This window comes from Diceros bicornis, chromosome 4 (assembly GCF_020826845.1).
Source record: "Diceros bicornis minor isolate mBicDic1 chromosome 4, mDicBic1.mat.cur, whole genome shotgun sequence".
Lineage (NCBI taxonomy): Eukaryota > Metazoa > Chordata > Mammalia > Perissodactyla > Rhinocerotidae > Diceros > Diceros bicornis.
In genome coordinates, this window is record NC_080743.1 from 56,069,887 (window position 1) to 56,214,065 (window position 144,179).

The 144,179-nt window shown below is 41.5% G+C and overlaps 3 protein-coding genes and 1 long non-coding RNA gene across 4 annotated transcripts; 1 reads left to right on the top strand and 3 right to left on the bottom strand.

Annotated features, from left to right (window-relative positions):
• Positions 1 to 298: 298 nt before the first annotated feature.
• On the bottom strand, positions 299 to 31,390 carry THEM4 (thioesterase superfamily member 4). The gene is made up of 6 exons (XM_058539179.1): positions 31,193 to 31,390; positions 25,498 to 25,684; positions 12,788 to 12,947; positions 12,070 to 12,177; positions 3,811 to 3,935; positions 299 to 558 (listed from the first exon to the last, which is right to left on the bottom strand). Exons 1-6 carry the CDS (start codon positions 31,289 to 31,291, stop codon positions 518 to 520), a joined length of 720 nt encoding a protein of 239 aa, XP_058395162.1. The 5' UTR covers positions 31,292 to 31,390; the 3' UTR covers positions 299 to 517.
• On the top strand, positions 31,312 to 56,289 carry LOC131404479 (uncharacterized). Its single transcript, XR_009219804.1, has 4 exons — positions 31,312 to 31,397; positions 53,587 to 53,730; positions 54,700 to 54,886; positions 55,424 to 56,289. It is a non-coding gene; the product is annotated as an uncharacterized LOC131404479 (long non-coding RNA).
• Positions 56,290 to 99,769: 43,480 nt separating this feature from the next.
• S100A10 (S100 calcium binding protein A10) lies at positions 99,770 to 109,866 on the bottom strand. The gene is made up of 3 exons (XM_058539182.1): positions 109,768 to 109,866; positions 103,164 to 103,316; positions 99,770 to 100,181 (listed from the first exon to the last, which is right to left on the bottom strand). The coding sequence occupies exons 2-3, from the start codon at positions 103,293 to 103,295 to the stop codon at positions 100,020 to 100,022; spliced, it is 294 nt and encodes a 97-aa protein (XP_058395165.1). The 5' UTR covers positions 103,296 to 103,316; positions 109,768 to 109,866; the 3' UTR covers positions 99,770 to 100,019.
• Positions 109,867 to 134,256: 24,390 nt separating this feature from the next.
• Positions 134,257 to 139,448, bottom strand: S100A11 (S100 calcium binding protein A11). Its single transcript, XM_058539183.1, has 3 exons — positions 139,359 to 139,448; positions 135,441 to 135,593; positions 134,257 to 134,581 (listed from the first exon to the last, which is right to left on the bottom strand). The coding sequence occupies exons 2-3, from the start codon at positions 135,585 to 135,587 to the stop codon at positions 134,426 to 134,428; spliced, it is 303 nt and encodes a 100-aa protein (XP_058395166.1). The 5' UTR covers positions 135,588 to 135,593; positions 139,359 to 139,448; the 3' UTR covers positions 134,257 to 134,425.
• Between the last annotated feature and the right edge of the window lie 4,731 nt (positions 139,449 to 144,179).

The window sequence follows — 144,179 nt, forward strand, 5'->3', positions numbered from 1 at the left end:
AACCCAAGACTACAGATCTGAGGTATCCATTCCTACAGGAACTAGTTGTGTCTCCTACTAGCCAAAAATAAAAGCTAGCTTTCTAATTTATAATGCATATGCACATGTACACACATACACACGCACGTTTATTCCTTCCTTTGGTTTTCTGGCATTTCCAAGTTTGTGGTAAAAGTTACAATATGAATTTTTTCTCCAATCTACAATAGGGCAGACATCACACTTGTGCAACCTTACCACCCGTTCAAATTTTAGCAGAACCAGACACTTATCATAAGGAGACACAAAGAATTGCTGATACTCTCACAGACAGTGTTTCTGTATTAAAAAGTTTAGTAGGTGGAAACAGAGCTCCTGGAATTGTATTCAGAATAATTGTTCAGGAAGGTCAGTGTTAACAGGCTTCACTCTATGAGGGACTCAACAGTGGGTAAGTAGAGCAGGACCGGGGAAAACAGATTCCTCAAGAGGAGGGGGAGCCTTATGCAGGCTGGTGTGGAATTCACCAGAAGCTCTTTTATGTTGAACTTTTTTCAGGATCCAGCTTTACAAATAAGCCTGAACAAACAAAATAACAGAAGATGATTATAAGTCAACGGACTTCAATCTGACAGAACTTCTCTAGTAGAAATATACATACAAAGAAAGGCATTTAGATTCATATTTATACCTTCAGTCTATCTGCCCACTCTCATTTTTCAGCCAAATTAAGAATCAACTTTTGACTATAACAATACTGTATTACCTCCCCCAGGTAACCAGATCCTCTACCACTTGGTCATTTCATGGTTCATTATCACTCCCATTACAGATAGTCAGGGAAGTGAAAGGAAGTAAAATTACAACTGAGCCATCTGGTACCTCTATGATACTGAAAGGTTTAGTGAGATGGGAAGTATAAACCACAGCCTGGAATGCAGTTTTAAACTGACTGTGAATTCAAATTGTTCATGATCTTCCTCCTGTTCCTTTTAGCTATCATTCCTGCAAATAGCTGAGACTTAGCCAAAAAATGAATTTAAGAAATAAAAAGTAGTAACCATAAAGGAAAAAATTTAATAAATGTGACCACATTAACATGAGCAACTTCTGTTAATAAAAAAGTTGCCTTAAAGCAAATAATTATATATTCAACAAACAGCTTAGTTTAAAATAAAATATATAAATAACACCTATAAATCAGTAAAAAAAATTAAAAAAAGTAATAAAAGAGGCAAACAAACTGGAATTTCTCAGAATGGGAAACAAATATGGTCAATAAATATATGAAGAGATGTTCCACTCCATAGGTGATCAGGGAAATGCAAATCAAGATCACACAGAGATACCATATAACAATTTGGTTGGCAAAAATCAAGAAGTCCGACTTTACCAATTGCTAGAGAAGAAAAGGATCAACAGAATTTAATATATTGCTGGTGGGAGCTTTAGGAAATGATCCGGAATTCCCCTGTAAAGCTGACCACTCTCATACTCTACAACCCAGAAATTCTACTTGTAAGTGTATGCAAGCTCTTGCCCATGCACACCACCAGGAGGCATGAACAAGAATGTTCATAGCAGCCCCATTCAAAATAGTCAGAGGCCCATCATCAGAAGAAGAGATAAATCCATTGTGGTATAGTCACACAATGAAAATATTATATAGCAGTAAAAATGAGCAAACTACATAGCCAACAACATGGGTGATCCTCAGTAACACGGAGCTGAGTGAAAAAAAATCAAGTCTCAGAAAAGCACATGCAGCACGACCTCTTTTCTACAAAGTTCTAAAACAAACAACTAAACAATATATTCCTTAGGTACACATATATCTTTGATAAAACTTAAAAAAATAAAAAATAATAAGGTACAAAGGAATGAAAACAGAATTCTAGATTGGAGTTACCTCTGGGGGAAAAGCAGGAGGATGAGATGGGGAAAAGTAATCAGGTAGGGATATATTATTATTAAGATTCTGGTTCTTGTTTGATGGTAGGTTTCAGGGTATTTATTATTAAATTAAAAAAATAAATACACTTAATGAATGAATAAATAAAATATGACCATACATGTACCAATGATGACTGTGTGTCCTAAATCAAGGATTCTGATGAACCCAAACCTGTGCATCTGAGGTCCATTAAAATAAAAAAGAATAAAAACAAAAAAAGCACCAAATATCTAAATTAACTTGTCTAAATCTGAAGCTACTGAATGTGAGGCTTCAAGGGCCCCTCACTTGCAAAGGCCCGGTGAGAGCTGGGAGTTGTGCAGTGCTCAAGGATGTAATCAGGAAGCATTTCTATGTGAGCATTTCTGGTAAACCGCCTACAGAGATCTCAGAAGGAAAGGACCTGCATCTCTAAGACAGCAGTAATATACTGTGATTTCTTTTCTCATTTAAAAGAAAAACTCACTTTTGTACCCAATTTTGCACTTTTTTCCTTAAATTTCTGAAATTGTATAAGCTTTAGGCCCCAAAAAACCTAGCTTCTTCTTCTGGTAATCCATTCACATAACCACTTTCACAAGGTACACAAGGGCATACAGAGGAATCTCCCTCCCAACCTACCAGGTCCCCTTCCCAGGGGCAACCAATGTTAATGGGTGTGACTTTCCTGAAATAGTCTATGTGATACAAACATATACAGATATTTCCCCCTCCCTCTCATTTATTACCTTTTATTTTGAAATAATTTCAAGCTTACATAAAAATTGTGAGACTAGCACAAAGAACTATTTTCTCCTGAACCACCGGAGAATAACTTGCCAAAATGTGTGCAAAATGACAATATACCAAGTTATTCATTACAATATTATCTGTAAGAGCAAAAGACTGGGAAAACATTCATATCCAATAATATCTCCAATTCCAATCCAACATCACAGGGTTCATTCTAGTTTTCTCTCTTTCCATATCTGGAACTCCCTTCTCTGACAGTGAGAAATCTAGCTCCCATCAGGAGCCAGCCCGTACAGATGCCACCCTCACCCTGTGGGCTGACACCCATGCTGCTCCCCATGTGGACCCATTCCTTACCCTACTTGGGCTCTGACACTCTGCACTGGGCCACTCCCTAGTGCATTTCCTCACTTCACTCAGGCTCCCACGTGGTGCTGGGCCATTGCAGCCACCCCTCCCTGTGGCCTCCCCCTCAATCTCAAGTCTATCATGCCCGACTCTACCTAATAGCTTTTGGAATAAATTATTCAGGAAGGAAGGAAGGGGTGAAAGGGAAGGGGGCAGTAAAGGGAAGAATGGGAAGAACTTCTCCACTTTCCTACACTACTGATAACATACTACGTTCACTGTCCTGCATCTTGTGTTTTTCATTCAATATATATTAATGATGAGCTCCATATCACACATAAAGAGTTTCCTTATTTTTATTTACGGCACCATAACATTTTCTATGGCATACACAGTATAGTTTACAGACAAACTGGAGTCTCTTTAACGAGTCTCCTATCGATGGATATCTATGTTTGTTAATCTTTTGCTATTCCAAATAACGTTGCATGAGTAACACAATTACTGGGACCCTACAGCAACCTTATACATTGTAATTATGCACACATGTTAGTACACCTGTCGGATAAAGTCTTGGATATGGGTCAAAAGGTACATGACTTTGCAATTTTGATAGACATTGGCAAATAGCTCTCTACCAGAAATGTATAAAAATACCTTTAAATTGTTCTTTGCATGACAGGGAATTAAGAATTTCTGGGCATTTGTGAGTTATAAAACCAAAAGGAAAAAAAAACAACAAAAAACCCCAAACCAAACTAAACCAAACCAAAAAAAAGATAGTGGCAGCTTCTCACTTGTTGCCTCTGCGTATAGGGTCTTCCCATCAACACTTCGAACATCACAGGAAACAAACAATTTCCTTCCTTCAGCTTTATAAAGTTGGCTATTTATCACAACCACAGAATAAAGGGGGACAGGTCTGCAGAAAAAAGAGAAAAAAAAAAGAAAAAAATTAGTTTTTATCAGATTTATGTAACACTGAAAGATGATCAGGTGCATGACAAGGAGTGGAAATTTATGATACCTGGTTATCAGTGGGTGCTATCTTAGATAAAACATTGCTTAAAGGGGTTTAAAAACATTCCTTAAAGGAATTCCTCCCAAGAACTACTGCTCTCCTGGGCATCAGTCCCAGACTGCCCTTCTGGGTTAGGTTCAAAGAGATCACCAGAGATTCCAGCTCCGTGATGGCAGAGCTGTCCCATCTGAAGATTCAGAGCAAAGTCTGAAGGGAGCTGAAATCCTTTAAAGAAATGAAATCAGGACCATGGAATGGTCCCAGTCAGCTTCTCTCATTTTCTCCATCATAAGTGAAATTTCTCACCCAATCCCCTTTTAACTGTCACTAAAAAGACAGCTAATAACAATAAATTGCTGCTAACAGCTCTATGTGCTAAGCCAGTGCTGTCCAACAGAACTTTCTATAATGACAGAAATGTTCCATCTCTGAGCTGTCCAGTATGGTAGTCACAGGCGGCTACTGAGCACTCAGAATGTGGCTATTGTGAATGAGAAACTGAATCTTTAAATTTATTTAATTTTAATTAATTTATATCTAAATTTAAAAAGCTACATATGACTAGTGGCTACAGTCACCTTTGGGAATCCTGGAGATACAATACCATAATGAAAAAGATACCTCTTTAGAGGTGAAATTTTAGTTGGCAGAAACTAAACTGTAGAGCAGGGAGATGTGTTTGGTGCTCCTTTAGTACCACCATGTGGACGAAGGAACTACTCCAGGTGGAAAGGAAGTTATCATTGTGATTAGCCCGCTGCCCAGTTTTCGCTTCCATTAGCTTTTCCTGAACCTCTTGATGGAATAACCAAACTTTGCTTTTATTTAAGCATCTCCTTATATCACCTTCTATATTGTGTACCTCATCATCATGATATCTTAAGTCCTTGAGGGTCTAAATCTGTTATTTATTGTTCCTATTGATTCTCACTTATGGTGGTTTATTTCCTTGTGTATTTGTCTCTGGATCTAGTCATTCTGAAGCAAAAACATCCTTCAGAATTTCTTGTCTACCATTTTGCGTGAAAAAATCTAATCCAGAGCTTCCCAACCAATATGCCAGGAATGGATTATAGAAATGTTCAGATATTGATCCTTTCAGCTGGTGAGCGACCACTAATCATTAGCTGCTTTGTCTATTTATCTTAATGTGCTAAGCACAAGGAAATAAATCAAGTGTCACATTTGGATCAGGGGTTGGAAAGATTTGAGATGATTAAGGAGTAGTCTTGCTTCTTAGAAGCAGGAAGGTGGATTAAGACACCTGATGATTAATTGACACTGTAAATTATCTTCAATTAAATTTTAATCCCAGGTTGTTACCTCTTAATATCTTGGAGGGCCATCAACTGATTAAATTTATTGTTATTACTATTATTATTATGAATCTAACAGCTCTATACAAAATATAGGGCCTTATAAATATTAAATTCTAAACTACTTATATCATCCAATGCTTTATTCTGGTCTTTAATCATCAATTAACAGAAGAGAATGGAGGCTGGGTATTATAGTGAAGAGCACCAGATTTAGAGTCAGAAGACTTGAGTTCTAATTCTGATTAGAATTCCCTCTACCCATGTGATTTCATGTAAAACTTGTCAGTAAGTTTTCTAATCGTGGGTAACAAATGAACAGCAATGAAACTGATTTATCTGGATGGGACAAGGACTAAGCATAGTACCTGGCAGGTAACATGTGCTAAAGACACAAACACTTGTTGAGCTAAATCGTCATCCAAGTTTGCTGAGCTTGTTTTCAAATGAACCATTTTTACTTTTTTTGAGAGAGGAGTTTATGCTGCATTCTTCAACTTTATTTGAACATAGAAAAATATTTTAAAAAACATGGAACATGGAAAAATACTAAAAACTTAATTTTTAATATATTCTTCATCATGTTAAGAAAGCCATTTCCAGGATCTAATTTTATAGTCATAAATAATATGAAATACTGACTCTATGTAAAGATAATTTTCCTCAAATTAATCTTTAAAGTCAATATAACTGCTATCAAAATCACATTTTGTTTTTGGGCAGATTTTGACAAATTTATTCTAACTTCCATTTGGTTCATATAAGTGATACAGAGAAGCGGTTGGTGAGACATAGGATTCTATAAGAGAAGGCGGCACAATGACAATCTGGGTGAGGGGTTAAAAATCTAAGGCACAACTAGGAATAAAAGGAAACTCCCTCAGCATAATAAAGGCCATATATGAAAAGCCCACAGTTAACATCATACTTAATGGTGAAAGCTTTTCCTCTATGATCAGGAACAAGACAAGGAGGCCCACTTTTGCCACTTCTATTCAACATAGTACTGGAAGTCCTAGCCAGAGCAGTTAGGCAAGAAAAAGAAATGCAAGGTATCCAAATTGGAAAGGAAGAAGTAAATTATCTGTTCACAGATAACATGATCTTATATGTAGAAAACCCCAAAAGATTCCACAATAACCTGTTAGAACTAATAAGCAAATTCAGCAAAGTTGCAGGATATAAAGTCAACACACAAAAATCAGTTGCATTTCTAAACACTAACAGTGAACAATCTGAAAAGGAAATTACGAGAACAATTTCATCTAAAGTAGCATCAAAAAAAATAAAATACTTAGGAATAAACTCAATTAAGGAGGCAAAGACTTGAACATTGCTAAAAGAAATTAAAGGAGACATCTGGAAAGACATCTCGTGTTCATGGATTGGAAGACTTAATATTGTTAAGATGTCAATACTACCCAAACTGATCTACAGATTCAATGTAATCCCTATCAAAATCCCAGTGGCATTTTTTGCAGAAATAGAAAAATCCATTCTAAAATTCATATGAGTCTCAAGGGATCCTGAATAGCCAAAACAATCTTGGAAAAAGAAGAAAAAAGTTCAAGTCTCTCACTTCCTAATTTCAAAACATTTTACAAAGCTACAATAATCACAACAGTGTGGTACTGGCATAAAGACAGACATACGGACCCATGGAAAAGAACAGAGAACCCAGAAATAGACCCTCTTGTATATGATTAAATGATTTTCTACAAGGGTGCCAAGACCACTCAATGGGGAAAGGACAGGCTCTTCAACAAATAATGCTGGGAAAACGGGATATCCACATACAAAAGAATAAAGTTGTATACACCATATTCAAAAATTAACTCGAAATGGATTAAAGACCTATGTAAGACCTAAAACGGTAAAACTCCTAGAAGAAAACACTGCGGAAAAGCTTTATGATGTGGTTTGCCAATGATTTCTTGGATATGACACCAAAAGCACAGGCGACAAAAGAAAATATAGACAAATGAGACTACATCAATTTAAACACTTCTGTGCATCAAAGAACACAATCAACAGAGTAAAAAAGCAACTTATAAAATGGGACAAAGTATTTGCAAATCATATATCTGATAAATGGTTAATATCCAGAATACATAAAGAACAGCTACAACTCAACAACAAAAAAACAAAATTAAAATATGGACAAAGGACTTGAATAGACATTTCTCCAAAGATGCTATACAAAATCCAATAAGCATATGAAAAGATCCTCAACATCATTAATCATTAGAAAAATGCAAATCAAAGCACAAGATATCAACTCACACCCATTAGGATGGCTATTATAAAAAAACAAAAACAAAAACCCCAAATCAAAGTGTTGGCAAAAATGTGGAGAAATTGGAATCCTTATGCATTGTTGGTGAGAATGCAAAATGGTGCAGCTGCTATGGAAAACAGTATAGTGGCTCCTCAAAAAATTAAAAACAGAATTACCATATAATCCAGCAATTCCACTTCTGGGTACATATCCAAAAGAACTGAAAGCAAGATCTCACAAGATATTTGCACACTCACGTTCATTATAGCATTATTCACAATAGCCAAGAGGTGGAAGCAACCCAAATATCCACCAACAGATGAATGGATAAACAAAATGTGGTATACATACAATGGAACATTATTATACATACAATGGAATATTACATGGAATGTAATACATACAGTGGAATATTATTCAGCCATAAAAAAGAAGGAAATCCTGTCACATGCTACAACATGGATGAACCTCGAGGACATTATGCTAAGTGAAAATAGACCAGTCATAAAAAGACAAGCACTGTATGATTCCACTTATATGAGTTAACTAAAGTAGTCAAATTCATAGAAACAGAAAGTAGAATGGTGGTTGCCAGAGGCTGGGGGTAAGGGAAAATGGGGAGTTATTGTTTAATGGGTACAGAGTTTCAGTTTTGCAAGATGAAAAAGTTCTGGAGATCTGTTTCACTACAATGTGAATACACTTAACACTACTCAGCTGTATATTTAAAACGGTTAAGATGGCAAATTTTATCTCTTTTTTTTTTTTTACCACAACTAAAAATTTCAAAAAAAATTTAAAAATATAAGGCACAAAAAATGTTAAATCTAAAATATCAGTGTGAAGTCACGACCTTATTAAACATTAATAACTTTCCAGCTGTGACACTGACATGGCCCAGCAGCAAGGTCATCCCGCCTACCATGAGAACACGTGGAACAATCTAATATTTTTCTGGTCTTTAGCACTATTCTCCATTAAAAAGAGTCAGGGATCTTTGTAGAGTAGCTATTCCATGTCTTGGCACAGCTACACCTTGTTGTTGCTAGAAGTAAAAGTAACAACAATAATGTTAATGATAATAATAATAAGCAGCCAACACTTACTGAGTACTTGTTAAATCCTAGGTGCTTCACATGGACTAAGTCACTTACTGCTCACAATGACCCTATGAGGTGGGTATTATTATCCTCTCTTTAAAGATGAGGAAATTAAAGCACAGAGAGGTTAAGTAACTTGTCCAAGGTCACACAAGTGGCAAAATGGGCCTTTGAACCTGCTCCAAAGTCTGTCCTCTTAACCAGTGCACTATGTTGTTGCTCAGGAGACAAAAGTACTTAAAAGACATTTGGATAGAACTGAAAGGACAAGGAACCAGTCTAAAGAGATACCTACAGAACAAATGTAATTTAAGCACAGAAAAGAGGGTGATAATTATAGCCATCTACGTTATGGAAAGCCATGAGTTCCTAACGATTCTTCAAAAAAAAAGCAAAAGTTAGTGCAAAAAGTACAAAACTAGAGCTACAATTCAAAAATAAGGACGACTATGTTAGGATAAGTTTAATTTTTTAAGCAGTTTACACACAGAGAACAGCGCTGACAAGTAAGTGTTTCTTCTACAAAGTAGATGTCTATCTTATATGTATTTTACTCTATGGAAGTAGGAGATGGTAGACACAGACTAAGGAGTGTCTACAGGTCAGGTTTGGGGAGGTTGCATTCAAAGACTTATGCTTACACACATCATGGCATAAGAAACCAATAGTTTTCTTAGCTGTAAGGTACAGGTAGAGGTATTTAGAGGATACCTATGTTCAGCAAAGACTCTCCCATATGTTAGTCAAAAGGGCTTGAGAGCCTGCATGAACTGAGAGTAGGCAAAGACTTGGACAGCCCTCAGCATCCCTATCAGGGTTGTTACCTCTTATGTACCCCCAAAGTGTGTGAGGTGCAGGTGAGCTGACAGGTGAAAAGAACATCTATGTACATTCAGTGGATCTACACCCTTGGACAAATGCCATTTGGGAGTTTGTAGTCCTGCATAACCTCCATAAGAACCTCAACTAACTTCCTCCCCTGTACCAATAGGCAGAGAACTATGAAGAAGCCAAACAACTCCAGAAAATGCAGGAATTGTACCCTTAACAGAAAGGACTGATTACAGAAAATAACCAGCTAGAAATAAGGTGAATGTCTTGCCCAGCAGAATATCCCTGAAAGAAAACTACCGACTCATGTCCTGTCTCCTGGCAGATGGAACCTCTGCCAATGAAATGTGATATATTTAATTACAGGCAAATAGCAAACCAAAGGAGAAAATACATGACTAAGACACAATAGACTTGGATACTAAAAAAGGGGCAGTACTAGGTTGTAAGAAAAAGTGTAGGCTTGGAAAGTCCCTGTGACACAGTAACGAAACCTTGACTCCAAGAGGGGCTTAGCCTCATGAACTCAGGCTTGTGTTCCAATCACCTTCAAAGGCAAAATTCTGTCCCATCAAGAATCTCTAGGTTGACAGCCCAGAACCCACAAATTCAGCTAATCTGAGATGGTTTCTTTAGGGTCGACACAATTACTGGAAACCTAGAGAAGTTATAAGAACGAGTATTCTAACCTCAGGAAAATATACATATTGACATCCTAAAGAAATTAACCAAACCCAGAATGAAAAAATTAATAGGTTAAGTATAGGTGAAATAGTAAGTTTTGTAATCATTGAGATAATTTTGTGTTTGAGGCATTTAGAAGAAACTACCATATCAGGCTTGTTATTTTATTCACTGAAGTATTTAGTAAAATTTGATTGTTTTAAATTAATGCTTCAACATTTAAAATAATCTATACTGTATAATTTATAAATTTGGATTTATTAATATGTCTGTGGTTGTGTTAGTTGCTGACCCTGAATTTATTTGAGGTTATAATGACAGCAGTTAAGGGACCACTTTCCCAATATCCCTCATTACTAATAAGATTAATGGATGTGTTCTGCATTACTTCCAGAAAGTCTCCTTAAAGGAGAGGAGACAGCTCTTCTTCAACCCTTCCTCAATCCTGTTGTCCAGGACATGTGATGGCTCTTGCTGCCACTCTGGACTATGAAAAGGTGAGCTGGAAGGAGCCTGCATCTCCAGGAGCAAGGGAGCTGCCATACCAGCTCAGGATGCCTTCCTCTAGACTTCTTCTACATGATAAATTTCTATCTTGTTTAAGTCATTTTTATTTTGAAGTTACTGTTATTGGCACTGGAGAGGAAGAAGTTAAAGCAGCTGGCCTCCAATTCATTCTGCGTGTGTGTGTGTGCGTGTGTGTGTGTGTGTGTGTGTGGGCGTGTGTAGGTGTGTAGCAGAAATAAACACTGCCAGGGAAAAGAAAAGGAGGCAGGTGATATATTCCTGGCCATGCACCTGTTTTGTAAATACAGTTTTATTGGAACACAGCTATATCCATTTATGTTTATGTATTGTCTATGGCGGCTTTTGTGCTGCAGTGGCAGAGTTGAGTAGGTGCGCCAGAGATTGTATGGCCCAGAAACCATGAAAAATTTACAGAAAACGTTTTGCTGATCTTGAAATAAACTAATGATATTTGCTAGGGGGAAGAGTCCTTTTCTATAGAACCCCCTAAGTAGGATACGCCTGGGTGAGGATTACTTCTAGTAAATAAGCCCATAAGCTATGAAGCATGGTTCCCTGATGGCTGCCACATAGCCATACAACTCTCTGGGGTATAATATAGAGATGTTTTGTAACTTAAATGCTCCTTACTGCGTGAAGTAATAACCTGCAAAACCTCACTTGGAGACCTCATCTAGTGAACTCTGTTCTTAAACTCTTTACTGCTCTATTGCTCTCTTTCTCTATTCCTATGCCAGCATCCATACTATTTTGTTGACTATAGGGGTATAGCTGTATGATTGAAGAATTAAAAAAGATCATGCTGAGCTTTGTTTTTGATGGACACCAAACTCATCTTGCTGCCCTTTTATTTCTCTGTGTGAAGTTATGTAAAACTTACATGTTTTGTTATATAGTGAATGTTGGTGCTCCACTCAGATCCCCTTCAATTCTTTCTTCACTTTTGTTTTTGTTTTTTGGTTATTTTCCCTAAAGCCTGCTTTGCTCAAACACAGAAAGCCAGAAGTGCCTGGAAATTTACAGTCTCCAGGATAGGATTATTCTATGACTGATGTGTGAGCACAGGTTTCACTCCTGAGTTCCTTGTATGATTAGGCTGAAGCTTTCGTTTGCAGGACTTTGAGAGCCTATCCTTGGTTGGCTTTCCCCTTCCCTGTCTTGCTTCTCCCACTCCCTTGCTACTTTCCTCTGGGAGCACTTCCTTAAATATCACTTGCACACAAATCTTTGTCTCGGGGTCTGCTGCTGGGGAACCCAATCTATCACACCTAAGAGGCAGAGAATATTCAAGAATTTACCTTTTAAAATCAATGTTGAGATTGGCAGTCACAATTCTCTCACCTATACTTGCAGCCATACCAGAAGTAATATCAATCATGGTTGCCATGGCACCTCCGTGAAGCCATCTAGTTATAATAGGAGGGAAAGAGAAACGTTTTCAGAAGTTCTGAAAACCCAGAGCCTCTCAAGAGAGAGAAAAATTATCCAAGCATCTCCATATAATTTATTTATAAAAGGTTCACTTAGTCCATGTTCAGTGTACTGAATGTCAAATAATAGCCATGTCTCCAACTTTATTTTGTTCATAGCATAGTAGTGTAGTATTTGCAATAAACCAGAACTTAATGGTAATCAGATCACAAGCAAGCAAAAAGCTAAAATATAATTTAGAAAATTTATATTATATTTTTATTAAATTAACTATACACACCATTGTTTCAAAATTTAGGAAATGCAGATAAACAGAAGAAAAATAAATAAAAAACTGTAAGGCTTATAATCCTACCATCTAGTGACAAACCACTGCTAACACGTTAACAATACTCTCTTAAATTATACTCTATTCCCCATGTCCTATGCTTTTCTCATTTAATAATTTATTATAAACATCTTCCCATGTCAATAAATATATATCTACGTTACCACCTTAATGCCTTCATTGTAGTCCATGGATACATGGGGATGCCTTAAGATAACATTTTTTTTTGATCCACATTTCTAGGCTATCATTCTTACCCAGATAGTCCTTGTAGGTAAGGACCTCCCTGAAACAAGCAAACTGTCTTTTTCTCAACATCATTATGGAACATCACAAATTCAAAGCCCAGCCCATCCTCATAGCTTCTGATGAAGACCCGGGCCTGTGGCATTTGTTCTTCTTTTATAAGCTTGGAGTCTGGATGGGCACATGAGAAACAGGTATGAGAAAAATGCCATGACAAATCTAAGCATCTGTACCCTGCTAGAATCACACGTCAGTGGATGATTGATTAAAATGTCAATCAGGTGCAAAATTGAAGGGACTGAGAGGGTCCCAAAGAAAAAGAATATAGGATCTTCGCCTTTGTGAAATTAACAGTTTAACTGGAGACATAGTAAACATAAATGAAATCAAAACAAAGTACTTACTCACAATATATAAATGCTGGAGGGTATACTGAATGAAATAGTAAGGTGCAGACAAAAACCCTTCTTGGAATAAGTGTGGTTTAAATGGGATTTAACAAAATGAATAATGTAACAGTAGGGAGAAGGTTTTTCTTGCAGACAGGAGTACAGCCTGAGCAAAAGATGATTATCATACTAAATCAGAAACAGGGCCAGTTCAACCCAAAATTCTGTGTGGTTCTGAGTCCCCAAACTTAGGATTAGAACCATTAGAGTTCATGAAATCTAACTAGTAGGTTGTAATCAGACCTTAAAAAGAAACAGAGTGCTTCACCTATATCCTGGGTAAGTACTAGTGTACTCGTTTAGCTATGTTTTTTCAATTATATGACTGTGCCCAAGTTGTGCATACTGCTTGTGAGACAAAGTGTAGGTCACTTCAAAATAAAGGCTGAAAGCTACTACTCTAAAGAAGAGTGTATTTGTCCTTTCATGTCTATTTTAAGATTTAATTCTCAAAACTCTTAGCTTTCTTTCACAGCTAGTGATGATTTGCCATGAATAATATTGTCTACATTTCTTTTATTGCTGCCAAATTCATATTTACAAACTTGGAAAAAGATATGAGATGAGAAGATCTGAGGGAAGTGGGGAGAGGACAGGGGAAGATGCCTTTTATTTAGGCCATGAGCATCCTGGGGGCAGCCCCGTCTTTTAGACTTGGTATGCTCAACAACTGGCACGGATATGCACACACTATCTGCACTCTAGCAGTTGTGGAGAAAATTAATGATTTAGAGGGCCAGACAAAGGAACTTAAAATTGAGGATCAGTATCATGGTATAGTGGAAAGAACCTTGTCCTGGGAGTTGGGAAAATTAAGTTCTTGGCTTAGCTCTGGCCTAGAACTTGCTCCTTTCTCCATACTTTATCCATACAGTGAGGAGATAAACCTAAATAGTCTCTAAGATCTCTTCCAACTCTGACATTCTGGAACTTCAGGATAAGATAAGCATCAATTTCTCATTTTTTACTTAGGAGTTCAAAATTTCTGGTCTAGATTGCCAAACCATGAGGTTATCTCATAAAAATGAGAAAAATAAAGATCGTGGAATAAGTTTATAAGAAATGCAGAATCTTAGGTTCTACTTCCAACCTACTGAAGCAGAACCTGCATTTTAACAAGATTCCCAGGTGCTTCATATTCACGTTAAAATCTGAGAGGCACTTGTCTTTTAAGACATGGGATAACACTGAAGGTAGCAGAGGAGTAACACGATCAGATTTGCATTCTGAATCACTCTGCCGGCTGGATGAAAGGAGGGATTTGAGGGAGGATAAGAAAGATGAGTTAGAAGACCACTGAAACACTATAAAATCACAATCACCAAACTTAACTGTTAGACAGGGTGATTTTCTCCAACAATGCTCAGCTATGTGAGGACCTATGCAAACATGAGATGGTAGATGGTTAGATTCATCCAGAGCTGGGATTTTCCTAGATAGGTAGGCTAGGATGTTCAGATAGAAGAGTGCTCTGGGGACAATGAGAAAGTAGAGGACTCAATGAACTGAAGGTCTTAATGAGGTCAAAGAATCGTTTCTGTGGGGCCCCTGAACAAGTAAGCTGGAAGGAAAAAGGTTGTGGTCAGAAAACAGAACATCTACACATGTGGATTTGGAGGTTGTGCACTTTCTGAAGACAATAAGACTCAAGATGTCCACAGGAGGGCCCGGCCCTGTGGCTTAGCGGTTAAGTGCGCACGCTCCGGTACTGGCAGCCCGGCGGCCCGGGGCGTGCACCGATGCACCGCTTCTCCGGCCATGCTGTGGCGGTGTCCCACATACAGCAACTAGAAAGATGTGGAACTATGACATACAACTATCTACTGGGGCTTTGGGGAAAAAAAAAAGGAGGAGGATTGGCAACAGATGTCAGCTCAGAGCCGGTCTTCCTCAGCAAAAAGAGGAGGATTAGCACGGATGTTAGCTCAGGGCTGATCTTCCTCACAAAAAAAAAAAAAAGATGTCCATAGGAGTGTGTGGCTGGGGCTGGGTGAAAGAAAGCTCATAGGTGATGGGGTAGCAAATGAACTGAGGAGCCATGGTGTGAATGCTGGAGTTACTGAGAATGGTAAACGGAGTTGCGTAGAGAGGAAGATCGTTAACCAGGTGCTGAAATACTCAACATATGAGGGAGACGTGGATAGATGACAGCAACAAGGAGAGGAAGAAGAGAAGGGTGATAACGTCAGCTGGTATAAACCTCAAAGGAACAGGGGTTTTCTAAGAGGAAGGGGAAGTAATGGTTTGAAAGCAAGTGTGGATAGCAAAGAGGACCTCAAACTCCTCCCTATTCTGAGAGGGTCAAGTTTCAGGCAAGAGAGGGTAGGAGGTTGGACGAAGGTATGAGCAGAACCATGAGGGAACAAAACCCTGGAAAATACTGACATTTAAGGAGCAAGTAGAAGGAGAGAAGGAAGATTGGTCAGAGAGGTTTATGAAAGCCAAGAGAGAAAAAGTTTCAAGGAAAATGAGATCAACAGTGAGGTCCAGTACAGCAAGGGCTAAAAAATGCCCACCAAATTTGGCACTTAGGTTACTAGTGGCTTAAGTGAAGACATTTCAGTAGCGCCGTTGGGTAGAAGCCAGACTGCACTGGGTTAAGGACATTCAATTAATTGTGCGATATGATAAACAGTTAGAATGGAATGAGTAATAAAAATTACTGACTTTTCCCCTTCTTTTGTAAAATAGACTAATTCTTATTTCTCTCTCTATTGAAGTTTCTATAAAGAAACTTATGAACTCTGCCATTTTTCTTTATTAAGGTAGTTTTATTTTTCTTTCATTCATTACTTCAGTGAGTATTGAAGTATCTACCGTAAGAAAAGTGAGGCAAGGAAAGGTAAGGTAACTTGCCCAAGGTCATGCAGCTTTAAATTGTGGATCCAGAATTTGAACACACGCACTAAATTTCAACCATTAAATTAGGAAGTTGTCAGCTTTTAGATGGTCTCTAAAGCCATGAGACTGAGTGAGATTACCAACAGAGTAGAGCACAGAAAGGAGAATTAAGGACTGAGACGTGGGCACCCTAACATTAAGAGTTTGAGGCTAAGAAGGAACCGGCAAAAGGAACTAAAAACGAGGGACCAGTTAAGCAGGAGAATGTGGTGTCCTGGAAGCCAAGTTCAAGGAGAAAAGAGTTATCAACTGTGCCAAAAGCTTAGAGAGATCACTGGTTAGCAACATGAAGGTCACTGGTGTCCTTGACAAGGGTAGTTTTGATGGAGTGGTGGGACAGAGAGTCTGACTGGAATGGGTTCAAGACAGAATGAGAAGAGAGAAACGCAGTTGTGGCTTGTCTGTATGCTGATGAGAAAGATGGAGCAGAGAGGGATGTCCTTAAATAGGCCAAAGGGGATGGAATGCAGTGCACAAATGGAAGGCTTGGCCTCTCCTAAGACTATGGACAGTTCATTCATAACAGGAAAAAGCAGAACATCAGGCACAGATGCAGGGAAGAGGTAAATGAGGCAGTGGGAGCTTGGACGTTCTCTTCTGATTGCTTTTATTTTCTCTTAGTGAAACAGGAGGCAAGATCAGCTGAGAGTGATGCTTGAGAAGAAGGTAGGAAATAGTCATGTAGGAAAACAGAAGAGTGAATAGATGAGAGAAAAATGAAATATGATTATAAGGCAACATTAAGGGCGTACTTGAGGTGATTTTTAAAAAAACCATCACAATCCCCAAACTACTACCTAAAGATGTGTTTAGATGATTAAAAGATAATGAGTAAATTAGGAAACACCTGTATAAGCGCCATGAGGTCAGGGATCCTATCTGTGTACTCAGGCCTATTTCAGGAATACAAAGCTTGGCACAGCACAGATGCTCAACAGATAGTTGTTGAAAGAATAAATACTGGATGTTGCAAATAAGAAACTACAAAGGTCTTTACAGGCTGACTCTAAAAATGAAGAATGTATTAGGTATATATAAAAAGTTCTGCAGTTAGGTTCAATAAGTCAGCCACAGAGGTGCAGAAGAATTGAGACAAATAGTTCAAATGAAAGACAGAGGGGGGCTGGCCCCCCCTACAACTAGAAGGATGTGCAACTATGACATACAACTATCTACTGGGCCCTTGGGGAGAAAAAGGGAAAAAAAGGAGGAGGATTGGCAATAGATGTTAGCTCAGAGCCAGTCTTCCTCACAAAAAAAAAAAAAAGACACAGGGAGTCAACTGACTGTCAGTCAACAGTGTGACATGGTTACCTACCTAGTGCTAATGTCTTATTCTGCATGCAAAGACCATAATTTGAGTTTCAAGCTTAGTTCTGAGAAGCATATACTAAGGATTCTGAGCAACTGGAATACGTCCTGGTAAAAGCAACCAGAAATGTTCCCTCCGGGGACAGTTATTGCTTTCCTGTTGGTCTTGTTTTGTGTTCTGAGAACCTGGTTTGGATTTCTCCCTGCCGGGGCACGTAGGTTGTTGGTTCTTGCATGTGCAGGTGGCCCAACTATCAGGTCATGGGCCCCCAAAATATGACCAGACAGGAATGTGGGTTGTGCCCCATTTGTGGCTAGCGTTCTACCAACTGTTGCCAGCTCTCAGAGGTTGCCTAAGTCTTTCTTTCTTTTGGCAACCTTTGAGAGTGGTTGTGGATCTTAGAAGGGCTGCATCTTTTGCAGTCTCTTTGAGGACACCTGTTGTGTCCATGGTTAAGCCATAAAAGGCTTATTGGTTTTGGTTTTTAGTCATTTGATAGGTATACCTTTGGTTTAAAACAAGAAGAAAAAAAATTTTTTTACAGGAGTTCAATACTGCCATGAAAATTTACTGTTTGTACCAAAACCTGATAAGATATTTGAAAGGATTTTTAAAAAATGAGCTCAATGGTCAGAAGTTAGGGGCCGGCCCCGTGGCTTAGCAGTTAAGTACGCGCTCTCCCTCTTCAACCCCCTGCCTCCTCCAACCCTTCTCACTTCAGCCCCTCAGCTTCCTATAGTCACTTGAACATTAGGCGTGCTATCCTCCATCGGGGGCTCTCCAGGGACCCAGAATCCCCCAAAAGCAACTATCTGAGGCTGAAAAGAAAAAAGGAGCTATTTGGAAACTGGGCAAACGAAAAACTCTAGAAAGTCTTCTCCACAAATATTAGTAAAAAGCTTTAGCCATCTGAGTAGGTAACCTTAATATATTCCATCTGCCTGAAATACAATTTGGATTCAACTGTTCTTTTATCAACTAGTGAGTTTTGTATTATTGTACATGACACATGGCTAAAATTTAAAAATAAAAGCTGTAAGATCTCTGTTTGCATCTGTCTGTAGTCTACATATGTATGTTCTAGATGTGTAATATTTTTCTACCTCTGAATGGTATTGCCAAAATTAATTTGTAAAAAGAGTTCTATCTAACTGGCTTACAAAAAAAGAAAAAAAAAAACCCAAGCACTTATATAAATTAAGTATTCTTAAAAGTCTCAGAGGGGCCGGCCTGGTGGCGCAAGAGGTTAAGTGCGCGCGCTCTGCTGCGGCGGCCCAGGGTTCACCGGTTCGCATCCCGGGCGCACACTGACACACGGCTTGTCAAGCCATGTTGTGGCGGCGTCCCATATAAAGTGGAGGAAGATGAGCATGGATGTTAGCCCAGGGCCCGTCTTCCTTAGCAAAAGGAGGAGGATTGGCAGATGTTAGTTCAGGGCCGATCTTTATCACCAAAAAAAAAAAAAGTCTCAGAAATATAAAAACGAACTCAAATGCTTTTCAAATTCACATGACTAGGGGTAGTCTTTGGTAAATAAGAATATTGCTGGTTTAGTAAAAAAACACCCCAAACACCCCCCACCTCCGAAAAACTGATATGCCTTCAGAGTTGTCAGCATTAAATATAATGCAGACATACAACTTTTTCTACCTGGGTTTACTAGTCAAATAAGTTCACGTTATCTCTGTTACAAAATTTGTCAGCAAGAAAAATAACTTAAGATTATGGCTAGCTATTTAGTGTCTCAAAATTTTCATGAGTAATGTAAACATAATTGTTAATAACAAGTAAATTAAATAGATGTAAATAAAAGTTTATAAATGAACTTTTCAACAATAATTAGGTTTTATAATATAACTACTTAAAAATAGTTTCCCAAATCTCTTTGGTAACTTACACTCTTAGGGTTTTGCTAACTTAAGTGATGGATGTTCATTGAATATCTAGATGATTTAAAAAATAAGATAATTGAAACATTAACTGCTAAACATAAGTCTAAGTTTACCTACTTTTAGCCTCTTATCACAGAGGAACTAAAGATATTTGGGTCTGTTAGTAAACACGTCTAGTGCCACACTGAAAAGTTGTACTATGAGGAAGTGCATGCTTCTAGAAATTATAAAATATATTCATAAAATTGTCAATCTACAGAATACCGGAGTGAAAGACAGTTAACAATTGCTTACTTCTTAGTTTTCATTAGAAATTAAGGTTTCTAAGGGTTAAGAATTCTACTTAATATACATAATTAAAACTACTAGAAATAAGGGAGGCAATTGTATGCAAGGAAAGTAGGATGTATTTTTGATAAGAAAAGATATGAAGTATTGAAACTGAGGATGAAGGAGGTAAAATTTCCCTGGATTAGGGTGAAACCCTACCTTGTACACACAAGGTTCAAGTGGGAAACAAAATAACCAGTTTCTGAGCTTGCCTTGCAGAACAGCAGGAGGGTCTCTGACAACAGAGTAGCTTGCTGACAGCTCCAACCTGACTAAGCATCTCACAGGAGCATTGAGAAGCTACAACCAGCACTGAGAAGCTAAAACGACCCACTTTAAACTTTAGCCACATGCTCTCCTTCGTCTACCTCAAACCCCAAGTAAAAACCCTTGCTTGTAGCTTTTTGAGGAGTCTGGGATTACAGCGTTAGCTGCTCTTTCTCCTTGCTCAGAATTCCTACTTTCTTCCACTACACCCGGTGTCAGAGATTGGCTTGCTGCAAGACAGGAGAGGGAACTCACTTCAGGTTCAATAACAGTATGGAGATGTGTTTTTGTTAGGTGAAAAAAAGTAATTTTGTAGAATGGTTGTTTCAGAATGAGAAAGAGGAGAATAAAGGACAAACTAAGTGGATAAAGCTGGGGGGGAGGAAGAGAGGGAGAGAGAATCTTATCTCTTGTGATCAAGCTGGTTAAAATTGAATGAATTTATTATAAGGGTTTTAAAAATAAGCTTTAATATCAATAGAATGCCAGTACAAAATTAAAATTTAATATTCTTTTATCTGTTAAAAGGACAGTTTTCTTGATAAGATTATGAAAGGTTTTTCTTTGATTTTTTCTTTACCTTTTAAGTAATCTGCCTAGAAAGCAAGGATTTTGTGTCTTAGCAGAATAATTTCCTGTACTTCATGTTGCCTTTATCAGGTCTTTGATTACTTAAGAAAACTAAGTCTTCTCTATTAAAAGAGCTAAGGTTTTTTTTTGTTGCTGTTGTTTTTTATAACTATGTAACTTTCTGTATTTGCCTTTGAAATCTTTTAACCCTCACTTTGGTTAAATGGATAACTATTGTTTCACAGTGACCAGTGATCCTATTTAATCAAGTGTTTTAAACCTTTTGATATTTTTGACAAACCACCCAAAATCAAAGTCTAAATGAAGTCTTTTTTTTTTTTTTTGAGGAAGATCAGCCCTGAGCTAACATCCATGCTAATCCTCCTCTTTTTGCTGAGGAAGACTGGCTCTGAGCTAACAGCCATTGCCAATCCTCCTCCTTTTTTTTTTCCCCCCCCAAAGCCCCAGTAGATAGTTGTATGTCATAGTTGCACATCCTTCTAGTTGCTGTATGTGGGACGCAGCCTCAGCATGGCTGGAGAAGTGGTGCATTGGTGCGCGCCCGGATCCAAACCCGGGCTGCCAGTAGCGGAGTGTGTTCCCCTAACCGCTAAGCCACGGGGCCGGCCCTAAATGAAGTCTTTTTGACCTCAAACTAACTTTGGGATTTTCCAGAGTGCCCCGGAACATTTCAAAAGCTTTGTTTTCTCTCTTTATAAAAGAAAGATATTGAACTATTTAGGCTTATTTGATATGTTAAATTATAGGGAAAGCATTGTCAAATAAGAAGTGATGTTTAACCTTCTTAGGTTATATTTGTATGAGTATATGTTATTAATGTAAGTGTTCCAGAAATTGCATGAAATTCCTAGAAATCTGATATGTCCTGGTATAATTTTATGAGTCATAATTCTAGTTATTATCTTAAAATATGTCACAGAAATAGCCAAATTTCCTTGTCAATTACATTAAAATGAACTCTCATCAGATCTTTAACCATGGCCATTTTTAAATCTTTTTGTCATTTACAGACAGTTATTATTTTACTCTGATGCTTTTGCAAAAGTGCTTTGTCTTCAAAGAGATTCATGGAAAGAGCTCTGACAAGTACAGATTTCTGATAACTTTAAGATCATACCACTGAACTGGGTAAGAATTTTCAGAACTTTAATGGAAAACTGGATTCATAAAACTGCTAAACCAAGGAGATAAAGCAGAACAAGAATTAATTACATGGGAGTGAGTGAACTAATGATGATGATTAGAATTTTTAATGACTTTTTGTTTGAAATATTGCTGGTTGTTTACTGTTCTGTTTTTCCAGATTTAAGGTAATCTTTTTATTTTCTCTCTTAAGCTATCTGTATCTTACACCAATTTAGTAAAGTGTACCTTTTTAAATGGAATTGAAACATTTATCTTTCTCCCTACCTGATTCCTCCAGAATTTGGAAACTCTTAAGTATTCTTAATTTCATGGTAATTTAGTTATTTGCAGAATCTGTTCTCCTTATAACAGGACATAATTGGAAACATTGGTTATATTACCCGAGCTTTGACTGGAATGTCATATTTGAGAAAAATGTGCACAGAATCAGATATGACCAGTAGCTTTAAGGAACTAAGGTTGACTTTATGGAGCCAATATAGCACACCTTTAAAAAACTGCCTGATATCTTGCTTACTCCGTTCCCAGCTTTACAGCTAAGGAAAGTGACTTCCTGGCAGGCCCAGGAACCTCAGGATATTTGGGGGACTCTGAGATGAGAGGAATTCACCCAAATCCATATATCTGCAAAAGAAAATGGTGAATCCTTGGCTTGGCTTCCTAGCCTTGTAAGGCTTTTAAAAGTCCAATCTGATATTCCTTACAAAAAATTCAAACAAAGTAAACTCAAAAAACCTATGTGGCCAATCACTAATCTTGCTGCATTTATGTAAATAATCAGGCCACCTTTAAGAAGACTAGACTTATTTTGCAAAAAAATTAGTCTTACTGTGATTATCTTTGATAGAAATTGGGTGACTGTAGAGAGAAAGACTACGTTTCAGTAGCACACCTTTGTGGATATCAGATTCCAGTGCTGTACACTGTCTTTGAGGTTTTGTGATCTACCTGCAAACTGGCCTGGATTCTAAATTCTTCAGGTTTCCTCAAATATCTGGTTATGACTCTCCAAACTAATGTTTCCAATTTTCTCCTACCCTTCAACTTGAAATCACTAAGAACAAAAACTGCCCTTTTCCAGAAGCCCTGCAAACTGAAGCTGGATAATTTGATACAAACTTCAGAGAAATCACACAACAGCTCACATATGGACCACCTTTGTGCCTGTTGCTGTGTGGGCTACTCGGAAAGTACACTGGAACCCCTGGTGACATCACCACAGACATTCAAACCGCAAATCAGGGAAATGTGTCAGAGTGCCATGCATGCCCTTACTCCATCTGAAGGGTCCAACTTCCAGAAATCTTCTTGACCCACTGTTCTCTAGACTCAAAAACTGAGTTTATAGTTTGTTCTAACTATTAGCCTTTGTTTTCTCTTTTGTTTCCACAGAAATGCCTCTTATTAAATACTTGATTGATAGCACCATTTACAGCCCACCTGCAACACTGCTTCCTGAAATGAGACACAACTGTTTAACTGAACTCACCTATTCTCAGGACTAAGAGACTGGTTCTCAGCGACTAAGACCAACTCAGCTTCCAGACTGTGAAACTTCTTAGGGAAGCTTCAAAGGCAGGGAATGAAGGGTAGCAGAATATGCCACTCCAAAATGTGCCTCTTGGCATAAGGATTATTTTTGAGAAATGGCAGACACAGGAGAAGCTCTGAAAACAGAGTAGAAGTTAACCTTTTGTAAGGGAAATATTTATTTATAAAGGAAATCTCCATTTGTAAGGGAGTACCAGGAAGAGGATGACTCGAAATCACAAGAGAATCTTATCAACAGAGAAAGCAGCAACTTAAATCTGCCTAACAAACCTTACCCTTGTTTACAGAGCTTTCCCTGGTACCTCCCCACAACGGCCCCCCTCCTCTACACCTTTCTTTTGTCTTTAGCTGAAGATGGTATTTAAACTGATGGCTTGGGCCACTTCAGGGAGTTACTCACTTTTCCCTGGGTATTTACCATGTATACATGAGGTGTGCATGTTAGTAAACTTCTTAGTTTTTTTTTAAAAAAAAGAAAGCAATGGGCAGGAAAGAAGGTGGTTCACTATTCCTCCCAATTCCTATACCAGAGATCTGCAGATTTTTTTTTTATTAAGGTGCATTTATTTTTTCCATAGCACATATCACCATCTGATCTACTTTGTGTTTTCTTTATTTAACGGTTTGTCTCTCACCACTAGAGTGTCTGCTCCAGGAGGGCAGACATTTTAGGTAAAGAAAAACAAGTAGAGCATCTTAAGCAGGTCCCCTGGGATGTTTCCTTCCTTCCTTCTTACCACAAATATGTATAATGCATTTACTATTGTTAAAAAATAGACAACAGGCCAAAAATGGAGTCACTTGTGCTAAGCACACAACACCAAACTAAGACTTAACACCTAACTTAATTACAGTCTCAACTTCTCCCAGGAGTGGAATCTTAAACCAGTCAATTTGGAGTTACCTGGTCAGCACTAGTGATGTAATCTGCCTGATAGACCCCTGCCATCAAATCCCTCAAAGGAAGGTGACCTTGCCTGAAACAATCCACTCTTTACTAGTAACTTCCTTGTCCCACTCCCTTCTGACTATAAGTCTTTCATTTTGTACAGTTCTTTGGAGCTCCCTTCTGTTTGCTAGATGGGATGCTGCCTGATTCATGAATTGTTGAATAAAGCCAACTAGATCTTTAAAATTTACTCATTTGAATTTTGTTTTTTAACACCACGTATCAGGTACTGTTCTAAGAACTGGAGATACAGTAGGGAATAAAACATACAAAAATCTCTGCCCTCATGGAGCAGACTCTCTAGTGATGAGAGACAATTAAATAAAGAAAACACAAAGTATGTCAGATGGTGATAAGTGCTGTGGGAAAAAATAAATGCACCTTAATAAATGCATATGATTGAAAGAAAGAAAACAAGTGAAAGAAAACAATCTGAAAAGCCTACATACTGTATGTACTCTCAAAAAGGCAATGCTATGAAGACAATAAAAAGATCAGTTGCTGTCAATGGTTCGGGGGAAGGAGGCAGGGATGAACAGGTGGAGCACAGTGGGATTTTCAGGACAGTGAAACTATTCAGTATGATATTGTAATGATAGGCACATGTCATTATACATTTGTCAAAACTCATAGAAAGTACAACGCAAAGAGTTAACCCTAATGTAAACCATGGACTTTAATAATAATGTATCGATACTGGCTCATCAATTATAACAAATGTACTACACTAATGCAATTTGTCAATAATAAGGGAAGCTGGAGGGCGTGGTTAAGGGATATAAGGGAACTCTGTACTTTCCACTCATTTTTCTGTAAACCTAAAACTGCTAAGAAAACAACAAGTCTATTAATTAAAACACACACACGCACAGGATGGGAAGTGCAATGTGTGAGCGTATGTTGGGAGGTGAGGTGGGGTGCCTTGGGAGTTTAGAGTCCGGGAGATCAGGGGGTGACCTGAGCGTCCTCAGCTTCTTAGGGTGACAGAGCCATATACTGGCATAAATGATAAAACATGATTAGTGATCACAGCCTCAAGACAGAGAGGTGAAGAGGTTGTGGGAGGGTGGAGGCTTTCTGGGGTCCTTTCTTCACTTCTGCTAATGGTGATGAGGAGGCCAGTGTGGGGGGGCAGTCTTATTCCTGGCAATAGGCTTTACACTCTCCCACAATCTGCAAAATTTATTGAGATTTCTGGCCTATAAAACTGGCGAATATAGCAAACCCTTGCACTATACTCCTTCCTTTTCCAAGTGGTAATTAGCGCTTCAATCTGTTCTTAGTTTTACATTTGATATTTAAATATTCTTTATGGGAGAGTGGCTGCTCCTACCATGAAAAAAGTTTTTGAAGTCTTCAGTCTCTTGAACAGCTACATCTCTATATGAAGGCAAACGTTTCCAGGAGCCATCTTCACATTTCTTCATGTACTGGTCATAGAGGAGTCTCAGGTCCTTGCTCCAGCTGGGATTGGGGACAGAATAGTCCTTAAGAATGACTTCCTCAGAAGAAAGCAACCTCTAAAAGACAGAGGAGAAGAAGAGTAATGGGAGGTACATCCTATTTCATAACATATTCTCCTATTTTATAAGACTATCTTACTGCTTTTCCTCTTCCCAGAAGCTTGTCATTTCAGTGAAAGCAAATTTCAAGGATCACTTGGTCCAACCTTCCTGGGAGAAATGGGAGACTGAGAGAGGATAAATGATTTGTTCAGTGTCACTCAACTAGCTCTTGGCAGAGCCAGCATTACACCCAGGTTGGTAGACCCAGATTGGTAGACCCAGGGTCTTCTGGGTTTGATTAAGGTTTAACCAAACCTTAATCAAGCACAGGTGAGCCAGGCACTGGAGCTGAAGAGAGATGAGGGACTTTTCCAAGGACTTCATCGCGATTTTCCTCCATGTAAAAAGTGCTACCAGTAGCGCAGGCACAGGAAGCTAGAGCACAGGAGAGAGGTATTCATCTCAGATTGGGGATTCAGGGAGGGGTTCTTTGACTTGAATCTTGATTAGACAAGCAGAAATTAGCCAGCTAGAAAGAGTATTGTAGGCAAAAGAACACCGTGTGCAAAAGCAAGGAGGCACGAAACAGTCTTGAGGGGCCTTACTACAACCATAGTAAGTAGGTACTCATTATTATCTCCATTTACAGGTGATGAAACTAAGGCCTAAAAGAAGCTTGGTGTTGTTTCAGTGCAAGGGGAGGAGCAGAAGGCTGCAGAGATGTAGGCAAGGGCCTGACTGTGAGAAGCTTCCACACTAAGCTAACTGGTTTGAATTGCATCTGCAATGCTCTCAGACAGATTTTAAACAGGGGAGTGACATGTTCAGGTCTGGCCATAACATGAAAGACAGTGGGAGTCACTAAGATTGGAATCAGAGGGCCCTGTCTGGAGGCAATTGGGGTAACCCTGGTGAAAAATTATGAACACGTGCAGAACTCACTGACTTTGGATAAGGAGAGTGAGGGAAGAGGAAAAATATAAGTGCCAATCCCAGGTTTCTGACTTGTGCAACAGAGAGGGTGACAGAGCCAACTGCCAAGAAAGAGAACATCAAGAAAGAAGAGGAGGTTGCGGGGATGAGTGTTTAGTGTCAGAGTAACCACGCCTTCCATTCATGCTACTTCTCTGCAGCACTGAGCACTGCTACCACTCCAGTGCCCAGGCAGCAAGTGGAAAGGTAAAGGGGCTTTGGAGGACTTGGGGGAAAGAGTGTGACCTACTAAGGAGCAGGACAAAGCAAAAGCCCACAGGTACCAGAAAGAAACATTGCTTCTTTTGACTTCTTGGAACATTAAGATCACAGAAGCTATCTGTGGCATTCTACTTCCAGGTACCCTTATCAATTCATTCAGATTCAATGTGAATCTGAAACCAAAGCAGGGAGGCTGCACTTACTGTGACAGAAGAATCAGCCAAGCAACCTTCTGCTGACACCTGGGCTGGCTCTGGTCCTGGCCCAATGGTAAGAATAAAAGGAGCCTGTCTCAAGAACTCTACGGAACTAAAATCTTCCTGGCTGAACAAAAGGAAGTCTTGACTTCACGAGGGGAAAAAAGAGTAGGGTCGAGACTACTCCACTCCCTAGCCCAGTATTTGTACCTTTGTTTTTTGCCTATGGTTTTGCAGTGGCTCATCCCCTGAGAACCTAGCTCAGAAAATTTGGGAAAGAAAGAAAAGAAAAACAAAACAAAACCCACTCAATCTCTCTCCATCTTAACACAACCAATGGTAAAATTTTGATGTATTTCCTCCAAGTGTTTTTAAATGTAATTTTTCTTAATATATTTGTAATCTCAGTAAGAAAAATAATTTTTCTTTCTGCTTCACCACTTAAAATTATTTAGTGTTCACTTTCTCATGTCCTTAATCTCAATTATCACCATTTTCAACAGCAGAAAAATAGTCCTTTAAACTAATGTATTATAATTTACTTAACCATTTAAGTTGGCCATTTAAATTGTTTCCAATATTTTGCTGTTTTAAATGAAAATGAGGGGCCGGCCCCATGGCCTAGTGGTTAAGTGCGTGTGCTCTGCTACTGGTGGTCTGGGTTCGGATCCCGGGCCCGCACTGACGCACCGCTTCTCTGGCCATGCTGAGGCAGCGTCCCACATACAGCAACTAGAAGGATGTGCAACTATGACGTACAACTATCTACTGGGGCTTTGGGGAGAAAAAGGGAAAAAAAGGAGGACGATTGGCAATAGATTAGTTAGCTCAGGGCCAGTCCTCCTCAGCAAAAAGAGGATTGGCATGGATGTTAGCTCAGGGCTGATCTTCCTCACAAAAAAAAAAAAAGAAAAGAAAATGATCATTGGAACATTATGAATATAGCTTTTTCTCTATTTTGGATTATGTCTTTATAATCCAGTCCCAATCATGTAGTTTAAAGTACATGAATTCTGGAAGTAACCTAACAGATACAATTAGTCACAAATTAATACGTACTGACCAATACATGTCAACTGAGAGGTAGAATAGTATGTGTAGGCTTTGGAGTTGTGAATTTGGGCTCACCTCATTCATCGGTCTCATCTTAAACCGGCAACTTTAGGATTGATCAGTTCCAGCATCCTTTCATGGACCAGTGCAATAGAGATAATAGAAGATTTTTAGGAATTAAAATGTCTTCTTTGACTGTGGGCTCTCCTACCTGATTTTAACTTTGAATGTCTGGGATTCAGCTACATGCAACAAACTTTGTGAGCCCTGCTACATGCCCTGGTTCTGTGTCAGGAGCAAGTAAGACAAAGATAGAAGACTTAGGCCCTGCCCTCAAGCGCTTGAAGCTTTGAGTGTGAAAAATGCTACAACAGAAGTAGATACAGACACAGAAGGAGTGATTTTCAGGGAAAACTTCAAAAAGATGAGGACTGGGGCTGGCCTGGCATAGTGGTTAGGTTCACGTGTTCCACTTGGGTGGCCAGGGGTTTGGATCCTAGTCACGAACCTACACACCGCCCATCAAGCCACGCTGTGGCGGCATCCCACATACCAAATAGAGGAAGATGGGCACAGATGTTAGCTCTGCGACAATCTTCCTCAACCAAAAAGAGGAGGATGGGCAACAGATGTTAGCTCAGGGCCAATCTTCCTCACCAAAAAAAAAAAAAAAAAAGATGAGGACTGATGGAGTGATTTCTAAAGCTCACTAAGGAGAGAACTGGAGGGCTGCTCCAAGCAAAGGCATAGAGAGATGAAACAACTGTATGACACGTTGGGGAACTGCTAGGATTTCAGTCTTCATGGATGTAAGGTGCAAAGAAAATAGCAGCAAGACGTGAATGGCAAAGTAGAAGAGGGATCACATTACAGAGGCTCTTTGGCTTTAATGCAGGCTTAGATTTTATCATCTAGGTCCATGTTTCCAAAGGCCAACAGGAAAGATTACTTTAGATGGCACAAGGACAATGATATGTGTATTTTTAAATGCATATTATAAAAAGGACATAAATAGCACATCATACTGTGATTTCACAAATGTTATTACTTAGGATGAAGCTAATTAAAGAAAGAGAGTCTTTAAAGAGTCATGAAGGAGGTACTTGAAAGATAAAATACTTTTTTCCATTATGGCATTAAGGAGTTTTAAGCAAAGCAGTAACGTGAACTTAGGTTTTAGAAAGCTCCCCTTGATGTAAAGGATGAATTGCAAGGTGAGCAGCAATGGTAGAGAAAACAGTTAAAAGACTGTTGTAAAGGTCCAGGTTATGGTTAGAAGCTGATCTAGGTAAAAAGGAATGAAAACAAAAGATTTAAGAGATATTTAGGATATTGAGACCAAGGGATGTGGAGAGTGATGGTGGGGGAAGAGGAAGTAGAAGAGTCTTGGATGATTCCAGAGTTGTGGCTTTGCAGATTGGGGTGGAAAGAAAAAAAGAAAGGAGGTTGTTCTAGTGTTAGTGTATGTGTTAGGAGGGGGAGAGTAGGAGTGGATCTGTTAATTTTAGTTTGAGGCATGGTAAGTTTAGGACCCAGATGAACACTACCATGTAGTGAGAAATAAAAATAATGCAAGTTTCAGTTCAAGGAGGTGAGAGCTAAGAGATACTTGAAGTAAGGTACTTGTAAATTCACAGCATAGACTGTGTATATGAGGGATAAATGGTAGGGATAATCATTACCTTTTGTTGCCCTGAGTAGAGGAAACGTCTTGCTTGATTTTCTGTTATATATATTTCAAATGGGACTTATTAAGTAAAGTTATGACTTTTTTTATGTCTCCTTTTAAGATTAAGTTACTGAACAAAAAGAAGCATGACTTATAAAGCCTGTAAATACTACTACCAAATATTCTCAACACAGATTACAAGGCACCAACATATTATTAGAGAATGGAATTTATCTTTGTTGTTGTGAGGTTGGCACAGAACATTTTCTTTTCTAAAGGGCAAGAAGGTACAGGATTAATAATCAATCTGCACTCATTATTCTTTAAAAGAAAGCTACAGTAGTTTCCAGTTCTTGCTCAATACAGAGCTGTTCCCTCTTGTATGCTCCCTTAGTAGTTCTTTATAGCATATAGTACTTATATTTTTTAATTTTACAATTTCACCCCTTTCTCCCAAACTAGATTGTGAGCCCCTTAAGAGAAAGGGTTTGTTTCTTACTCATCTTTATATCATCAAACACCAATGTCTGGAGTATTGTTGGGGCTGACTGAATATTAATTGAATACATCAATGAAGCAAAACACAGGGATAGAATAGACAATATTTATTTAATACTAACGCTAGGCACTGCGTTAAACACTTTACTTGCATTATCTCATTTAAACCTTGTAACAACCTTTAAAAGTGAGGAAACTTGCAGGGCCAGTCGCCTGGTGTAGTGGTTAAGTTCGCCTGCTCTGCTTCGGTGGCCCCGGGGTTCCCAGGTCCCAACCCTGGGGCAGACCTATGCACCCCTTATCAAGCCATGCTGAGGCAGAGTCCCACATACAAAGTGGAGGAAGATGGGCACGGATGTTAGCCTAGGGCCAATCTTCCTCAGCAAAAAGAGGAGGACTGGCAACAGATATTAGCTCAGGGCTAATCTTCCTCGCCAAAAAACAAAACAAAACAAAGTGAGGAAACTGCCTTAGAGAGGGTAAGATTATCTGACAGAGACAATTAGGATTAAACCCTTGGAAGAGATAGCGGTCTTCTCCTGAGGTTATAACGTCACGGTTGGGAGCCAGACTGCCTAGGTTCAGATTCCAACTCTACCACGTGTTTTCTGTGTGATCTCGCTTAAATCACGATCTTTCTTTATTAATATTAGCAGTAGTATTCCTTGACCTGCTGAGCAGAGTCAAGCATCCTGCACGCTGCTTCAAAACGGAGTCACTTTTCTGTCCAGTCTTCTATGCTTTGAATTTCAAGACTGATAGATCCTGTGAGCCCGTTAACACTGATGCCTTTGGGGATTGGTTGGTTGAGGTCACGGATAAACAATTAAATGTATCCTTTATAACAGGCTTGTTCTTGACGGAAAGTCTCGCTTTCCAGCCCACTCCCCCCGCCGCGCGCCCGGGACTCACCAGCGCGGGTCCTGTGTCTGTCGCCGGCGGGCGCGCGCCCCCCCGGGGGCCGCGCAGCGCCCCGAGTGTGCGCAGGCGCGCGAGGCAGCTCCTCAGCATGGCTCCGAGGGCGCGCGCGGTGAGGGCCGGGAGCGCGGCGGGGGGATAGAGCCGCTGAAGAGGCAGACTCACCTATCTACCCGCCCGCTCGTCCGTATTAACCGAGGTGAGCGGAGAGCGGAGCCTGACGGGAAGGCCACGTGCCCTCTAGGGGTGGCGGCCGGGAGGGCCGTGAATTCTGGCGGAGCCTCGGCGTTTTCCCCCGGAAGACGTTTCGCCCTCGCAGGAGCCGCTTACGGGACAACTATTACCTCCTTCTCGGGAGGGCGGCTGGAGCGGGGCGCGCGCGCCGCCAGTAGTGCCGGCTGCGGGAGGCTAGCGGCCGGGGAGGGCCCGGCACCGCCCGGGCTTACCGCCGCGGCCTGGCGGCCAGTGCGCTGCAGAGTGGGGATTTCGCTGTACTCCGTCCCGTCTCGTGCCGGCCAAAGTTAGTACCCTCTTGTTCCCAAGTAGTTCTCCCGCTCGCAGAAGACTTAGGCCCTCGGGCGGGAAGGAGCGCGGACAATGAATAGTCAGAATAAAGTGTTTCCTTGTAGGCCATGGACATGTCCCTGGGATCGGGCTGGTATGGATTTATAGACAGCTTTCTGAGAGCAAAGCGCATTCATATGCCTAAAATGCTCCTTGCTCTGCTTTCCCCTGCGCGCGCGCGCACACACACGCAGACACACCCCTTTAGGCCCTGGGCAGAGCTAAAAGTCCTTAAGTCAGGCTATTTCAAATAGAGATAGAAATCATAGGAACATTTGAAGGATATGTTCATCTCTAGCTTTGGAGACAGACCTGAGTTCAAACTCTGCCTCCACCACTTAATGTCTTGTATAGACTCTTCTATTGCTCCTGGCCTCTGTTTCTTCATCTGTTTATTGTGGGGACTAAAAGGAATGTGTAACCACAGGCCGGCCCCCTAGGACCAGTTCAACTGACCCCATCTTATCAACAGAGTAATTGAGAATGTTTTTTAGAAACTGAGACCCCTTGTCCTGTTCAGGCTGGTTGAGACCACCAACCCATCAACTGGGCCTGCACAAATGCCGGATAAGTGACCATTTTGACATCAGAGGGCTAAAACCTCCACCCTCAGACCATGCTAACGCCACCATTTTGTGAACATGTGTCCTATGGAGAGCCATGAAGCTTGACTGTGCTTGCGCAACTCAATTATCTCACTTCTCCTTACCTCCAAGCATCTATCTCTGCACTTCGGACTGCCCTGCCTTTCATACCACCCTGCCCTTCATACCATAAGTTTTCCCTCCAGTCCTGGGTGGAGGAGACAGATCTGAGAGAATATGCCCCTGTCTCCTTGCAGATCTAGCAATAAAGCTGTTTTCTTTTCCTGAAACCTGATGCTGTAATATTTGGCTTTTTTAATGTGCATTGGGCAAGAGAATCCCAAGTTTGTGCAGTAACGAAAGTTTGTTTATCGAGTTTTACTATTGCCAGGACCTTCTCTTTCAGTAGGCGTCATGAAGTTAGAAGTTACCAGAAGTTACCTTGTCCTCCCCTTGCAAAGAAAGTGCTCCCAGGCCAGTGGTTTGCTAGAGCTGGCTTGTAAAGTCTCATGGGAACAGATTGTTAAAACTTTAAGAATTTGGCTAGCCAATTATTAAACATTGCCATTATTAGAATTTAAATTATGTAAACTTACAATTAAATTATATTAAAAATGAAGGTTTTAGATACTAAAAATATGTAACTTCCTGATTATTTTACTGCATGTTACTATTATCTGTGCTCTTGAGGTTATTTACCTCTATTGTATTTATATGGTGGGAATACTAGGCACATACCTTCCCAACATCCACATTCAGTCACAATACAATGGTAGCTTGAAATCGACTGGATGGGAGTATTCACTCAGATACTGCAAATGAGGGCCTTTCTGTCTCCCCCTTTATTAAACATTTACCGATATACACAGCCCTAGTCCATCCTGAGTTGAAGTCTTAAGACTCTAAGGGTTACTAGAATTTCTTACCTCCAGCACATCATTACACAATATTTTCCCACCAACACAGCTCTCTAACCATTCACATAGTAAAGATGGGACTGGAGGGACCATTATATCAGGAGAGATTTATCAGAGATAAATAAACTTGGCTTTGGGCTTGACTCTAGGTTCAGAGAGCCCTCCTTTCTACTTTTTTTGTGAGGAGTTAGTAACTATGAAACTCCAAGAACCTGGATGTATTAGCTATTTTCCTTGATTATATGAACCTCTTCATCAGTTTGTCAGTAGGAAAGAATGTCCAGATATATTTTGGGTCTACAATATTAACTGAGGGAAAGGTATGACATTCTGAGACAAAAGGAGTTTGAGAGATAGGCATGTAAAAGGGACTCTTTGAATCCTAGAGTGACTGAACTGAAGATGATCAGGCATAAAGGGTGGCTGTTGATATTCCATAATTTTAACAGACTATTGCCTCATGTCCTTCCCCTCCCCCTACACACATACCCTTTATCTCAGTTGTTTTCAACTGTATTCCAATTTCCTGAGGGCAGCGGCAGTGCCAAATTGTCTTGTTAATTGTAGTATTTCTTGTAATAACTTGCACATAGTGCTTCAATACTTCTTTAGCAGCAAGAGTCCAAAGTATCTTGGGTGTCTATTATCTTACTATGTGGTGCATGCAAATAGAGGCACAAGTATAATATGAACCCAAAAAATCAAGATGACTTCTGTTAGTGAATAAGAAAATAGTTTGTATTATAATTTAAAATTGTATATATTTACAATTCATAATGTACTCAGAGTCAATCAAAATCCATAAATAGACTCCAGGCTTGCTAAGATTATGTTGTAAACGTACCAACAGCTTGTCTGTCAGTCTCTCAAAGGACCTTGGACTTAGGACAATTATAGTTCAATTACACTCACTATAACTTTCAAATTTTTCAAGTAGTGGCAATGCATTTGGCTCAGTCATCCACACTTTGATGTGGCTTCCTCCAAGGCATTCTTCTGAGGTATTCATATTGACAGCACATATGAGATCTAGCCAAGTTTGGAGGAGAAAGGGGCAAGTGACTAATCTAGGAATAGGATTAGTAGTCTGTGGAAGTGGAAGAGTTTTTCTTTGAAGTTGTGTGGTTTAGGCAAGGAATAAATTTTCATCCTTGCTATTGATAGAACTATGCTTTAACTAAATAAGCCAACCATGTGAAACTTAATAGTGTTCTCCCCATACACCTGTAATATTGTAAACAGCTTTATTGAGGTATAATTGACATATAATAAACTGCATGTATTTAAAGTGTACAATTTGATAAATTTTGATACATGTATACACCTATGAAACCATCACTACAATCAAGACAATAAGCATATCTGTCACCCACAAGTTTCCTTTTGCCCTTTTATAACCTCCTACCTTACAGGCAACCACTGATCTGCTTTCTGTCTCAATAGATTAGTTTGCATTTTCTTGAGTTTTATATAAATGAAATTGTTACTGAGCGAAGGCTCGCTACTCAATGCACATAGAAGCTAATACTACAGCACCAGCTTTTGACAGAAGAAAGAGCTTTATTGTGTGGCCTACCAGCAAGGAGGCAGGAGGCACAGCTCTCTGAGCTGAAGCAGGGACAGACTTTTAAGAAGTTGGGAGTGGAAGTGGTTATACAAAATGCTAACTTGGAGGAATTTGATTGTAGAGTGGGAGTGTAGCAGTCTTATAAGTCCAATATGCTACAAATGGAGGGACCCCTTGCTTCTCGTTAGGTTCCCTGTTCTGCTTTCTCTTCACATTGAGTTCCATAGTTAGGGAACTTTTGGTTTCTAGGCAGCTTTAGGTCATCTGAGGACAAAGTTTCCATCTTCTGAGCATGCTCCAGTTACATGACTTGCAGTTTGTGCTCATTGCCCCTGCAAAACAATTTTTGATACAACATTGTTATTGATACAATAGAGCCAGTATGAATTGGCGAATGTTATTGATACAATAGGGCCAGTACGAATTGGCGTATGACGGTTACAAAATCATATAGTATATACTCTTTTTTTGTCTGGGCTTCTTTCATTCAGTATAATTATTTTGAGATTCATCCATGTTGTTGCTTGTGTCAATAATTCATTCCTTTTTGTTGCTGAGTAGTATTCCATTGTTTGGATATAGCACAATTTTACCATTCGCCTGTTGATCACCATTTGGGTTGTTTCCAGTTTTTGTCTGTTACAAATAAAGCTGCTCTGAGTACAAGTCTTTGTGAGGATGTATGCTTTCTTTACCTTGGGGTAAATATCTAAGAGTGGAATGGATGGATCATATGGTAGGTGTATGTTTAACTTTTTAAGAAACTGCTGAACTGTTTTCCAAAGTGGTCGTACCATTACACTCCCACCAACAATATATGAGGGTTTCAGTTCTTCTCTGTCTTCACTAACATTTGATATGGTCAGTCTTTTTAATTTAGCTATTCTAACTAGATGTATGATGGTATTTCATTGTGGTTTTAATTGGCATTTTCCTAATGATGAATGATGTCGAACATCTTTTTATGTGTTTTTTTTTTGCCATCTGTATATCTTCTTCAGTGAAATGTCTGCTCAAATAGTTTGCCCATTTGAAAACATGAATTGTTTGTATTCCTATTATTGCATTTTATGTTTTGGATACCAGCCCTTTATCAGATATGTACTTTGCAAAAATGTTCTCCTAGTCAGTGGCTTGAATTTTCATTCTCTTAAGTGTCTTTTAAAGGGCAAAAGTTTTAATTTTTCTTTTTTTTTTGTGAGGAAGATCAGCCCTGAGCTAACATCCATGCCAATCCTTCTCTTTTTGCTGAGGAAGACCAGCCCTGAGCTAACATCTATTGCCAATCCCCCTCCTTTTTTTCCCTTTTCTCCCCTAAGCCCCAGTAGATAGTTATATGTCATAGTTGCACATCCTTCTAGTTGCTGTATGTGGGACGCCGCCTCAGCATGGCCAGACAAGTGGTGTGTCCGTACGCGCCCGGGATCCGAACCCGGGCCACCATTAGTGGAGCGCATGCACTTAACTGCTAAGTCACGGGGCTGGCCCCAAAAGTTTTAAATTTTGATATAGTCCACTCTATGATTTTTTTCTTTTATGGATCATGCTTCTGGTTTCATATCTAAGAAATCTTTGCTCAACCCAAGGTCACAAAGGCTTTCTTCTAGAAGTTTTATAGACTTAGGTTTTACATTTAGGTCTAAGATCCATTTTAAGCTAATTTTTGTATATTGTCTGAGGTATGGAGGGAGGAGGTTTCGTTTTGTTTTGTTTGTTGTTGTTTTTTTACATATGGATATCCAATTATTCTAGTACCATTTGTTGAAAGACTCTCCTTTCTCAATTCAGTTGTCTTTGCACCTGGATCAAAAGTCGGTTATCCACATATATGGGTCTATTTCTGTACTCTCTATTCTGTACAATTGATGTAGTTATCTTTCTTAATGCTACTACCATACTGTCTTGCTTCCTGTAGGTTTATAATTAGTGTTGAAATCATGTTAAACTTTGTTCTTTTTTAAGTTGTTTTGGCTATTCTTGATATTTTGCATTTCCATATAAATTTTAGAATCAGCTTGTCAGGGTCTACAAAAAAAACCTGCTGGAATTTCGAATTGACGTTTTAGCAAATTGAGTCTTCTCACAAACAAGTTATATCTCACAAATGAGTCTTCTCATGAACTGGTTATCTCTGTCTGGAGAGAGGGAGAATCTCCCTCTGCCCTTTCCCTTAAGGTTCCTATGGCTGGCCAAATAATTAACAAGACAGGTTAGCAGGAGAAAATAATACCAAGTTTAATAGCATGTATACATGGGAGAAAGCAGGGACACTGCGTTTCTCTACACAATAGCAGAAATTTTCATCTTAAATACCATGTTCAGCCAATGACAAAGGAGGATTTTGGGGGTGGGGGGAGTCAGTTACAGGAGATTACCACTAAAGCACAGTAAACAAGAGTAAGGTTATTATGCAGATTTAAGGCCTCACCTTCCACATTGATAAGTCTCTAGAAATGAGGCCATCCCCCCTCTTCCCAAAACAGAGAGGGAGATACCTTTACAAATGGAGATTTCCCTTATAAATGTAAATGTTTGTCTGGCAACTCTTTGCAGGACCATCCAGAGAATGTGGCCAAAGAGACAGAACTTCCGATAAGATGGGCTTGTTGGTGCCTTTCCTATTGTAACATTTATCCTACATTATCTTTACAGCCATCATGATAGATCTGTTCCAGGAAGGAGTTACTATGTCAAATTCTTTAGGCAGTTAGTGGGAGAGGTCAAATGTCCTCAGAGAAAACAACCAAGGTAAAGAGATAGATTTCAGGGTGGCCAAATTTTGATCTCCCACATCTACATTTATTTGAATCTTCTGTAATTTCTCTCAACAACATTTCATAGTCTAGGTCTTGTACATCTTTTGCCATATTTATCTTTAAGTATTTCATATGTATTGATGATATTGTAAATAATATTTTTTTATTTTATTCCCTGATTGTTCATTGCTAGTATATAGAAATACAGTTACTTTTTATATATTGATTTATATCTGTAAACTTGCTATACTCACTTATGAGTTCTAGTAACTTTTTAATAGATTCCTTAGATTTTCTACATAGATGATCATGTTATCTGTGAATAGTTTTACTTTTTCCTTTACTATCTGGACAATTTTTATTTCTTTTTTTGCCTTATTGCACTGGCCAGAACCTCCAATACAGTGTTCAATAGTAGTGATGAAAGTGGACATCCTTGTCTTGTTGCTGATCTTTGGGGAAAAGTATTCAGTCTTTCACCATTAAGGATGATGTTAGGGGCTGGCCTGGTGGCACAGCGGTTAAGTTTCTGCCCTCCGCTTTGGTGGCCCGGGGTTTGCCAGATTGGATCCTGGGCGTGGACGTACTCTCTGCTCATCAAGCCAGGCTGAGGCACTGTCCCATATAGAAGACCTATATAACTCTACAACTATGTATTAGGGCTTTGGGGAGAAAAAAGAAAAAAAAATTAAAAAAAGGATGATGTGAGTTGTAGGGTTTTTGTATATGTTCTTTAACAGGTGGAAAAGTGCCTCCTATTAGTTTGCTGAGAGTTTTTATTAGGAATGGATGTTGGATTTAGTCAAATGTTTTTTCTACATCTATTGAGATGATCATGTGATTTTCTTTTCAAATTTGTTTAATATTGTGAATTACACTGATTGATTTTTGAATGTGAAACTAACTTTGCTTTCCTGGGATAAACCACATGAGGAATATTAGTCTCTTCTTTTCTTGTAATATCTTTTTCTGGTGATATTAGGGTAATGCTGTCTTCACAGAATGAGTTGGGAAGTATTCACTTCTCTTCAATTTTCTGTAAGAGTTTGTGTAGAATTCGTTTTTTTCTTTTCTTAAATGTTTGATAAAATTCAGCGGTGAAGCCATCTGGGCATGGAGTTTACTTTGTGGGAAGGCTTTTCACCACACATTCAATTTCTTTAATACTAGATGCAGGGCTTTTCTGCTTATCTATCTTCTTTAGAGTTAGTACTTAGAGGTTATAGTTTGGAGTTTAATTTCTCATTGTCTACCTTCAAGTGACATTATACCACTGCATGCATACTATAAGAACCTTACAATAGCGTACTTGCATTTCTTCCCTCCTGGCCTTTATGCTCTTTTTATCATGCATTTTACTTTTACAAATGTTAAAAACCCCACAGTGCATAGTCATTTATCTTTTAAAGAGTTTTAAATAATAAGAAAAAAACCTTATTCATTTACCCATGCAGTTACCATTTCTGGTGCTCTTCATTCCTTTGTGGAGATTCAGATTTCCATCTCATATCATTTTCTTCTGTCTGAGGACTTCCTTTATTTCTTGTAGTGTGGGTCTGTGTGTGTGGAGTGGGTTCTTGTAGTGTGTAGTGTGGTAATGAATTCTCTCATCTTACATGTCTTTGAATATGTATTTTGCTGTCACTTTTGAAAGATTTTTGCTGAGGTTAGAATTCTATGTTGACAATTTTTTCTTTCAGTATTTTTATTCAGTATAGTATTTATTGGTCTGCTATATTCTCACTTGCATTGTTTCTGATGAGAAATCTGTCATCCTTATCTTCCTTTATCTATGCACGAGATGTCTTTTTTCTCTGGATGCTTTTAAGATTTTTCTCTTTATCATTTTTTTTCTTTTTTAGCAATTTGGTTATGATGTGCCTTGTAGTTTTTTCATATTTCTTGTGTTTGGGGTTCATTGGGATTCTTGGATCTGTGGATATATAGTTTTCATCAAATTTGCAAAATTTTTGGCCCTTGTTTCTTCAACTATATTTTCATTTCTCCCCTTTCTCCCCGTTCTTTTGGAGACTCCAAATACTTGTATATTAGTCCACTTAACATTGTCTCACAGTTCACTGATGCTCTTTTCTTTCTTTTTAAACTTCATTTAAAAAATTCTCTTTGCTCTATTTCGTTTTGGATAGTTTATATTGCTATGCCTTCAGATTCACTAAGCTTTTCTTCTGAAATATTTAATCTGCTGTTACATTTCATTCAGTGTACTTTTCATCTAAAACATTGTAACTTTTATCTCTGTAAGTTTGATTTGGGTCTTTTTTATATCTCTGCGTCTCCCATGTCTCTATGTAACCTTTTGAACCTATAGAATACAGGTGTAAAAACTGTTTTAATGTCATTTACTGTCACTTCTAATGTCTGTCTCAGTTCTGGGTTGGTTTTTTTTTTTTAAGATTTTATTTATTTATTTCCCCCCCCCCAAAGCCCCAGTAGATAGTTGTGTGTCATAGCTGCACGTCCTTCTAGTTGCTGTATGTGGGACACGGCCTCAGCATGGCCAGAGAAGCGGTTTGTCGGTGCGCGCCCGGGATCCGAACCTGGGCCGCCAGCAGCGGAGCGCACGCACTTAACTGCTAAGCCACGGGGCCGGCCCCTCTGGGTTGGTTTTGATTGGCTGATTTTTCTCCTCAATATGGGTTATATTTTCCTATGTCTGGTAATCTTTGATTAGATGAGCAAGAATTGAATTCCAGACATTGTGAATTTTACCCTATTGGGTACTGGATAGTTTTGTATTCCTATAAATCTTCTTGAGATTTGCTCTGGGCTGCAGTTAATTTACCTGGAAACAGTGTGATCTTTTTGATCCTTGCTTTAAAGATTTGCTAGGAAGGACCAGAGCAGCATTTAGTTTAGGGCAAGGTTTCTCAACCTCAGCACTATTGACATTTTGGACCAGATAGTACTTTGTTGTCAGGGGGCTGTCTTGTCCCTTGCAGGATGTTTAGTAGCAGCCCTTGCCTCCCCACTAGATGCTAATAGCACCTTGCTGCTAGTCCTGACAATCAAAAATGTCTCCAGACATTACCAAATGTCCCCTGGGGGAGGGGAGCAAAATTGCCTCTGATTGAGAACAATTGATCTAGGACAGATTACTTCCCACTACTGAAGAAAGACATTTTTGAATGCTCTATCCAATGCCCTGTGAATCATGAGGATTTCCAGTCCAGCTGTTGGAACAGGTTCTATTCCTGGTCCTTTTTGAGTGCTGGGTACTGTTTCCTCTTAGTCTCTCAATAGTTCTTTTCCCAGCATCGGGTAGTTTCCTCACACACAGGCACCAATCAATACTCTGAATACCCTCCGCAGATCTCCACAGTTCTTTCTCTGTGTAGGTCTCTCTTCTCAAGCCCTCTGTCCTGAAAACACTAGCCACCTTGGGCTCCCCATACTCTTAGCTGCTCTTTCTCAACTCAGGGAGTCCACCAGTTTCACCTGGGTCCCCGTTCCCTGTGCTGCAGCCTGGAAACCCTTTTAAGTAATTGTAGGGCTTTCTCTTCGTTTGTTCCCAGTCTCTCAGGAATCACTGTCCTTCATTGCCTGATGTCCAGTGTCTTGAAAATTGTTGTTTTCATATATTTTGTGTGTGTTGTTGTTGTTTTCTAGGGGGAGAGGGAGAGAGTGTTCTTTAAGGTGAGACGGTAAATCCAGTCCTTGTTACTTAGTGTTAGCCACAAGCAGGTCTTTTTTTTTTTTTGTGAGGGAGATCAGCCCTGAGCTAACATCCGTGCTAATCCTCCTCCTTTTGCTGAGGAAGACCGGCTCTGAGCTGACATCTGTTGCCAATCCTCCTCCTTTTTTTTCCTTCCCCAAAGCCCCAGTAGATAGTTGTATGCCATAGTTGCACATCCTTCTAGTACAAGCAGGTCTTTTAATTTTTAACCTTGGACTGGGTGCCTAATTTCCTGGTTAACTATTCTTTTCTCTTCTGGTAAACCTTTAAATCACATTTTTAAAATTGTGAACTTTGGCCTCTTTATAAAACAAAAGTCAGAATGAACATAGACATGTAAGCTACAGTGGACCTTAGATATTCTTGAGAGTTAAGTTTCAAGACCTTCACAAATCTCCAAATTTTCCAATACTACCATAATATACATCAGGAGAGAGGGAGAATCTCCCTCTGCCCTTTTCCTTAAGGTTCTTATGGATGGCCAAATAATTAACAAGACAGGTTAGCAGGAGAAAATAATACCAAGTTTAATAACATGTATACATGGGAGAAACTCAGAAATGAGCAACTCGTCCCTCTGTCTAAGCTGCTTGCTTAAGTATTGCAGCTAAAGGCGAGGACCGTGTTAGGGGTGGGTAGTGGTCTGGGACTTCAGAGGCCAGGAAGACAATTCTTTTCAGGGTCATCTATAGATAATGTGGTCAGGGAGAGACAGAGTTTTTGATAAAAGAGGCTTGGTGCCTTTCCTATTGTAACCTCTATCCTATATTATCTTTACAGCCATCATGATAATAACTCCTTCCTGAAACAGATCTTTTGTTTTAAATTCTTTAGGCAGTTTGGGAGGGGAAACTCAAATATTCTTCCTGAGTTCTCTGAGTCCTTATTGTCTTCAGCTTGAAATAATCCGCATACCAGAGTGGTGCCTCCTGGGGTAGCTTGCCCTGAGCACCATCACCTGGATGACAATAAGATGCTACCCCATTTAATATTTCTTGCTGAATTTCTCTCAGATTTGTTGTTGTAGGACTCTTCCTCAGGAAGGATGTATTCTTGAATTGTTATCCCCAGGGCAATGCACCAAACTGAGATTCCGGATGGGTGAGGGGTATGCCTTTCTTTTGCGTAGCAGTAGGAGAGTGACTGTGAAAGGGGAGGTTGGAAAGAGGACCTGCAGACTGCAGACTCATTTTCAGGCAGCTGCAATTCATTGGCATCATTACTATTTTGCTATAGTATGTAGAGTTGTCATGTGGTTCTTCAAGTCATTTTAATCACATGGGGGAAAGGGAGATTTCTACCTTGGGGGGCCAGGTAGAAGGTGTTGTCATTTCCTTGTGTCACATGCTTTAGCCACACAGGTCCCCTTTGAGCTCCAGGAATACCCCAGGCTCTTTCTTGCCTCAGGGCCTTCTTGTATGTTGTTCCTCTGCTGACAATGCCCTTCTCCCCTCCCCCACCTTGCTAACTCACTAATCCTTTCATGTCACCATAATTGTCACTTTCTTAGTGAAGCCTTTCTTGACTAAAGTGTTTACTATGTGTCAGACACTATGCTAAGTGCTTTTTTAAAAAAATATTTTGTTGGGCTGGCCCCGTGGCTTAGTGGTTAAGTGCGTGCGCTCCGCTACTGGCGGCCTGGATTCGGATCCCAGGCGGCGCACGGACGCCCCGCTTCTCCGGCCATGCTGAGGCTGCGTCCCACATACAGCAACTAGAAGCATGTGCATCTATGACATACAACTATCTACTGGGGCTTTGGGGAAAAAAAAGGAGAAGGATTGGCAATAGATATTAGCTCAGAGCCGGTCTTCCTCAGCAAAAAGAGGAGGATTAGTATGGATGTTAGCTCAGGGCTGATCTTCCTCATACAAAAAAAAAATATTTTGTTTAATCTGAATTAGGTCCTCATTAAGTTCTCCCATAGTTGCTGGAACTTTTCCTTTAAAGCACTTATCATGGTTTGCAATTACATACACATTTGTATGCTATCGGCCTCTTTCAGGAGACTGTAAGTCTTCTCCATGTCTCTTTGGCTCACCTCTGCATCCCTAGTACCTAGCACAGTAACTAACAGATCATAGTCACCCAGAAAATAGTTGTTGAATGAATAAATGAATGGGAAACATTTGGAAAGAGGGCTGGGGCCTTTCTTTCTCTCTCAACCCTCTCTCTCTAGGTTATCTCATCAATTCCCGTGGATTTAAGCACCATCTGTATGCTGATGCTCCCAACTTTTTATCTCCAATTCAAAGTTCTCTTCACTTGATCATCAAGATAATTGCGTGAAATAACCATTATTATCCCTATTTTACAGATGAAACATCTGGAGAAAATTATATATTCTGGTGCCATCATTAAATGCAGGGTTTCATGGATGTGGAACCTTCCTAAGAAGGTTCTGCTATATCGTTCTCATTACAAAGTGCTGGATTGGTCTTTCTCAACATTGCTTTTGTTGAATCAAGAGTTAGAGACCTCCATAAGATTTGTTACGTAAATACACCTGGATCGATGGGTCCAACCAACCTTTAGATGAAGATTCTGGTAATGAGTGGGGTTGGCTGAACTGGATAAGCAGCATTCTTTACAGAATTCTGATTAAAGAAAGCCTATTTTTGCCTTGGTATGCTATGAGTAATAAAAAGCACCATTTATAAATACTTATAAATTCTCAATACAGTTTTTTTTGTGTGAGGAAGATTAGCCCTGAGCTAACATCTGTTACCAATCCTCCTCTTCTTGCTGCGGACGATTGGCCCTGGGCTAACATCCGTGCCCATCTTCTTCTACTTTATATGGAATGCCTGCCAGAGCAGGGCTCAACAAGTGGTGCATCAGTCCGCGCCTGGGATCCGAACCCGTGAACCCTGGGCTGCCGAAGTGGAGCACGTGAACTTAACCGCTATGCCACTGGGCCAGCCCCCTCAATACAGATTTTAAGGCACCAACATGTGACTAAGGAAACACATCTACTTCTGTAGTTGTGGGATTGCTATAGGTCATACTTCCTTTACTATTGTGTAAAACCATTTTGGATTAGACACTAATCCAAATTCCTTTAGAGTCTTGAAAAGGAAAGCTACAATAGATTAATAGTGAAACTGTTCCTGTATGAGTTGCTAAATTCCTAAGCAGGTGAAGTCTGAGTTAAGTCTTGAGGGGCAAATAGGAGTTGGCCCAACAAGTGAGGCAGGAGAGTATATTGCAGGTGCAGGGTGTCTAGGAGTAATTCTCCATGCCCAAGAACAGCATGGAGTCACTCAGCATGTTTAGAGAACTACAAATTGTTTCTGTGGGGTTTGGGCATCATTTAGGCAGGGGATGTAGGGAGAAATGAGGCTGGAGCAGCAGGCAGGGCCTTCGAGATCCTGAAGGACCAAAACCACCCATACTAATGTGTTTGGGGTTTACTCTGTAGGAAGTGGGGAGCCACAGGAGGACTGTTAGAGGAATGACATTATCCGATCTATATTTTGGAAAGATCATGATGGAGGCTGGTGGAAACTGCATTGGAATCAGGGATACACTGAGAGTTCTTTGTAGGGGGCGGATGAGAGTGAAGGGATTTGGTAATGGATGAGACCTGGGGCATGGGAGAGAAGGAGGAGTCAGGATGTCCTCCAGGTTTCTGGGCTTGTATGGGGGATGGTGGAAGGTACTCTCCAAAGTGGGAAAAGGAGGAGAAGTGTGTTTGGGGGCAGAGGGAAGAAAGGTGAGTTCTCTTTTAGACTATATTAAGTTGGAGATGTCCAACTCAACCTGTGGAGATGCCCAGTGGGCAAATAGATAGAAAAGTTAGGAACTTGAGTGTAAGACCTGAAAATGTCCTTTGATGAACAACACAGAACATATTAGAGACCTCACCAAGAGCTGTTTAGGTGAAGTGAGGCCAGACTGGAGAGGCTGGAGGAATGAGTGAGAGGTGAACAAATGCATACAAACAGGAATAGATTGACTGCTCTTCAGAAACCTTACCATGAGAAGAGAGGGCAGCAGCTAGAGGTGAAGAAAGGATTGTTTGTTTTTCAATATAAGGTTCTTCTTCTTCTTTTTTTAATACAGAGAAACTATCAACTGCTAAGAAGTGTATCAAATGCTAAGAAAATTCAAACAGCACAAAAGTTATAAAAATAAAAGTAAAAACTTGTCAGCAGTATTTTGACCAGACTCCTGAGCTGTGGGCCTGGCAGCTACCATTAAGCACTTTCTACTTCTGGCCCCTTGCTGTTTAAACCTGCTCAAGCCTCTTTCACCCAAAACAATATTAATAATGATGGTAGAAACCCTCACTCCTATACCTCTTACCCATTGCTACTCTCTCTCTTTCTATCACAGCCAAAGTTCTGAAAAAACCCCTACATTTTTCAACTCATTGTATTCTGGCCCCTGATACTACTGAATTGTCATTCACAATTGCCGAATTCAGTAGATATTTGTCAAGCCAAATCTTATTTGATCTCTTCGCAGCGGTTACCAGTATTGGTGACTTTTCTTTAAACTTCCTTTTCTCTTGGTTTCCTCAGTACCAATTCATCCAAGTTTAATTCCCTTGTCTCTGGAAATTTGCTTCCTTGTGGAGTCATCTACTTTCTCATTAAATCTTGGGACTCTGTGTTCTGCCCTCTTTTCTTTTCAGTGTAGTATGAGCTGGCAACCTTAGTTACTCTTTAACTACATTGTGGTAAAAAGCTTGGATTCAAATCAGGCTCTGTCCCTTCCTGGCTGAGCGACAGTTTGGCTATTTCAAACAACAACAGATTTTGCAATTCTCCAATACCAGCCAGGTGTTCTATAATTTAATTCAGTTATGACACTAACTATCTGGAGTTAGTGCAGACCCCATGGATTAAGGGCTCAATCCCAGACCATCCCCACTTCAGATGCCAGCTGCAAATGGGATGCCCAGACTACCTTCACTTCTGCCTAGCTGACTATAAAGTTAGAGGTTCTTATGCCCCTCTCCCCGTACCACCCCTCCCCACCCAGTTCAATACTTCATAGAACTCAGGAGAGCATATACTTACCATAACAATCCTATTATAAAGGATATAACTCAGGGACAGCCAAATGTAAGAAGGGGGGAGTGGCACAGAGCTTCCGTGCCCTTTCTGAGTGTGCCACCCTCCTAGCACATCAATTTCACCCCCTGGAATCTCCCACAAACCTTGTCAGAATTTTTTATTGAGGTTTCATTATGTAGACATGATCAGTTAAATCACTGGCTACTGGTGACTGAACTCAATCTCCAATACCTCTCCCCTCCCAGAGGTCACGGAGTGGACTGAAAGTTCTAATACTTGAATCAATCCTGAAGTTGCCCAATCCTGAAGGTATCTAGCAGCCCTGCCATGAGTCAGTTCATTAGCATAAACTTAGGTATGGTTGAAAGGGGCTTGTTATAAATAGCAAAAGACACTGTATTACTCAGGAAATTCCCTTTGTGTCTGGGGTATTAGACTGTCTTAGTTCTTTCTCCATCTTCTTGGCTGTTCCTTCTCAGTCTCTTTTGAAGATTCATTCTCCTTTACTAAGCCATTAAATGTTGGAGATCTTTAACATGTATGGTTCATTTATTCATTCATTTATTGAGTTTATTCAATAAAATGTTTATTGAACATCTACATAGATCAGGTTCTCTTCTAAGTACTGGGGATATAACAGTGGACAAAACATACAAAAATTTTTTTAAAGTCGTTTATGTATGTTATGATGCATTCCTCAGAAGGTTCTGCTGTATGGTTCTCATTATAGAGTGCTGGCTTGGTCTTTCCCAACATTGCTTTTGTTGAGTTCAGAGTTAGATGGTGATCAAAACTAAGGAAAAAAAAAAAGCAGGAAAAGCAGATAGGGAGTACTAGAATGAGGTTGGGTTACAATTTAAATAGGGTAGTCAGGGTAAGGCCTCCTTGAAAAGATGACCTTTGAGCAAACACAATGAAAATGAGGGAACTAGCCATCTGGGTATCTGGGAAAATGACAAGTACAAAGGCCCTGAGGTGGGAGTATGCCTAGTTTTTCAAGGAATAGCAAAGGGGCCACTGTGGCTAGATCAAAGTCAGTGAAGGAGAGAACAATATGGAAAGAATTGATGAAGGCCAAATCACACAGAGCTTTGTAGGTCATTGTAAAGACTTTGGCTCTTATTCTGGGTGAGATGGGGCGCCACTGGAGGGTTTTGAGTAGAGCAGGGAGGTGATCTGACTTACATGAGCCAACCTAACAGTATTACCCTGGCTTTTAGGTAGAGAACAGACTGAAGGGGGACCTTTCTTCCCTCAGTCCCCAAACCAATTTCTTCCCTTTCCTATTTTGGACAGCAGTTTCCATCATCTAAACCCAGAAACCTGGATGGCATCTTGACTCCTCCTTCTCTCCCACGCCTTACATCCAATCAGTTACCACTAATCAGGGAGACCAGTTAGGAGGTTATTGCAGTAATCTAGATGTGAGAGGATGGTGGCTTGGACCAGGGTGGGAGTGATGGAAGAAGTGATTCTAGATATATTTTCAAAGTAAAGGCAACAGGATTTGCTGATGAATTGCAAGTGGAGTGTGAAAGAAAGGAGTCAGGATGATACCAAGGATTTTGGCCTGAGCAACTGGAAATATGGAACTGTCAACAACTGAGACAGGGCAGACAGTGAGAGGAACAGGTTTTGGTGGAGAAGATCAGGAATTCAGTTTTGGATGCATTAGGTTTGAGATAGGCAAATAGACCCATGAAGTAGAATAGAACACACAGACACAGACACATATATAGACACCTGATATACAACCAAGGTGTCATTGCAATATAACGGGGAAAATAGTCTTTATAACAAATGGTGCTGGATCCATTGGGTAGCTGATGGAAAAAAATTAGCCTTGAACTATTTTATGCCATGCACAAAAATCAATTCCAGGTGGATTGTGGATGTAAACATGAAAGGTAAAACAATAAAACTTCTAGAAGGTAACATGGAAGAAGAACTTCATGACCTTAGAGTAGAAACAGTGTTTCTTAGCAGGATACAAAAATCACTCACCATAAAGGAAATATATTGGTAAATTTGACTTCATTATAGTTAAGAACTTTTATTAATCAAAAGATACCAATAAGAGCATGAAAAGGCAAGCCTCAGAGTGGGAGAAGATATTTGCAAAAACACACATCTGACAAAAGACTTCAAGTATATAAAGAACTCCTACACATCAATAAGAAAGTCTAACAACACACACACATGCACACGCACACACACACAAGACTTGATGAATTACATCATAAAAGAGAATATCCAAATGGTCAATAAGCAAATTAAAGGGTACTCACCTTTATTAGTCATTAGGGAAATGCAAATTAACCAATACACATCCATCAGAATAGCTACTAAGAAAAAAAGCCCTGATGATACCAGCTCAAGACAAAGTTGACATAAGGGAAGCCATATTGTAGAAAAGAAACCCTGTTGTAACTTTGAATGACCTCTGACCAACTAACCCAGCTGGATATGCACCCTCCAGGAAATCTAACTGCTCTGTAGATTTTACAACCCCTGCTTGTGCATGTACCTCCCAGCTGCAATAAGATGATAACTTTGTTGTTCTGAGTTCCTTAGAAATATGATTACCCCTGAACAGAGAGTCTATGCTGACAGCGATCATCAATGAAAACTGAAAGATCTGGTGTGGCACTCCCACCAGTCTGTAACACCAAAAGGTTAACATTCCTAACCCCCTCCCCTGTAACCCACCGGGCTCTATAACTGCTGTAAGATTTTGTGTCCACTTAAGATGGTTCTTTTGGACATTAGTCAGCCATCTTCCCCGTTACTAGCAAGCTGTAATAAAATGCCCTTTCTCTGCCACCATCTTGCCTCTTGACAATTGGCTTTTGTCTTGTGGTGAACAGATCATGCCCTTAGTGCGGTAACAGAAATCTGGTGATCACGAAGGGACATTAAGTCCTGCTCGTGGCCTGCCAACCTCAGACAGGTGACCTGTTGGGTAAGTCTCTAGTGGCTGCCAAGGCTCTGTTTGTCTTGGGGATCTGCCCTTCTTGCTCTCCCATGGCAATGTCGGCTGCCTCCTAACTCTTCCTATGGTGGAAAGAGAAACGGCTGCTTCTGGTGGGTCAGCAGGCTCACATCTGGAGTAGAGTAAGTTGCCTTGGGGGTGCACCACTAAGAACTTTCTTTTCCCTCCATCTGGGGTCCCCTCTTTGAAAGGGAGGACCATCTGGTTAATATGGTGCCCTGCCGGAGTGGGAAGAGGTATAGGACTTCACCTGGAATCTAGGAACTGCTTCACTGATGTCTGGCATTTCTGTGTCTGTAAAGAGCTCCAGGATCAGATGTCTTTTGGGTGAGTGACCTAGTTAAAATGTGCGTGTGCCTAAAATTGTCTAATATCTCATCAGGATAGTGGGTTAGGGGCCCCACTGGTGAGATGTGGTTGCTGGGTTAAAGTCCCAAGGCTAGGATTGCAGAAGACAGTATAAAAGGGTCACAGCCACTGGGGCACTCAAAAGGATCAGGTTAGAGTCCCGACCTCTGGGTTAGAGTCCTGGAATATTGGATTTTGGTATCTGTTCATATTTGTCTATGTCTGACTATTTTATTTGTTAAAATTGGCTGTTTGGGGACTGAGTTTCTTGGTGATCATAACAAACTCTCTTTAGAAATTACCTTGTTTGTTGCAGCCACCTTGGGAAAAGTCCCCTAAAATGAGGATAACTGTAAATAGCTGTCAAGATAACCAGGGATAATTTAAAATTACAGTGGCCATTTTGGGCTCTTTTTGAGCCTCCAAACCAAGGAACAAGGAAAAATCTTTTATCTTTAAAGAGTCAAGGGTTCCACCTTTTGACTAAAGCTGTAAATGTTTACAGAGAACAGCAGTATCTTACCAAGCCTGTTTTGTGTTCTGAGGGCTTAGCTTGATAATCATCAGGTTGCGGGGGGGGGGGGGGTCCCAAAATACGGTTGGACAAAAATATGGTTGCACCTCGTTTTGCGGTCAGAGATAGCCAGACTGAAATGCGGGTTGCACTCCCTTTTGTGGCTAAGAGCCCTACCAAACTGCCTTCAGCCTCAGGGGAATTACATAGGCTATTTGAAGAAAACCTTGGGGCCGGCCCCGTGGCTTAGCAGTTAAGTGCGCGCGCGCTCCGCTGCTGGTGGCCCAGGTTCGGATCCCGGGCGTGCACCGACTCACCACTTCTCTGGCCACACTGAGGCCGCATCCCACATACAGCAACTAGAAGGATGTGCAGCTATGACATACAACTATCTATTGGGGCTTTGGGGGAAAAATAAATTAAAAAAAAAAAAAAAAGAAAGCCTTGGCTGGGCCTTCATTGTAAGGGTCTTGATTTTAGGGATGCTTTAAATTTTCACGATCTGATTCTAGCTGCAGCATAAATATACTTTTGACCAGCCGTGTCTAAATTCTGAAACAATGGAAACGCTAACTCAATCCCCACCTGTAACTCCTTAGGCTGCATTGTCCTGAATTGGGCAACTTTCAGCTACGAGTATGAGGTCCTGAGTACTCATTGGTTTATTGATCCTTCTCCTCCCAGAGATGGTCACTATTTTTCCTTGTCTGTTTTTTTTGTGTCATTTGTCATAAAGGAAAAACCACAGAGCAAGATGCAGGCATCTCCATAAGCCTGTTGTCTGTGCCAGCCCGCAGTAAACATTGCCATAGGGCCTGCCTGTGGAGTATGTGCATAATGTGGAAGCTGTTGCTAAGGGACGTCTTGGAAGCCAAAAAGGGCCACAACATTGGTGGATGTGGGTCGAGCAGTTAAGAACCATTAGGTCCCCTGCCAACCTCAAAAAATTTCCATGCAACACATATACAATCCCCAACCCTGTGGCACCTTCCCTGTAGGCATTAGTCTGGCTCCAAGAGACTGAAAGTGTATCTAAAGCTGTTAATGTGCATATAAGATGAGGGTTTTTTTCTGCTTTTTGTCTAGTGCTATGTCTTGAGAGCTTGGCTTTGTGACCTCTTTGGTCATGAGGGTCCCAGTCCATTGGGGGCTTTTGTCATCTCAACCTTTGTTGTTTGTTAGTGCACTACCACCTGTGCAGTGGAAGCCTTTGCTTTCTTGGGCTATTTTTTTGGGAGTGAACTTTCTGGATCTTGTGAGGTCTATTCCTTTTGGACTCTCTTTTGGGGATGCCTCTGGCATCCATAGTTAAGCCATAAATGCTTGTAGATGTTGGGACATTAAAAACTGATAAGGCAGATATGCCCCAGAAACTCCATCTTGGCGAAAACTTGAGTGGTTTCTCTGTGCCTTTGTGATATAGTTGGACAGGTAGATCAACCTATAATGTCATTTAAGTTACAACCCAATTTCTGATAAATTAAGAGCAATTGTCCTTAAAAAATCCTTGCAAGACTGGAAATGCAGCTTGAACCTGAACAGTTCAGGTTCCACCCATTTCCCTTATCTCAAAGAGCTTGCAAATCCTCTGGAGGATATCTAGCCCATCACTAATTCCTAAGACTGAAGGAAAAAAAAAGAAAAAGGTCAAAAAACGGCCATACATGCACCCTCACCAAAAATCTAACATCTTGAGTGTTTTTTCTAAAAATATCAGTGAAAAAGGCTTAAAACAAAATTTGGATTCATAATTAGGAAGCCCTGTACCTGATTCACAACAGTAATTTTAGAACAATAGCTGTGTAGTCTCTGTGTATGTGTGTCTATATGTATGTTATATGTGTGATATTTTATCTCTGATATAGTTTCTAAAGAACTCTATTCAATTGGTTTAAGGTAAGCGCTTACAACAATTATTTCTAAATGCAAAAGCCAAATGTCTTTCAAGTTAACATGATATGAAATAATCTTTGGTAAATGAAAGCTTGTTTAAATTTGTTGGCTTGTTTGAAATAGACATGTCCTCAGAGTTATCAGCATTGGCTATGATGCAGACGTGCAACCTTTATTCTACATTTATTGGTCAAATAAGCTGATGTTATCTCTACCAAAAAACTGGATAGCAAAAATAATAACATAATAATGGCTAATTTTGTCTAATATCTCATGAAGTTTTGTAGGCAATCTAAGTAATTAATGGAAACAGGTAAACTGAATAAATGTAAAAAGGGTAAATGTTTTTGGGGAAACTTTTTAACAATGATTAGGTGTTACAATGTATGTACTTAAAACAACTTAAGGTGATGGCTAACTGCTTTAGTGTCACATGAGGTTTTTGTGAGTAATCCAAATATGATTGTTATAATAATTATAGTTTATAACATGGGTACATAAAATAGCTTCCAAAATCTCTTTGGTAACTTGAAACATTGAAGTTTTGCTAGGTTAAGCTGAATGATAGAAAGTTCATTAAATATTTAGATCACTTCTTATTAAGGAGAAACTAAAAGGTGTTTAGGTCTATTAGTAAACATGTCTTGTATTTTATTAGAAGATTGTACTATGAAGTAACATGTTTTTAGAAATTATGAAAGGTATTTATAAATTTGCCAAGCCACAAAATGCTAATATAAAAGACAGTTCATAATTACTTTTTAGTTTTCATTAAGGTCTGTAAGGGCTAATAATTATACTAAAAATTAATAAGGAAAACATCTTTGTATTCAAGGAAAGTAAGATGTATGTTTTCAGTAAAGAAGGTATAAATAATGGAAATATTTTTGTTTGTTTTGTTAAGAAAAATTTGTCCTAAAGTACTAGAAGGGAAGAAAGGAAGGCATGGGACGAATTCTGAATGTAAAAAGAAAGTTATAGAAGGTTTGTGGAAGAGGAACCCTAAAAAAAGAGTTTTATGCATGGTCAAGATGGCTAAGATTGAAGTAAATTTAATTAAGTGAATAAGTTTTAACATAAAAAGTAAGCTGTTGCAAAAATTAAAATTTGGTTTTCTTTCTCTTAAAATGGATAATTTTCTGAAGCTCTTAGTCTGGTCTTAATAAAGAGGTTATAAAAGGTTTTTCTTTACCTTTGAGTAAGTCTACCTAAAAGACAGAAAAACTATGTTTTGTTAAAATAATTTCCTATGTTCAAAAAGACTGAATTCTCTCTATTAAGTTTTTTAAAACTATTTGGCTCTCTCTATTTGCCTTCAAGGTCTTTGGTTGTCACCATGGTTAAGTGGATAGCTAAGCATTGTTTCATGGGGACCTATGATATTGTGTTGGTGAATGTTACTGATATAGGTGTTTTGAAATTGTATAACATTACTAAAATTCTGATCTGTCCTGGTTATCAGTCATAATTCTGGTTATTATTTTCAATGGTATGTCACAAAATTAACCAAATTTCTTTGTCAATTGCCATTTTAGGGTCTTGTTTACAGACAGTTATTGTTTCACTCTGATGCTTTTGCCAAATATGTTTCATCTTCAGAGAAATTCATGGAAAGGACTCTGGCGCTCACTCTAGAATACAGGCTTCTGATAAACTTTCAGATCAGAAAACTGAACTGGGTAAGAAATAACAGAACTCTAACAGAGAAACTGATGACTTCCTGAAACTGCTAACAAAAGATTAAGATCAAGAATCAATTACACAGGACTGAATGAACTGATGAGGATGATTATAATTTTTATGACGTTTGTTTGAAATATTGCTGATTTAAAAAATATTTTTTCAGATTTAAGGAAAACTTTTTCTCTTTTCTCTCAAGCTAACTGTGGCTTATAGCAACTTGGTAAATTATACTTTTTTGTGTGTGTGTGAGGAAGATCAGCCCTGAGCTAACACCCATGCCAATCCTCCTCTTTGTTTTTTTTTTGCTGAGGAAGACCAATCCTAAGCTAACATCTATTGCCAATCCTCCTCTTCTTTTTCCCTTTTTCTCCCCAAAGCCCCAGTAGATAGTTATATGTCATAGTTGCACATCCTTCTAGTTGCTGTATGTGGGACGCTGCCTCAGCATGGCCAGACAAGCAGTGTGTAGGTGCATGCCCGGGATCGGAACCTGGGCTGCCAGTAGCGGAGTGTGAGCACTTAACCGCTAAGCCATGGGGCCAGCCCTGTAAATTATACTTTTGTAAGCAGAATTGAAACATTTATCTGGGGCCAGCCTGGTGTCATAGTGGCTAAATTCTCGTGCTCCACTTCAGCGGCCCGGGGTTCACAGGTTTGGATCCTGGGCGTGGACTGACGCACCACTTGTCAAGCCATGCTCTGGCAGCGTCCCATATGAAGTAGAGGAAGATGAGCATGGATGTTAGCCCAGGGCCAATCTTACTTAGCAAAAAGAGGAGGATTGACAACAGATGTTAGCTCAGGGCTAATCTGCCTCACAAACAAAAAAAAAGAAAGAAACATTTATATTTTTCTCTATACCTGATCCCTCCAGAATTTGGAAACTCTTAGTAAGTGAATATTCTTATTCATGGCGATATAGTTATTTGCATAAGTTCAATAAGAGTCTGTTCTCCTTATAACAGGACATGATTGGAAACACTGGTTATATTACCAAAGCTTTGACTGGAATGCCATATTTGAGAGAAACATGCACAGACTCAGATATGACCAGACAGCTTTTCAGAGACAAAGATTGGACTTTATGGAATAAAGTCACTTGGAAATATTGGCCTGGTACCTTGTTTACAGCTTTCCCAGCAGCCTTACTGGGTAAGTAAGGAAGGTCACTTATCTGGCAGGTGCCTGGAACCTCAATATTTTGGGCAACCTCAAAAGAAGAGAGGAACTCACCCAAATCTGTATGTATTGCAGGCAAAGTCTGATGACAAAGTCCTTGGCTTGGCTTTCCTGGCCTCAGGAGGCCTTTAAAGTTCAATCTGAGATTCCTTATACAAAGTTCCAGCAAAGCAGGTTTAAAAGAGCCGGTATGATCAATGGTTATTTTTGCTGCGCTTATGTAAATAAATAAATCAAGTTTTACTGAAACTAGACTTATTTTGCAAACAAGTTAGTCTTAATTTGGCTATCTTTTTTAAAAAATGAGGGTGATTTTAGAGAGAAAAATTATGTTTCAATAGAAACAATAATACACATTTGTGGATGTTGAATTCTGGTTCTGTTAATTGTCTTTGAGGTTTTTGTTATATGTGTTAACTGGACTGGATCCTGAATTCTTCTAGTCTCCTGAAATATCTGGCTACAAATCTCCAAGCTAACATTTTCAATTTTTGCATCATTTTCATTTAGAATCACTGAGAGATGAACCTGCCCTTTTTCCTAAAGCCTTGTAAACTGAAGCTGGTGGACTTGATATAAACTTAAGAGAGATTCATGTCTGTTGCCATGTAAGCCACTCAGACAGATACCTGAATACCTGATGACTTCATCAGAAATGTTTCAAACTACAAGAAATGCTTTGACTGTGACATCTAGAAATCTTTTTGACCAGCTGCACCCTGTTCTCAGAAACTGGTTTATAATTTGCTCCCACCATTAACTTTGTTTTTCTTTTTGTCTTATTAATTACCTGGTTACTTGCTTCCACAATATAGGCCAAATTTTGGGAGCCCACCTGCATCACCATCTTCCTAAAAGACTGGTTCAATAAGATGGAACAACAGGATGTCTCACAAGATTGAGGGATTAAACAACAAAAGGGGGGAAATTGATACCAGCTCAAGACAAGGTTGACATAAAGGAAGCCATATTGTAGAAAAGAAGCCCTATTGTAACTTTGAATGACCTCTGACTAACTAACCCAGCTGGATATGCACTCTCCAGGAGATCTAACTGCTCTGTAGATTTTACAACCCCTGCTTGTGCATGTACTTCCCAGCTGTGATAAGATGCTAACTTTGTCCTTTTGCATTCCTTAGGAATATGAGGACCTCTGAACAGAAAGTCTATGTTGATAGCCATCATAAATGAAAACTGAAAGATCTGGTGTGGGGACTCCCAGTCTGTAACACCAGGGGGTCAACATTCCTAACTCCCTCCCCTGTAACCCACCAGCCTATATAACTGCTGTAAGATTTTGTGTTCACTTAAGATGGTTCTTTCGGACGTTAGTTGGCCATGTTCCCTCTTGCTAGCAAGCTGTAATAAAATGCCCTTCCACCATCTTGCCTCTTGATGATTGGCTTTTGTCTCACAGCGAGCAGATCATGCCCTTTGTGCGGTAACACTGACAATACCAAATTTTGGTAAGGATGTGGAGCAACTGGAATTCTCATACTCTCCTAGTAAGAGTGTAAACTGATAAAACCACTTTGGAAAACTCTCTGGCAGTGTCTACTAAGGCTGAACATATACATTCCTTATGACCCAACAATTCCACTCCTAGGTATATACCCAACAGAAGTGAAAGAGACAAGGAAAAGAATGCCCATAGGAGCTTCTTTTATAATAGCACTGAAGTGGAAGCAACACAAATATCCATCAGCAGTAGAACAGAGAAGTTGTGGTAAACTCATGCAATTTCTTTATAGTGATAAAGAATGGACTGTGCCTCACACAGCATGGTGAATCTCACAAACATAATGTTGAGTGAAAAAAGCCAGGCATACAAGAGTGTATTTAAATTTCATTTATACCACCTTCAAAAACAGGCAAAACTAATTTAAAATGATAGAAGTCAAGATAGTGCTACCTTTTGGGAGGGGCTTATTGATAAGGAGAGGGCACAAGGGAACCTATAAGGATGCTGGTGATTTTCTAATTCTTGAAGTGAGCAGTGGTTACATGGATTTATCCATTTGATATCCATTTGTATAAACCCATCGAGCTGCAGCTAAGATTTATATTGTATTTTTAATGTCTTTTAGCTCATTTTGAAATGATAGGTTACAGTTTTGATCTGTTTTGTGGACATGTCTTTCTGGCATACTCTGTTGTTTGTAGGGATGTTATTCTGTTCCTTACTCTTTTTTTTTATTGTAATAACTGTGAGGATTCAACCTAAATCCTTTTTTGTTGCTCATTTTTATGTAAAAGTGGTTTTCCTAGACTTTTAGAATGAGGCAAGAAAGCTTTTCTAACTTCGCAGAGCTTCCCCTGCTGTTTTGGTGGAATGTTACAGTTCTGCTCCCTGACTGAACAGGACCTTTGCTCCTTTCTCTTGTCCCTGTCCTGCTCAGTTTTGATTCCACTCCCTGCGTTTTCTGTCCAGCATGGGGCCCTGTCCTGGAAGGAAGCCCTGCGGGATGAGTTTTGAGAGTTTATAGTGGCCAGACTGCTCCAGCCCCTCAGTCCATACTGGGAGCCCCTCGCACTCACCTAATATTGGAGAGAGCAAAATCCCTCCCAGGTTCAGCTGTGCCTTCCGTACCTGTTGCTGTATTGGAGTTCTCCTGTTCTCAGGTCCATCAGACACTGCCCCTATTTCTTCCCGTACTGATGCCGATACTGTTGATTTATCCCTACTTGCTTGTATTTGGGGATCATGAGGATACTTTATCATCTAATTTTATTGTAAATGTCCATTAGGTTTTGGTTTTGCTATCTAGTTCTTGTCTGTTTTTATGTGAAGATTCAGAGAGACTGAAAAACTATGCTGCTGCCACTGCTGCCTCCATCTTTCTAGAATCCCTTTCACTACAGATGTGTCTACTTTGCTCTATGTATGTTTTATATATATATATATATATATATATATACATATATATATATTTTTAAATAGACTTTATTTTTTAGAGTGGTTTTGGGTTCACAGAAAAATTGAGCAGAAAGTACAGAGAGTTCCCATATACTTCCTTGCCTCCAAAGAGTTTCCCCTATTATTAACATCTTGTGTTAGTGTGGTGCATTAGTTTCAATTGGTAAACCTGTAGAGATACATTAAAGTCCATAATTTACATTAGGGTTCACTCTTTACGTTGTGTACTTCTATATTTCTGAAAAATGTACAATGTCATGTATGTTATATTTCTATAAGAGTTAAAAAGAAGAACCACCCTTTGCTTAGAAGCAGCTTACTTGTTTCTGGTACTGAGACCTTCAGACATGGATTTATAGAGGGGTTCTCATAGAGACGATTCTCTATAATGCAATGAACGACATCCTTATTGTAAAGACCACAAAAAGTCTCATAGGGCTCTACCATGTAATGTCTCTCTATATAAGCTGATGGCACCAAGGTTCAGTGAAGGAAATTCAAGGGAAATGGAGGAGACCTAGCAGGAGAGGCAGAACAATTTAGTATAGGTACATAGCTTTCTGATAATCTGGCCTAATTCAGAGAAAAATGTACTGTGACTTACATATACTTCAGATAATGCTATATGAAAATTTTCATAGATAGTGAGAAGCAACACCAACATTATAGATCTGTTTGCTTATTAGACATTCTTTCTCAACTGCATGCCATTTTTTGGCTTTTCAAATGCATGCATGTTTTTCTTTTTCATTTATAGAGACACTGTAAATCTGAGTTTTTAGGCTGATATTCTATATGAGGAGAGGTGGGCTTTAAGCAGGTTAATAGTCCACTGACAACTGTGATATCTTACCAGCTTATGGAGAAATGCCTTAGGAATAACACCAGATTTCTTGTGGCTTTTTATTACCCTCTTTTTGTGTCTTTGTGTGGAACTGTTTGCAGCTATGTGTTCTATAAAGTTTGTGGTTTTAATTCTTTCAAATAGACTGTAGTAACTCTGCCTTCCATTTCTTTCTTTTTTTAAAAAAAATTTTTCCTTCCATTTCTTTTGAAATTGCCTTATATTACCACTGAGTACACAAAAAAGGAACATCACAGAATTTGTTGACAATTTTGATCAATATGTTCTCACCAAAACTGCACATTAACCTGAAATAGCCAAAATGATGTGTATTAGTTTCCTATTGCTGCTGTAACAAATTACCACAAACTTAGAGGCTTAAAATAACACAAATTTACTATCTTATGGTTTTGGAGATCAAAGGTTTGAAATGGGTCTCATGTGGCTAAAACCAAGATGTCAGCAGAGCTGGAGGTTTTAGAGGGGAGTCCACTTCCTTGCCTTTTCAAGACTCTAGAGAGTGCCCTCATTTCTTGGTTGGGGCCTCCAGCCAGCAATTGTGTCACTCCAACCTCTGCTTCTGTCATCACATCTCCTTTGACTCTTCTGCCTCCCTCTTCCACATTTAAGGACCCTTGTGATTATGCTGGGCCCACCCAGACAATCCGGGATAATCTCCTCATTTCAAGATCCTTAACTCAATCAGATTTGGCAAAGTCCCTTTTGCCATGTAAAGTAACATAGTCATAGATTCTGGGGACTAAGACATGGACATTTTGGGGGGCCCTCTATTCTACCTACCAGAAATGTATTTAGAAAATTATCTATTTCTTCCATTTACTTTTATCCTGAATCCTCTGAATCTGTGGTCAGTAGGTAAAATTTTTGGCTATTATAAACATTCTTTGAGTAATTAGGAAGATTTTATGCATCTTTATTTCCTAATATACTTTTAGGCAAATTTCCTCAATAAGCTAACAGGTATGTCTATCTCAATACCTAATAGTTTGTACCTTTAACTGATGACTACTGTCTTATTAGGGGCTTAGAAGAACTTCAAAACTTAGTGATAAATTGCTCTATTATTTAACCTTTTTGGTTTCCAAATTGGGTATGAAAGAGCCAACAGATGTATAAAATGAGATCTGGGGAACTGCTTCCTGTTCTGTAAAAAGAGGGGTAAGATACTCCCCTCCTCTTTCTCCAGTTCGTACATCCATGGCAGGACTAAATGTGCCTAGAGGACAATGAAGTACGTTTAGTGATTCAAACTAGCTCAGAAATTACCACCAGGAATACCCATCCTAGCTGTCCTTGAAACCTGGACTGCAAAGCTTGTCACCATGAAATCTTATGGAATAGCAGAGGGGCTAGCTTTTGAATTGTTGCTTTTTGAGTACTCTGCCAGGTAGTACTGTATAGCAGGCACATTAAGAGCAGCTAAAGAGCAGGATCCATGTCCTCCCCCAAGTGGGATTAAGGTAAGAGAAAGCAGGTTCCAAGGCATGGAAATCTGTTGTGTAAAAAGTCTGTAAGTGAATGCTCTGCCAAGTTTCTAGGGCTGATAGAAAAAAAGTACTATGAGTTCTAAGGATCCTCCTGGAGTTCTGCTGAGGATAAGCGCCTCTCACAGGGAAGCTGGCAGCTGGCTCCGCCTGGAGGATTTCTCACTCCAGAGCAGAAAGCACAGAGACTGCAACCATCTTCTGCATCGAGGAATAGGCAGAGAGAGATAGACAGACAGATAGACAGAACTTAAGAGTATTATTTAAATTTTCTTGGCTTCCATTATCACAAGGGATATAGAGCTCTTAACAATACCTCTGTTCTCTTTGGATTGAGGTAACAAAAGCTACCACTTATTAGGAGCTACCAGGTACTAGAAAACTAAATGAGGCACTTTATACCCATAATATCTCATTTAATTCTCACAGTACCCTAAAAGCTCTGTCTTGATATCTCATTTTAAAGGTGAGGAAACAGCTCTGAGAGATTGATGAACTTTCCCAGGATCACACAGTTAGTAAGTTATGGTGCAGGAATTCAAACCCAGTCTATGGGACAAGGTTCATGCATTTTTACTAAATCACAGCAAACAACACTACCAGTCTTTTATAAAGCATGGTGAAATATCTGATTTCATTAATATGGGGAATGCCAAAGCATAAACTCAATATCATTCTTGGAAACATACACTAATTGAAACCTGTTGTTGCTCTCTCATTGTGGCACCCTGGTTTCTATATAAAGGTTAAATATGGTCTGATAAGTCCCATTTTAAAAAAAGAGGGAAAGCAAGTCACGTTGAGGACCTGCAGGAGGCATCAGAGGCCCGCTGAACCTTGTGACTCGTGTGTCTTCAGCACAATTCAAAAAGAAGCCAGAGGGCACTGTGACCAGGGGTGTAGTTCTGTGTGGGGGATGTGGGGCAGAAATGACACAAAGTGAAGCTACAGGCGGAAAGGGGAGATGTCTCCCTTTCCTCCCTGCTGTTTTCCTACCACATTGCTCTTCCTGTTCTTAAAACACGTCTTTGTTTTTGTGTTGTCTTTCAACTTTCGTCCTAATCCTGTCCATCATAACTGCATTTTGTTTTCTACCTTAACTTAGCTTCTTTATTCCTTATAATTCACTCTCCTCCCTACTCTTTTCCCCTCCCTTTAGATTATTCCTCTTATTTTTAAGAACTTCAAATTTGTCTTAAAATGTATTCATTTAAAATAGTCTCTATACATGTAAACTAAAGGTAAAATAAAAGCAAGATGGGGGGCACTGAATTAAAATTACATGGAATTGGGGGCCGGCCTGGTGGCATAGTGGTTAAGTTTGTGCGCTCCGCTTCTGTGGTGGCCTGGGGTTCGCAGGTTCAGATCCCAGGTGTGGACCGACGCACCACTTGTCAAGCCATACTGTGGCAGGCATCCCATATAAAGTAGAGGAAGATGGGCACAGATGTTAGCCCAGGGCCGATCTTCCTCAGCAAAAAGAGGAGGATGGGCAACTGATGTTAGCTCAGGGCTAATCTTCCTCACATACGCAAAAAAATTATGTGGAATAGAAAGTAATAGCAATACTTATACCTTAGTTTGGAAAAAAGGGAAAGTTTAATGGAGATGCTTTGAATTGAGATAAATTGAGATTGTGATTTCTTTTACTGTTTTAGAGAAACTTTTTCAGTGAACTAACTTCACATAGTTGCTTCCTGCAATCTAAAAGAATTTATGAACTGAGGCAACCTCACACACAAACAGTAAAGGTATTAAGCATTAAATTTTATTTAGACTCGTGGACTCACAGACTGTTAAAGCTGAATGAGACCTCAGAGAGCATCTAGTGACCCCTTCCTTTTCTGGAGTGACTGAAAATCTCCTTGAGACCAAGGACAATGTCCCGTTCTTTGACTCCATACAGCCCAGCCCAGACCCTGATCAGGAGCAGGTGTTCAGTATTTGGTATCTAATGAGGACACTTGAGGCCCAGAGAGATGACTCGTTCCTATAACTTCACACAGCAAGTCCGTTGTGGAGCCAGGCCTCGAACCAGGGTGTCCTGACCCTTGTGCACTGGTCTAGCTCGTCCATGTCCGGCCACTGTAGCACTAGCTCCACACTCTTCATCTGCCCACTGAAAGGTAAACCCAGTTGCAGGCTGTGTGTGTGTGTGTGTGTGTGTGTGTGTGTGTGTGTGTGTGTATTCTGAATTCTGCCTTTTTCATTTAATACTATATCATATTTTCAGGTATATTGCTTCTCTATTGCTGCCGTAACAAATTAACACAAATTTAGCAGTTTAAACAACACAAATGTATTGTTATCTTACAGATCTGTAGATTAGAAGTCCAACATGGGTCTCACTGGGCTAAAATCAAGGTGTCAGCAGGGCTGTTTTCCTTTCTGGAGACTCTATGGGATAATTTGTTTTTTGCCCTTTCTAGCTTCTAGAGGTCACCCACATTCCTTGGCTCATGGCCCCCTTCTTCCATCTTCAAAGCCAACAACATTGCATCTCTCTGTACCTTTCTTTCATAATTACATCTTCCTCTGACTCTGTCTGCTGCCTCCCTCTTCCACTTTTAAGGACTTTTGTAACTATATTGGGCACACCTGGATAATTCCTAGCTTAAGGTCAGCTGTTTAGTAACCTTAATTCCCCTTTGCCATGGTATCAAACATATTCACAGGTTCTGGGACATCTTTGGGGGGGCATTGTTCTACCACAACAGGTACCAACATAGTTGACATATTTAACATCTATTTGACTAAAGAGTTTGTTGTTTGTGTAATCTGGCAGTTAATGAATTCCCTTTTAATTATAGGCTCTGTGAGTATGGTCCTTCCATCACTCGTGGTCCAACATCCTCTTTTATAACTAATACTTTGTAATGCTCCCTTTGCTGTCCTGAAACAAAATTCATAGATAATATAACATCTACACGCATAGCTTAAACACCAATCTAATGCCCAAGCTGTCATGTAAAGGAGAAATAAAAGAGAAGTAATTTATAATAAGATACTATCAATTCCAATATGTAATTCCTCAGGCATAGCTATCTTAGGAGACATAATGATGAAATAAGAATCTTGCAAGTACGCATGGAATCACTGTGATTGCAATAGCTACAGATACTGGCTGATACAGGTATATTATGTATCAAATTTGAGGTGACTCAAATTTGTTGTTAGTCATCTAGTTTTACAAAATGTGAACAATTCTTGAGAAGGCTCTGAATAATCTGAAGTTTAGCTTCACTTGATTTACACGATAGTTGCATTCTTGGAAAATTCAGTAATATTCCAGCTATGCAAAAAAAAGTTTCGTATTTATATGTAAAATGGAATTGGGCTCCAGGTTCAGATAATCATAAACTAAGTTTTTACCTGTATGAAGACTGGGAAGATATATAAAGTTGTATAGGACATGGGGCAATTCACCATTGCACTGACCTGTGGATTATAGAACATCTAGTATCTAACCCTAACCCTTCCCCTACCCACTGAGTGCTGGCAGTGCCTGCCAATCACTGTGACAACCAAAAAAGCATACTTGTAAATTTCCCAGACACTTTCTAGAGGTGATATCATCTTCGTTGAGAATCACTGGTCGATGGGGTTAGCATTTTTGAGTTACCTATGATTTTCATGAGGAGAGATGATAATAATAAGCCGACATTTTTTGAATACTAATTGTGTGCCATCCACTAGCAAACACTTAACCTATTTTAACTCATTTAATCCTCGCAACAACCCTATGGTGTAGGGTCTATTATTATCCCCAATTTACAGATGGAGGAATTGAAGCTTATCGAGGTTAGGCAACTCATTCAAGAAAACATAGCTAGTAAGTAAAAAAATTGGAGTGCAAACCTGACAGTCTGATGCCAGAGCCTGTGTGAGTAACCACTGCCCCCACTGCCTTGTGGTAGAAGCTGGTCAGTCTTGAATCAGTTCCCCACAAATACTTAGTGATTTTATTAAAATTTAACAGAGTGTCTTAAGCTAATCTGACTAAGCCTGCTGCTGGGGAAATGGATCAACATCAATTGACTTCTTTTCCAGCTGCCCTGCCCCAATTCTCACTTACCCACACAAACACTCCACACTCACATTATTTCTTTTCCTGGCTCACTGAAAGAAATGATGGTATCATAGCTGCTGCAGATCTGTGAACAATGGTATTGAGGACTGATGAAAATGAGTCAGGGACCATTCATTGGAAAGATCGTGTATGTGTGTGTGTATTGTCACCACTGATGTAGTAGCTTGGTTACAGTTGCTTGGTAACTATAACTGTTATAAGTAGTTTTAAAAAATTGAAACTCGCTCTGGTAAAAGCCCATACAGATTTTTCCACCCCATTTACAGCTGCTAGTTCTCATTACTATCATGGGAAAACAAAAATTCAATAGTTCTCCATGCTTTATCTTTCCCCTCACTCCTCCCTTATGTTTGGCATCGCTCATAACACTCTTTTTGCCAGATTTTGCAAGCTCATACATTTGAATCCATGGCATGGAATTGCTTAACAGTGGCTTCTTTTTTTTTGATTTTTCCCCCAAAGCCCCAGTAGATAGTTGTATGTCATAGTTGCACATCCTTCTAGTTGCTGTATGTGGGACGCAGCCTCAGCATGGCCGGAGAAGCGGTGCGTCGGTGCATGCCTGGGATCTGAACCCAGGCCGCCAGCATCAGAGTGCGAGCACTTAACCGCTAAGCCACGGGGCCAGCCAACAGTGGCTTCTTAAATTGCTGTTTTTAGATATTTCTTGGCAAAACTCTAACACTGCTGTCTTTTGTTAAAGGAGAGGAATTAAATAAATTTTGTATTTTGAGTGGTCGACATCTGACCACACTCAATTTGAATATATTAGTACCCCTAGTCTGAGGGATGGGCTCAATGGAATCCCAGGACAGTAGGGCTGAGGTGCCAGTGGAGTCCCAGCCCTCAGCTACAGAGTGTGGCTGCCCCAAGGCAAATCCCCACCGAGTACTTGCTGTGCGACCTTGGGTAAGTTACTCCAACTCTTCAAGACTCAGTTTTCTCATCTGTGGAAGGAGATAGTACTAGTCCCTAACTCATAGTGTTGTTGTGGGGGATGAAATAAGATGATGGGTGTACAACAGCCAGGACAGTAGGCAGCCAAGACGAATAATAACATGGAGCAGAAACTTAATATCATGAGTGCTCCAAAGTTGCCAAACCTTTAAAGGTCAAAAGCAAAGGTGCAGGGGGTGCCATTTAGTGGCCAGAGGTTGTGAATTAGCAGCCTGTACATGTTTGGTCATCCATACTGTCTTTTAAAAACATCCCAGTAATTTGCCAACCTTAAAAATCAAGAGATTTCATATAATGACCTGAATTTCTAGCTTATCTTGAAAATATGGGAAGGTCTGGAAATCCCTTGCCCTCTTTCCTACATGGCAGCAATAGGCTGGAACTGAAATGGGCTTGTCCCCATGGTCACTCTCTCTTCACTTGTGATCTGTCAGCTCCAAGGCATCTGAGTTAGCTGCTGCTTGGGATGGAGAACACCTTACCCGATGCCTGCATCCAGTAATGGTAACAGCCAATGTGTGTCTAGCCTTCCTAGGTGCAAGAGCTGGGAAGCAAGAACCCAGTAAAGCAAAGTTACTGAAAGTCACATCATTCAAGATGTTCTGTAACTGAACTGGAGTGCCAGTAATCTTACCAGTTTTAGCAGCTTTAGGCCCATTCTTCAGAAACATTTCCAGCTTTTGGACAAAAATGTATTTATATGCTTGTCATACTGGGACATTTAGCTGGAAATTCAGAAGGAAGTTCTTGAATCAGGAAAATGGCTCTGGTCAAATAGCATTTCTTTTTTTTGGGTGTGTGAGGAAGATTAGCCCTGAGCTAACATCTGTTGCCAGTCCTCCTCTTTTTGCTGAGGAAGATTGGCCCTGAGCTAACATCCATGCCCATCTTTCTCTACTTTATATGTGACGCCACCACAGCATGGTTTGACAAGTGGTGCATCGGTGCGCGCTGGCTGGGCCTGTGAAACCCGGGCCACCGAAGTGGAGCGTGCACACTTAACCGCTACACCACCAGGCAGGGCCCACAAATAGCATTTCTATGGCTTTTCATTGCCCTTTTCTAATTCATCTAGGCAAAGCCTAGTTTCGAAACACTCTAGGGTGCCTCATTTATCTCACTGCGGTGGGGGGAGATGGGAATATATGAAATTCTCAAAAAAACTCTTAAAACATAATTAATATAAATCCTTGATGTGACTAAACACTCCTGCCATTGAGTGGGGAATGAGAGAAGTGGCAGCAACCAAGGGGCAACTTGGGGGACTTCAGCCCCTCATTTTCCTCATAAGTACCTCCCATGAAGACTCCCCCTTAGTTAATATGCAATCTAAGTAAAATAATACTTTTTCTATCACAAATGAAGCTGCAAGATAAACACCCATGTCCTCCTCCCCCAGACTGTTACTCCTGGACCCCTTCCTTTTAGAAATTCCCAGGGTAATGTGGGGAGGTTGATGGCAGCCTGCACCCCTCTCTTTGAAGGATGTTGTAAATTAAAACAATGGGGATTGGCCATTCCTCAGAACTGGCCATACCTGCATTAATCGACTCATAGCAAACAAGGTGGCTTTATGGTTTGTTTTTCTGAAATCCATCTGACTCACCTTTTGAATTTGATCCAGGTGCTTGGTTGGGACTATGATCAAAATTTTAAAAAGTGATTGTGCTTGACTTCACCCTGTTAGGGCTCCAACATTCTGGTGAGGCCACTTTGGCTGTAAATATGTTAGAAAAACTGAACATGAGCAAAACAGAGACGAACTAGATAAATAAGGCTTTTTATATAGTGGCATTCCAGCATATGATTCAGCATAATGCTGTAAGCCTGAAGGAACTTCATGTTACTTTTAATGACCCGAATTAGACCTAAGAAAATTGCTAGCCAACAATGACAGAATACTTAAATCACTTTGGTGCCTAAAAAAGTGATTAAATTTAACTCTTGTTTTGCTCTTGAATTTAGATTCAACCAAACCTCCACTCTTAGCTGTGCATTAAATGAATGTGGTCATTGCCTCCTTTTTCATCTTCAGTCTCAGCGGGTCTGGACCCAGAGTTAATAGCCCTCCTAAGTTCAAGCAATTCAAGCAGCTGATGGGAAATCCTGGCAATTGAGGACATTTCTTCAGGGCATAAGGCTGTCCTGGGTGTCCCTGATGGCCCTCTGTCAGTAGGACAAGTTCTGTGAATTGTGTTTCCAGTAATGGCAGTGGACTTGTGCTGATCCATATCCAGCAGAACTCCCCTTGTGATGATGGGTGGGATTTGTGAGATGCCTGGCCACAGTGGGCAGAATCTGTGGCTGTGAAAGAGGGTGAAGCTGCTAGGTATAAGGAGGAACTTAGGTTGATTGACACTAAACACAGAACTGTCTCCATGCATCTGTGAGTGGAGCATATCCATCCTAGTAGCCAGGTCTCTACTACACCACTTCTTCAACCTACTTAGCAGTTAACTGTCAAGTTAGAAATCCATCCTGTTTTAATCTTTAAAGGCTTGATATAATTTAACTTTAGTTGCCAAAAACAAACAAAAACCTAACCAAACAGCTTGTGAAGATCTTCATCTCCTATAACCTGAGGTAATCAGATATAGTGGTTAAGAGTGTAGGTCCTTGGAATCAGACTTCCTGAGTTTGAATCCTGGCTCTGTTACTTACTAGTTGTGTAACCTTAAGCTCTGTGGGTCTCAATTTCTTCATCTGTAAAATGGGAATAATAGTAAGTGATGCTGTGAGGATTAAGGGTACCTCATAGTAAAACTTCAATAATTATCATTATCTCTATTTCCCATAATTCTCAGGTAGTTCAATGTTGTCTGTAACTAAAGTCACAGCAGAGGCACGATATATTTAAAGTGCTAAAAGGAAAAAACTTACAGCCAAGAATACTCTACCCGGCAAGGTTATCATTCAAAATGGAAGGAGAGATCAAAAGTTTCCCAGACAAGCAAAAATTAAAGGAGTTTGTCACCAAGAAACGAGTGCTACGAGAAATGTTAAAGGGAGTGATTTAAGGGGAAAAAAGAAGACCACAAATAGGAAAAATTATCTATTTCCATGATAAGAGGGTAATGGATACAAATGCACAAAAAAGAGGTTAGATATTATATCAAAAACATAAAATGAGGGAGGAGGGGAGTTAAAGAGTAGAGCTTTCAGACAGAGGTCAAACTAAAGAGACCATCAATTCTGTATAGAAGGAGAAAGGAACAGAGAAGGACTACTAAAACGCAGGAAAAAAAAGTTAAAAAATGGCAGTAAGTACATATTTATCAATAGCTACTTTAAACGTCAATGGACTAAATGCTCCAATTAAAAGGCATAGGGTGGCTGACTGGATAAAACAACAAGACCCATATATATGCTGCATACAAGAAACACACTTCAGACCTAAAGACACTCACAAACTGAAAGTGAAGGGATGGAAAAAGATACTCCACACAAATGACAATGAAAATAAAGCTGGAGTAGCAATACTCATATCAGACAAAATAGACTTTAAAACAAAAAGTGTAAAAAGAGACAAAGAAGGGCATTACATAACGATCAAGGGAACAATCCAACAAGAGGATATAACACTTGTAAATATCTACTCACCCAATGTAGGAGCACCTAAATATATAAAGCAATTATTAACAGACATAAAAAGAGAAATAGACAGTAACACAATAATAGTAGGGGACTTTAACACTCCACTTACACCAACGGATAGATCATCCAAACAGAAGATCAATAAGCAAACATTGGCCTTAAATGACACACTAGAACAGATGGACCTAGTAGATATATACAGAGCATTCCATCCAAAAACCGAAGAATACATGTTCTTTTCAAATGCACATGGAACATTCTCCAGGATTGATCACATATTAGGCCACAAAACAAGTCTCCATAAATTTAAGAAGATTGAAATAATACCAAGCATCTTTTCTGACCACAATGGTATGAAACTAGAAATCAACTATAGAAAGAAAATCAGAAAAGCCACAAATACGTGGAGCTTAAACAAAATGATACTGAACAATGATTGGGTCAATGAAGAAATCAGAGGAAAAACCAAAAAATACCTGGAGACAAATGAAAATGAAAATATGACAAGCCAGAATTTATGGGATACATCAAAAGCGGTTCTAAGAGGGAAGTTTATAGCAATACAGGCCTATCTCAACAAACAAGAAAAATCTCAAATAAGCAATCTAACAATGCACCTAAAGGAACTGGAAAAAGAAGACCAAACAAAGCCCAAAATGAGTAGAAGAAGGGAAATAATAAAAATCAGAGCAGAAATAAATGAAATAGAGACTAAAAAAAAATAGAAAAAAATTAATAAAACCAAGAGCTGGTTCTTTGAAAAGATAAACAAAATTGACAAACCTTTAGCTAGACTCACCAAGAAAAAAAGAGAGAAGGCTCAAATAAGTAAAATCAGAAATGAAAAAGGAGAAATTACAACAGACACCTCAGAAATACAAAAGATTATAAGAGAATACTATGAAAAGCTATATGCCAACAAATTCGACAATCTGGAAGAAATAAACGAATTCCTAGAGTCATACAACCTTCCAAAACTGGATCAAGAAGAAATAGAGAATTTGAATAGACCAATCACCAGTAAGGAAATCGAAACAGTAGTCAAAAACCTCCCCCAATATAAAAGTCCAGGACCAGATGGCTTCTCTGGTGAATTCTACCAAACATTCAAAGAAGACTTAATACCTATCCTTCTCAAACTCTTCCAAAAAGTTGAGGAGGGGGTGAAGCTCCCTAACTCATTCTATGAAGCCGACATTACCCTGACACCAAAACCAGACAAGGACAACACAATAAAAGAAAATTACAGGCCAATATCACGGATGAACATTGATGCAAAAATCCTCAACAAAATACTAGCAAATCGCATACAACAATACATTAAAAAGATTATACACCATGATCAAGTGGGATTTATTCCAGGTATGCAGGGATGGTTCAACATTCGCAAATCAATCAACATAATAGGCCACATTAATAAAATGAAGAATAAAAATCACACGATCACCTCAATAGATGCAGAGAAAGCATTTGACAAGATACAGCATCCATTTATGATAAAAACTCTGAATAAAATGGGTATATAAGGAAAGTACGTCAACATAATAAAGGCCGTATTTGACAAACCCACAGCTAATATCATCCTGAATGGTGAAAAACTGAAAGCTAGCCCTCTAAGAGCAAGAACCAGACAAGGATGCCCATTGTCACCACTCCTATTTAACATAGTACTGGAAGTCCTAGCCAGGGCAATCAGGCAAGAAAAAGAAATAAAAGGGATCTAAACTGGAAAGAAAGAAGTGAAACTCTCACTATTTGCAGATGACATGATTTTATATATAGAAGAGCCTAAAGAATCCACCAAAAAACTTTTAGAAGTAATAAACAAATATGGTAAAGTTGCAGGATACAAAATCAACATACAAAAATCAGTTGCATTTCTATACACTAACAACGAAGTAGCAGAAAGAGAAATTAAGAATACAACTCCATTTACAATTGCAATAAAAAGAATAAAATACCTGGGAATAAACTTAACCAAAGAGGTGAAAGATCTGTACACCGAAAACTAGAAAACATTTCTGAAAGAAATTGAAGAAGACACAAAGAAATGGAAAGATGTTCCATACTCTTGGATTGGAAGAGTTAACATAGTTAAGATGTCCATACTTCCTAAAGCAATCTATAGATTCAATGCAATCCCTATCAAAGTTCCAACAACATTTTTCACAGAAATAGAACAAAGAATCCTAAAATTTATATGGAACAACAAAAGACCTCGAATAGCTAAAGGAATCCTGAGAAAAAAAGAACAAAGCTGGAGGTATCACACTCCCTGATTTCAAAATATACTACAAAGCTATAGTAACCAAAACAGCATGGTACTGGCACAAAAACAGACACACAAATCAATGGAATAGAATCGAAAGCCCAGAAATAAACACACACATCTACGGACAGCTAATCTTCGACAAAGGAGCCAAGGACGTACCATGGAGAAAAGAAAGTCTCTTCAACAAATGGTGTTGGGAAAACTGGATAGCCACATGCAAAAAAATGAAAGTAGACCCTTACCTTACACCATACACAAAAATTAACTCAAAATAGATTAAAGACTTGAATGTAAGACCTGAAACTATGAAATTTCTAGAAGAAAACATAGGCAGTACGCTCTTCGACATCGGTCTTAGCAACATATTTTCAAGCGCCATGTCTGTCTGGGCAAGAGAAACAATAGAAACAATAAACAAATGGGACTACAACAAACTAAAAATCTTCTGCACAGCTAAGGAAACCATCAGCAAAATGAAAAGACAACCTAACAATTGGGAGAAGATTATTTGCAAACCATACATCTGATAAGGGTTTAATCTCCAAAATATATAAAGAACTCATGCATCTCAACAACAAAAAAACTACCAACCCAATTAAAAAATGGGCAAAAGACCTGAACAGACATTTCTCCAAAGCAGATATACAGATGGCCAACAGGCACATGAAAAGATGTTCAACATCATTAAATATCAGGGAAATGCAAATTAAATCTACAATGAGATATCACCTCACGCCCGTCAGAATGGCTATAATTAACAAGACAGGAAACAACATGTGTTGGAAAGGATGTGGAGAGAAGGGAACTCTCATACACTGTTGGTGGGAGTGCAAACTGGTGCAGCCACTATGGAAAACAGTATGGAGATTCCTCAAAAAATTAAGGATAGAGCTACCATATGATCCAGCTATTCCACTGCTGGGTATTTATCCAAAGAACTTGAAAACACCAATGCGTAAAGATACATGCACCCCTGTGTTCATTGCAGCATTATTCACAATAGCCAAGACTTGGAAGCAACCTAAGTGCCCATCAAGGGACGAATGGATAAAGAAGATGTGGTGTATATACACAATGGAATACTACTCAGCCATAAGAAACGATGAAATCCAGCCATTTGTGACAACATGGATGGACATTGAGGGTATTATGCAAAGTGAAATAAGTCAGAAGGAGAAGGTCAAATACCATATGATCTCCCTCATTAAGTAGTAGATAATAACAACAACAAACAAAGAGACAGAGATTGGATTGGTGGTTACCAGAGGAGAAGCAGGGAGGGAGGAGGGCGAAAGGGATAATTTGGCACATGTGTGTTGTGATGGGTTGTAATTAGCATTTGGGTGGTGAACATGATGTAATCTATGCAGAAATAGAAGTATAATAATGTACACCTGAAATTTATGCAATGTTATAAACCAATGTTACTGCAATAAACAAAAAATAAAAAATAAATAAAAATAAAAAATAAAGTCACAGCAGAGACATAGATTGAATAGTAGCTGTTAACAAAAGGTTAATTGTGTTATTTTAGGTCTCCCCTTTTTCTCTTTGCTTCTTGCACTGCTGTGTGCCAAATGGCCTCTTCCTGTGACTAATGTTTCAAATTTTTAACTAGTCAAACAGATACCAAAAAAAAAAAAAGCAGTAGTACTTAGTCTAACCACACCCAAGTGAGGGCAGATGCTGGGCTGTTGCCATGGTGATGGAGAGTATTTTGTAAAACACTTGGCCTGGGGGACAGATGATGAGTCATACTCATGGCTGGGTGGGGAGAGGACAACTGCTTTCAATTAAAAATGCCAGACTAATAGCTGAGTTGGGAAACTCCCCTGGTTCCTGCAGTAAATCACACATCTCAGGTCTAGGGGGTTGGGGGTACACTTGGTCTATATGTTGTGTGGACATTTTCTCCTATTTCCTTCCTCTGGGTAGAGGGAACTACAGATACCCTTTTGCTTTTCCATGTAGATCAAGAAACTGCCAACTTAATTCCGATAAAAATAAGATCTGTTTTCCTGTGAAGTCTTGACACAACTAAACTAGCAAAAGGCTTTTTGTGAGCTGCTGCTTCTCTTGTTCCCTGTCTCTTCACACATATTCATTGTCTGTAAGTAAGGCATGCTGAAACATATTATCCAGCATTTTTTTTTTAGTAGGAGTTAAGCACATGCGAAGACATTTTCCAGATAGAAGTACTTGAACAACTTACAGGCATTGTAATTTCAGGACGGAATCTCTGTACCAGATATGACTCCTCTGGAATTTACTAGCTGGTTGAAGTCGGTAAATCTGCATCAAGCAAGCTGAGAAGCACAGTTACATGCTATCTCCTGATAGCATGTGCCGTAAGCCTCAAGTGGTTAGTTTGGATTAATATTGCTCAATTGTTATTGACTTCCCATAGGATATCGAGCAGGAGAAGAATTTAGACATACCCTCTAGGAATGCTATCCAGGTCAACCTTCAATCACCTAACTAGGTCTTACTGAGCTGTTGTGCCCAAGGCACCATGCTAGGCTGTAAGCAGGGCTATAAACACTCTAAAACACAGCTCTTGCCTTCTAAGAGTTTCTGATCTAGGTAAGAGAAGACAAAAAAAAGCAGGAAAAAATAACTAGCAATAATATGATGCACAAGGTATATAAAACGAAGAGGACCATCAGTGGGCAATACATGTGTGGAGGAGAGAGAAATCCTCACGGGCTGTGATGAAGGAAGGTAGGGTTTGAGCTGAGCCTTGAAGGATGGGTAGAGAAGAGGGAGAAGGCATTCAGGAAGGAGAAAAGACAAGAGCAACGTGTAGGTCAGGTCTCAGCACTGGAACTTGGTCTAGGTAGGGATGTTAGGACAGGCCTAACATCCATGGGAGGGTTAGAAACTGGGGACAAGGCAAGGCATTGGTGTAGGGGTACTACTAGCATATAGTGGGTGGTCAGTAGCACATAGCCTAGTGATTGTGGAGCCAAATAAAGCCAGGAGAGCCATGTGGAATCCAAAGGGGGCTATTTAAAAATTTGCAAGTTATGTCCCTGCCAAGTAAGGAAAAGATGAGAAGAATACAGAATTTGGTCAACTCAAATCATGCAATAAAGTGCAAAAGTGTACAACATAATTCCATTAGGCATGAAGGATCTGAGGAAGTGGCATTATGACATTACAGTGACTTGAGAGCCAAATGGAAAGTCTTACTAATCAGAAAAAAAAATTAAAAAGAAAAATAAAATATACTGAATCTACAGTCAGTTTTAATTAATTAATTAATTAATTAATTTATTTATTTTTCCCCCAAAGCCCCAGTGGATAGTTGTATGTCATAGTTGCACATCCTTCTAGTTGCTGTATGTGGGACGCGGCCTCAGCATGGCCGGAGAAGCGGTGCGTTGGTGTGCGCCCGGGATCTGAACCCGGGCTGCTAGCAGCGGAGCGCACGCACTTAACCACTAAGCCACGGGGCCAGCCCTACAGTCAGTTTTAAAATATTTAAGGGCATTTAATTAATTTGTGAAGGCACTCCTTAAAAGTGATTGTTGAATTTTGCTTGATTAATAACTAGAATATGAAGATTTATACTAGAAATACTGGGCTTTTAAATTTAACTTTAATAAACCAAAAATTAATCTTACAAATCAAAGCATCTGGAAATAGTTTTTTTTTCTGTGCACAACCACCGCTTTGGAGGACACAATGACCTCACCTTGGTGTGGGGCAGGTTTCAGTAGCAGACCATCAGGGGAGGAAGACCAGGGCTGCTGAAAGGCAGAGACCTCTGTAGGCCGAGCGTAGTGTCAGGGGAAGAGGGAGAATCTCCCTCTGCCCTTTTCCTTAAGGTTCTTATGGATGGCCAAATAATTAACAAGACAGGTTAGCAGGAGAAAATAATACCAAGTTTAATAACATGTATACATGGGAGAAACTCAGAAATGAGCAACTCGTCCCTCTGTCTAAGCTGCTTGCTTAAGTATTGCAGCTAAAGACGAGGACCGTGTTGGGGGTGGGTAGTGGTCTGGGACTTCAGAGGCCAGGAAGACAATTCTTTTCAGGGTCATCTATAGATAATGTGGTAGATAATGAGAGACAGAGTTTTTGATAAAAGAGGCTTGGTGCCTTTCCTATTGTAACCTCTATCCTACATTGTCTTTACAGCCATCATGATAATAACTCCTTCCTGAAACAGATCTTTTGTTTTAAATTCTTTAGGCAGTTTGGGAGGGGAAACTCAAATATTCTTCCTGAGTTCTCTGAGTCCTTATTGTCTTCAGCTCGAAATAATCCGCATACCAGAGTGGTGCCTCCTGGGGTAGCTTGCCCTGAGCACCATCAATAGCATGGAGAACCCCGGTGTAAAGCACAATAGAATAGGAGAGCTTTTAAAAAATAATACTGATTTGGGCCTCACCCCAGACCAACTGAATCAGAATCTCTGGGGGTGCGGGCCTGGCATCAGTGTTTCTTTAAAAACTCCCCCGGTGATTCTATGCACATCCAGGGCTGGGAACCATAGGTGTGATGGAAACCAAGTCCTGAACTGGAAACGGAAAGACCAGGTTTAGAGTCCCAGCTCTGAAACAACTCACTGTGTGTTCTTGGGATAGTCATTTTAACTCTCTGGGCATCTGTTTCCTTCACTAAATAAGAATGGACTAGATGACCTCAAGGTCCCTACTAGCTCCAACATTCTGTGATTCACAGAGGAGAAACTGCCTTCTTTACTAGCTCAGATATTGACCCGCCCACAACCACAACCCAATGGCCCACTCATTCTGGAGAAATTTCACACAGGAAAGAATATGCTAGCAGTCACTCCGGAGAGAAAGACAGAGACTTTTACAGCTGGTCAGGAAAACAAATGAGAAAACAAACAAACAATAGCAACAACAGAAGCAGGCTCACTTCCCTTGGCTTGCGTGTACACTTGTTTCTAAAGTGAACTTGAACAGGCAAAGAAGAATTAACTCTCAGGTGGAGGCTTATGTCTTGTGTTAGTTTTTCTATTGTCGTAACAAATTACCACAAATTTATTGGCTTAAATAACACTAATGTATTATCTTACATTACAGTTCTATAAGTCAGAAGACTGACATGGTCTCACAGGGCTAAAATCCGGTGTCCATAGGATGCGTTCCTTTCTAGAGGCTCTAGGAGAGGACCTGTTTCCTTTCCCATTTGGGTTGTTGGCAGAATTTAGTTCCTTGCTGTTGTAGGACTGTGATCCCCAATTCCCTGCTGGCTGTCAGCTGAGGGCTGTTCTAGAGACCACTCACGTTCCTTGATTCATGGACCCCCTCCTCTGTCTTTAAAGCCAGCAATGGTAGGTTGAATCCCCCTCACTCCCCCAATCTCTCCTTCTTCTCCTGTCTCTTCTCTCTAACCCAGCCAGGAAGGTTTCTCTGCTTTTAAGGACTAGTGTGATAAGATTGGGCCCACACAGATAATCCAGGATAATCTGCTTAATTTTAAGGTCCTTAACCTTAATCCGATGTGCAAAATCTCTTTTGCGAGGTAAGATAACAAGTATTCACAGTTTCCAAGGATAGGATGAGGACATGGGAGTGTGGGGTTGGAAGGCATTATTCTGCCTACCCTAAACCTCAAGGTAAAGATTTTTTTTTTAAAGATAAGAAACAGGAGTTGGAGCTTGTGGTGCAGGGTATGTCTTAGGTTTATCTTCAGAATCACTGCATATTGATCCTGGAGGGGATAAAAATATTTATCTGATATAAATGGTTTCCCAGTGGAGGTAGAGGGGTATCCCAGACACTGAGAATGCTAGGTCTTGCCTTTCTTTTTAGTTCAGGGATAAGAAAATAGCATGCCTAATTCTATCAGGGTATATTCTTTGAGAGCAGGCATCAGTGGCTGAAAACACCATCCTTTCTGGGCCAGAGCTTTTCTTCCCTATCCCATGGAATTCTCTGCTTTTCTAGGGATCCTTGAGAAAGAAAGTCTGGCCCTGTTGGTCACACTTAATTTGCTTCCAGCTCATCTTCTTCAGCACTAACAACATCAGGCAATGGAATTTGGGGCATTAACAAAAGTAAATGAAAGAAGACACTGTAGCCTCAAAAAAGATGAAAATAATTTCTATTTTTCAGACTCTCCATCTACTTAGGATCTGAACTCCAGGTAGATGGCTTTGAACTCTTACTGCAGGAATGGTGAAGATGTATTCATTCAGTAAGTATTTATTGGGTGCCCACTGCGTGCAAGACACAACCAGTCCAAAGATCTCTGAGAGGAAGAGGCAGGGTGTTGTTCTAATCAAAAGCAGTCATGGAGCCAACTCTGCGTTCTTGCGAAAGGGCTGGCCTTGTTGATTTGGAGTTTGTGCACCTCCCACAATTGTTTAATGACAGACAGGAACCTGAGTCTCCCTGGAGTTATGTCCCTTTAGTCAATTAGTTATTCAAAAGATTGTTTCCACTTTATAGAAGGAGGGAAAAAGATACTGTCCTTTAACTTCTTCTTAGCTTTCTTAGGAACATTTTTTTCTGGCATGCTCTGGCAGAAAAAGGAAACAGATTTTGTTTTGAAGAGGATGGAAGTATTGCATTCCAATGCTTTCCACTCTGGAGGTTGATTCTGATAAACAGAATTTGGGAAATGTTGCTGGAAAAAAATGATTTTTTCTAATCTTCCATTCAAATGGTGTACATGACTTTTCTCTACGTTAATTTAACAGAATCTTTGATTTGAGCAGTTTTCCTTCATGGAGGGAAACATTTCAGTTCTGGATATTTCAGTGTGCTAAATTGGAAAGAGCATAGATGAGAGAGACAGACGGGCCTGGATCCAAACCCCACCCTGCCACTCCTTGGTTATGTCTTATTTTGTGAGTTACTTAACTCTATATAAGTTTCAATTTCCATATGGGGGAAATGAGATAATATCCACCTGTATCAGTCAGAGTTCTTAGTTTATAACAACAGAAACCAACTACACATTTAATTGCATGCTTAAACAGAAAAGAAATTTACTGAAAGCGTGTTGGATAGCTCACAGAATCTCGAGAAAGGAAAATGCGTAGGAACAAGGGAGGCCAGGCAGCTGCCAGGACCAAAGTGGAAATATGTTACAAAGCCGGTGTGGTGGAGATAGCGATGCCTGGTAGCTGATGCCGCTGGCAAGGGACACTGGATGATAGTTGGCACCACTAGCTCACAGAAACTCAGGATTGCTCCCCTCCTGCCCTGCCTGCTGATACCGTGCATTCTCTGTAGTCTCTGCTCTTTAGCGTCACTAACTTCCAATTTTTTTTTTTTTAAGATTTTACTTATTCATTTTTTTCCCCCCAAAGCCCCAGCAGACAGCCGTATGTCACAGGTTCACACCCCTCCAGCTGCTGTACGTGGGACTCGGCCTCAGGTTGGTTGGAGAAGTGGTGCCCTGGGGCGTGCCCGGATCCGAACCCGGGCCACCAGCATCAGAGCGCGCGCACCCAACCGCTAAGCCACGGAGCCGGCCACTAACTTCCAATTTAATGTTTGGAGTAAAGTGTGTCTGCTTGGAGAGCTTAGGTCATCTGCTATTCTCTAGTAGTGAAGGAGTCTGGGAAAGCAAGTATGTAGTATTTCAGCTTCTATGGTGAGAGGTGGGCTCTTCCCATCAACAAAACTCCTAAGATTGGAAAATCTCCAAACATAGGAAGGAGATTCAGATGCCACGTAGCAAAAAAAAAAAAAAAAAAAAAATCTACTATGATTCATCCCTTTGGTGATCAAACATCGACCTACCTCCTTTTTCCTATATTTACACTTCCAAAAGAAAAAAATTCTCCCACGCAATTCCTAATTGCGTGGAGTTCCTAATGCAACTATAATTCGTATAATTTAAAATGCTTTCACCCTTACCCCAAGGGGCATACATGAGTCTCATAAGTTATTGTGTTCATCTCCAAATTCAGGATCTCTAGACGGTGTCCATTCCTACTTCACTTCTGACATGATCCTATATCAATGTTTGGTAACATATAGACTGAGTTGTAAAGTTAATTGTCACCAGCATATCCTACATAAGATAGAGAAAGAAAATTAGTTTAAATATGTATTTACACATATGACATAGCAAGAAAGAAAATATGGATAGATGCTATATTCCATGCTTCTGCATCAGGTCACAAGGCCAAAGTAAGTATTTTTGACTTCTACATCCTTTTACCTTGGCTGAACTGATGTTCTTCACGCAGTGGTATGACCCAAGCCTCTACTCCTGGGAGATCTAAGCCCTTGGCACACTTGTCTATATGTCTCTCCATTCTGGCCATTGGACAAGGCAGTACTAGGAGTTACCCCAAGGATCTCCTGGATCTTGCTGTCCTCTTCCCAGCCTCATTATGTGGCAGCATCCCTATTTCCACTTGATATTCAGGATCAGTCATCTCAAACAACGCTGTCACAAGCACAAAGGCTGTTTCACCAGTGGCATCAGGAGTCTGACCTTGTAATTGGCTCTTCAGGGCATGCTGAGATCTACTCTAGTTAACAGCTCAGAGATAATGAGTGTCTGTGTGGGTGGAGTAGGCAATGAACTGGCTTCTCCTTGCACAGTGCTTCCCTCAAGTTGCAGGATCATCAGGGGAGGCTGAAACAGTCTCGTCAGACAAAGAGAGAGTGGCGGCTTTGGTTAATGAGGAGACTCAGGGAGAGTGAGGTTTTTGAGTGCTCAGAGTCAGCCCAATGCTAGCATATTTCCCAATGCCGGTACTTGGGGTTAAATTCTTTCTGCTCTACTCTAAATCTCACACAAAAGATCTTGCAAGGCTGTGGACTGAACATGCAATTTGATGACCCAGAGAATCAAACTTTTTGTTGTTTTTTGACTGTCTCAGTCTTGTGGCCATAAGAGATAAGAGTTTTATCTCTATTTTTCTAACTTTTTTTTTATTGTGGGAAAATACATGAGAGCTTTATTTTTTAAGTTATATAAAGTTTTGGATTTCAGTCCATGTGACGAGGGTAAAATGTAAGAATTTGAGCTTATTATTGTCTTTTTTAAATTCTGTCCAGTGACATTAGAAGAAACCACTCCACTCCATAGTCCTTGAATTCCCCACACTGTTCAGATTGGTCTATGACTGCTTTGTCCCTCAAATCTTCCCTTCAGTGAGTTCCGCAACCACAGGAAAGAATTTAATTAGCAGAAATTCTTCATAGTTCCTTCTGATTCAAGTCTGGATCAGTCTATCTGATAGGTGGCCTAGGCCTCCTGCTAACTTCCTAGTTGTAAGGGAGTCTTGGTAAGTGAGTACCTGGCTTTCCAGCCGTTATAGAGGGAGGCAGGCTGCCTCCAAGAAGACTCATAAAATGGAAATTCCTCAAACGTATACAGGGAGTTCAGATGATGCGCAGCCTAAAACCTATCCAGGGCGTACTGCATTTCCTTATGACGTTGTTAGGGATAGTAAAGATGATATATAAATAGCATCTATCATAGTAACTGGTACATATTACATCTCAATCAATGTTATTTCCTAGTAGCTTCCTGGTTAATAAAATTAACAGGACTGAGCCATGAAGAATGGGATTGTGAATATATATTTAAACTCAAGCACTGAAATTATGACGTATGATTTAGATCAAAGTTGAATAGGCAGGCTTGGAAAGGTTATATTAAGTCATTGTCTTCTGATACTTAGAAAACTTCTATTTTTGGTATAAGCATGGACATTTTAATTGAGAAGAAGTGTGAATATTCAACTTTTTTCCCTAAAAAGTTCTTTAATAAAACCAATTTACCTATGTTTATCTGGTTCTAGTTATAAAAGGGAGATTAAAAAAATTAAACAAAAATAAGTAAATAATGACTTTAAAGTGAAAAAAAAATAAACAAAATTTGAATCCATCTTCATCCAGAGAGTAAGTTGTTTAGACTGGGCATAAATTCTCTATTGTGTTGATTTCTCATTAGACAGGAACTTGCTCCTGCTAGGTGTTCCATCTGGGTGTCTGAGTTAGTTCTGCATGTTTGGTTTAAACCTGCATGAATATGTGTAAAAGGATCAGCAGAAATGAGAAAATACTGTTTTGACTCCTCAGCTGAATCTGAAATCAGAATGAAATTGTTCATGAATTTTCTAGTCACATGCTAGAAACATGTGATTCTTTCACATATATGTACTTGCATTAATTCAGTCATCAAACATTTATTGAGTTCCTAGTATGTATTGGACATTATGTCAGGCTCTGAAAACAGCAATGAAAAGACTTGGTCCTCTAACTTAAGGAGTTCACAATCTAGTAATCTAATAGGTAAGATAGATGTAAGCAAGTAATTGTAGTGTGGTAGGATAATCAATGGTGGTACAAAGAAAAGTGGTGGCTCAGAAGAGAAAATGATCACCTATAGTTAGGGGGATAGGTAGATTCAAAGAAGGCTTCACAGAGGAAGAGAGACTTGAGCTGAAGCTTGAAGGATAATATAAGTGTTGCCCAGGAGAAGGGGAGAGGGCATTTCAGATAGAGGCATGGCATGTGCACAAGCATGAAGGCATGAAGTAGCCTGATGCTTTGGAGATCTGCAGGTAGTTTGGGGCATAGAGTAGGAGAGGGAGTGGCAGAAGTGAGGTTGGAGGGGTAGGCTGAAGCTGGAGTTTGGTGGGCCTTTTTGGCATGCAGAGGAATGTACACATCATCCTAAAGGTACTAGGGAGCCATTGATGTGCTTTAAACGGGGCAGATTTGAATTTAGAGCAGTTACAGTCATGCACCACATAACGACGTTTTGGTCAATGACGGAATATACGACGGTGGTCCCACAAGATTAGTACCATATAGCCTACAGTGTATAGATGTACGAACAATGATGAAGTGGCCTAACGACACATTTCTCAGAACGTATACCCATCATTAAGTGACGCGTGGCTGTATTCTGAAAGCAAATGGTATAGTCAGTTGGAAGTGGAGGCGAGGGTGGAGCAGAGTGTAATTGGAGGCAGGGAAACCAACAAAGGCAGAGAATATTGCAATGGTCCCTGTGAGAAAGGCTAGCAATGTCCGTCTTTGACTCTGTCTCCATTCGATATGATGAAGGTATCATAGTTGTACTAATAAGGAATCCCAATTCTTATCAGATCACTTTGGTTTCCTAAAATAGAATAATACTTCTGGCAGGGTTGCAGAGGCAGCTAGCTAACCTCCAAAGATTGTGTTCCCCTTCCATGGTGTAGAGCAGTTGTTGGCAAGCAGATGTCCAGCCAGAAGCTACATTAGCAAGCACCCACCCCTCGACCTCACAGCCTGGTGGGGCCGTGTGTCTAGTTCTCAGCAGACGAATGTAAATGGAAGGGATGAGTTTACTTCAGGGCTAAGGTGGTTAAATATCAGGTGTGAGCTCCTTCACACTCTGTCTTCCCTCTTTACCTCTTCCCGGTTGCTGACTGGAAGTCCCTGAGTCACCACTTGAAGGAGAGCCGCCAGATCTAATTGGACTTTATTGTGCTATTTGACTCAGCAATAACCTACTCTGATACAGCCCGTCTGTTCTGTTGCCAAATTATAGAAATTTATTATTAGACTTTGAGGCCTTGCTGCTAACTTATTAAGGCTAACTCTAAATCAGTTTATGAATTATGAATTATTTTGACAAGGACACTATCCATAGACATGTGTAGTTTGTGTCCTATTTATTGAAAGCTATTTCCATGAATTCTGGAGTTGGTGGTTGGTCCATTTTTTGTGCCACAGGTGGGAACCAGAAGGAGGTTGAACCATAACATCTCATCTGCTTCTCTGAACTGTGCCCTGGAAGTTTGGCTAAGTTATCCTGTAACTTGTTCTGAGTACTGTTTCAGTTCTTCTTTCCTTTTCATTTTCACAAATATTTTTTTGGCACTTATGTGCCAGTATTCATAAAGTTCTACTTTGTGCCTGGAACTGTGCTGGATGGTTCTGCTGCAATAATGAACAAGAAAGAGATGATCTCTGCCCTCCCAAAACTTGTAGAATACTGGTGGAGATAGAGATAAGAAACTTTTACAAAATGATACGATAAGTGCTATGTTTGGGGAAGAAAAGGATGCCTTAAGAGCAGGTAGAGGGGCCGGTCCGGTGGTGCAAGCAGTTAAGTGCGTGCGCTCCACTGCGGTGGCCCGGGGTTTGCCGGTTCGGATCCCAGGTGCCCACCGACGCACTGCTTGTCAAGCCATGCTGTGGCGGCGTCCCATATAAAGTGGAGGAACATGGGCACGGATGTTAGCCCAGGGCCAGTCTTCCTCAGCAAAAAAAGAGGAGTATTGGCAGATGTTAGCTCAGGGCTGATCTCCTCACAAAAAAAAAATGCAGATAGAAAGAACACAAAATCGGGAATTCAGGAAGGCTTGCTGGAAGAAGTGACATTTAGGCAGATATATCAAGGTTGAATAGGAGTTGGTCACATTATGACTAGGTGACGGAGTGTTGTAGGAGGAGAAAGATAGTATGTGCAAAGGCCTAGAGGAGAGAAAGCATGAAAGGAGCTGAAAGAAGTTCTATGCACTTTGAGAATAGAGTGCAAATTGGGAAGTGGCGAAGGCTAGCGTTGGAAAAGGAAGCAGGGGCCCAATGATGAAGGGAATTGTAGACCATGTAAGGGGACTGTCTTAGGTTGGGATAGCCCAAAAGCAGAAACTGAGGCAAGGGTTTGAGTGGAAGTAGTTTATTTGGAAGGTGGTTCCAGGAAGCATGGTGAAGGAATTGGGAAGACAAAAAAGGGAAGAAAGCCTGTAAGGGCTGTGTTAACCAGCAGGGTACTGCTCTGGGCAGCTGAAGCTCAGTGCCACTGGAGACCCCTGAGAGACCCGGGACATGCCTCTGTGTTGTCACATTGACCCGGGGAACGAGTGGCATTTATCCAGCACTCTCCTCCCTCATTGGTTGGAGGTTGCTTCCTGCCCCAGCTCCTCAGAGAATGCCCTCAGGCAGGCTGAGAGAGACAGAAGCTGTTCCATGTGTGGGAAAAGTCTGTAGGTGATATCCAGGGTGGGCCCAGGGGATGTGGGCAGGGTACTCATAGCATCTCCCAAGTGTCTAAACTTTGTCCAAAGAACAAATGAAATCTATTGCGGAGTTTTCAAGAATGCATGTTAGAAAGCTCACTTTGGCTAAATGGAGAGGGTGGACTGGAGTGGGGCAAAACTGAAGTAGACAGATGAGTTGAGTTATTTAATAAAATTTCCTTTCTGCTTGAATAAGCCTGAGTGAATTTTGTTGTTTGAAACCGAGAACTTTGAAAAAGTCAACTTTTTTATTTGTGGGGTGGGGTAGAGTGGGGAAGATAATGAATATAGCTCTTTTTAAAATAGATTTTATTTTTTAGAGCATTTTTGGGTTCACAGCAAAATTGAGTGGAAAGTAGAGATTTCCCATATACCCTGGTCCCCACACATGTACAGCCTCCCCCCCCGTATTAACATTCCCCATCAGAGTGGTACATTTGTTACAACTGAAGAACCTACATTGATGCATCATCACCCAGAGTCCGTAGTTTACATTACAGTTCACTCTTGGTGTTGTACATTAACTGAGTTTGGACAAATGTATAATGACAGGTGTCCACCATTATAGTAACATACAGAGTAGTTTCACTGCCCTAAAAATCCATTGTGCTCTGCGTATTCATCACTCCCTCCTAACCCCTGGCAACCACTGATCTTTTTACTGTCTCCATATTTGCCTTTTCCAGAATGTCACATAGTTGGAATCATACAGTATGTAGCCTTTTCGTACTGGCTTCTTTCACTTAGTAATATGCATTTAAGCTTCCTCCATGTCTTTTCATGGCTTGATAGCTCATTTCTTTTTAGTGCTGAATAATATTCCATTGTTTGAATGTACTACATTTATTTATCCATTCACACAGAAGGACATATTGGTTGCTTCTGAGTTTGGGCAATTATGAATAAAGCTGCTGTAAACATCTGTGTGCAGGTTTTTGTGTGAATGTAAGTTTTTTCAACTCCTTTGTGTAAATACCAAGGAGCGTGACTGCCAGATTGTATGGTAAAAGTAAGCTTAATTTTGTAAGAAATCTCCAAACTTGTCTTCCAAAGTGGCTATACCATTTTTCAATCCCATCAGCAATGAATGAGAGTTCCTGTTGCTCCACATCTTTGTGTTCTGGATTTTGGCCATTCTAACAGGTGTGTAGTGATATTTCATTGTTTTAATGTGCATTTCTCTGATGACATGTGATGTGAAGTATCTTTTCATATGCTTATTTGCCATCTGTATATCTTCTTTGGTGAGATATCTGTTAAGGTCTTTAGATCATTTTGTAATGGATTGTTTTCTTAATGTTCAATTTTAAGAGTTTGTTGTATGTTTTGGATAACAGTCTTTTATCAGAGATGTCTTTTGCAAATATTTTTTCCCAGTCTATGGCTTATCTTTTCCTTTTCTTGCTGGTGTCTCCTCACAAAGCATGAAATTTTAATTTTAATGAAGTCCAGTTTATGAATTCTTTTTTTCCTGGAGTGTGCCTTTAGTGTCGTATCTAAAAAGTCGCTGCTAAACTTAAGGTCATCTAGATTTCCTCCTATGCTATCTTCTAGGAGTTTTATAGTTTTGCATTTTACATTTAGGTCTATGGTCCATTTTGAGTTGATTTTTGTGAAGGGTGTAAGGTCTGTGAAGGGTTGTGAAGGGTGTAAGGTCTTAGATTCATTTTTTTGCATGTAGATGTCCAGTTGTTTCAGCACCATGTGTTGAAAAGACTATCTTTGCTCTACTGTATTACCTTTGCTCCTTTATCAAAGATCAGTTGACTATATTTATGTGAATCTATTTCTGGACACTCTCTTCTGTTCCATTGATCTATTTGTCTGTTCTTTTGCCAATACCACACTGTCTTAATTACTGTAGCTTTTTAATAAGTCTTGAAGTTGGGTAGTGTCAGTCCTCCAACTTCGTTCTTCTCCTTCACTACTGTGTTGGCTATTCTGGCTCTTTTGCCTTTTCATATAAACTTTAGAATCATTTTGTTGATATCCATAAAACAACTTGCTGGAATTTTGGTTGGGATTGCGATGAATCTATAGATCAAGTTGGGAAGAACCAACATCTTGATGATATTGACTCTTCCTATCCATGAACATGGAATATCTCTCCTTTTATTTAGTTCTTTGATTTTCTTTTATCAGGATTTTGTAATTTTCTTCATATAGATCTAATGCATATTTTGTCAGATTTATACTGAAATATTTCCTTTTTGGGGGTGCTATTGTAAATAGTATTGTTTCTTTAATTTCAAATTCCACTTGTTCATTGCTGGTATGTAGGAAAGCAATTGACTTTTGTATATCAACCGTGTATCCTGCAGCCTTGCTATAATCACTTACTAGTTCTCTAAGATTTTTTGTCAATTTTTTTGGATTTTCTACAAAGATGATCATATCATCTGAGAACAAAGACAGTTTTATTTCTTCCTTACCAATCTATATACCTTTTATTTCCTTATCTTGTCTTATTGCATTAGGTAGGACTTCTGGTATGATGTTGAAAAGCAGTGATGAGAGGGGACGTCCTTGCCTTTTTCCTAATCTCAGTGGGAAAGCTTCTATTTTCTCACCGTTAAGTATGATGTTAGCTGTAGGTTTTTTGTAGATATTCTTTATCATGTTGAGGAAGTCTCCCTCTATTCCTAGTTTGCTGAGAGTTTTTATCATGAATGAGTGTTGGATTTTGTCAAATGCTTCTGCTTCTAGTTGATATAATCATGTGATTTTTTATTCTTTAGCTTGTTGATTTGATGAATGACTAATTGATTTTTGAATGTTGAATCAGCCTTGCATATCTGTGACAAATCTCAATTGGTTATGGTGTATATTTTCTTTTTATACATTGTTGGTTTTAATTTGCTAATATTTTGTTGAGGATTTTTACATCTATGTTCATGAGAGATACTGGTCTGTAGTTTTCATTTTTCTTGTAATGCCTTTGTCTTGTTTTGGTATTAGGGTAATAGTGGCCTCATAGAATGAGTTAAGAAGTATTCCTTCTGCTTCTATCTTCTCAAAGAGATTGTATAGAATTGGTATAATTTTCTCCTTAAATCTTTGGTAGGATTCACCAGTGGGCCTACTGCTCTCTGTTTTGAATGCGTATTAGTTATTGATTCAATTTTTTTAACAGATATAGGCCTGTTCAGATTGTCTGTCTCTTCTTGTGTGAGTTTGGTAGATTGTGTCTTCCAAGGAATTGGTCCATTTCATCTAGTTTATCAAATTTGTGGGCATAGAGTTCTTTATAGTATTCCTTTATTATCCATTAATGTCCATGGGATCTGCAGTGATGTCCCCTCTTTCACTTCTGATATTAGTAATTTGTATTCTCTCTTTTTATTTTATTAGTATTTTAAAAGAACCGGTTTTTGGTTTCATTGACTTTCTCTATTTATTTGCTGTTTTCAATTTCATTGATTTCTGCTCTAATTCTTATTACTTCTTTTCTTCTGCTTACTTTATATTTAATTTGTTTTTCTTTTTCTAATTTCCTAAAGTGGAAGCTTAGATGATTGATTTTAGATCTTTCTTCTTTTTGTTTCTTTTCCAGGACTCTTCAGTCTGATCTATCTTCTTTTCTAATATATGCATTTAATGCTATAAATTCCCCTCTAAGCACTGCTTTCACTACATCCCACAAATTTTGGTAAGTTGTGTTTTTATTTTCATTTAGTTGAAAATATTTAAAAATTTCGCTTCAGATTTCTTCTTTAACACGTGTTATTTAGGAGTGTGTTATTTAATCTCCAAATATTTTGGGATTTTCCAGATATCATTCTGTTATTGATTTCTAGTTGAATTCCATTGTGGTCTGAGAGAAGACATATGATTTCTATTCTTTTTAATTTGGTAAGGTGTGTTTTTTGGCCCAAAATGTGGTCTATCAAAGTATGGTGAATGTTCCATGTGAGCTTGAGAAGAATGTGTAATCTGCTGTTGTTGGATGAAGTAATCTATAAATGTCAATTATATCCAGTTGATTGATGGTGCTGTTGAGTTCAACTATGTCCTTACTGATTTTCTTCCTGCTGGTAAAATTGTTATTTTGAACAACATATTATCTGTTAGATCAATTAAGAATAAGAAAAATAAAAGTTTTAATTTTACCTTCATTTATTCCTTTTCTGATGCTCTTCTTTTCTTTACGTAGATCCAAGTTTCTGACCTATATAATTTTCCTCCTCTCTAAAGAACTCCTTTTAACATTTCTTGCAAGACAGGTCTACTGGCAACAAATTCCCTCGATTTCTGTTTGTCTGAGAAAATCTTTATTTCTTCTTCACTTTGAAGGGTAATTTCACAGGATACAGAATTCTAAGATGGTGGCTTTTTCTCTGAACACTTTAAATATTTCACTCCACTCTCTTTTTGCTTGTGTGGTTTCTGAGGATAAGCTGGATGTAATTCTTATCTTTGCTTCTCTATAGGTAAGGCGTTTTTCCCCTTTGGCTTCTTTCAAGATTTTTTCTTTATCTTTGATTTTTCTATAGTTTGAAAATGATATGCTAGGTGTAGTTTTTTGGGCATTTATCCTGTTTGGTGTTCTCTGAGCTTCCTGGATCTGTAATTTGGTGTCTAACATTAATTGGGGGGAAATTCTTAATCATTATTATTTAAAATATTTCTTCTGTTTCTTTCTTTCTTCTCCTTCTGGTATTGCCATTACACATATGGTATACCTTTTTTAGTTGTCCTACAGTTCTTGGATATTCTGTTCTCTTTTTTTTTTTCCAGTCTTTTTTCTCTTTTCTTTTTGGTTTTAGAGATTTCTATTGAGATATTCTCAAGCTCAGAGATTCTTTCTTCAGCTGTGTCTAGTCTACTAAAAAGCCCATCAAAGGCATTCTTCATTTCTGTTACAGTTTTTTGGATATCTTTCTTTTTGGTTCTTTCTTAGAATTTCCATCTCTCTGCTTACATTGCTTATCTGTTCTTGCATGCTGTCTATTTTATCCATTAGAGCCCTTAGCATGTTAATCATCGTTGTTTTAAATTCCTAGTCTGGTAATTCCAACATCCCTGTCATAGCTGAGTCTGGTTTGGTGCCTGCTCTGTCTCTTTAAACTATGTTTTTGGCCTTTTAGTATGTCTTGTAGTTTTTCTTAATAGCCAGACATGATGTACTGGGTAAAAGGAACTGCTGTAAATAGGCCTTTAGTAATGTGGTGGTAAGGTGTGGGGAGAGAGAAAATGTTCTATAGTCCTATGATTAGTCTCAGTCTTTTAGTGAGCCTGTGTCTCTAGACTGTGAACTTCACATATGATTCTCAGTCCCCTCTCTCCCTTTAGGTAGGACAGGATGCCTAGAGCCAGCTGGAATTGGGTATTTCCCTTCCCCCAGGTCAGTTAGGCTCTGATAAATCGCCAGCAAGTTAGGCTCTTGTTTAACAGTTTCTCCTGAGGGAAGACCTTATTAAGGACAACAGAATGCTCTGGAGTATTTCAAAACGGTTCCCTTTCTCCTCCCCCTGTTGGAAGCACTTGGGATTTTTCTCCAATATTCACTGTGAGAACCTGTTGGAGCTCCAGGAGGTAAAACTTTCAGAATTTTGGGGGCCTCCCAATGACTGGGTCTCCCTAGAGATTTTATCTCTCAGACCTGCCCACATTGAGCCTCTGGTAATTTGTCAATTACAGTTCAGGTTTCCCTACCCTGACACTCTGGAGGTTTCTCCTCCAGTGGGCTGTGATTCTTTGTATTCTCCTGTTGATCTCCATTTTGGGGGACAGTGGTTTGCCTATGACCTCACTTCTCTGATGGATCTAAGTAAAGTTGTTGATTTTTCAGTTTGTTCAGCTTTTTACTTGTTGTTAGGATGAAGTGGTGACTTGAAAGCTTACATGCTGGGCTGGAAACCCATGTTGTAATTTTTTTGTTGAGTTTGAGAGACCTGTAGAACATCCAACTGGGGTTGTTACTATATTGATGGTAATTGAATGGGGAAGAAGGTGTGGTAAATGAGATTATCCAGGGATAGTTAATGTGGAAAGAGAAGATGGCCCAGGCAATATTCTTAGAAAGATCAACATTTAAGGAAGAAGAAGAGATGCTAACAAGGGAGAATAAGAATAAACCTGAGAGGCAGGGGGAAAATTAGAAGAATGAGGCATTATGGAACCCAAGGGGAAAATGTTTTGAAAGAGAGAATGGCTAACAGGAATGAATCTTGCTGAAAGGTCAAATAAATTAAGGGCTAAAAATTGTCTGTTGGAGGGAGTTTTTGGTAGTTTGGGTGAAAGCATTTTCAGTGGAGTGATATGGGCATCATACAGATCAGAAAGAATTGAGAAGGAGGAGGTGAGGAAATGGAGATAGCAGCTTGATTTTCTTAAAAAATTTGTGGAATATGGATTTGAGGGAGTTTTTTTCTTTTAATAGGAGAGCCTGAGGCATATATAAATGTTGATGGGAGTAAGTGGAATGAGCTGGTAGAGGGAGTGAAGGAAAGAAGATACATAAGAGAGTAGATGATTGTGGAGTGAAATCTCTGAGAAGGCAGGGAGGAGACGAGAGCCAGAGCACAGGAGGAGGGATTACCTTAGAGGGGAAGAAGGATGTTTAGTCCATTTTAATAGGAGAAAAGCAGAAAAGAATGAGTGTAGGTTATATATTATGTGATTTAATCCTTACAAAACTCTCTGGAGCCAGATATTGTTTTCCTCAACTTTCAAGTGATGTAATGGAGGCCCGGAAAAGTTAGATAACTTGCTCAAAGTCACAAAGGAGAGCCTAGGTCTTCTGACCCCAAGGTTGCTTTGAATCCTAACTGTAATGCTCGTTTGCCTGCAATATTTTAAAAGTTTAAGTTCCCCATAGGAAGTGCCCTAAAAATGACTGAACTTTAGTTATATCCTTATTTTATGACTTGATAAGCCAGAATGCAGAGAGCTTTTACTGGAACAAACATGCAGTGCCATTTGGTAGAGATCTAGTAAAAGAGGCTGCCCTTAATTAATGTTTGATCAACTCTGTACCAAAGGTCTGACTTTTCTTTCCGAGCAAGACTTTACTAGAGTAAACAACCTTGCTTCTGTCTCTGTGTGTGGCTGGGAAGCACCAACACGCATATCTTGTATAATTATCTCCTTTATTCCTCCCAGCAATTCTGCCACATGAGTATAATTGGGTCAGTGTTACAAATGAGAAGACTGAGGCTGAAAGAGGTCAAGTAACTTGCCCAAGGCCACAGAGTAGGTGGTGAAGTAAGAATTGAATCCAAGTCTTTCTGACTCTGAAACTCTTGCTCTTTCAACAAAGTGTTGCCTCATGTAGCTTGAGGGTAGGAAGGGACCTGCTGATTGGAAGATAAATTTTGAGGCTTTGTAATATTCTCTGGCATGTAACCTGTCTACCAGGATTTTTTCTTTCTCCTTTGAACTTCCTAAACTTAAATTGAGAAAGAGTTGCAGAACTAATAATAGTCAAAATTTACATGTGCCAACTATATACCAAGCATTGTTCTAGGTGCTATAGATACAATAATTTAATCCTAGAACAACTCTTTGAGGTAGGTTCTACTATTGTCTCCATTTTACACAGGAGAAAACTGAGGCACAGAGAAGCTGATAACTTGCTTAAAGTCACACAGCCTGTGAGTAGCAAAGCCAGAATTTGAACCCAGACAGTCTGGCTCCTAAGTCTGGGCACTTAAACGATTATGCTACTGCCTCTCAGGCAGGGACTGTTGTTCTTTGATGAGGAGAATGACTAGACTTGATTCTCAAATCTGGTTTTCTGACTTCTCTGTCTATTCAATTTAGTTATTTGACTAAAGGCATAGATTTTAGAGTCAGACTTGGTATGAATCACAGCTCTACCATTTAAAAAGTTGTATGACCTTGGACAATTACTTAACTTCTCTACAGCTTAGTTTCTTCATCTGTAATGTGGGGACAATAAGAATACTCAACTCAAAGAGTCACTGTGAGGATTAAATGAGATAAAGCATGTTAAGAGCTCAGCAGAATGCCTGGCCAATAGAAAATAGGCAATAGATGTTACCCATTCTTATCAATATGTTGTAAAGTTGACAATAACAGGCAGAATTTGATCACAGGTCTGCTTGACTCCAGAGCCCCAACACTCAACTACTGTACCAAGTATCTCCCAAGTGTCCTCATCACTGTGCTCGGCAAGCCCCTCCTCCAGACTTTCTTGATGTTGTCAATGGACCGCTCAATCTTCGGTCCACTCAAGCATCTCCTTTGACTTCTCCCTCTTCCTATCCCACTGTGATGAGTGGTCAGTGCTGAGAAGGCAGAATCAGGACCAGACCAGGAGTTGGAGGCCAGAGGAGCAGGAATAAGAAGCCAAAGCCTGGTCCAGGAAGTGTAAGTGGAGGCCATAGGAGGAGCCATGGTCACATACTTGACCCACAGTGTTGGCAACAGACCCCAGCAGGGAATGCATAGTCAATGGGCTAATGGCAGGTCAGAGTCAGGATTTGGTTTAGACAAATCTTTGTACTACATAATAAGTCATTACAGTTGGGCTTCTCTTAGAGATCTGCCACTCCAGCCCCCAGCCGCATAGATTTTGAAGGTACATCTAATACTTCTATTTTCCATCCATTTTTAATCAGTCACTGAGTCCTGTTACCTTTTAAAAATTTTTTTTTTGTGTCTTGGCACCTCTATCTGTGACCTGAGAATGCCTGGTGGGAGTGCTACTCCCCAGGAGACTACAGTAGTGTAGAAGGTTCTAGATTTCTCAGGGTGGTCTAAGAAAACATAGATTAGGGAGACTCTATGTTAAGGAGAGAAGTCAGGATTGTTAGCATGTAAACTGAGGGTGTGCTTCAGGTCCTAAAGGTGAAGTAGGGCCACAAATAAGAGCATGATCAAAGAAGTCAGATGCTGGGAGGATGGGACATGCTCTGAGAGTGAGGAGCCCAGAGGGTCGGGGAAAATAGTGGGGATCTAAGGGCAGAAGAGGTGTGAGGATGCCTGAAGCTTGCCAGCACGCGTGGGGCTATTTGCATGGCATGGGGTGAGCCTAACTGCCAAACACAGGCTTCTCAACTGAGTCCTCCAAAGTGCTGCTCTTAGCAGAGGAAAGTGAACACCTGCCTGTGTGTGCGTGTGTGCGCGCGCTCGTGTTGGGGGCGGTATCCAAAAGGTGCAGCCAAAAGGAACACCTGTAGGAGGAAATATTCTTTGAAGTCCTGTGTTTTATACTGAAGATCTATCTGTTTGTTTTAATATAAAACTTTTAAATGACACCATGAAGTAAAGTGGGAGCTCCAGAAAAGTGCTCCCTACTTATGCTATAACACGAGTAAACTCTTTTTATCTGAGAACAAATGGTTTTGGAAATTAGTCTCTTTTGCCCCTCACCCAAACACCCCTAGCCACAGTGTGAGAGGTACCAGCTTTGGGGGCTCTGGAGATGAGATATTTTGCGTTCACCTCATTCCAAACCCTAACTTCTCTTACGGGGATTATTACAGTATACACTTAAGCCTTTAAAAAAATAATGTTAAGATGTAATTATTAAACCAATACATGTTTACTAAAGACAGGAATGTTCTTAAAAATATTAAATAAGCAATGAATTATTTTTAAAGTCTAATTTAATTATTTTTTGTATCTTTACGTGGATTCAAATTTGAAAGATACAAGAGGACACACAAATATTCTCCTTCCCACTTCCTGTTCCCCCAGGCATCCTGTTCCTTCTGGGAAGCATCCAGTTTCATCAGTTTCTTGTATATTCTTCTGGAGATGTTTTGCACATTGAAGTAATTATGCATATATATTTCTCCACTATCATTTCCCTCCCAAATAGTAGTTTAATAGACACACTTACAGACAGACAGATGCACACCATTCTGTACTTTATTTTTCACTCTCATATTGCGTCTTGGAGATCATCACAAATCAGCCCATTGAGATCTTCCTGTTTTTTTCATGACCACCCAGTGAGAAGTAGACTCTTAATTGGTACGCTCTCTCTAATCTCCACCATGTCTGTCATTTGTTCAGGTTAATTGTCCTGAAATGTCACTCCCTTGCTCAGACACCTTGCTCAAACCTACCACCCCATTAGCTGTGATGAAGTCCATACCCCTCCCCACCTTGCAGCCAGGCCAGGCTTCTCCCTGCTCCTCCACACACTGCTCTGCTTGTTCTTGCCTTCTCCAGGTTTTCTATGTTTCATCTCTGTCCTCCCCAGCCCCACCAACTCCCGCCCAAAGTGATCTTCCTTTCAACCTTTCCTGCTATAATCCTTCCTCTATGAAACCCCTAACCCTCAGGACAAGCACCAGCATTTACCACTCACCACCCATGCTATTTCTTGACCTCACACTCTGTCATGTATTGTTGCTTTCATATGCATAGCTCTTGTTCCACCAGACTGTAAACTCTGTGCAGGCCAGTGACCACATTTTCTGTGTCATTTGCTACTTCCTGCAGTGCTTTAAATCACATAGTTGAAAGGAAATTTCAATATTTGTAAAATTTGTAAGAAGGCTAAGAAATCTAGCTCTGTGCGCTGACTCATCCAGAATGGGGTAGGACAGAGCAGAGTTCTCCCGCGGGGACCAAAGCTGAATCATTTCCCTCCTCCTTCTAGAAAAACAGGCTTGAGGCTAAGTGCTATTAAAGCTCATCAGAACCTTGATGGATGTGCCCAGAAGAGGTTGAAGGGAACGGGTTGAGCCTTTGCGGGAAGAACCCACTATGCAGGGGCTGCTCATTGATTAGCTGTTTTGGATAACGTGATGAATATGATTTTTACACTGAGCAGCACAAGTTCTGTGTCCAGAGAGCTAATTGAAAACTTTTCCCCCCTTTGGTCAATCTTATTGAAAGGATGATGTAATGATATTACAGAAAACTTTAATAACATGACCGTTTTCACTTACACATAATCCCCTCCAGACTTTGTCCATTTTCATGCATTTAAAAAAATATACGGTACCTACAGTCAGAGTGAACATACCATTTTGCAAATAAATGGGAGTCTTGGTAGGAAACGAGATGAATTAGTGTTCTATGGAGGTGTCTTTCTCACTCAGACCCTGTGGCTCTATCATCTGGATTTTCTCCCTCTCTTAGTTTTGGCGTGACTTGTCAGAGGTCATTTTTTTTCTTCCTCCTCTGTTCTCAGCACTTCTTAGAAAGAAAAATATGAGTCCCCACCCTGCTTTATCTTTATAAGCTGGAATGTGATTGAAATGTGAGCGCTGGAGGAAAGTGGTTAGAACGTTGACAAGAACATATTTTCTGCCGGTTACCTCCTTTTAGATAAGAGGGTCATTTCTGTCTTCCAAAGGATTAGAAATAACCCAAACCTTAGATTTTTAGAGTTTTTAATTCAGTGACCTCACCCATCACACTTCACATATCCCTTACTCTTTCCCAGTTATCATTCACTTATCACCTCCTACATTTCCTGTTCCGCCTGCATGCACTTTCTCACGTGAACACGGTCCACTCTAGCCTGCTGGACTACATGTGGCCTCCTGGGTACTCTGTGTCCTCGACATTCCTTTGTGCCATCATTACCATGTCGGGGGAGGCAGCAGGGAAGAGTGGGTAAAACCTGAGATAGTCTGGGTTCAAATCCTGCCTCCACTGCTTGTTAGCTCTCTACCTTGTTCAAATCACCTGTAAAGTGGGAACAGTAATAAAGCCTACCTCATAGGTTACTGGGAAGAGTAAATGAGTTAATACCTGTAAAGCAGTAGAACAGAACTTGGAATGTAGTAAGAACTCAGTAAATATTAGCTGTTATCTGAATTTATTCTAGTCTTCAGAGACCAGACAACATCCTACCTCTTACCTGAAATCTTCTCTGACTAGTCTTGCCCAGCCCACAATGATCTCACACTCTTTTGAAAGTATAACACGTTTGATACTTACTCAAATAGCACCTTGAGACAGCTGCAGAATAGAAAGAAACACAATATCTGAGTTCAGATCTTGACACTGTCACTTACTGTGGGACTTTGAGGGAGTTACTTAAGTCTTGGTTGTGTCATCTGTAAAACGGACACTATAATACAGGGTTATTGTGAAGGCTAAATAAGATAATGCTAGAGAAGTATCTCATACAGGTCCTGACTCCTGGTAGATCCTCAATAAATGCACATGATCTTTTAAAAAACATTATTTAGTTTTCTAGATTGTAAAAGTAGAATCATTGTAGAAAATTTAGATAACACAGCAGCATATAGAGAAGATTAGAGGCCGGTCCCGTGGTATAGCGGTTAAGTGCATGTGCTCCGCTGCTGGTGACCCGGGTTCGGATCCTGGGCGCGCACCAATGCACTGCTTGTCAGGCCATGCTGTGGCGGCGTCCCATATAAAGTGGAGGAAGATGGGCACAGATGTTAGCCCCGGGCCAGTCTTCCTCAGCAAAAAAAGAGGAGGATTGGCAGATGTTAGCACAGGGCTGGTCTTCCTCACAAAAAAACAAAAAAAAAAAAGAGAAGAAGATTAAAATAAGCCCATAAACTTCTTCCAGGACACAACAATTTCCCCAGCCAGTAACATCTACCTTAGAAACTAAAACACAGCTGGATTTATTTCCCTTAGTCTTTTTCTGTGTGTCTGTGCAAACATATTTTAAAAAGAAAAGAATCCCATTATGTACCAATTTTGCAACCTGCTTTACTTTACATAGACTTTTCCCCATCTTATTTAATATTCTTCAAAGTCATGGTTTTCATGAGTTATATAGTATCGCATGTACTTAAATACTTAATTTATTTAATCATAACCCTATTGTTGGACATTGAGGTTATATTCAGATTTTAGCTATTCTAAAGAATGCTGCATCAAATATTTTTGTATAGGCATTTTTGTAAGTATCTTTGATTATTTTGTTAAGATAAAGTCATAAGAATAGAAATACTGGGCCAAAGAAAACACATTAAAGGATCCTGGTACACATTGCCAACTTTTGTCTCCCTAAAAGGCTGTATAAATTACGTTCCTATTGACAGTGACCAGGGGTGTCCATCACCGCTCACCCTTGCCAGTGCTCTGTTGCATTGTTGTTTAACTTTTTGTCTGCTTTATCTATTTTCTTTCAACCTAGATCGTAATCTCCCTGAGCAGGCACTGTGGGCATCTGCTTCTTTATATCCACCACAGATCTTTGCTTGGTGTCATTCACATAGTAGCCCTCATTATTTGCCAACTATAGAATTTCTATTCACTACTATCCCTCTGGGGTTAAGAGCTAGAAATGGTAGTCGAACAATCACTTTCAAATTGGTCAGATTGAGAGAGAGGTTTATATACTTGCCCTTGGTCTTCCATTGAGACGAGTTGGGTAGAAAAGTATTAAATCACAGGTAATGGGCTCATGTTCAGGAGACTTGGAGAAGGGAATGAGTCCAAGAGAGAAAATGAGGTGTTTTTCAGGGTCAGCTCTGCAGCATGTTTGAAACTGACTTTCTGCGCTGCTGTCCCATTCTTTCATAACTGGGTGTGGAGTGGGGTGGGATCTGCTTTTACAACTCAGCCATGTAGCGGAATGAGTGGAATTTTCCAGATGGTTTCCCTTGATGGCTGTTGGCATAATCGTAGGTTTGCCCTCTGGGAACTATTAGGCTGTGGCCCCTGAAGCCTAGACAGCTGTTTCAGCACGTCAGATTGTGGGATCCTTTTTTTTTGTTGGCATGGAGAGCCATGTAGGATTTCAAACCATACTGTTTTTATTTTCCTTGTACTAGTTCCCTACTAAATACTTTAAGCAACGGGGCTAAAGTGAGGAAAGTGTGTTATTCTCCCCTTCCTTTCCCACCCCCAACACACATACACACACACCACACATACACACAAATACAGTGACCCAGTGATTCCCTGGCATTAGCCACCTTTCTGAATGCCAGATCTGGGGTCATCTTCTGGGAATAACACATTGCTTTAGAATTTGTTCGAATCTACATACACACTGTGAAGATGAATTGATACTTCCTCTCCCCTAGCCCCAGAGCCCTCTCTTCTGGGATAGTTCTCTTTCTGTTTTCAGGTAAAGAGGCTTATACTGTGAAAGCTTGCTATGGATTAGGGGGACATCTGAGCCCTTAATAATATCTCTTGGTGTTACAATTTTACCTGTCCATTTGTGAACTGAACACCAATTTCATAATACCCATAAACAGAAACAGTTACCCCAAGAGGCAGGAGATGTAAATTAAAGGGGTAAATCTGGACTGATACATATTATCATGGAGAGAGAGATGGTTTGCCTTACTGTGATGGGCCAGTTTGCTTCTCTTTTGTCTGTAGCTATCAAAGAGGTTATCTGTCAGAGTCTCCTTTCCTTAGAGCTGTAGTTTCTTTAATCTTTAGGTTGGAAGACTTCTCTTACAATTAAGAATCGTCACTGTGGCAGATATGGTGGATCAGCATGCCAACTCCTAGTGTGCAGAGGTTGGAAAATGTAAAACTTTATTTTCCAGACTCCCTTGTAGTTGGGGTTTTGATGTGATTGAGGCTCTGCTAATTAGATGCACTTCTTTAAGACTTGGATGTAGGAGCTGGGTCCTGTGTGGAAAGAGGCAGGCCAACGGGTACCCATATTTGCTAGTGTGGACTGTGCCATGGGTTGTGTGGTTCTGGAGCCGCCAGCTGTAGCATGGCTTCCCAGTTCAGCAGGCAGCTTCCTGAGCCAGCAGCTCCCTTGGTGGCCCAGTTCTATGGCACGGATTTGGGAGTCATTCGGGGGGCAGTTTCATTAGCTAGCCAACTCCTCTCCTCCATTTAATGTCTTGTAATAAACCCCTCTTTGTAAACTTGCTGATATAATCCTATAGCTGCAAAGCTAGGAGTTACCTTACCTTGTTCATTTGTTGGCCAAGACAAAATAAAATGGTCAGAATTTTATCTTTGACCTTGAGTTTATTACAGATTTCTTTTCCCCAAAGCTAGTTTTGGACCATCCTATTCTTTCTGCGTGCTTTTCCTTGTGATGGTAGATGACTTTATATTGAACTTTTTCCCAGTTATGTTGATGTGTCCAATCATAAAACTAAATGTTTCCATCTTCGTCGACCTATTTAATTGGAACCATTTCATGTGCCAATTCATATATCATCTCTCCATAAAAATATAGAGTATTGTGTTATTAATAAACATATAGCATGTAATGCGTATATGCTGATGCTTATAACAGGCAGAGAGGGCTGGGAGAATCAGTGCTGGCACTTCATTTTCAACAGGAAAGCACTACCCCTTTATACAAGTCACGCTAGCCTCTTTCCTGACATCCCGCTACAATCATGACATCTCATGACAACTCAATAAATGTTAATGTGATGTTATTACTGAGGCGCCACACTAGACTCGCCTTTTTGTGATTAGTGCTCTTATAGACTTATTTTTACCCTAGTTTGCTGAAACTTTCCTATGAAAAATGGACTCGGACATCTCAGGCATCCTAAGTGCTGGTTAGAAAGGCACTGATTTAACTGGGCAAGACTGTGCTCAATAATTATAATTAGAATATATTCCTGAAGTGCCATCTCGCAATCCTTGGCGTTTTGGTCTTTCAGCTAGACATAGCTACAAAGGCAGATCAGTTAGAGAAGGCAGACTCCAAGCCTGCATGGAGAGTGCTGTCCCATTTTGCTGGTTCTGTGGAAAGAGTTCTGCCGTGTGCTGGCTGCCCAAGGGCATGTGGGCTCTTCGTGAAATGAAACAGGGAACAAGTATTTCTGAAGAAGGAATAAACATTCTGTCTCGAATTAGGAACTAAAAAAGGAATTTGTTTATTGAGGGCAAGAGGATGCAAGCAATATAAAAATCAAAAGCTTATCTGGCTTTAACTAACTTTTCTTTCTGGGCCTGTCGAATGGGAATGGATTCTCTTTGTACATTTTCTAAGGGTCCCAATCTGCTCAGGAAATCCTTACACAGGGGGAGCTGCGGGGCAGATTCCTTAAGCGACCCTTTGGCAGAATTCTTATCAGGGTGAGAGGAATTGCTCAATGCTGCCTACTTTTTTCCCTTCTGCTTCATGTGTACTACAAAATAGTCATTGCACGCAATGGTGAGCCCAGCAATTAGCGAAAAGAAGCTCTGGAAGCCCACTTTGCCATCTCGGCACTGATCCAGGTCCTTCATTATTTTGTCCACAGCCAGAGGGTCTTTTTGATTCTGAAAAAAATAACAAGGCAAGAATTATCAGTCAATGGTTTCAATGATGAGCTTCTTTGAGTTGTACTGCTGACAACCATATATATATATATAATCTCCCAATTATTTAAACTCTTCTTTTAGATCATAAGTGACCTTTGGAGGTCATCTAAATGTATTTTTCTACCTTGAGGGAGCATTTCACTAAATTCACATTTAGTTTAAGTAGGAAAGAGCTTTCCATGGCATTCTTTCATATAACTATAGGGACCTTAGAAATGGCCTATTAAGATTCCATGCCAGAGAAGGTAGACTCAGGCCTCCTAATTCTCAGCCCACTGCTCTTGCCACTTCGAACTCAGCATGGCCTTCTGACTTGCTTTGCTTCCAGTTCAACTGTTTCCACAATTTTCAAAATCACAAGATTCTACCTAAGAATGACCTAAATTCCCCATTTTGTAGTTTAAGCTTACATTCTCTTAAGAAACTTTTATTCCTGATAGCATGGTCAAATCTTTTAAAAAGGAAACTCTTTATGAAAAGATCTCATAAGATTATTTAGGGAGTAAGTTTCAGATCATTGTCCTATGAATTTTAAAGAGGTGCTAATGATGCCACGGGGTGTGTTAGGTTTGGAGAGGATGGATAGAGGACCCCCATTTCTCCTCATTTCTTGGCACAGCTGAGGCCAAGCTAGTGTGGCTTCATGTCATATTAGCCATGTGACCTTGAGTAAGTCATACAGCTTAGTGGGCCTTCGTGTATCACTATAAATTGTTCACGTGATGGACCAAAGACTGTCTCTAAGATCGCTTCCATTCTTTATGAGTTGGTAACTCTGTGCCATCCTCTACTCTTTGCTGGATGTTTTACACTGGATGGGCTTCAAAAGCGGTATGTGTGATGGAGGCATAAACTCCCCATGACTCTCAATGCCTGGTACGAATGTGCGGAACTGAGGCAGGTGGGCAGGATCCCCTTTGCTTTTTCTTTCATCTTGCTTCCGTGGTGATTGGCTTGATCATTCCTTTTCCTAGTGATGGTGGTTAGAAGTGGGAATGTGTGGCTTCTCCTATAGGGTCCATACCATCAACCAGGGAGGGAAATATGGCCCTCTAGAGGTGTGAAAGGGCTCAGGTAAAGTATTTAGGAATTCCACTGATTGTATACATGAGTGAGGGAACTGACACTCAGTGTCTCAAGGGTGCTAGATGTTTACAAATTGCACTCAGAAATCCCTTAAGGCAGCAGCATTTTCTACGTGAGGACTGCAAATTCCTACCCTAGGCAATCAACTAAAACCTGCTCTATGCAGCTACCTCCCCTTTTGGTGGGTTTCAGTTAATTCTGGCCTCACCCCCAGCTTCCTGGCTGTGGTCAGAAGGATAAAATTTGGATGACAGAAGGGGTCAACTTTAGAAACAAAATGCTCTGTCAATGCAGCGAGTGTGGGTGTGCCTGGAATTACACCCCCACGCCTGGAATAAATTACACTGCTACGGTCAGTACTCTGTGCTACAGATACCCTTTATGTTTCTCATGCCGCAAAGCCTTTAGGGAGGAAGGGTCTGTGTTTCATGTGCTATTCATCATCCCAGCTTCTAAATTATGCAACACAATTAACGAGTGTTTAGTATACCGAGAACGCCTTTGCTCATGTGATGGGCAGGCTTACAATGAGCACATTTTGTCCTTGCGTTTTATGCTTGTCTGGAAGGATCACCGAAAGTGAAAGTGACTTGGAGATAATCATGTCCAGCCCTCTCATTTTACAGAGGAGGGAACTGAGGCCCCAAAAGCTGAAGCAACCTGCCCAGTGTTAGTTATGGCAGAGTCAGATCTAACTCCTGGTCTGGGGCTACATCATAGGACTGCACAAAAGCAGAGTAACAGTATATTCTAACTCATTCTGGGACAGCATTGTGGTAACTGCAGCTCTGAGAGACTAGTCAGGCTATTTATATCTGTTTATTTAACTGGTGTTGATGACAAGTAAATCATAGTGTACTACAAAACCCCATGTTCACTGACTCGGGAGTCAGGAGCTTGACTAATGTGCTATTTGCCAGGAAGATGACAAGAGGCAGGACCCAGCCTTTTACCATCATCTCCCTTCTCCCTTTAGAGGCTAACACATTATTCCACACCAAGCACAGTAACAATCCTTTCAAGTGACTCCAGTTGTGGCAGGGAAAGAAGGGCTTGCATTTCAATCTAATATTTTGTCAAGCAATGTTTTCACCTTTGGTGAAATGCAACGACCATCTCTTGAGGGCCTACATGTAAAAGGACAACTGTGCCTTGTGGCCTAATGTCCTGAGTGATGTATCTGAGCTGACGGCAGAGTCCTCTTCTAGTCTTCACAGACCCCTCAGTCTGCCAAAGGTGAGGCATAAACTCAAGCTGTGCTCCTGTGTTCTCATAGCATTTTCAATGTGAAAAGCAGTTATTTCTGGAGTGACACTTGGCTCTTATTCAGCAGATGCTTGACATCCTTCCTTTAGATCAGAATTGGAAAAGATTTTTAAAAGCCTTTATCTGAAGGGATTTAAGAAGGGAGATTCAAGTTGCTCAAAGTGGATGTGACCAAGATGTGGCATCTCCAACACCAGGTTTACAGACCTGAGGACAACCAGGCAGCCTGGTTGATGACTCTCTGGTGAAAGGCCTTCTTTCCTGCAACTCTGTCTCAATGGACAAAGATGACACCAGATGGAATCTTTCTACCAAACACCTCATACTGTGGTTATTTGTGTGTAGTCTTATTTCACCTCCAAACTGTAAGCTCCTTGAGGGCAAGGGCTGTGTCTTCTTTACCTTCTGTTTCCCCTACAGTATCTTACAAACAGTAGGCACTCAATAATGTTTAATAAATAAATGAATGAAAACACATTTCTTATAGTGACCTTCACAGGGAAGGGATGGAAAGAGGAAAGGAAAGGAACAAGAGCCTAGAAGCATTGGTGTTTATGTCTGGTTCTTTCTGATCCTTTCAATACTTACTTCCAAAAATCCAGGGAACTCCTTTTCCATGAGTACTCTTAGGTCCTCCTTTGTTAAGTAACCTTTATCCCCAGCAAATTTGTGAAATGTGAACATCATGGTTTCCATGGCATGTTCCATTTGAGACGGCATTTTGGAGAGATCTGTTGAAACCTGTTAAAGGATGTAAAGAAACAGAGTTCACGTTAACTTTTAAGCCACATATATTATCAGTCTTTTGAGGATAATTGGAAGGAGTATGATTAGATCATCCATTTAATCCTTTCCTGCTCTAAAATTCAATGGATCTAAGGACCAGTTCACCCCAGGTGTTGGGCCTCCTGCTGTTGGAAATAGGCAGCTCAGGTAGTGGTGCTCTGAGTGAGTTTGTCTAGTTGCCCACTAATTCTACATAAATCACCTAATGAGAATAAAAACTCTCATCATTTGGAAAAGCAAGATCAGTGTCCCTCTTTTTAACTGACAAAGCACCTACTGAAAGAACAGATGTTTGATCATTTCTCTTGGTGCTGGTAAATGGGACTCTTACATGACTGAATACCAACAACTCACACAGTCAAGCCTGGTTAACATAAAAACTTCAACCCTCCAAGCTTAACTAGGTAACCTGGTTCAGTCTAATTCTAGGGTTTAGAAATCTGCTTACAAATGAATTTTGTCTGCTGAGCATGTATTCTTTACTAAAGTTCAGAATTTGTTATTGATTGCAACAAAGATATTTGCATCTTTGTAAGTAAAATGCAGTTGCTTTACCCAAATAAAAGCTACCTAAAGCATATTATCTAGTTCCTTGAAAAGGAAACAGTAACAGTATATCCTAAGGCATTTGGGGGCCTGATATATTTTTGGCAGCACTAGACAGAAGAGCTACTCTCACAGTCTGGGATGCAGTGAAAGAGCAAGAGCTTTTCATCATGAAGAGTTTAAAAGAAAGGAAAGGAAACATGTCAGATCATTATATTCATGTATAATCATCTGAGGGCATATTGTCTCATCAAGACCCAGTGCCTGCTACTTAATAGGAGCTCAATGGATTTTCGCTTAATTAGAAGGCATGCTTTGGCCAGAACCGAGTAGCTTTGGCTAACATCACCTAAATTCACTACTGGATAGGAAACAGGTGAACTTGAATGACGACTGTAATATACTACTCCAAAAAAAAAAAAAAATCAGAAGACTAGGTTTTGAGCACAGGTTGAAGGAGAGGCTGGCACCTTCCCCTGCTGAAGAATGCCAACAGGAACCTGAGATATGCTTTCAGTCTGCTTCCCGCTGCCGACAGATGAGCGTTCAACGTGGATCCCTAAATGCTATCTTTTAGAGAGGAGAAGGTGGAGTTGGTGAACAGGAGGATTGAGCAATCACACTTAAGAATAGTAAATGATACCCCTTAATCCCCAGAAAAGTACAGGAACCAGCATGCCAAAGAATGTGCTACTCTAGAGATGCTATAAACCAGAACCTGGTATGATTCATCTGGAAGACAGTTCTCTTGGAGAGAGCAGCAAATTAATGCTTCAAGATCCACCATGAGATGAATTCCAGGGGAACCACACCCTTTCCCCTCTCTTCCTACACAGCTGGGATCTGGCTCATCCCCCATCCCCCATATGGTTTCAGATGGCAGTGGGCTTAGCGGGAATCAGCCTTGCCTGGATTGGTTCTGGCATAACAGCAGCTGAAGAGAACTGAACTGAGCGAGTCACCTATGGAAGAAGGATGTGGGATCCCATCCCAGTTCTGAAACAACTCAGGAAAGGAGTCAGCCGCCACAGAGGTTTAAAAATACCTGTGCCCAAGCTCAGAGCTGCAGAGCACTCCAAGACCAATTCCTAAAGATCCCAGAAACTGGAACTGGCTATGGGACAACTAGTTCACTTTCTTCACAGGGCAAAGCAGAGGAAAGTGCAGTGCAAAGCCAGAGAAGAAAGAAAGGGAATGCAGTGGGGTAAGGAGCCCTAAAATAGGAAAATAGGCTAATTTAGGAACATCTAAGAAATACGAGTTGTAAGCTGAGGAAATCCTGGCCACCTCTGAATATCTTCTTCAAGAGAGTGAGGCCAGCCTGACCTGAGTGAGCGCTCAGGTCTCAGGCCACTCCAATCCCAATGAGCCTTGTCCGGCTCATTATGAAGTGATGGAGCTTTCCTCTCTGAAGCCACATCCCTGCCCCACTGGATCCTCCTCCCCTCCTCCCCCTCACTATTTTATTCAGCAAATTGGTTGTGAATACAGCAGCCAGCTGCCTCCCTATTTGTCCGGTAGACCTTTTGCAATAAGAATGCAGAACAGGGGTAGCCAGGAGATCTAAGGTCGTGAAGGTGAAAATATGGTTGAAAACCAGAGATGTCCACCATCTCATCAGTAACCAGGGCCCCAGAAGTCACTGACCAGGGCTACGAGCAAGTTATTCTGTTTTGAAGGAGGAGCCAGAGCACTGGTTTTAAAGTAAGACGAAGGAAAAGGGGAAAATGTTGTGATTAAAACTGTTCTCTTGGCTAGTGGCTAAATCATGTAGCTCTTCTCCAAGTGCAGCGGTTGCTCCACTGAGTCAGCCCTGCCCAGCCTGGCTCTCCCGTCTTGGGTGGGGCCGCCTGGGCCGGGCTGACTGCAGCGCTAACTGTAGCGCTGACTGTTGGTTGCTAAAGCAGCAGTCCAGGGACTTGAATCTGGCGTTTCCATCTCCCCAGCCATCCAACAGGCTCCACAGCCGGGCAGAGGTCGGATACCCTTTGGAGGGCCCTGGGGGTGGGGCTGAGAGGCAGCAGCGTTCTCTCTGTGCCCCAGACGACTTACTCCTGCACCTGAAACACTCAATCCATTTAATCATTTACCTGTCTGTCTCTCTATCTTAGACTGAAGCTCTAGATTAATAACTGTGAGTTATCCTGTTTTAGCCATGAACCACTAAATAAGTGTTTGCTAAAGGAGCAAATGAATGAATCAAACAATCCCCTTGGCAGGAGCTGAGGTGCAGGTGTGATTACCGAGGTCTGGGCCGAAAACCTTGTAGCTTAGAGCTCAGCGGGAGGATGTGAGAGCTGGGAAGGGCCAGGAAAGGGGCGGCCTCTGAATGGAACAGTAGAGTACAGAGGAAAGCACATTCCATAAGCAGAGGGAAAAATATGTGTCCTGCTAAACAGGTCTGGTCAGACCCTGACCTGACTTCTCTCTCTCTCTTCTCACTCTTGTTGTTTTCTGGTGTTTTGGTTCATCCCACTTTCTACTCCATGCTTCTCTAGCTCTGTGAGCTCCCCAGAATGTAACTACCTCATTGTTCACTCATCTTTCATTGAATCATTTTATTCTGACGTCTGTAAATCCCCTATATATGTTTGCCTGGGCAACAGGTCTTAAGAGTGGAGGCTCGGAAGTCTATAATCTTTCTCTGTGTGTTTTCCCAACTGAAAAAATTCTGGACTCCACAAATTTAGTCACAGTGGTGGGAATTCAATTTTCCATTTTTGGTTCTCCTACACTAAGCAACTACTTTGCATGACCTGATCATGGCATTAGGCACACTCGCTCACGAGCACACACACACACACACACTCCATGGTGCTTGCCTTTGAGGAGTTCACCAGCTAATGGCATACTATTTAAAAATATGTCCTGAATTCTACTTAACTGTGTTTCTACTTCTTTCCCCTCTAGACTAGGGACTCCTTGAGCAGGGTCCCAGTAGCTAGCCACTGCCCTTATAGCGCCTGCTCAATGAATTGGTAAGAATGAAATTGACAATAATGTAAATTTTGATCCTCCTGGGAGTAGCAGGGAAGCAGGAGGCCTCCTTAGAAAAGTGTCTGCTCCTGAGCAGTCCCAAATGTTTGCTCTGGACCCACGCCCAGATCCGGGCCGTAATTTCAAAAAGGACACTTCTAAAGAGCAAGAGGTCTGATTTACTTTGCTCTTCTGTGTCTTGTCCATACCCTAGTTTTCTTACAGCCCACCCAGAAAATAATTGGCAGGGTGTCAGTAAAAACAAACATCTGTTATTTAAAATGTGTTTGAGGTTTCCTTCCTTTTGCTTTAGCGATTTTAAGATGAAGAAAACATTTTTTGGACGGGAAAACTGAACCCAGAAGGCATTCGTGAATTTGATCCCTAAAGACAATTCAGAGAAAATGAGTTGAGGCAACGGATCTGGATCCAGGTTGTCTCTCCTACCTTTCAGCAAACATAAAATTTGCCCACTAAAAACGTGGGCAGCAAAGGAAAAGTTTCAGATGCAATCCAATAGGAAGAAAAAACTCAAAAGACTTCTCTACCCCAACGGAGTATATCCATTTTTCCTTGGAGTTGTCAGGCATCAGCCGGAATTGGCAAACAATAGCCACTGTGAGAACTGCTATTAAAGCCATTGGGTGGGTCAGGTGGTAGTTATTTCGTGAAAGGGCTAGGAAGTGCTGAAAATTGTTAAAAATAAGTAAATTCATTCTTTTTACTTTTGATGTGAGATTCCTAAATTGTTGAGTCCCAGGAAAATGAGAAGCTTAAGAAAGATCCTAAAACTTCAGTCCAGCTCTCCCAGCACTCTGAGTGCTAATTTATACATTATAACCCTGAAAGAATTCCATTGTTCCCTCAACTTTAATAGACTGGACTGTGTCCAAGGCCATACCAAGTGGGTAGTGCTCTAAAAAAGTCACATTTTTGGAACTGTCAGTGGAAAGCAGGGAGGCACCCAGTCTCAGCTCTACTCAGCCCAAGACTTAACATCACTGGGTAGCTGCTTGTGGGGCTGGCCTGAGTCCAGATATGGGAGGAAAAGGCCCATCTGATTGTATGCAGGAAAAGCCAGGGAAGAGCATCACCTAGAAATCAAAATGCTTTATGCCCAGCAGACCCTCAAGAAAATATCAAGAACTGAAATAAGAAACTCCATATGGTAGATCAAGGACCACGATGAAGAAAGTAGCTTCTGGCTATCAAGGAAGGCATATACTATTGAGAAGAGATGATTAAGTAGACACTGGATAAGAACCTGTGGGGGCAGGGCTGATGAAGAAATTTCAAATGAGTTATATGAACTCATTCCTGCCCCAATCCCTGGCACTATCTTTTGCAATTTGCTGAAACACGTTGGAGGCAAAGATCACTGACAGGGTGTTTCCATGAGCCTGGCCTCACCTGAAGTGCAGGATATAAAAATCCGCTTGGTTGAAACACAAGCTGCAGGGGAAAAAAATCTGCAGCAGTGCAAACCTCTTAACGGAAAAGCAACCTCCCAAGTAAAGCTGAGGCAATCCGCCAGCAGGCAGACTGGCTGATAACCCAGCAGCGGTCTCACCAAGGCCCTGCCAGTCTAACTGCTGCCCTCACCCACAGTTCAGTCAAGAAACCTCTCCTTCAGATTGCCGGCCAGCTCTGGTGTGACTCACTTCCTCCTGGAAAATGCCCTCTAAGATGGCACAGTTCCCCTTTTCCTTTAGGGAGCATTCTGTCTGAACCATCTGCAGAGAGAATCTGGAGCCATCAGGGCCACACCCACATGGTCTCACAGCTGAGTCACAGGCCTCCACTAGGAGAATCTGGGAGCCCTTTTTGTGCTAACCACGCCCTGCAGAATGCTTCCAGCTCCCCAAGGGAGGGAAGGGGGGTGTGCTTAATGTATTCCAGAGTCTGGCCTAGGGCTCTTTGTAGCTGGTCCGTAGCTGCTCCGCTTTCCTCACCACCCCCACCCAGCATGGCAGCATCCCGGTTTCAGTTAGGTGGAGACCAGCTGGGGCTGGGGAGCGCCATTCCTTTAGCCAACTCAAGTTGTGACCAGGTACCAACAGCACGTCTCTCTCTGCCTCATTGCACTGGGCCAGATTAATCTAGTTTGGAAGATCCTTCACCAAGCCTCCTCTTCCCCTATCTCTTTATAGTTCCACTAGTTTGATTAAGATAGCAAGAAGGGAACCCTTTCAATAGGGAAATCACTTCGCATAGTGCCCTCTCCCCCACTGCCCCCTAGCAAAACTGCTTTATAAAGAAAACAAATATATCTTCCTCCCTGGGCAGTAAGAACCTTCCTTTCTAGCAGACAAACAACAGGAAGCCCAACCTGAAGCCTGTGGGCGAGGGACTGAGGAGTGTCCCTTAGGAAGGGAATCCGCCAGCTGCCAACCCGCCCAGCCCTCCCCATGCCTGCTCGGGCCGTCCAGCTAGGAGGCTGGGAACATCTGGGCGGAGGTCAGCCTGCAGCCAGAGCCCACAAAGCAACATGCCGGCGAGGACGCGGGAGAGACATGGGGGTTCGGATAACTCGGGAGACTAATCCAAAAGTAGGAAAGTGGGAGTAAAGAAAATTAAACAGGGAGAAGAAAGCAGATCGCGGGGCACCATCGCCCAGGTCCTGCAGGAAAGGACAAGTGTCCCGTCCTCCCGTCCGCGAGGATCTAGGGAGGGGTCGCGCCGGGCCGGACAGGGGCGCTGCTCGCCTCGCCTGGATGTAGCCCAGAGGGCGGAGCAGCGGATACCCCTCAGCCGCCCCCCGCCCAGAACCGCCGGCGCCCGACCACCCCGCGAGGCCCGGCCCGGTGGGCCAGAGCAGCCGATGTTCCCGCCGAGCACCGGGTCCGGGGCTGGAGACAGCCCGGGGTCGGCGAGCAGAACTCACCTTGGCCGGAGACGCAACGCAGACACTCGGCGGCTGGGACGCGCGGCCAGTGAAGAGAGCGCGGCGGGCAGGGCGCTTTAGTACGTGGGGGTGGGGGGAGGCGGGAGGAGCCTGGGCCGGTGTCGGGGCCTCGGCTCACCCCACCCCTTCTCCTCCCTCCTCTTCCTGCCCCCACCCCCCACATGGGCGCAGCGCGCACACCCTGCTCTCTGTGAGGCTGTGCAGAGAGGAGCCTCGCTCCTGGCCTCCCCCCGCCCCCAGTGAGAGCTTTACAGGACGTGTTGTAAACTTCTCTGCCTACTGGAATGCTCTCGTACAGTTCAGGACATCCCTCCGCACCCTCGGCCGTGCCCTTCCTCTCGGGTTTGGTTTTAGAAAGTGAGTGAGTGTGGAAATCAAAGAATCCAGACGTTCTGCGGGTGGGGCTCGCTGGCCCGGAACCAGATGTAAGCGGCTCTTCGGTAACCTACAGGTCTTGGAATTTCTGTTTTCTAGATGACACTGCAGGGAGGGGGCACGTGGAGTGCTAACGACCGCGCGGGCGTCAGGCTGGGTTGTGCTCAGATTAGGCCCTAGGAGGTCGGTACGGAGGGGTTTCGCGGCCTGCGCCCGCGGGTCCGCGGGCATCTGGAATAAGCCGAGGTCCCTGCCCCCGCCTGTCCCGCGGGGTTGGGGCAGAGAGGGTGCAGTTCGGCTTGTCAGCTCGAGGGCGTTACAAACCCTCTGTTGACCAGGGATTTACCACTCTTGTGTATGGCTTCACTTGGTCGATAGTTCAGCTTCAGTTGTGGTTGATACTGTTAAAACGGAAGATTCAAACCCTGCTTCTTTCTGTCCTGTACTTCGCCTGTTTGGTCCTTTAGAAGAAATTTCTGGAAGAAATTTAGAGAATACCTAAGTGTTTCCTAGCGGATGGTATTCCCCTTTCCCTCTTGACATTTATTTTAATTGTGGTTTAGGGTTAAATGCAAAGTACTAGCAGCTGTTGGTGGAAATGGGCCCAGTCCCAAGTCCTGGGTTTTCCTTTGTTCCCAGGGGAGGTCCTCAGAGGAGTGAGTGATCCCGAAGGAATGAGCAGACTCGGGGAATCCTCCAAGTGTCACCATGTGACTACTCTTGGCTCTTGCCAGGAAAACCCAACTTGGATTTCAGCTCTCACTCCCACTGAGTTCCTGCGACCTTGGTGCTGACTGTTCTGGGGGCAGTTCTTCAAACTCTTCCCATATGCTTCCCAAGTTCTTCCCAGGCCCCAGGTTACAGTCAAGAGTGGAGAAAATCCTGGATCCCTTTATTCCCAGGGAAGATGCAACTGGATTTAGAGTGACAACGCCTGAGTTTATATACTCCTGTTTATTTGATTTCATTTGATTCACAAACCTTTAGGAATGCTTAGTGTGTGCTAGGCCCTGGGGATTCAGAGGTTAAAGAATCAGTCTCTTCCCTCAAAGAGCTTCAAGTCTTGTTGGGAGAAAGATAAGTAAACAATTAAAACCCAGCATGCTCAGTGAATGGTAGAGGACACTATCAGACATTATAAGAACGTTGAGGAGGGGCCTGCAAGTCCCCTTGGAGTGGTCACAGAACTATTCCTGGAGGAGGCAACATTTGATAGATGCTTTAAAAATAACAATGACACTCTTGCCTTTTAAATCTGATTGTAAAAAAGCTTACATTCTTATTGTAGAAGGTTTGGAAAATATGGCAATGTATAAAAAAGAAAATACAATTATTTATAAACCCGTGAACCAAAGATGAACACTTTTATGTCTTTCCTTCTAAGTCTTTTCATGCATATATAATATATATTTACATAACTTGGGGACTTGGGGGAAAATTATTAATATTTTTTGAAAATTGAACCAAAAGGGCATTCTTGAATTTGATCCCTAAAGAGAATTCAGAGAAAATGAGTTGAGGCAACAGACCTGGATCCAGGTTGTCTCTCCCACCTTTCAGCAAACATAAAATTTGCCCACTAAAAAAGTGGGCAGCAAAGGAAAAGTTCCAGATGCAATCCAATAGGAAGAAAAAACTCAGAAGCCTTCTCTACCCCAACGGAGTGTATCCATTTTTCCTTGGAGTTGTCAGGCATCAGCCAGAATTGGCAAACAATAGTCATTGTGACAACTGCTATTAAATTAATTGGTGGGTTGGATGGTAGTTATTTAGTGAAAGGGCTAGGAAGTGCTGAAAATTGTTAAAAATAAGTAAATTCATTCTTTTTACTTTTGATGTGAGATTCCTAAGTTGTGATCACACTGATTATAAAATTACGTACAGTATTCTATTTTCATCCTGTAATGCTTTATCTTGACTATTTTCTGTGAAATATTTATCAAGAGCATGAGTGTTCATTCATTTATTCATTATTATTATTTTTTTCATTCAACAGGTAACTATTCAACTACACTGTGGCTTCTCTACTCTCTTCTCCAGCCTGCCAGCCAGACTCTAGGGCTCCCAGGCCCTACTGGCTGCAGCTCCACAAGATGGAAGAGACCTGGGTTTCTGAAACACTGTGCTAAGTGCTGTGGATATAGTGGTGACAATGGTCAGCATGATGGACATTATCCCTGCCCTCTTGTGGCGTTTTATAACTCTGTGTACCGATAGGTCAAGAAAGCTCTAAGTACCTGCCATGCCAATACTCTCTCTCTAGGAGAAGTGGTCCCAGGCAGTTCTTTCTCCAGAAAGTGGTATGCGTTGTAAACCACATGCACATGGTGGAGCCAGCTCTGTTTCCCTAGTGACAACTGATGGGACCAGGGACCAGCATCTGAGTCAGAGCTGACCAAGAAGGAGGTTGGGGTGGCAGAGGGTGAAGGAGAGATGTGTGGAGAGGAGCAGACTGAATGGCCATCAAAGGAATGGGCACAGAGGCCCAAGCCAGTATGGTCCCTGGACTGAAGATGAGGCAATGTTCAAGTTCTCCACCAGGCCTGTGATACACTCAGTGTACAAAAGGCCAGGAGCAGGAGGCATTGTTTTACTAATGAGGCACTATTGGGTATTTTCCCACTTCTCCATGTGGAAACAAAATCGTTACCCAATGGTTCTCAACTTTTTTGGGTTTGTGGCTGTAGCAAAGAGGGCGGATTGTCCACCAGAAATGTGTGTTCTTCCCGTCATAGTGTAGAAGTGTTGCTGGGAAGTGGCTGCTCAGCCAGGGATTGTGATCCTGGCAACTCTTGCACCTAGGTAAGACTCTGACTAGTCACCAACAGAATGGAACTGGAAGTGATGTGTCACTTGCAGGCCAAGGTGGTTAAGAGGTGACTGTTCCACATTCTTTCTCTCCATCTGCTGGACTCTGAGGCTCTAGGAGTGGAAGAGCCACAATTGGAAGGAGCTTGGGTCCCTGAATCACCAAGTGGAGGAAAACCACCAGCTGACCAGGAATGCCCTCATTGGACTAGTTATGTGAGTGAGGAAGAACCCCAGGATTTGGGGGTTTATTTGTTACGGCATAACTCTAACGAATAGAGTGGCATTCTTTTGATGCTAGTATTTCTGGCAGCACATTCAAAAGGATTAAGTTGCATGTATAGTATGTACTGGTAGGTCAATAAAGGTCAATTATACTGATCACACTTCAGCAACGTGTCAGTGTTTGAGTAGGATTTACTGCTCTGATCACTCTCTCTTAGATACTCATGGGGCAAAGTTCTCACAGGTCCTGGCAAGCAAGTTTCTTTGTGTGTATCAAGTCGTGCCCTGCACCACACAGAAACTGTGTGCAGCCTAGCTCAACATTCTGTCTGCCCAGACATGGCGTGAATAACAGTTGTAGCAAAAGGAAACTTTATCTGTCAATTACCAAGCCCTAGTAAGAGTCACAGCAGTACCCCATGGCACTTCTGTTGAGGACCACTGATTTACAGTTGCTTGGTCAATTCTTTTTGCTGGCAATCCAAAAAACAAAACAAAACAACAAACCCTCAAGGGTGGATATACTAGTACATCCTAAATAGGGAAATATAATTTATTAAATGTTCCCTATATTTTTTGAACATTTAGGTTGTTACCAGTTTTTTACTGTCATAAATAATAATTATGTATAAAAGGACTACTTTTGAATAAACATCTTTGCCCACATGTTTATTTCTTAGGGTAGAATCCTCTCAGGGGCTTTTGTTTGTCTGTTTATGTGTATCTTAAAGGACAGGTAGGAATTGGCCATGTTCTTTGGGGGCAGACAGGAGGGAAAAGCACGTGTGAGATCATGGAATTGTGAGGTAGTGCATCTCTTCTAGGAATTGACCCGAGTTCTGCATGGGGTTGTATGCAGTCCCTTAGGGCTTTGGACGGGGATGAGTCTGGAGATGAGGTGCCTTTCCTGGGACACCTGAGATAATCTGCTAAGGAGTTTGGAGCTCCTTTCTGAAGGTAACAAGGAGCCACTGGAGAACGTTAAAGGGAGAGGGATACCATGGCGTACCGGTTAAGTGTGCAGGCTCTGCTGCTGGCGGCCCGGGTTTGGATCCCGGGCGCACACCGAGGTACCATTTGTCAGGCCATGCTGTGGCGGCATCCCATATAAAGTGGAGGAAGATAGGCATAGATGTTAGCCCAGGGCCAGTCTTCCTCAGCTGAAAGAGGAGGATTGGCATGGATGTCAGTTCAGGGCTGATCTTCCTCACACACACAAAAAAAAAATGGAAAGGGAGAGGGATGACTCTCCCACTTACCAGCTATGTGGCTCTGGGCTCTCACCACTGAGAACCTGAGTCTCCTTATGGGTAAAATCAGGTTAGACACCTGTCTTCTGGGGCAATGGCATAGAATGAACTGACTAATAACCATGAAGGCATCTGGCTGGGCCCCAGCAGGCAGCAGGTTCTGGATATGACCATGAAGGCATATGACTGAGCCCCAGCAGGCAGTGGGTTCTGGATAGCAGATCCAGCCTCTTTGTGATCCCTTACTCTGCGGAGCAGAAGCTTTAAGGAGGCCAAGTGGGCCTATGGCATGGCCCAAGCTCTCCAGTGTATGATTTGTGGGTAAACGCCTTTGAGCAGACTTCCCTCTAGGGTGCCAGGACAGCTCTACCTCGGCTGCGCTTGCCAGGCTCTTATCTCTGGGAGCAGCAGAAGCTGAAGGAGTGTAGCCCCCCCCCCCTTTTTTTTTTAAAACACAAGAGAACTGTAGCTTGGGGTTGGAAACCACCTGCTTTCTTCTGCAAATTCTAATGATTATAATCTATCAAATACTTAGTGAGCGCCTACTAATATCCCACATGTTCTGGGTACGAGGGAGATGTCAATGACCAAGACAGACAAATTTCTGCTCTCTTGGGCCTTACACTCTAGTGGGAAAGACAAATAAAATACAAGTAAAGGGGAAAACAAAACTGATATAAAAATTTTGATAAATTGTAATGAGTGCCATGATGGGAAAAATAAGGGTCTGAGAGAGAGAAGAATTGAAGGGGACCCATTTTAGGTAGAAAGTCAGGGAAGACTACACTGAAGGGATGACATTTAAACCCAGACTTCTAAGAAGAAGAAGGAAGAAGAGGAACTAGGGTTGCAAATAAAGGAGGGACTAGGAGGAACCTTTCCAGGTGGAGGGAAAAGCACTTGCAGAGGCTGGGAGGTGGGAGAGGCGTGGTCTGAGAGGGAAATTGAAAAACCACCAGCGTGGTGGTGAAAAACCACACAGCATGATGAGCCTGGGGGAGTGTAGGGGGATGTGGAGAGACAGTACAGCTACAGAACACAGTGGCTAGGAGCGCAGGCTTGGGGGTGAATCACGTTTTCTCTGCCGCTCGTTAGCTATGTGATCTTGGACATGTCACCTAACTTTCCAAAGCTCAGTTTTCTCATCTGGGAAATGGACCTGAAAAGTAGTACCTGCCTTATAGAGATGTTGTGAATATAGATGAGAAAATGCATGTAAATACTCAGCAGAGTGCCTGGCACCTAGCAAGTGCCCCATTCATGTTAACTATAATTATTATTAATAAGTGGAGGAGGGGTTGGATCCAGACAGACTCGTGTTGAATCCTGGCTCTGCTGCATGATTGCTTTGTGCCATAGGCAAGTAAGTGCACCTTCTGTTTCCTCATCCATAAAACAGGTTTTGAATTCCTATCCTGGCAGGTGGGTTATTGTGGGGATTATATGAAGTGATTTGTATGCAGCCATCCTGAAGGTAGGAGCCAACTCCTCAAGGTCTTTTAATTATCTTTAAATATTTTCCTGAGTCTATCCAACCTCTTAATAAACACTCAAAAAAGAGACAAACAAAAGCATAAGAAAAATCAGTCATAAGTTTGTGGGTCTGCTTATGTTACGGGTTGGGTGGCTGACAAAGAGAAACCTGGGGAATTTTAGCCCTCCTCTTCCCTTTTCTAGTCATAAGAGACCCTGATTTCCCAGGTCTCTTCCAAGGAGAAAGAATAAAAACCCTGTACCTTAAGTTAAGTAATTAGGCCAGAACAGAACACCAGGTTGTCTGAACCCCAAGAATGTCTGGTGTTGGGAGAGAACTCTGCAAGACAGGACCTGCCCATCATGGGCTGTAGTCTGCCAGTCTCACATTCCTTCACTTTTCTTTATTAAAACCTGAGAACAAGTGTGTTCCAGGCAGAAATTCCGGGGGCTGTATGAAAGGAAAAGTAAGTCGCAGATACCCTGTGTTCATTGATGATACTGCAATGTGGCTGGGGAGGGCTCAGACCTGCAGAAATGTGACTCCATGGGCCCTGGTGACAAGCCCCTTGTGAAAAGCTGGCCCCTTGGTATGAACCGTTACCTCAACATTGTTAGCCAGCAGCTATCTCTCTGGGGTTTCCGGGCAGTCCTGTTTCCGGGCTGGAAGCTAGGGAAAGCTGCTGTGAGGCGCTCTGGGAAATATTTAAGATCGGCTATTTATACTGGGTGAGGGTGTGTCCTTGCCTCCAAGCTAATGCTGTGGGACCCCCTGGTGGCTGCAGAGTGAGTAGCTCTGCAGTGGGGTTTGCTTTCTCCTGAGTGGCCCTGGCAGAATAAGAGGCAGGAAGTCTTGTCTAGAAACCCAAGGATTGAATATGGGACTGAGAAGTTTACTCAGCTGACTTGAGATGGGGGCTGTGATTTGAGTTGGCACCAGGCCTTTTTGCTCATGCCCTTGGTGGTATTTCTCAGGGCTTGAGCGGTGGGAACAGCAATGCTCCGTGTACAAGATGCCGAAAAAAAAAAGATGAAAATAGAGATGTTAGGTTGAACTAGTATTTGGTGCCATATGGATCAAAACCTCAATTAGGGCATAGAATTTAACCAGTTTTATTGGTTGGCTTTTAAGGGAATTCATTCTAACAGTTTTGAGCACAGACATTCTGAAAGCCAAAGTGCCTGGTTAGTGGAGGATGTACTTGCTGGTAATCAGTGGGGGCATCTTTGAGGTCTATCTTGGTCATATTATACAAGAACGAAAATGTAGTCCAAGTCTTGCTTATTAAAAATTAACATAATAATTTTATAGTCTACAAAGTTCTGTCTCATGCCTTATCTTATTTGTTCTGTATAATTACCCCAAGAAGTATTTTAGATTGATTAATGTTATGATTATAGTAATAATTAATTGTGGTTTATATATATTATCTTTAAGTCTTGCAAAAGCCTTGTAAGATAGATGCTAGTCTGTTTTCAGATGAGGAAAGGAAGCTCAGAGAGGTTAAATAAGTTACCTAAGGGCACGTGTATAGCCCTATTGGAATCCGGGTAAGTCTAGTCTCAAAGCTTCCGTCCTGCCACCACCTCGCTCTGCCTTTCTTTGGGTAGAGCAAAAGGACAGCTGCTCAGGAACATATCCAGATCTAGGCAGGAACACGAGGCATGCTGACAAACAGCTCGGAGATGAGGTAGTGTGTGTGGCCAGTGTTGCACAGGTGTAGAGAGTATGACCAGCAGGAATTTAGAACAGCAGGCTCCCTTATGGCTAGGACCCTTAAGAATAACTTCATGGGAGATATGAAGTGAGCCTTGAAGGTTGGGTCAGATTTGATCAGCATCGATAGGACATGTGGAACAGGTGCTGAGAGGAGGACAATCCAGGGGGAGGAGTAATGCGAATAAAAATGCAGAGGGTGAATGTGCAGGACACATTTGGAGGAACAGTAAGTGCAGCCAGAAAAAGGGTTTGAGTGAGGGAGAAGGGCTAGATTATGGATGCTTTTGAATTCTAGGCTAAAAATTAAAATTGTGGACACAACTAAACCACTGGGTAGAACCACCAAGGACTGGAGGTGGGAGATCCTGGGGGCCAGGAGATGACGGAGGCGAGACTGGTGATGATGCAGGCCTGAACTGGAATGGTGGTGGTGAGAGTGGACAGGGAGGTCCAGATTTGAGGGAAATCTGCAGGAAGAATCCCCAGGGCTGCCACTACTGAGCTGCAGGGCCTGAGGGAGAAAAAGGAGCACAACCACCTGGAATTTTCCAGCCCCTGACACCTGGAGCATTGTGCTACCTGCCAAATCCAGGGAGGAGACACTGAGTTGGAAAGGAAGGTGCTGAACAAGCTGCCAGTGGGATCTGTAGGTGTCAATGACCTGCTTTGTGACTGGTCTTCAATTGTTTATCCCAATCCTGGCATGGTGACCTGCAAGGGAGAGTGTGTAGACACTGGCTCTCCCAGTTGTCACTTGACAGAGAACTGCTTCCCTGGGCAATGCCCTGTGGCTCTCTGCACACGCTTCACAGTCACGCTGGGGTCTTGGCAGAATGCCTGGCTCCAGCATGGTTTTTCCCAGCCAGGCTCAGTCATCTAGTGATGAGAACATCAGACTGGGATTTGGAAAGCCGGGTGCAGCTGCTGGGCTGGGTGCTTGGGGGAATGCACGGATGGTGACACATTCCTTGTGCTTGAGGAATTCACACTCCAGGCAAAGAGGCAGGCTGTAATGGGCTGCAGTGAAGGGCGGCCAGAAGGTAGATGTACAGGCTAATTATAGAACCAGACATTCTCAAGCTTCTGATTAGATGTCATTTCCATCATGACACCATCCTGAACCCCCCCAACTGGGGTTGGATGTTGGTCCTCGGACTTCCTTTAGCACCTCATCCTTATCACAGGGTATAGAAATTGCCTGTGCATTTGTTTGTCTCCCTCAATGCCTGTAATGTCCCTCAATGTCCCCTGTTCCTTGGGGACAGAGATTGGTCTTGATGTGTTGCATATTCTGAGAATACAGTAGATGTTGGCAGGAAGTGTGAATCACTTGTCAACATCCAGTTGCTGAGAAGAGTGTCCTGGCTCAGAATGGCATGCCCCAGGCTTAAGAATCCTATGCGGGCATCTGAGAGGGGAAGGATGGATTGATGGAAATGCCCCTGTAGCCCATCTCAGCCTGAGCATGCTCAGTTTCTCTTTTAAGAAAATGTGACTTAAATTCTATTACCTAGTCTAATATAAATAAGTTAAAGCCCTCCACGTTTTAAAAGATATTCGAATATCTCAGCTTAATCTATTCTTAAAAGTTAACAGAAGGGGCCAGCCTGGTGGCGTAGCGGTTAAGTTCACACGCTCCACTTTGGCTTCAGATCCTGGGTGTGGACCTACACACCGCTCATCAAGCCATTAGCTATGTGTGTCATAAAGGTTTATTAGTGACAGAAAAACTTCCTGTTATGAGATAGCTGTCCATCACCTTGACCCAACACATGATAATATATATTTTTTTCTTGTTAGTATTTAACGGTGGCAGCTGTGGTGAAGCAGAAAAAGGATTAGAAAATTGGGGATTGAATTCAGGTTCTCTCATTCATTAGCTTTGAGATCTAGGGCAAATTACCTAACCTCTCTGAATCTGTTTCTTCATCTTCAAAGTGAGGATAATAATATCCAATATTTGGGGAACCCATTATATTTTACAAACCAATTTCGTATGTTCATTCAGATGCTTACTGAGTACCAACTTTATGCCTGACACTATCTAAATGCTGTGGATACAGAAATAAAGACCTAGTCTCTGGCTTCAGAGACCCTAGTCTAGCAGGGCAGGCAGACAAACAAAACAACATGTAAAGGTGGAAAGTATCATGGCCTAGCTGCTTCTGGTTGCTGCTGGAGTGCAGAGCAGAGAACAGAGATGGGGAGTGAAGGGAGGCTTCCTGGAGGGGAATCCACTTGAGGCTAGTCTGAAGAATGGGTACACGTTAGCCAGGTGAGGAAGGTGGGGAACGACGGAGTAAGGGAGAGGCATCTGGAGAACTGCAGGTGATCTGGAAGGTTTGGTGGTTACATGGGGGTGTGTTTGGAGGTTGCGGGAGATCAGGACATAGAATCCACGAAGGGCCACATCACAAAGAACCTCTGGTGCTGAGTGAATAAATTCTAACTTTATTTTGAATACCGTGAGGAACATTGAAAGTTTAACACATATACATTTTTCTGATTATAAAAAGAATCCATATCCATTGATAGAAAAATGGAAAATACAGAAACATAAAGAAAAAAGGATGGGCCGGCCTGGTGGTGCAAGCGGTTAAGTGCGTGCACTCCGCTGTGGTGTCCCGGGGTTCGCTGGTTCGGATCCCGGGTGTGCACTGACGCACTGCTTGGTAAGCCATGCTATGGCAGCATCCCATATAAAGTGGAGGAAGATGGGCACGGATGTTAGCCCAGGGCCAGTCTTCCTCAGCAAAAAAAAAAAGAGGAGGATTGGCAGATGTTATCACAGAGCTGACCTCCTCACAAAAAAAAAAGATAAAAGGAACACCAGAGATAACCCTTGTTCATATTTTGTTGAATATACTTGGTGAAGGTATATGTGTACGTCTACTAGATCCTGGCTACTTTAAATGTGGTCCGTGGACCAGCAGCAGCATCGTCACCCAGGATAACTTGTTAGAAATGCAGAATCTCAGATTCCACCCCCGATCCAGGGAATCAGAGTCTGCAGCTGAAGTGGAACAAAGATGCACGGCAGTGTGTTCTGAAGTGCTTTGTTGGTAGTGGAGGAGTTCAGAGGAAAGGGAGAGCCATGCTGATCAGAGCAGGTAGAGAGGCTTCTTGGAAGACATGCGACTTGGGATAAAGTTTGTAGAATATTTGGGATTAAGTCAAATTGAAACCTGCAAAGAGTTAGCCATTGATGATTAAACAGCTAGTAACTATGGGGCATCAGAATAGGCCCCCACCCCCACTAACCAAAAGAATTTGGGGTGGGAGGCCTGCCCCCAGAACAGGCCATCACCATAGACATCTCCGGTGTCTGGGTGGGTCTGTGCTAAGCCCATTCTTAGTTCTGGTTATCCTTTATAAAATACATTTACATTCGTAAAGAAAATCTCCATTTGTAAAGGTATCTTCTTCCCTGTACCAGGAAGTGGGGGGGGGGTGGCCTTACCTAGAAACTTATCAGAATGGAAAATGAAGACTTAAATCTGCATGATAAACTTACCCATTGTTAAGTGTGCTGCTTGGGTAATATGCTATCTGACTCCCACTAGGTTCCTATAGGTAATAACCCCCGGAGCCTGGGTCACCATGGTAATGGGTGTTTGAGCTATTTTTTTTCAGGAACTGAACCCGTTGTCCACTTCATGCTGGATTGAGACCACCAACCCATCAACTGGGCCCTTTTGATGGCAAGAGGTTGGAACTCCACCCTCAGGGCATGCTAATGCCGCCATTCTGTGAACATGTGTCCTACAAAGAGACAGGAAGGTTGACTACGCTTGCTTGCGCAGATCATCAATTACCTCATCTCTCCTCACCTCCAATCATTTCAGACCACCCTGCCCCTTTCCCATAAATACCCCTGAGTCCCTGTTTTCGGAGAGGCGGATCTGAGTCTTCTCCCATTTTTCCTCACTTGGCTGCCTTGTGATTAAACCCTCTCTCTCTGCAATCTCGTCATCTCGGTGATTGGCTTTCTGGGTGGTGGGCAAAAACGGACCTGGTGCGGTAACAAAATGGGAGGAGAGAAACGACAAATGGTTTAGTGGTTAAGATAGGGTATTGGAGTGTATTAGTCAGGGTTCTCCAGAGAAACAAAACTAAGAGGATATATATAAGAGGAAATATACAAAGGGAATTGGCTCATGCAATGTGGGGGCCAACAAGTCCCATGATCTGTTGTCTGCAAGCTGGAGAACCAGGAAAGCCAGTGGTGTAATTCAGTTCAAGTCTGAAGGCCTAAGAATTGGGGGTGGGGATACGGGCTGGGGGAGGTGGTGGCTGATGTTTAAATCCCCATCTGAGTCCAAAAGCCCAAGAACCAGGAGTGTTCATGTCCCAGGACAGGAGAAGATGGATGTTTCATCTCAAACAGAGAGAGGACGAATTCACCTTTCCCCTGTCTTTTTGTTCTATTCTGATCCTCAACAGAATGGATGATGCCCCTCCACATTGGGGAGGACCATTTGCTTTATTCAGTCCACCAATTCAAATGCTAATCTCTTCTGGAAACATCTTCACAGACATACCCAGGAATAAGGTTTTACCAGCTATCTGGGCATCTCTTTGCCCAGTCAGGTTGACACATAAAATTAACCATCCCTGGAGTCAGGCAGACTTGGCCTTGTCTCTCCCTTATTTGCTATGAGACCTAGGAAAAATTCACAGTCTCTCTGTGCCTCAGTCCTCTGTAAAATAGGTATTAATAATTGAGCTTATATTATAAGATTATTAAGAGGAATAAAATAGATAATGTATATAAAGCTCTTAGACAGTGTATGGCACATAGTAAGTACTCAATAAGTTATTAGTTATTACTGTCGGGGGAAGAGGGAGAATCTCCCTCTGCCCTTTCCCTTAAGGTTCTTCTGGCTGGCCAAATAATCAACAAGACAGGTTAGCAGGAGAAAATAATACCAAGTTTAATAACATGTATACATGGGAGAAAGCAGGGACACTGCGTTTCTCAACACAATAGCAGAAATTCTCGTCTTAAATATCATTTTCAGCCAATGACAAAGGAGGATTTTGGGGGTGGGGGAGTCAATTACAGGAGATTACCACTAAAGCACAGTAAACAAGAGTAAGGTTTATTATACAGCCCCAAGGCCTCATCTTCCACATTGATAAGTTACTAGAAATGAGCTCACCCCCCCTCTCTTCTCCAAACAGAGAGGGAGATACCTTTACAAATGGAGATTTCCCTTATAAATGTAAATGATTGTCTGGCAACTCCTCGCAGGGCCATCCAAAGAATGTGGCCAGAGACAGGACTCCCTATAAGATGGGCTTGTTGGTGCCTTTTCTATTGTAACCTCTATCCTAAATTATCTTTTATAGCAGTCATGATAATAACCCCTTCCTAAAACAGATTTTTTTTGGTTTTAAATTCTTTAGGCAGTTTGGGAGGGGAAACTCAAATATTTTTCCTGAGCTCTCTGAGTCCTTATTGTCTTGAGCTCGAAATAATCCGCATACCAGAGTGGTGCTTCCTGGGGCAGCTTGCCCTGAGCACCATCATTACCATTATTACTATTAATGCCAACAATAAGGGCACAACACTTAGGACATGGAAGACACTCAATAAATTTAAGTTGAATTATGTTGAATTGAATTCCATGTGAAGGAAGAAATAGCAAAGGTGCAGAGGTAGTGGAAGGCCTTGCAAACCAGGTTAAAGAGCTTATACTTGTTAAGAAGGTGGAAATATATATCAGCATGGAGTGCCAGTTGAAGCATGAATGGTTAGACTTTCACCACTGGGAGAGACTATAGGGATGGAAGAGCGGAAGGTCAAAGACTGAGTTTGGGAATGATCACAGTTAAGGCACAGAGAGAAGAGCTGGCCAAGGAAACAAAAAAGGATGCGAGGTTACTAAAAGGAAGAAAGGATCCTTGAAAAAAGGTCTGGTGCAGGAAATGTACAAGACGAGCCAGGAACATCTCATACCAGAAAGCAAGGTAGTTATCAAAGACTACTGGGGTCCTGTCAAAGGGATTTAGGACCTAACTCAAAGGAGCTCCCGTTGGCCAAACATGGGACAATATGAGCATCAATAAGGAAAATAACGGAAACACATCAAATATGTTTAAATCTAGGAGTTGATAATGATACTAAACAACAACAAAAACAGCATGATCTCATTGATCACTTTTGAAGGATGCTAGGGAACTGACTGTTACTTTGAAAACTGGTAACTAAAGAGAAAGAACCAAGTATTTACGCTGCTTTTCCTCTATAAACTGTTCTTTAGAATAACCAAATAGTTGATGAGAAGTTTCTCTTTATAACAGCATCATAATTAAAAATGAAGAAAATATAATGGAATAAAATTATTTTGACTTTGCAACGCCCAATGAAATAATACATCTAGGTCATGGGCATCAATGAGCATCAATGACATCACAAAGGGAGAAAGAGATGTTACATGTGTCCTGTTGAAAGTACACAACATCGGCTCTTGAGTATTCTTACCAAAAACTTGAACCTGAATCTGACCAAGCTTTAGCTCTGATTCCAGTTTTTGGAAAGTGTAGGGAAGAGGAGCATATTAAACATTAACACAAGAATATAATCAACAAAAGCCAGACTATGGGCAGTAATACAAGACAAATGAATCTGTTTCTTCTTCAATAAATAAATAGCAAGGGACAGGGAGAAAAGACAGGGAGAGAGACAGAAAGAGAGGCTTAAAAGAGATGTAAGATACTTATCGATTAATTGCACTATAGGGACCTCATTTTATTCTGATATGGGCAAACTGTAAAAAAAAATACCTTTTTGAGATAATTGGGGGACATTTGAACATTGGATATTAAGGAATTCTTGTTTATTTTTTTAGGTGTGAACAATATCATGATTATATTTTAAAAATAAAAGAATCCTATCATTTAGTGAGAGAGATTGAAATATTTATGGATAAAATATGTTGTCTGGGACTTACTTCAAAACAATCCAGTGTTGGGGTGGCAGTATATAGGAGTATAAATTAAACAAGATAGTACCAATGAGTCAGATTATACTACTCTATTTTTGTAGAAATTTTCCATGATAAAAAGAAAAAAGGGACAGGAGGTAAAAATAATCATTTGTGTCTAGCATTTTCTTCTAAGGGCATTTTCACACTCTTTCTTTCCCTTGAGTCTTGTAACAACCCTGTAGGAAGATATGGTAGGCAGTATTATCTCCACTTGCCAGCTAAGGAAGAAGAGACTCAGAGACCTTGCCAAGATCACACAGCTGGCATGTGGCAGATCTGGGACCAGAATCCAGGTTTTCTGAGACCAAGGGAAGAAGACTGGCTCTGGAATCCAGGAAGGAGATGATTTCAGGGAACATGGGAGCAGTCAACAATGTCCAACAGTGCTGTGAATCCAGGACTATGAAGGTGGAGATCAGGTTATTGGATTTGGTAATATAGTACGGATTGTTTGACCCTGGGGAAAGCAGTTTCAGCCATGGGAAGAGAAAGCAGCCTGATCGTAAGGAATTGAGGAGGTTTAGTAGCGAGGAAATGAGGAGAGGGTGAGCCAGCATTTATGAAGCAACCTCTGCTGCCTAGCTGATATTAATTTATGCCTTCTCCAACTTTCACATTTGGTTTTCTTCCTTTGCCAGAAGTTAATCTGTTTATGGACTGGATTTATGATGTTCCTGATCCGTTGCCTTTGTTTTGCATTCCTACCAGAAGCCCTGGTGACTCCGCAAATCATGTTTAATGATAATGTTCACACTAAGTCACTGTGAGGATAAAATATGAATCTGGTAATAGAAACATTTCTGTCTGCGTTGGTTGCCCTCTCAGCCTGAGAGAGGGTGGGGCCAGGGCCGTGATTACTGTTGTTTCTCTCTGCCCTTGCTTCCTGTTCTCACAGGGTGCTTGAATCGCTCAGAACCCAGTTCCCAGCAAGTGGAGACTTGCCTTTCCCTCCCAGAGTCTTCTTTCTTGACTGCGGTCATGCAGGAATGCTTTCCGTGGTGACTGGGGTAGATTTAGGAGATTAGGGAAAGCAGAGAAACAAAGCATGAATTATCGCAGGTGCTGCATAGGTGTGGTCCTCTCCATCTCTCTGCTGAATTCCCAGCACATCTCTCCTCAAGTTTGCAGACAGTACAGTAGGGTCAGTGTGAGGTGGGCGGGTGCAGTGAGTCACCGAGGTCTTCCTGAGGTGCAGTGGGTGGGGAGAGATCCTCTCCCCATCACCGGAGCTGGGACAGGAATTGTTGGTGGAACACCCAGCTCCATGATACTTTATATATTTGCAGAACTAGATATTTCATTTATAGAGTCTCTATTTGCTTATTCTTCTTTTGCTTCATGTACTCCTGTTCATTTTTTTTGTATCCTATTTCTTGCTTCATTTATTTGAACATTTTAAACATACATTAAAGTCTGTTCCAGATTTCGAGCTCTATGTGTGTGTGTATCTCTCTCTTGTGACTTGGGTGCAAAGTCTCTCATCTGTTGCATGTACTGATGGTCCCTCATGTGCAGTATGAGGTTTGTCTGTGAGCCCATTTTAGCAGGATTTATCGTCTGTGGAAATCCTCCAAATGACCAGAAGTGTCTCCATAAGTGGTTTGCATTTGTCTGGGGTTTTATGGCGCTTACTGCTCTGGAACACTTTTTAGATAATTTCTTAGCTTGGGGATTTGGTACCAGGGAGCAGTGTGTGTTTTTGAGCCCCATGCCTTCAGGAAGCACAGGTGCAATGCTCTGATTTCTCTTAGATGACTTTGTTTCCCCCAGGGCTCACTCTGAGTCCTATCTGGGATGGAGGGCTGAGTTTTCTAGTCTTCAACACTGACAGGGCAACTCTTTAGGAGTGGTCTCCTTTAGCTAAGAGCTCAGTTCCTGTTCTCCACTACAGCCCAGGGTCACATGGCCTCAACTCTGGTGTACTGTTACTGCTAGTAGTTCCCTTTCTGCTTTTGGCATTTGGATATTTCTCTTTCTGCCTTTTGAATTGACCAAGTATTTAAACTTTTGGGGGGGTGGTTGCTTTCCATTTTATCCAGCATTGTTTGCAGTAGGAAAGGGGCATGCTGTATCTGCCCCATCCTCAATCTTGACAAAAGTTCTAGCGTCAAGGCCCAAATCTTCATCAAAAGGGATAGATCTTTGCTTGATTTTTTTTCTTGTTTTGTTTATTAAAAAGACTTCTACATTAGTTTGGCAATGATTTATTGGATATGACATCAAGAGCACACGCCATAAAAGAAAAAACAGACAAATTGGACTTTATCAAAATTAAAAACTTTTGTGCATCAAAAGACATTATCAATAGAGTGGAAAGGCAACCCGCAGAATGGGAGAAAATATTTGCAAATCATGTATCTGATAAGGGGTTAATATCCAGAATATATAAAGAACTCCTACAACTCAATAACAAAAAAACAAGCAATCCAATTAAAAAATGGGGAAAGTCACCAAATTTTATACCAATTTTTCGTATACCAATCATACCTCAATAAAGTTGGAAAAAAATAGGCAAAGGATTTGAATAGACATTTTTCCAATGAAGATATACAAATGGCCAATAAGCACATGAAAAGTGCTCAACATAGCTAATTATTAGAGAAATGCAAATTAAACAACAATAAGATACCACTTCATGCCTATTATAACGACTATTATCCAAAAAACAGAAAATAACAAGTATTGGCAAGGATGTGGAGAAATTGGAACCCTTGTGCATGGCTGATGGGAACATAAAACGGTGCAGCTGCCATGGAAAGTGGTATGGTGGTTCCTAAAAATTAAACATAGAATTTCCACATGATACAACAATTCCACTTCTGGGTATATATCCAAAAGAACTGAAAGCAAGGACTTGAACAGCTATTTGCGCACCCATGTTTATAGCAGCATTATTCACAATAACCAAAAGGTGGAAGCAACCCAAGTGTCCATTGGTGGATGAATGGATAAACAAAATGTGGAATATACATACAATGGAATATTATTTAGCCTTAAAAAGGAAGGAAATCCTGTCACATGCTATAACATGGATGAACCTTGAGGACATTATGCTGAGTGAAATAAGCCTGTCACAAAAGGACAAATTCCACTTATATGAGGTATAGACAGTAGTCAAATTCACAGAGATGGAAAGTAGAATGTTGGTTGCCAGAGGCTGGGGGAAGGGGGAATGGGGAGTTATTGTTTAATGGGTATAGAGTTTCAGTTGGGGAAGATGAAGTTGTGGAGATGAATGGTGGTGGTGGTTGCACAACAATGTGAATGTACTTAATGCCACTTAATATATACTTAAAAGTGGTTAAAATGTTAAATTTCATGTTATATATATATTTAACCACAATAAAAAAAAAGAAGGTTTCAATAAATTAAGACTATATACTACAAAAAAATCTACCTGCATTAGTGTTGGCACTTTATTCTGTGCTTCTCTCTGTGACAGGAATAACTATGTGGTAGAGAAATACTGATCTCGCCTTTCTATAATGTGCTGAATATTCTCTTTGCCCCTCCAGATCCACTTTCTATGCTTCTCTGCCCTGCTCAGCCTTCCATTTGGATTGGCCCATGGGAGGTACTTGCAGGAGATCAGAAGGTGGGAAGAGAGAGAAATCAGTACTAATTCCCCTGGCTCTCTGCTGCCTCCTGTGGTCTGACCGTGGCTGCAGTGCTCTACCCAAGGCACAGCATCTGTGAGGGACCCCTCTCCCTTGCCTATGGCTCTTGCTGGCTTCCAGTGACTGCTCCCTTGCCTTGCCCAGTCAGGCCTGGCGGTGGTAACAGCTTCCTAATTTTGCTAGACCCCTGGGCTTTGCCACCTCTTGTTGTTTCTCTTATCCCTGCCCACACCTTTGTAATAGCCTCCTCATTGAACTTTCTTCAGTGACCTTGTCAAGTGTGCATGTGTTTCCTGTGGGGATGCTGACTGATACACACAGTGTTCCAAGTCTGATTTTATAGCATTATCTATTTTTTCAGACCTTCTATAGGCTGGGCACCACATTAAGCACTAGTGCTACAAAGATGCATTTAACTAGGTCCCTGTTCTTGAGTTCAAAGTCAAGTGGGGGAAGACAGACAAGTAAAAACCCCATTACAACACAGTGATAAGTGCCGTGATAGAGGTAAGAACAGAGTGCTGAGGAAGCATAGAATACGAGCATTAAACCAGTGTTGGATGGGGCTGGGTGTAGGGAAAGCTCCCTGGGGGAGATGACACTCCTGCTGCTCTTGAGGACAAGTAGGAGGAAGTAGAAAGGAGCAAAGGGCTTTCAGGGCAGCAAGAAAAGATTATGAAGGCACAGAGGCACAACACTTAGCTGTCAGTTCAGGAGTGTTTGGCAAGGCTAGAGACAAGCGGTCATGGTGAGAACGGAAACAAAGCTGGAGGGGGGGCAGGGACTGGACCACGGAGGCTCTTGAGTACCCCCAAACAAGTATGAATTCCATCCTGCGTGTTAAGAGGAACCAATGCCCGATTTTAACCATGGGAGTGACACCATCAAGTTTGCCTTTAAAAACTCTTTAGTCAGGGCCGGCCCGTGGCTTAGCGGTTAAGTGCGCGCGCTCTGCTGCTGGTGGCCCAGCTTTGGATCCTGGGCGCGCACCAATGCACCGCTTCTGGGGCCATGCTGAGGCCGCGTCCCACATACAGCAACTAGAAGGATGTGCAGCTATGACACACAACTATCTACTGGGGCTTTGGGGGAAAAAAATAAATAAATAAAAATTATAATAAAAACTCTTGAGTCACAGGGTGGAGAAAGGAGTGGAAGAGGTCAAACTGGGGACATGAAGAATAAGAGAGTTTATTGCAAAATGGTAGAGGCCATCTTTTCCAAAGGGTAGGGAACAGTAGTAGGTTGGTTAATATAAAAAAATCAGTTTAAATGGGTACTCACAAAAATGGTAATATTTTAAATATTCAACTTAAAACATGTACATTTACCAATATTTTGCTATACTACCTTTCTTGCATAAATCACATTCATAATGCTTTTCAGTTCTTTTTTTTTTAAATGGAGAATTTAAAGATGTTTGTGAGGCAATCCAAGTGAAAGATGCTTCTGTGAGTTTTTTCCTCGTTTGTTTATTGTTCTCTCAGCTACACCTACATCAACTACAGTGATCTTCAGTGAATTTCCCTTATCAAGTCTTTGAAAAAAATTAAATTTGGCTTTCATAAAAGCAAAAACCATCTTTCTGCACCCATATTTTATTGGTTCATGGATTATTTAATTCAATTGCAGGTTACAAGAACAAGTACAACTGATATAAACAGGATTGGGAGCAACCACAAATACACTCTTAGTGAACACATGATTCCACTGATGGAGGTTATCCATTAGTCTTGGACATTTGTGGTTCTATGGCCATCAATCAGCAGTTTTTTAGTGTAAGAATGGAGAGATGGTTAAATGGTCAGTTAAAAGAGAGTCTGAAATAAAGTAATGAGAGTGGAGAGGAGGGGATGAGTGTGCAAGAGCTAAAACCCAAGAAATGATGACTGGATGTAGTCATGAGAAAGAGAAGTCTAGGATTATCTCCAGGTTCCTGGTGTGGACGGTTGGGTGGATGGTGGTGCAATTCACTGAAATTGAGAATGAAACAAGAGGATCAGCTTCTGGGAGAAAGATGTAGAGTCCAATTTAAAACATGTTGTATTTGAGGTGTGTGTTCCTTACGTGTGTTTGTTCCTTGACTTTGCAGCATTCATTTCCCACGCCTGATCCACTCTACCCCACTCTTGTTTCTTAGAGTTTGGGTAGGGGTCCACCCAGTTCTAAGAGTCAAGTTCACAACCAAGGCCTGTGTTAATCAGGGCACTGCATATCTTTGGACCCAGTGATTGGCCCAGGGGTGGTCACATGACCTAAGCTGGTCCAAACAGAGGGAACCTCAGTACTTTTGTTGAGAATTCTGGGATAAAGGCAATTGTTTTTCCCCTTCTCGGTGGATTCTCATATGAGAGGTTGTAGCCCTAGAAATGCTGATAACCATCTCCAGACCACAGGGAAGGGACCTGAGAATGGAGCCAACATTGAAGAAGCAGAGCCAAGGAATTTATTTTTTATTTTTAAAATTTTTTTTGTGAGGAAGATCAGCCCTGAGCTAACATCCATGCCAATCCTCCTCTTTTTGCTGAGGCCCTGGGCTAACATCTGTGCCCATCTCCCTCTACTTTATATGGGACACCACCACAGCATGGCCTGACAAGCGGTGCATCAGTGGGCGCCCGGGATCTGACCCCAGGCTGCCAGCAGTGGAGCGTGCGCACTTAGCCGCTATACCACGGGGCCGGCCCCAGAGCCAAGGAATTTAGAGAAAGACACCAGCTCCTGGAGCTGTGCTAAAGCTAACGCTGTCCCTTGACTGTTTGGTTATGTGAGTCAATAAATTCCTGCCTTGCTTAAAACAATTTAAGTGGAATTTTCTATCACCTGCAACAAGAAGAATCCTTGCTGTGCGGCAGCTGGGTAGAGATGTTAGGTTAAATAGATGAGTTGAGAATTCTAGAGAGAGATTTGGGCTGGGGATGTAGAAATGTAAGTGATTAGCATACAGATCAAAGCCATGAGTTTGGAGAGGGTTACCCAGGGAAAATGCATGATGTACAGACACCCAATTAGTGTAAATGCTGTAAAGGGGGAGATACAGGTTATGATAGCACATGGGAAGGACGCCTCATCCCCACTAAGGGGTTTAGCAAGGTTTCCTGGAGGAAAAACCATCTAGGCCGATATGGGAAGGGTAAGTGCACATGAGAATTGGTGGCGGGGGTGGGAGAGTGCTCCAGGCAGGGAGCTCAGGCCGGGAGGTAAGAGAAGCCCAGTGTGCTAAGGGAACTAAACAAGCTCAGTATGGCTGGAATTCACAGGGTGCGTGTGTGAGGGCAGGGAGGGACAGAGGGGAAGGTCAGATGAGGCAGTGAACAAAGTAGGGGTGCGTTGTGCCTGGCCTTACATGCCCAAGAGCATTGGGGAGCCCACTGAAGGGCTTTGAGCTGGAAAGCAACCAGACTGGAGGCTTCAGAAAGCAGAAAGGACTAGAGAGGGGCAAAGCCAGAGGAGTGGGGCCAGTTAGGAGGCTGCTGAAGTATCCAGATGAGAGGTGGTGGTGGCCTGGGTCTGGGGAAGGCTGGGGATGGATTCAAGGGATATTTGGGTGGAGAATCAGATGAACTTGGAGATTTGATTGGATGTGAGGAGTGAGGGAAAAGGAGTCAAAGCTGACTTCCATGTTTCTGGGCAGGGCAACTAGATGGACGGAGGTGCCATTTCCTGAGATGGGGAACAGTGGAGCAGGAACAGGCTAGGGGGTTGGAAGGATGCTAAGGCCAGTTAGGGATATGAAGAACCTGAGAATGCAAGCTTCTTGAGGACCAGAATCTTCTCTGCCTTATTCATTCACCTATGTCTGATACACAGAACAGTGTCTTATACATTGTAAGTAAATATTTGTTCTATATATGAATACATGAAAGATACCTGTATTATTTTATGTGGAGAAGTTTAGGAGGCAGCTTAGAAGCTCAGGAGCTAGAACTGGGTTGAGGAGATAGATGTGAGTGGTCACTGGCCTCTAGTAGTAAATGAAGACACGGGAGTGGATGAAATCTACCGGGAGAGTATGAGAAATGAGAAGGAGACTTTGCGGACCAGAAGAGCATCAGCTTTGCAGTATACTAATTGTTTGATGTAGTTCCGCAGCCCTGCCTTTTTTTTTTTTTTTGTGAGGAAGATCAGCCCTGAGCTAACATCCATGGCAGTCCTCCTCTTTTTGCTGAGGAAGACCGGCTCTGAGCTAACATCTATTGCCAATCCTCCTCCTTTTTTTTTCCCCCAAAGCCCCAGTAGATAGTTGTATGTTATAGTTGCACATCCTTCTAGCTGCTGTACGTGGGACGCTGCTTCAGCATGGCAGGACAAGCGGTGCATCGGTGTGCGCCCGGGATCTGAACCGGGGCTGCCAGTAGGCTAAGCCACGGGGCTGGCCCCAGCCCTGCCTTCTTAACCATGCTTTTCTGTCCCTCTGTCAGCTCTGCTGCCTTTTCCCCTACCTCTTTAGGCTCTTCTTCCTTCTCCTTTGCTGAGTCCTCTTCCTCTTGCTGACCCCTCTCCCCAACTGAGGGCATACCCCCAGGCCCTCCTCTCTCTCTGCTTCTCAAGCTAGGTCTTCTCTCCAGACTTGAATTGCAGATGCCCATTGGGCAGTGCCAACTGGACCTCCTAATGGCACCTAAATACAATACACCCTCACTGAGCTCATCACCTCCTCCCCAAACCAGCGCCTCCTCCTGATGTCTCCTCTCTCTATCGCTCACCTTGCATATAGGAGGCACTCCATAGAGTTGATTTGAATCTTGAATTAGAGGCTTGGTACTGATTGGATCTTACTTCTGATCAAAACTTGAGGGCGCCAAACAAGTAAAGATTTCCTGGTTTGTTCCCTGAGCGTGGAGTCTTAAAGCCAGGGCCAGTGACTTCTTGGTAGACTAGCAAATGGGCCAGTAACCTTATGGTGCCTGATGTTCTTCCATCGCTTCCGTGGCTCAGTGTTCTTCGGGTAATAACAGTCATTAATTATTTTTAATTTTTATATAGGGTGCACATGCCAACGGAATAATATGGATACTTTCACTGACTACAGCTTCTACCCTCCCCACCCCATGTTGCTAATGAATTAAGAAACTCATCCAAGAGGTAGCTATAATTCTACTTGAAAAATCTGGGGATTTGTTAGCCTGAGGCACTGGCCTTGATTCTAGAATGTTAGAGCCAAAAACAAAAAACGGCTTCAGAAATGGTTTGATTCATTCTATAAATTTATGAAGGAAGAAACTGATCCAGGAATCAGAGGTGCTCTGGAAACAATCACTTTTTCCCTGCGCTGCTTAGGAATAAGTGTCCACTGCTAAAACATGCTTTTCTCTAATCTGTGGTCTTTAACCCTGGGTCAGCCTTCAAATCCTTCTTTCTAGGCTCTTTCCCTGCTGCTTTATCAGAGAGCTTAGAAAATTAAAACTCATGTTGATACTAGCCTACAGCCAAACATAAAGACCTTGACAACACTAGCCTCCTTTCTATTCCTCCAACTTTCCACTCCTCACCTCAGGACCTTTGCCCCTGCTTTCTCCTGAAATGCCCTCCTCTATCTTTCCAAATGTTTGCTCCTTATCTTTCAGATCTCAGCACACATGTCTTTTCAGAAGTGACCTCCCCCAGTCCCCATTAACCTGTAACATACCAACTTGTAATCTTTCCTTCATAGGATTTATCACACTCTCATAGTCCTTTGTTCGTTTATTCATTCCTTGTCGTCCCCCCGCCCCTTAGTAGAAAGCTCAGTGAAGGTGGGACCTCTTGTCTTGCTGTTCTCAGAGTCTATGACACTGCCTGTAGCAGAGGTGAATAGATATTTAACAAATGAGTAATGACAAGTGACATCTCTCCATCAGTCTGAGTAATTTAGAGATGATTCTGTTGGTATTAGTCATCATTGTGTATACACCCAAGATGTATTTTTAGTATTTACGCTGCAGTTTCTGGTGACTGCTTCCATCAATCTAATTTATATTCCTCCCACTCTTCTCTCTCCTTTGCACAGATTTACTGACTCTCCAGTATGTGTTTTAAAAAACGATATTGTTTTATTAATAACAGCAGGAGTGGCTGGCGTGGGGTGGTAGGTGTGCTGGGCTCAGGGTGCGTGTGGGCTGTGAGGAACAGATGATGGCCGGGGGGCTAGAAGGAAAGGGAGTGGGTCTGGAGGCCAGGCCCAAGGGCTCCTTACATTTACTTCTGCAAGTGAGCAGACTTGAGAAACGACTCATGGCAAGCTATGGCCAGGCCCCCAATAAGATTAAGAAATTCTTGGAAATCCAGCTGCCCATCAGAGTTGATGTCCAGTTTCTTCATCATGCGGTCAAGGACACCGGGGTCCTTCTGGTTCTGCAAAGATAATAATAACAATGATAATGATAATAGTACCCTTATATTGCACTTTCTAGGATGCTTTCAAATATGTTGCCACATTTTATTCTTACAAGAGTATGAGGTTCAGGGTAAAGGTTAGTAATATTCCCAGTTTCCAGACACAAAAACGGACTCAAAGAGGTGACGTGACTTGCCTAAGGGGAAGACCTGGGACTTGAACCCAGGTTTTCTGGCTCCTAGCCAGGGTTCTTTCTGTGACAATCAGGGGTTATACAATTTCACAGAAACAGCAGAACACTTTTTTCAAGTGTTACATGCAACTCCAATATACAAACTATATAAACGTGGAGTGATTTGAGGTGGAAAAGGCATGTAGGCTCTGTCTAATCAGCCTCATCCTCCCCTCATCCCAGCCCCCAACACACACTTACAGCCACTGGTTACACATGGCTGTTTAATTAATTTGGAAAGTCAGTCCCTTAGATGCACATGTGGCTAGTGGCTATCATATCGGAGAGTGCAGATACTTTGGGGTGGAGGAATAAAATTTGAAAATTCTTCTATTACGCCATTTACCATTTCATATGCCCCCTTCCTAAATGGAAAAAACCAAATCATTGTTCCCTATGACATGTAGTTTGATAGCTTTGATCTTTAAAACACACCTTATTCAAAGAAAAGTTCTTTTATTAATGATTCAGAGCTTACTCTGAGGCCCAGGGGCTCAGCCTAGGTTATGTGGACCACTGTCTTGGAGTGAATGAAAAGGAGGCAGGAGTGTAGGGGATCAGCTGCTGGTCCTTCATTCGTAGCCATCTGCCAGGGTCTTGTTTCATGCCATGGGTAGTTTGGGGGTGGGGGCTGGGACCAGTACCTTTGTGAAGGCAGCCAGTTCTCTATTCATGAAGGTTAGGAACTCGGCCTTGTTGAGTTTGCTGCTGTTCCCATCCTTTCCAGCGTATCTCTGGAAAACAGCAATCAGAGACTCGATGCACCGCTCAGTCTCTGTAGGGCTGGACATTTTTGCCTTTGGAAAAAAAAAATTCAGGGTTCAGACAAGGGCAAGATCTCAAGGGCTGGATGCTAGAGAACACTCCAGAGAATCCTGTGTCTTCTTTTGTGTCAAAGCAGTTTCCTAAAAGACTGAGTCATTTTTTAGAGGGCTAAGGGGCCCAAGACAACCACAAAAAATCACATTCTGTGAGCTTCCTTCCCATATCTCCCCACATGTTTATTCCAGGCAAAATACAGTGAGGGTAAATATGGAGCATGTGGGCACATCTGAAAGCAGTAGACTGCCTTGATGAGTGGGGGGTGACAGGGTCTACTGATGTTTTTAGAACGGGGGGGGTAAATATAGGTATAACTATACATCCACAAATCCATGTGCACACCAAGCCTTGTCTATAGATTAAAACATTTCCTATTTTCTAAGACTATAGAGGCTACTGTGATGAATGAAATGGTAGTTCTTTTTAAAGCAATACTGAATTCCTGGGACTCATGCATTTTCTAGAAGAAAACTAAAAGCATAGTTATTATTGTGTATGGGATGGGAGACCTGAGAATTTTTTGGATATTCAAAAGCAGCCTTCATATTTAAAAGTTAGGAACCATTAATTTTACATGTGAGCAAACTGAGGCATGAGAAGGGCACTGACAGGCAGAGCCACCCCCAGAATCTCAGTCTCCAGCTCCCTTTCTGCAGTCCTTGGCCTTTGCTCCTTCTACTTCCAGATGCCACTAATTCCCACAGGAATGGTTGGTGAAATTTTTCTGGTCACTTTAAACCAGGAAGGTTGATGTGGGGGTTTTAAGATTGCCGCTCACACAGCTCCCATGGCATCTACAGAGCAGAACCGCAGCTGTGGTTGCACCAGGAGGAGCAGGAGATTCAGATCCTGTGCTGGGCTCTGCTTTCCTTGCAACAGAATTCTTGAAGAAAATGGTGTCCTGAAGAGTCTGCCGGTCAGTCCAGCAGGCACCTGGGGCCCCAGAAGTGAAGTGGTGGACTCCCCCTGGTGGATAAGAGCAGCAACTGCAGACTTGCTGGAAAACTTACCAGGCCACACCCTTCCTCTGAGGCTTTATCTCCGGGCATTAACAACGATCTATGTTTGGACAATGACATTGCAGTTTAGCCTTTAGCTTTCATTGTTCTTGGGAAGAACTTCCTGGAGCCCAGAGCTAAAGGCTTTCAGGCCCCATAATTAATGTACTAAGGATTGACCGGAACACTCAGTCGCAAAGCTGTCCGTCTCCGCAAAGCTGTCCGTCTCCTTCCTGTAGCCTCTTCACTTCAGTCTCTCCAGGTGCTTTACCAGCCTAGCTGAGGTGCCTGCTGCCCATTGTGTGTTGGAGCATCTATAAAGCCTCTTCCAGAGGTGGGTTCTAAAGAACTCTTCCGGAGGTGGATTCTCTCTCAACAGTAACTTTGTTGGAATGTTTTTTTTTTCTTTTTTTCTCAAAGAGAACTTTTTCTTAAGGAAAGGAAAGTGTTAGTAGGTTCAGGGTTTGGAGAAGAAACAAAATACCACGGCCTGGGGGCCGGCCCAGTGGCATAGTGGTTAAGTTCGCGTGCTCTGCTTTGGTGGCCCACAGTTCGCAGGTTCAGATCCCGGGGGCTGACCAAGGCACCACACGGCTTATGAAGCCGTGCTGTGGCGGCATCCCATATAAAGTAGAGGAGGATGGGCACAGATGTTACCCCAATCTTCCTCAGCAAAAAGAGGAGGATTGGCAGTGGATGTTACTCAGGGCTAATCTTTCTCACCAAAAAAAAAAAAAAAAAAAGTACCATAGCCTAGAAACAGATGTGGTTGCACAACAGCTTTTCTTATCAGGACTAAAATCTCACTGTATTGCTAATGAGTCAGAAGACAGAAGGTTGGCTGGGAGGGCACACCAGATAGGGTAGAAGGTTTCAGACTAAAGAGTGAGGGCTTTGTGACTTTTTTCTAGACCTACAGAAGTTTCCTCTGCCCCTTTTCCTTGTGGAATTCAGATTGCTTTCCAGTTTCAAAGTGGCTTTCTGCTTTACTTTTTCTTTTCTTTAACATCAGTCTTGACTGTAATTTAGAGTATTTTTTTCTCTTGAAAACTGTTGCTAGCAGCCACATGGAGAAAATTAAAACCCCTGCATTTCTCCCCAGAGGTAATTTTCCAGAGCAAGAGAAAGAAACACCATTATCAAATTACTTAAATGGAATTGTAAAATTTGTAGAGCTGGAGGGGACTCGAGATGGTTCCCAAGGAGGGAGGCCCAGAGATGGGAAAGGTTTGCCCAAGGTGGAGCAGTGGCTGAAGGAGAGGAGAACCACATCTCCTGCCTGGAGGCCAGTGCTCCCCACACCTCACTGCATCCACCCAGCTGTATTTGGTGGGAACCATGAGAGGAAGGAGGAAAGGGTATGATAAACGAATACTGTAAGAGAATTTTAAAAATGCATGCTAAACAAACATTTCAGGAAAGCAAGAAAAAAAAAAAAAAAGAATGTGAACCCGACCCCCAACTCCCCCACATTTCCTCCCAAGGATCCATGGAGGCATCCACCTTCCTCCAGGGCAATCATTCCAGGTCTTCAGCACCTGTTAGTGCTGGGTCTGCCTTTCAAGTTTCCCTGTGACAGCCATTCTCCCTTTTTGCATGGAAAGGAGAAGGAAAGAGTAGTTGGGGATACAGATGGACCTATTAGAGCAGGGGTTGGAAACACGTTTTGTAAAAGGCCAGATGGCAAATATTTTAGGCCAATGTGGTCCATATGGTCTCTATCACTCTGTTTTTGTAGGACAGCAACCACGCAGACAACTCATAAATGAATGGGCGTGGCCGGTTGCTAATAAAATTTTATTTATGGACGCTGAAGTTTGATTTTCATATAATTTTCACATCCCACAACGTATTATTCTTCCTTTGATTTTCTTTCAACCATTTAAAAGTGTAAAATCCATTGGTAGTTTGTGGGCGGAACAGAAACCCCACTTGGCCCACGGGCGGAAGTTTGCTGACTCCCTTCACTCGAGAGGCCAAGGAGAAGACAGACTTTGGAGGTGGCTTAATGGGAAAGAGATAATTCAAAGTGGGAATGGCATGAGCTGAGAGGAGAGAAACAGGTGATGCAGTGAGTGCCTAAAAAGATGGTGGAGAAAAGGCAAAGGAAAAGAGGGGGCTTAGCTGGAAGCGGGCTCCTCCCACATTCTTGGCTGTGGTTCCGCCGGCTGGGGCGGGCTTGAGTTTCAGTCTCTGTGTCTTGGCCGTCTGCCGGTAACTTACTGAAACTTTGATTTTCCCTAGGGCCCTGACGACTAAGTTCTGAAATGTGCCCTTTCTGGTCTATAGAAGTAGCCAGTGCCGCCTCACAGAATCCCACCCCCTACCCCCCAGTCTTTCCCGTGTCTCCAGGCTTCCGGGACACCAGTGGCGAGGGGCTTCCAGCACGAGGGAGCAGGAACCCACCGCTGCCCTCCCGGAGCGAGGGAGCGGGAGCGGCCTCCGGTGCGGGGCGCTGCGGGGCAGGCGGGGCCCGCCGGGCATTTCCTCTGCCCCAGCCCTAGACCTTACCTTTGCCAGGAAAACACAAGAACCTCCCGTGGCCACCCCCAGGCTGTTACTACAGGTATAATTTTAGGGCTCCTTCCTTCATCCTCTTCCCTAATGCCCTCCCACAGATTTATTTTTCCTGCTGTTTCCTGCCACGTCCGCATATAAATCAAAGACCAAGCCTGGAGGAAAGTGTGCTGTTGCTTTTTCTCTTTCCATTTAAAAGACAGACAAATAAAAAGTCGGGCTTACCACGTCGGAGCGGAGCGAGGCGCGCAGGCTGTGAGCGAGCAGCGGCGCGGCGAACTATGAGCGGGCGGCCCGGCTCCTCCCCGGCCCCGCCCCGCCCCGCGGGGCCCCCCCCGACTCACGCGGCCCCGGCCCCGCCCGGCGCCGCCCCGCCCCGCGGGGCCCCCCCGACTCACGCGGCCCCGGCCCCGCCCCGGCCCCGCCCCCGCCCCGCCGCGCAGATCCGGACTCGTCAGCGGTCGGCCTTTGTCAAACACACAGCTGCACCTTAAAACTCACACAAAACCCATTGCCCTCTCTGGGCCTTAAACAGTCTCTCCTTGTCCTGTGAACTTTGAAGATTTTTGACTTTTTGGAATTAAAAGTTTTGCAAGCGGTCTTCGAGAACTCTGTCTCTCCATGTCCGTGGGTCTGTTCCATGTACGAGCTCATTCAGGTTAGACGGGCAGAAAGATCCCTTTTAAAACGTGCAACGTGGACTGTGGGCCATAATGTCGGAGTAGAAGTTCCCTACAAGCCAGGGATATCTGGTCCTTCCCGCGGAAGACAGTTAATAAACAGTGATGATTTGCCCCAAGCGGAGAACCGTGATGTCAAACTTCTCTCTCAGACGATGACAGTTGAAGAAAAAAAACCAAAACCCCAAACCCCAAACTGATGCGATTAAAAATTGACTCGTGCGAGTAGAGCATTTATCTCTGTGCAGTCGGCAACCGAATTGGGAGTTGTGTTAAGAAGCAGAAGCTCTGGGTTCTAGTCCTGGATGTGTTACTTCATTGCAATCCTTTTGGCAAAACCCCTCACTCCTCAGAGCCTCCATTTCCTTATCTGTAAAAGTAGGTGACGTCGCCTTTCCTACTTCATAAGATTGTTATGACTGTCGAATAAAATGATGGCTTTGAGAGGGCTTCAAAAACTGTGGAGTGAGTGGATGTGAATGAAAGACAGCGGGCTGGGGGGCATTGTGTAAATTGCTTCCTGGCTCCAGCTCTGCTCTTGCAGCCTCAGCGGGTCACTTCTGAGCAGATCTTCATCTCTACTCAGCTACTCCAGACTAACATTTTCAGAATCCACTTGAAAGTCAGACTCAGTAATTCAAGAAATAACTTATTTCCCCTAAACCCATTTCTCTCCTGTCTTCCCTGTCTCTGCTTGTAGCTGGACTATAGAGTCTCATCGCCCACGTTCTTGGTCAGTGTGACACCGACATAACGGCAACAGCAAACAAGAAAAGATTTATTAGAGGACAGGTCAGATACACTCCAAGTGAGGAGCGGGCAGTGCCAGAGAACACAGCTGCTCTGTGTCCTGGGTTAGTTTCATTTTTATTTAGGCTGTTTAGAAGGGAATTAGCATTATCTGGTTAATCGCCAATAATGGTCGTTCCTCAACCTACATGTTGGCAGGGGGAGTTCTTGACATTCTAGGGGAATCTCCAGAACTGTCATGGCAGTCATCACCCGCGGAAGGGGGGCTAATGCATATGGAATTCGTATGTAAATTAAAGAAAAGTCAAAGTTCTCTAGAGATGTATAGCAGAAGGCTTTGTATGTGTTGTTTGTGCACTTGTTATGTTTATCGTCGTGGTTGAAGGTCTCAGACTCTGGTGGTGGCGCCAGGTGGGTCTTGGTTCCCCTTTATCTGTATCTTGTGGGATGCCAGCAAGACGCTTCTTTGATGTAGCAAGGTCTCCAGCTGTGATTTCCCCACTCATGTTTGGATGCCAATAAGATGCTTGATTGATGCAACGAGGTTTCCAGCTATGATCCCCGACTCATGTCTAGCTAGCTACCTATCTCATGCTAACGGTGCTGCCATTCTTCCATTCTCCCCACCTGAGAACATTGGAGCCAGGTTTTGACTCGAAGTCCCTTTCTTACCCCCAAATCTTAGCAAGTGCCAAGCGCTGTCAGTTTTATTTTCAAGCTCTCTCTTGGATCATGTTTTCTATTCCCACTTCCAGTGTTCTGATTTAGGTTTTCATTCCCTGTTGCCTCCAGTTTCCTAACTGGTCTCTTGCCTGCCAGTCTGTTCTATTGACTTGTAAAAACACATTTTTCTAATGTACAGTTCTGATCTGTTGCCTACTTAAAAACATAACAAAACAAAAGAACCAAACAAAATGGCTCCCCAATGCCTTTTCTATCAAATCCAAACTTCTTAGCCTCTATCTGGTTTTCAAAGACCTCTTTAACTTTAATTAATGAATGACTTCTTCAATTTATTCATTCAAGAGATATTTTTGAAAACCTACTATATGCCAAGCCCAGTGCTAGACACAAGAGATACAAACATGAATGTAATATAGTGCCTGCCTTTGAGGTGGTCTGTGGATAGACTTTAGACCTATGGTGGTTTGGGGGGGGTGGTATTCTATGGATGGCTGCTGGGGAAAACCCTAAAGTTTTGTGAAAACCCTAAAGTTACATGTGAAATTTTCTGCATAAGAGAAATTTTTTCTGGGGAAGGATCCATAGCTTTCGCCTGATTCTCAAAAAAATCTGTGATCAAAAAATATTAAAGAATCGTTAGTCTAAATTATTTCATACCTGAAGCATGGGATCTCCTACACCATAATTCTCTTTAAGGGAAAATACCTCACTTATAGCCTCTGCTTACGGGCCAGCCCAGTTGAAGTTTTGCATGATTTGACCCTGTGCCCACTGTCACAACTGATTGGATTGAGATTAGCTCTGGACTCAAGGACTATCAATTCGTAGAATGGACAATAGTGGATGTTTCATGACATGACATGGGAAGATGAGCCAGGGCCATTCAGCTTCTTGTTCTTGGGAAACTGAAATTAGAAACACATGGAGAACTATGCATTTAGGAAAGCTGAAGCATTTGCATGGAGAGAATCATGGGGTCGTGACAAATCAAAATTACAAAGAAGTAGACACCAGGAATATGTAGAAGCTATGAAGTTTGGAAAGAATGCATAGAATAGAGGGGAAAAATAAACCAACTATTAACTGGAAATAGAAGAAGTAGCTGCTTGGGTATTAGTTGAGTTGTATAAATGGTGCAGCACCGAGAGTGAAGAGCCTGCGGTCCAACTTTACGAGTGTTCTTGCTCTTCCTGAACCTGGTTGTTTAGTTTTCCTGATTTTCTGTAAGACATTTATGCCTTCAATAACTCCTCTGCCCCATGAAGTAGCTTGAGTGAAACCAAAGAAAAGAGCTAACCAAATAAGTATGAATTGTTATTAACCAGGTTTGGGGATCAGCCCTTTCAAGTTACGGCTGCCTGTGGTGGCAACTCCCCAGGGTCATGCTGACAGGGGTTCATTACCAGGTTTTCAGTCAAAGGAGGGAGCGTTCAGGAAGAATAGCAGGCAAAGGCAGATTTGGCAAAGTAGGTAAACAGTGCTTCAAACTGAAGGGCTAAAGCAGGCAAGGAGCTGAGGTTGAGGGAGGGCTGGTAAATTGATGCCAAGAGAGTAAAGTGAGGTACAGATGAGTAAAAGGGCCATTCAGGAAATAAATGTGAGGACTTCTACAGTGCAGGGTAATTCTTATGTGCAACCTGAGCTCTGTGCAGCATTGGGTAGGTTCTTAATGGACACAGTAGAGCGTGACAAAGATAACAGCAGAGGCGTGACCAAGATACAATGACAATGTGGGGAAGGAAATGAGTGGTTAACTGTGGGTGAGCAGAGAGAGCATCATGGAGAAAATGATGCTTGAGTGGGGTATTGAAGGATCAATAAGAATTCACCAGCTGGATGGGCGAGATGGTGAATCTAGGTGAAGTCAGGCAGTGTAGCTCAGCACAGGGGTTCAAACCCAGTGCTGCAATATAATATCTGTATGAACTCCAGCAAGTTGCTTATCTGCTCTGTGCCTCAGTTTCCTCATCTATAAAGTGGAGAGAATAGTAGTACTTCCTTCGTATGATTGTTGTGAGGATTAAGATGTAATTCATGTAAAATGCTTAGAACTTAGAGCAGTGTCTCCAGAGGAAGCCTTACATAATGGCTTGTGCAAAAGTAAGGAAGGATGAAGATTATGTGTGTTCTCAGTACTTGCAGGTGGTGTGGTAGTCCTGGACTTTGGGTGTGGGCTGATGGTAAATGTGAGGCAGAAACTGTGGGACATGAGGCTGGAGAGATGAGGATCAGAGTATTGAGGGCTATGCTTGGAAATTTGGATTGTATCCTGAGGGTTATGCATCAGAACCACTGGAGATTTTTAAGCAGAAGAGTGACATGATCCACTTCACCTTTTGGGAGAGTGTAGAAAGTGTACTAGAGAGGAGAAACTAGAGGCAAGGAATCTGTTAGGATATGGTTGCAATGACCAAGGTGAGATGGCCATAGAAATGAAGAGGGCATTGCCAAGTACTGAGAAGGCAAAAGCAATTGAACTTGGTCTCTGCTTGAATGTGGGGGGTTTGGAAGAGGGATGAAATCACTTTAGGAGAGAATAGGACTGAGAACTGTCACATTTAGTTACAGCTCTTCAAATGTCTCTCTTTCACCTTAGGGCTTTTGCACATCTGTCTAATCTGTCTGCAGTAGTCTTTCTCATTCTCCTACTCATCTGTCTTAGTCTGCTTGGGCTACCATAACAAAATGCCATAGGGGCTGGCCCAGTGGCATAGTGGTTAAGTTCCTGAGCTCTGCTTCAGTGGCCTGGGGTTTGCAGGTTCAAATCCCAGGCGCGGACCTACGTACCGCTGATCAAGCCATGCTGTGGCAGCATCCCACATACAAAATAGAGGAAGATGAGCACAGATGTTAGCTCAGGGCTAATCTTCAGCAAAAAGAGGAGGATTGGCAACGGATGTTAGCTCAGGGCCAGTCTTCCCCCCCCCCCACT

Coding starts and splice junctions, on each gene's coding strand:
- THEM4 (XM_058539179.1), bottom strand. CDS start 31,291: ATGCTGAGGAGCTGCCTCGCGCGCCTGCGCACACTCGGGGCGCTGCGC. Junction 25,685..31,192: donor CAGACACAGGACCCGCGCTG/GTGAGTCCCGGG, acceptor TCTGTCTTTTAG/AGGTTGCTTTCTTCTGAGGA. Junction 3,936..12,069: donor CTCAACATTGATTTTAAAAG/GTAAATTCTTGA, acceptor TTTTTTCTGCAG/ACCTGTCCCCCTTTATTCTG.
- S100A10 (XM_058539182.1), bottom strand. CDS start 103,295: ATGCCGTCTCAAATGGAACATGCCATGGAAACCATGATGTTCACATTT. Junction 100,182..103,163: donor AGTTCCCTGGATTTTTGGAA/GTAAGTATTGAA, acceptor TATTTTTTTCAG/AATCAAAAAGACCCTCTGGC.
- S100A11 (XM_058539183.1), bottom strand. CDS start 135,587: ATGTCCAGCCCTACAGAGACTGAGCGGTGCATCGAGTCTCTGATTGCT. Junction 134,582..135,440: donor AACTGGCTGCCTTCACAAAG/GTACTGGTCCCA, acceptor TTATCTTTGCAG/AACCAGAAGGACCCCGGTGT.